The 144,179-nt window shown below is 35.2% G+C and overlaps 2 protein-coding genes across 6 annotated transcripts; one reads left to right on the forward strand and one right to left on the reverse strand.

Annotated features, from left to right (window-relative positions):
- Positions 1–4,754: 4,754 nt before the first annotated feature.
- On the reverse strand, positions 4,755–32,504 carry LOC145296715 (uncharacterized). Of its 3 annotated transcripts, none has more exons than XM_080142702.1 (5): positions 31,860–32,504; positions 19,123–19,203; positions 15,982–16,062; positions 9,135–9,291; positions 4,755–4,964 (listed from the first exon to the last, which is right to left on the reverse strand). In XM_080142702.1, the coding sequence occupies exons 2-5, from the start codon at positions 19,157–19,159 to the stop codon at positions 4,838–4,840; spliced, it is 402 nt and encodes a 133-aa protein (XP_079998828.1). In that variant the 5' UTR covers positions 19,160–19,203; positions 31,860–32,504; the 3' UTR covers positions 4,755–4,837. The 3 variants fall into 3 exon arrangements, with proteins under 3 accessions (XP_079998828.1, XP_079998826.1, XP_079998827.1); XM_080142700.1 differs by lacking the exon at positions 31,860–32,504 and adding an exon at positions 31,246–31,387; XM_080142701.1 differs by lacking the exon at positions 31,860–32,504 and adding an exon at positions 31,246–31,385 and having other exon boundaries at positions 9,173–9,291.
- LOC145296714 (ADP-ribosylation factor-related protein 1-like) lies at positions 15,698–116,641 on the forward strand. Of its 3 annotated transcripts, none has more exons than XM_080142699.1 (8): positions 15,698–15,822; positions 64,165–64,257; positions 78,547–78,634; positions 82,994–83,076; positions 90,796–90,877; positions 96,091–96,161; positions 99,844–99,944; positions 108,163–116,641. In XM_080142699.1, the coding sequence occupies exons 2-8, from the start codon at positions 64,165–64,167 to the stop codon at positions 108,251–108,253; spliced, it is 609 nt and encodes a 202-aa protein (XP_079998825.1). In that variant the 5' UTR covers positions 15,698–15,822; the 3' UTR covers positions 108,254–116,641. The 3 variants fall into 3 exon arrangements, with proteins under 3 accessions (XP_079998825.1, XP_079998823.1, XP_079998824.1); XM_080142697.1 differs by lacking the exon at positions 15,698–15,822 and adding an exon at positions 31,417–31,506; XM_080142698.1 differs by lacking the exon at positions 15,698–15,822 and adding an exon at positions 56,466–56,625.
- The last annotated feature ends 27,538 nt before the right edge of the window (positions 116,642–144,179 follow it).

Below are 144,179 nucleotides of genomic sequence, written 5' to 3' on the forward strand. Positions count from 1 at the left end.
TAGAGAGAGAGATGCTTAGAAGGAGTCTTATTACAGTGAGGGATGTTGAAAGACTCAGAGAGAGAGATTTTGTAAGAGACTAGATAGATATTGTTCATGTTAGAAGAGATTCTTATATATTAAAAGTTCATTCCTTAATTGTGTTGAATGGAAGAATAAGAAAGGCCTTGGAGTGAAGGGATAGTGTTCAGACAGTTCGGACATGATGATGTTGAGACGTGTATGTAAAGACATATAACACAAATATATAATACAATTCCACTTTACCTTTTTGTAAGAATCATAAGACACAAGACGAGCTTTACAAAAAACACTTGATGGTTTATTTCGTCACACGGCCGTGATTCCATCATCAAGAATTCAAAGTTTCACATTTTTTCTTGAAGTGACGTCTCGCTCCTAGACGACTGAATCTCTCTGAGTTTTCTCACTGACTGACTAACTCTAAAGTTTTTCTCTATTCCTAGAACTTTCTATTTTCCGTGACGTCATAAACATGTTAAAACATGTGCCTTCTTTCACGTTTTCTGGACATACGTGTCCAAAACTTTTCCTATTTCTACAAAAGGAATTTTAACCTATATTCAATATGTTAAAAACATTATCTTATAAGCTGCATTCTTTCAATTTAAAATTTCATAACAAACTTGAGAGTTCACATTCTTTCCTTGAAATATTTATCTATATTCTAAACAAATGTTTGTTTTACATTTTTAAATTCTCACACGTAATCTATTTCTAAACTAAATTACGAGGTTCGAATTTGTCTATTGCTATTTCATTTTCATTTTAAACTAAATTCTCCATTTTTATACTTAAATGAAAAGGGGACAGCCCTTATCATGTAACAGTAGGAGGAGTAGGAACGGGAGGAGGAGGCGGAGGAGGATTCTTGCTGTTATTGATATTATTATTATTGTTATTATTGTTGTTACTATTGTTATTATTATTGTTTTATTTATTTATTTAGTTGTTGTTGTTGTTGTTGTTGTTGTTGAGGAGGAGGAGGAGGAGGAGGAGGAGGAGGAGGAGGAGATCATGGCAATAGCTTAGAGCTGGGTATCTGGCTAAGAGTACTGAAGCTTTTGTTTGTGCAGCACAAGAGCAGGCATTAGGAACACGATTGTTCAAAAAAAAAGTGGTTCTAGGAGAGGAAGTTGCTGCAGAATGCCGGATTTGTGGTAAGACCTCAGAGTCAATTGCGCACCTTGCAGCAAGGTGTAGTGGACTGGCCCAGAAAGAGTACCGCAAAAGACACGATTACATGGGATATATTAGGAGGTGTGTAAGAGGGTTAGGGTGAACTGTGCTGGAAAATGGTTTGAGGGGGTGCCTGATGAAGTGAAAACAAGTGAGGATGGCAAGGTAGAGGTATAGTGGGACAAGTGTCATAACGACCAAACAATTGGAACATAATCATCCGGATTTAGTCGTCATTGAGAAGGTCTCAAAAACTGGCAGATTGTAGACTTTTCAGTACCCTGGGACAGGAATGTGAAAGAGAAGAAGAATGAGAAGTGGAGCAATTATGCTCCATTGGCCTTGAGGATAAGGCGTATACATGGGGTTAAAACACAAATAATCCCGGTCGTAGTTGGTACACTAGGAGTAGTATCAAGTCGTTTGGAAGGACAATTGAAAAAAACTACAAATCCCCGATGTTTTAGGCGTCCTTCAAACCTCTGCAATTATAGGTACCACCAACATCCATAGGAAAACCTTTGATCTTTGAAGCTCCTGGTTTGAAGCCAGGATTAAGGGAAATCCTCTGGAAATGAAACCCATCCCTTTCCAGAGAGACGTTCATAAACGAAATCAGAATTATTATTATTATCTATATATTAATATGCTTGTCCGTACGGTGTCACGTCATCATCATCGCAAACATTAATTAACGTGAATTATCTCCCTTTATTGTTTAATCTTTATTAGTTAAAAATCATTAAACCCTTTTATTTCCTAAAACTTCCTGAACAACAAAAAAGAAACAAAAAAATATATATATGAACTGTCTATTTATGGTTTCGGATTATTTTAAAGACAATTATGCATAGAAGGTATCGTTCCAAAGTTTAAATAGTATAGTATTTTACTTACATTTTTAACGATGTCTTCTGTAGTACGGAACACTTATTCTATTTTATTCAGTAATAAATATATTTTTTACATTTAACGCTACGAGTTCGTTGTTTTTTTTTTTTTTTTACTGTGCCACTTTATCTTTTTATTTATTTTTTTTATTCACTTTTGAGTGAGCCTTACATAACAAAAAATATGTTTAGAAATAAATGTTACAAAAGTCAAGAATGACTTTATTAAATAAATCACCAAAGTCACCATTCGCAAATACACTGAGTAACACTGAGTAACACAGAGTCAAAACATATTTTACGTCTTGTTCTGTTTTGTTTTGTTTTACGGCATATCAATACTTTTTCGTGTTATTTAATGCCGAATCGAGTAATTTTGTAACATTTATACATCTTCACCTTGTTTACATAGTTATTATGTTTTGTTCGTTTTATTTTGCTTCTTTTACAGGCATTCATCATCTTCTAATGCCTACCGATAGGGCATGCATATTTAAATACTATAAAAAATGGACACAACATTTTTTTTTTAATATGAAATAAAACACTTTGTTTCATTACTTACGATTTAATTTATTTAAAGAAATATTTATTTCCTATTTAAAGATTTTCAGTATATTTTATTTAACTAAAGAATTTTTCCATTATTTTTTTACATTGTTAGGTGAAGTTTCAGAATAGTTAAACATATTAAGAATGGCTTTCAGCATGATTCTTACAATAGCGGTATCAAAGATTTTTTTTTTCCTTTTTTTAAAACAAATTATTAAAAAAAGATACAAGACCATTAAATTTTTTCATTAAATCGCTATTTAGGTGAAGGTTCAAAATAGTTAACCCTTCTCCCCATAACCGTTTTTTTTTTATGCAGTAAAATACTTTGTTTCAATAATTATGGTTTAAATAAATATTTATTCCTTATTAAAAGATTTACAGTATATTTCATTTAACTGAAGAAATATTTATTGTTCATACATATATTTTCCCTTATTTTTTTACATTGTTAAGTGTAGTTTCAGAATAGTTAACCCCCCATATTAAGAATGGCTTTCAGCATGATTCTTACAATAGTGCTATCAAAGTTTATTGATTTTTCTTATTTAACAAAAATTATAAAACAGATACAAGAACATTTTAAACCTTTTTTTCATTAAATCGTTATTTAGGTGAAGGTTCAAAATAGTTAACCCTTCTCCCCATAACCGTTTTTTTTTTTTATGCAGTAAAATACTTTGTTTCAATAATTATGGTTTAAATAAATATTTATTCCTTATTAAAAGATTTACAGTATATTTTATTTAATTGAAATCTATATCAATAATTCGACTTAAAAATATTTGTGAATTTCCAAATCTTCATTGAATAAAATTCAAAATAAATAGAAAAGTCTATTGTATATGTAAAAATTGACGGTTGCTTATTTAACTTCATTAAAAGCTATCAAAGTCAACCAAGAGCTGCTCAATATTCTGGCTTACTGGATCATTTAGCAAGGAATGAAGATGGTTATTCTGGTGTACCAGTTATTCTACCATCTACATTTACAGGAAGTCCTAGGAATCTACAACAGCTTTATCAAGATGCAATGGCAGTTTTCTGTGACCTATTCATTACTCACACGTGTAATCCAAAATGTCCTGAAATATTAAACAACTTGGGGTCATCAGAACTTTCACAAAATCGATGTCAACAATGTCACACAGTTTTTTTTTTAATTCACAGTCTGACTCCCAAGAATCTGCTGACTGACAACTATTCTCACTCCAAGCAGCTGATCGACGTCCCTGTCCCCGCCTCAATCATCACCAGCACTTCCTGACAATATCAACAGCATCAGTTACGATCGCATTGACCTTCAATAAAAGTTTAAACTAAAGTTCTTTGTTCTACTTGCTTCCATACTTTCATTTTTGTAACATATCAATAAGGAATTTCTTACTGATGTGTTTTAAAAGATTTTAACTACCGGGGAATTTCCACAGGTCCTGCTAGTTATTATTATTATTGTTGTTGTTTTATTTATTACTATTATTATTGTTGTTGTTTTTGTTGTTGTTATTGTTATTATTATTGTTTTATTTATCATTATTATTATTGTTGTTGTTATTATTATTGTTATTATTATTATTATTATTATTATTATTATTATTATTATTATTATTTTGGTCTTTGTTTTACTTTTACTATTGTTTTATTCATTTTATTAATGTTGTTATTATTATTTCTGTTAATACTTCTATTATTACATTTGTTGTTGTTGACGAATTAATATTATCATCATTATTTTTATCATCATCATCATCATCATCATCATCATCATCATTAACATTATTTACTAGTTTTCACACAGGCCATCATCAAAGATCTATTTTTGAGAATAACTTGTAGTATTCCCTGGAGCCTGAGTGACAAAAAATCTCCACAGATTTTCCTCCTCCTCCTCCTCCTCCTCCTTATCATCATCATCATCATCATTATTATTTTATTTTTATTCACTAGTTTTCAGACAGGCCATCATCAAAGATTTCTCTTGTGGGGTTACCTGGAGTCTGAGTGACAACAAGCCTCTCGAGATTTCCATAATGATGATGATGATGATGATGATGATGATGATGATGATGATGATGATGGATGTAAAGTGTGCATAAAAAATCAACGCTAATATATAAAAGTCCCACATGTATTTTAATAGTTTCTAATGTATTAATGTGATTGCTATTTCCGCAGTTTGGAAGTTGCCGGTAACTTCACACTTGTACGTGTCTCTGATGGAGGGTGTTCCAGAATACTTGGGAGAACAATAAACATCTTAGGACCTTTCCGGTCTCGCGGAAACATCGACACGTAACAGATACCATCGGTAAAATTATGTCTCTGAAAAATACAACAATTTCTCTGCTTAGTTTCAGAATCACACGAGAATATATATATATATATATATATATATATATATATATATATATATATATATATATATATATAACTACTTTATTTACTCACATAAATTAATATACAAAAGTATAAATTTATGCGTAAACTTTAAGTATTTACTTCAACAGTGCTCAATACGTAGGTAGAGCTAGTTAGTAAGTTATAAAATACATATGGCGATTAAGCTACACTGAATATTCCGCGTTTCATCCATTCTAGGATTCAGTAGACAGGCCATACAAAATTTTTTGCATGTCCTGTCTACTGAAATCGGTTTTAATTTTGATTTATTAACAATTTGAAGTTATTTTGGAGTGGAATTTGAAGCCCATGTTCTATAATTATAAAAAATATAAAATATATAAAATATATCAATTTATATGCTTATTAATAAACAGATCCACTGGACCTATATATATAAAAAAAAAAAATACCGGACCCATTATATAAAAAAAGAAAATTGCTCCAGGAAAATGCCTACTTCGGACATTGCGATGTGGATTACTCAAAATACAGTTTGGATCATTTTACCACACTGCTATCAAAGACATTCACTTCGGATTTTACCATGCAATTTGGATGTGAATTTTTATATCCTTTTCATTAACTTCCCTTACTCTATGACATTTAAATACTTAAACAACTTTTAATTGTGTTTTTCCATGTCTCACTGACTTTAACAAATAAGGTTTAAACCATTATAATTATTTGCTAATATTTTCTCCTATGAAGAGATGGTAGACATCAAATTCCTATAGGATAAGGAGTTATAATATTTCAAATGTATTCTTTGTCTTACATAGAACAATAAAAATCTTTTGATTTGAAATTCAAACATTTCACGTCATAAATTTTTTAAATTCATTAAATTACTAACATTTTATATATATATATATATATATATATATATATATATATATATATATATATATATATATATATATATATATATATATATATATGGTGATTTAAAAGTTATAGAGTTTTTTTTAAGCATGAAAACGATGTTACTTTTTGTATTTAATATTTTATTTTTTTCATATTTCAAGTCGGCCTCCGCTCTTGGTCACAAAAGTATCGATACATTTTTGTGAAATATAAAAAAATATATATATATTAAATACAAAAAATATCATCATTTTCATGCTTTAAAAAACCTCCATAACCTTTAAATCACTATTCTAGAAGCAGACGTGAACTTCTATCCCAGCTGTGCTATTAAAAAAAGTGCTCAGCCGATGTAGCTCCAGTTCTCTCCAACAGCTGCATCCAATGATGTTGACTTGCTCTTCTTTTTTGTTCAATGTGGCAGTTGTTCAGAGAGTGGGATTTTCTCGGTACAAAGTCTTTCCTTACTATAAAAATCTTCAAATACATATAATATATATTTCTTAAAGATATGGAAAAATTAAACGATTGTAAACATTTAATTATTGATCTTTTTTTGCTGGTAAGAAATATGATATATAACTACTTATTACAAGATTGTTTTACGATAGTTTACGCTGACGGGCCCAATCGATCACCTGTGTCGAAGTTACTTTAATCAGTAACAGGTGCAGCAATCAGTCGTACATTGCTAGTACATAATTTTCAGTCGGACATTTTTAGTAAAATCGTTCTATTAGCCCATCTGAACTAATGTTTGAAGAAAAGTCGAACACATCTGACGAAAGAATATTCTCCCGAAATATTATACAATACAGAACATATATATTCAATAAAAGTGAATAGTTTATTCCACTGTTGTATGTCTTAATTTGCTTCAGCTTGTGCTTATCTGTTACATCTTAGTATTATATGGATAAATGCCAAATATACCCACTAGAAAATCCTTCAAGCAAACTACATTAACGTTAAATAAAGCATTTAAATCATTTAATCGACAAGTGATATATAACAATTGAATATTACTTTCAAATTTCTATTAAAAAATATTTTGGTTGAATATATATATACAGAATATAAACGTAAAAATATACTCACACTTCGAATGGCGATAAATTTATAAACATAGAATGAAATAGAATAGCTTCGAATACAGAAGACAAATATAGTTGAAAGAATCATGTTTGCAACTGTCCAGATTGATGACATTATTTTACCGACAATGCTGATAACAATTAAAGTGTGAATACATTTTGAGATACCGTGTATATATATATATATATATATATATATATATATATATATATATATAGATACCGTATATATATATATATATATATATATATATATGTATATATATATATATATATATATATATATATATATATATATATATATATATATATATATATATACCAGTTGTTTCTATTCGGTTCCTAGATGGAAATCCAATGAAACTCGCGTGATTATTAAAGAGTGCTCAATGCAGGATAGAGCTGGTATAGTCTGTTTAAATAAACAGAATATACACACACACATATATATATATTGAAGCACGTCTAATTTAACACGACAGAGTTATTCTTTTTTCTGACATTTTTTTGGGGGGATATCTTTTTCATTCGCCAAGCGGTCTTTTTTATTTCAGCTGGAGTTTGTATAGAATGGCTCCCAAAAAATTGTTGTTCAGACATATTCTTCTCAAGCGCTTTCTATCGACGCGTCCGATTGTTATCAGGAGCGATTGTTGTTGTTGTTATCGCACCAATAGAAAGCGCTAGAGAAGAATATGGCCGATCAACAACGTTTGGCCGTGTTACGTTGTGTGTGCATATGAATATGTTCCATAATGACGTACATGTTGAATGGTTGGGTTTTATATTTTATCTGTATATTCATGTACGTATAAATGCCTGTATGTATATACGTCGTATCATTTAGTTGATCGTCTAGTGTGTATATTTTATCATTTATTCAACAGTTCTAACGAGAAACGATTGACGTGGACGCATCTAAAGAGTTGTGAACAACAGTTCTTTTAAAAGGTGTAAATAAACACCACACATACCTGGAAATATACGAACATTTATTTTCAACATTCAGGCCGGCATCTTTAGTGATTACAACATCTTCACATCTTGACTGCCTGAGAAAAAGCCGTTCCTTGCGTCATGGAAAGACCAACCTTCCTTTGAGTCGTTTGTTCTTTCTGATGCCCAGCTAACGACGGACTAGAATCTCCTTAAATTTACATCTCATCACGTGTTTAAGACCCCAACCGCTGACGTAACATAAATCTGATTATTTATTTATCCTAACCAAAAATTATGTCTGTGTGTGTGTATGTGTGTATGTGTCTGGTCACGAATAGGCTCCTTTATGGTGTACTATTTTAAAAAACTGATTACATATAATGATAGATGTATCGAGACACAGGAATAGGTATGTTTGATTTGACAGAACGGTGGTTCATTAACATTGTGAGGTCTGCGTTCGCGCCTGGTCCACAAAGTATGGAAATAAAAAATTTAAAAATTAAAAAACAAAAACATTTACAAGTGTTTTGATATAGATGTACATAAGAATACTTTGATAAGTATGTTTCAACTTAAATAGGGATGGTATAATAAAATTGTGGGGTCTGCGTTCGCGCCTGGCCTCCATAGAATGGAAATAGGCACAAACTTTAACAAAGACTTTTCATATCTATCTGCGTAAGTATACTTTGATAATTATGTTTCAGTTTGAAGAAATATGGTATAATAAAATTATGGGGTGTTCGTTCGCACCTGACCTCTATAAAATGGAAATATGTCACAAAGTTTAACAAGGTTTTTTAATATAGATCCACAGAATATTATTATAAGTGTTTCAGTGTGAACAGGTATGGTATAATAAATTATGGGGTTTATCTATTTTCTTTTTACTTTCATCATATTTTGGTTTAGTTTTGATACTCCCAAATTCGAAGCTATCTCTTTACAACCCTTCCTTTTCATAACCTATCATACTTTCATAAATCAGAGTCCATTTTCTGTAGGCTGTTTTTGAACCCAGTCAACGACCGGTACTTTTGATAGTATATATATATATATATATATATATATATATATATATATATATATATATATATATATATATATATATGTGTGTGTGTGTGTGTGTGTGTGTGTGTGTGTGTGTGTGTGTGTGTGTTAAAAATATAACGTAGTTTCGAATACTAACACACGAACACAGAAAGTCCATAATGATAAGATCCTTACGCTCGCCAAACGCCTGGTTCGATCTTCCAGAGTGTAAAAACTCATATATGGTGCCTGGGCATTCGAGACTTTCTCTTTGAATTCTTTGGCTGAACGTTTTAATTCTTCTATTTCTTCTTCTGAAAAACAATCAAACAAAAGAAAACAATACCATCTGTTATATAAACAGCAGTTGTCTGTGTGTTTGGATATTAGGGTGTTTGGTGTGCAGCAAAAAAGTCCAAACCTACAAAAAAAAAAAAAAACACCCACAAAGTTGGTATATTCTTGATTGGCCCTGTACTGGATAAATAATCTTTGAAATTTCGATAAAAAAAATTATTAATTATTTGGGGATCAACTGGACCAGGTTTCATCAGGATTTCTTTTTTTCTTCTTTTTTTCTTTTTTTTTTTCGCCTGTATTTTACTTTTATCTTTTATATAAAGATGAATAACTTGCATCATTATTATTTTCAATATATTGAAAAAGAAAGAGAAATAGGACGAAGCTAAGTGACGGAGATGGATGTGAAAAACGAGAGAGGGAGAAGAGAAAAAGAGATTAATTGAGATAGGTATAAAGATAGGAATTTTAATACAAAGATGTTAGACACTTTTTAACTGTTTTTATTTTGTTTTGTTTTGTTTGTTTTTTTATTTTTCGAAAAATCTTTGTAATTGGTTTTTAGACAGAAATTTGGCTGTTAAAGGGTTAAAGTTCAACGATTTGACCTTTGGGAACTCTACCAACCTACTCCACCAATTTTGGGTCCAAACACTTGAAATTTTAGGTATAGGTTCCTTGGGCATGGATCTAACTTAATAACATTAGTTGATCCCAAAACAATGAATCTTAAGGGGTCATAATAGGGATCAAAGTTAAAAGAAATTTACCGAGTTTTTTTGGGTTTTTTTTTTTTTTTTTTTTGCTCAACATACACCTCCAAACATCCGGGCAACGCCAGGCTAAAATGCTAATATATATATATATATATATATATATATATATATATATATATATATATATATATATATATATATATATATATTTCAAACGAGAATTAAAAATAAAAGAATAAAAATGTCGATTATAAGCTTTTTTCTGGTAGTTACTATAGTATTCAAACAGAGCTCTTTTTTCTATTTTTACTGGTGATGTATTGCTTATCGGGCGGGTGCTTCGCGAGGTGAGGAGTGGGGAGGTGGACAGTCTACCTCCGAGTTCAACCAAACTCCAAATTGAACTCAAAACTGATTTTCCTTGCTCTGCCTGTCTTATCTATAAAGGAGTGGGTACGTCGGGACAGACATAGGTTTTCCATCTAACCAATCATCGTCTGATCCGTTACACATTGGTTCCTCCTGATTGGATAATCAGGAACCTCTCCCATACGCCCAAATCAGGTAACTTTCCACAGAACAAATGTGCTCATTGACAATTTTCTCATGCACCGGGGGACTTCAGTCCTTGATCCCCGGATCAAATTTTTAGTTCAAATAGTGGTCTACAAATAATAACTTTTACAGCAATATTGTTTTATATCTTCAACTTTGTTTTTTCGGTTACATCTCTCTTTCTAGCTGGTAGGGTTATCTGCTGTCATCCGGGACCTACCATTTAAAAAAAAGGTTCTAATTCATCTTCCGATGGCCCCCATTTTGAGCAATTTTCAACCATAGCTCTAATTCAGCTCTCCTTTACCCCTCCTCTGGAGTAATTTCTTACCATCGTGGCTGGTTGGGTCACACTAGTATATATATATATATATATATATATATACATATATATATATATATATATATATATATATACATATAAGGAAATCCCCACTTATCAAGGCCCAGAGGCCACTCGAGGATAAGGGTTAAAGAGTGTACAATGATCAAAAGGACAATATCATAGTAATCGTTAGAATTGTAAATTTCGTAAAATTAGATTACTTAAGAGGAACGGCTCATCAAGAACTTGTTCACATTGGACTTGAAGACGGCCATGTTGTACTAAGCTGGAAAGCAGGTAAACGGAAGAGAGTTCCACAGGTGTGCAGTTTTAAGAAAGAAGCTTTGTTTATCGAATCTAGGTTTAGGTTTAGGCACATAAAGAGTGGAGGAAATTATTATAGTGTTTTCAGATAGACGAGTGTTTCTCGTGAATGTTTGGAGAGGGGGGAACCATAGATTGGCGCTCAGACGAGCGCTTGCCATGCTACCCAATTTCCATCATCACCGATCATCACAGTGTTGTCTCACTCACTAACCCTTAGTTTTGTGTGGTATCCGCGCCTTGCTAAGTGATGGCTATAGCATTATATATATATATATATATATATATATATATATATATATATATATATATATATATATATATATTATTATTATTATTATTATTATGCATAGATCATCGTATAACGATTAGATCACTGTCTGACTGACGTAAAGAACATTTAAAATTATAATGTTTAAATTCAACGTTATTTCACGCGGTTAATGGTTGCCGAATCGATACGTTCTTTGCTAATAGAGCCAGAGATGTCTCGTGTTGCCGAGTTCGAATCGTTCGACTGGTATTAATCGTGACACTTTGCATTGAAGATTCTCGAAAGAATGAAACACTAGTGTCTGTAGGTATTTAATTATTATAGTAAAAAAATAATTATATATATATATATATATATATTGTGTATTTAGGCAGCATGTTTTCATTCAGACAAATATTATTAAATAGCACGGATTGTTCTTGTTTAATAAGCTTTCTTTGAAGTTGTTCAATTTTTCTAGTCGTCTTTCTTGTTTCTCGGTTGAATCTGTGTAAGAAAGTTCCATAGTTGTCTTGGTTCATTTTTTTTTTTTTTTTTGCTAGTACTTTCGACTGAGTTTTCAACAGTCGTCTTCAGGCAGTTTTGATTATTGTTCGTTTAAAATCCGGATGCGTTTATATGCTACAGTTTAAACTTATATTTAAATTTCTTGAACTAGTGAAACGTAGCTATATATTAATTCAAGTAATTTAAATATAAGTTTAACTGAAGCATATAAAAGCATCCAGGTTTTAAACGAACAATAATCAAAACTGCCCGAAGACGACTGTTGAAACTCAGTCGAAAGTACTTGCAAAAAAAAAATGGACCAAGACGACTATGAACTGTCTTACACAGATTCAACCGAGAAACAACACAATTAGAAAATTTGAAAAACTACAAAGAAAGATTATTAAGCAAGAAAACTGTGTGATTTAACAATATCAAGTGAATATATTATAAGAATTAAATTTACAATATTTTATCAAAACAAGGAATACGAAATAAAGGTGAAAGGTTCCTTATTCCATGGAGTTTCAAAAATCCTTGCGAATCTCTTTTTAAATTTTTCCGGGTTAGAAAAGAGAATGAATAAAAAAAAATGTCCGTGTAGAAAAATCCTATATAATTATTTTTTTGCTATAACAATTAAATACCTACAGACACTAGTGTTTCATCCTTTCGGGATTCTTCAGTGCAGGGTGTCAGGATTAACACCAGCCGAACGATTCGAACCCAGCAACACGAGACATCTCTGGCTCGATTAGCGGAGACCGTATCCATTCGGCTTCCATTAACCGCGTGAAATAGCGTTGAATTTAAACATTCTAATTTTAAATGTTCTTTACGTCAGTCAGAAAGTGATCTAATCGTTATACGATGATCTATGCATAAGAGTTAAATTGACCGACTTTAATTCAACTGAAAGTGCTCAACGATAAGAAATTAATTTCTTAAAGGGGCTGTCATATATATATATATATATATATATATATATATATATGTGTGTGTGTGTGTGTGTGTGTGTGTGTGTGTGTGTGTGTGTGTGTGTGTGTGTGTGTGTGTGTGTGTGTTATTATTATTATTATCATTATTATATATCATCTCTTAACTTTGATATTGCATCGTGTATAAAGTAACAGAACTCTACAGTTACGGCTGCTGCTGCTTTGAAACAAACACGTCCACATTTTTTTTTTTTTTTTTTTTTTTGCAGCCATTATTTATACTTTTCTATGTCACACCGTTTTCAGTAACACTCCCAGACGCATAACGTACATTTGTGTGAAACCTCATAAAAATCGGCCCAGCCGTTTTGGATTCCATGGGAAACGTACTCACGCGCACACAAAAACCCACATACACACATACGCACAAAGCTGTCTTTTATATATAAGTAGAGATAGCGATTAACACAGCATAACAGTGGACGATCTATGTTATATTCGCATATCCCTCTATATTTACATGATAAACCAGAAAAGCAGCAGCAGCTGCGACAGTCAATAATGGCGACGCTATGACAAAGATGTTCGTCGAGTTAATACAAATGAACTCAATAAATACACACATCAATTTCAAAGTCCATTTTCTCACATAGACACATCAATAGAATAGCTCGCACATCACTTCAACCAAGAAAACCGCCAGATAATGCTGCAGTGCTGCACAACAAAAGAGAAAACCCAAATGTAAAACACAAGCATCGTAGTAAACGCAACTTAGACAGCATATTAATGCAAATAAGTATTCCACAAAACATTGCAACAATTCAACACCAACTAGGTTACATTCACAACTTTTTCAGCTTTAAATTGATATAACACATGCATATATACACCAAACAGACGATTCCCTACAACGCATTAAGACACAATAAACAAACACAATTAAAATAGCAAAATATAAGCTAATTATCAATTTTCCCTTTGTCTTCAACGACGTCCGCCACACCACTATAAAAACAGTAGCCGTCGCGACAAAAAGTTAATCGCACAAAGTCACAGCAAATGTGCAGCATGGGATAATCATCGGCTTCGTCGGATTCCTTCCCGACGTTAATCCACTCTCGCGCACATCATCCTTACGAACTTTGAACACTTTCTTTATTTTCAATTTCTCATTAAGTTTAATTTTTATAAATAAACAATTGAGAAATCAATCATTTAAAATTTAAATACATATTGTTTGTCTGGTTCCTTCTCGCCACCATACGCTTTATTCATAGTATAACATCTAGAATACATAGAAACATGTATACGATGCTTTGAAGCACTTGCCATAGTAAAGAAACAAAAAAGATAAACGAAGCGAAGGGAAGCATTGCTGACATGTTCCTCGCAACGGCTAAGTGTGAAGTAATTTAGAAACTTTCAACGGTGGCATGCCCCAGAAATTTATAAAAATCTGACCAATATAGAACTCGGTCTCGACAGAAAATAAATGTGTTAGCATTTAAAGGGTCGATGACGTCACACATAAAGTACAGTTGATATTTGCATAATGTGTTAGAGGCTGTGATTTTATTCTTGTTGTTGTTGTTTTGACTTTTCTATTTCTATTTGTGAGCAAATTCTGCAAGCAACAAAACTAAGATTTTGTCTTTTCGCTCGAACGTAGTTGTAAGCACCCCACGTGACACAAGCTCTGACTTTTCGTCCATTCGTTGTTCGAAAATTTTGAAAATATTTTTTTTTTTGTTTTTTTTTTTTTACGGTCTTCAGGTGCCGGCTGAGATTTTTAAAATCTCATCAGGCGCCAAAAAGAGTCAGTCGAGCCCAGCCAGCATGCTGTAAACAACAACGCCGATTCCGTCCACAGGACATTAAACGCGTGCGCACCCGATATTTAATTCTCCACGTGGAAATGGACTTTTTACCCTGTTCCTTATTCTTTGCTGAAGTAAGCAATTGACTTTTATGCTGTTTAATTATTTCTCAAAAGTTCTAGTTATTTTTAACCTAGAACTTTGACTTTTTCTGCTTCATTTCATAAAAAAAAACATTTTATTACCTCAGTCGCAGGAAGAGACTCTCAATTAAAAAGAAACTTTCTGGTCTTCTCTTTCCACTTATTTACGATTTTGAGAAAATAAATTTTATACAAAATTTATTGTCCGCCTCGGTCATCTTTGTTTTGATTGTTCAACTCCATTTTACATTTTTTTTTTTTTTATTATTATTTTTTTTTTTTTTTTTTAGTTTGCGGGACTAACATCGATACCCACAGTCCCGCAACAATGGCACTTACTTTACGATATAAAATATGTAAGGATGTTTTCGTAGTCAAACTATTAGCTTCGCCCCCCCCCCATCTCTCTCTCTCTCTCTCTCTCTCTCTCTCTCTCTCTCTCTCTCTCTCTCTCTCTCTTGTTCGCTTTCTTCCTAAGATTGGCTAGCTGGTAGTCAGTAAAAGAAAAGTCTTCCGACTAAAAGAATATAAACACAATTTTCCAACATAACGTCGGGTCATCGTTGTTATATTTTCTCTTTTTGCGGTTATCATTGTTGTTGCCTTAACAAAAATTTTAAAAAAATGGCCTTTTAATAACTTTATTTTACTCTAAAACAACCTAACGCGAATACTTTTCTTTACTGACTACCAGCTAGCAAGTGTTACAAAGAGGGACAGGGAGAAAGCGATAGAGAGAAAGGGAGAGAGACAAGCAATGCTTATGCAAAACAAGTAGTTTTCGTTTGAACATGAAAATATTTTCATACGTCAAGTATTTGAATATGAAAACATCTTTACGTATTTTTACATCATAAAGTAGATCCCATATTTGGATTTTTGTGGCTGTTACAGAGAGAATCGTTGACATTGGGTACCGCTGCAATTACGAGACTTGATATGCGATTAACTTGGCACAAAAGTAAGTTAAAATTATGCCGGCCGATAAATTATAAACCTTTCTATTCTTTGGTAACAGTTATTTGTTGCATATTGATTTCTCGACTTTTTTTTTCCCAGTTGTTAACTATGTTACACTTTTGCACTATAAAAAAAAAACTAATAACGCAAAGATACTTGCCAGTCAGGAAATCTGTGATTTTCGGCATTTCTTTCATATTGCTCTTTTCGGTGTCCAGGAGAGAGGGTTTTTGATGTTGGCCTTAGAGAAACATAAAAACATATAGAATTATAAAAATAAAAACAAATCTTTATGGTGTACGTACTTGTCATGTAACAAAAATTTCATATTCCAAAATTCACGTAAAAGTTTGTTTGTTTTTTTTTAATTTATAAAAATTATATAATTTATAAAATTGAATTATATTAGGAACCTCTGAGTTATTGAAACTATTAAGGAGTCACTGAAGGGGTCCCTTGTGATTGGATAAAAACCATCACAGGCTTCCTTTTTAGATTCTTACGAACACCACGAGAACGATTTTTACAAATTACTTTCCTCTTTTGTTTGTTGGGCGCTAAAAGACAACACGTTCCTGTCAGCTCTTTCCGTCTTTTAAAACCAGACACGTGTGGGGATTTCGAGATCAACTGCAGCACAGAACAACTAAACCCAAACAAAACAACACAAGGAGCATGCACCATTAACAGGACGAATCTTACAGATAAATTCCGCAAAACACGGCTGTTTTTGCAAGGAAACATTCTTCCTTCTCTTTTCTACAAGAACAAATTTTTATAACATTTTAAATCTGCGTTTGTGTTCCTTTCTTCTTGACGACGTCACAATATTTTGTTACCATATATAGTCGGGACATTCTCAACAGAGGAGGGCTGGAGCAACCATATTGTTTTAAATTTTACAAAAACTCAAGGACTACAATTCAATTCGACTACAGTGATTGTGTTTGTATTTTCAATAAATAAAACTATTTAATCCCTAAAACTCGTGAAATTCGATTTTCTTAAAAAAAAAAACAGTATTATACAATATGTAATCCTACAACATTTCGGTATTTCATTTTATATATATATATATATATATATATATATATATATATATATATATATATATATATATATATATATATATATATACACTAAAGTTTTAAAAAGGATAAGTGGAGTTATTATTAAAATTTTGAGGAAGATCGAAAAAACATTTACGGAGCACATCCGTGCGCTCGCCTATCTATGAGTCATCAATTGGTGCGCACTTGTATGACAATAAAGCATGTGGTGAAGCGTATTCGGATGACTGTTTTCGCATTGTACACAAGGCCCGTTCTAAACAGCATTTCAATATTTTGGAGGCCGTAACTGTACTAATGCGCAAACCATCGCTCTGTAGGCAAAAGGAGCTGTCGCATAAATTAGACCTGTTTAAAGAACTCTGATTTACCAGAAAAAAAAATGCCTACGTTACGTCATTGTTTCTTGTTTCTGTACTTACTTGCAGGCAAGTAATTTTTTTATTTTGTAATTCACTCTGTGTAGTTTTATAATGTTTTCTTTTTGGTTTCACCCCTCCCTTCGCCTCCATTTTCAATTATGTGTAAATTGTTTTATTTTAATCGCTGCCGACGTAATCTCTTGACAAGTGTCGGGCGAAAGGCACCTCGAGGTTTTTTTATTAATATTATTTTAGTCGTAGTCTTTTGACTATTTTTCAGGTCTATTCCCCTCCCCCGTCGAGCTTCCTCAAAATTCTAATAATGACTCCACTTATCCTTTTTTAAAACTTTAATAAAATTTTGTATCACTAAAAACCTTTGTATATATATATATATATATATATATATATATATATATATATATATATATATATATATATATATATATATATATATATATATAATTTGAGATTGCTATTTTTCAAAAGTAGGGTAACCAGTGAAATATAACGAGGTTAATACAATAGTGCTCAATACGGAAGTAGAGCAAGTTACATTTTCACTTTGTCTTTACATAAGCAGTAATTTGTTGCTACACAGTCATGAGCATGCTTCGGTCTTCTAGTATTTAGTAAGTAGAGACCTCGAGAAGTAGAAGAATTCCGCTTTCGAAAATAAGCGTTGTTGCCTGAAGAGGTCTTTAGTTACTAAATACTAGAAGACCGAAGCAAGCTCATGACTGTGTAGCAACAAATTACTGCTTATGTAAAGACAAATTGAATGCATATATATATATATATATATATATATATATATATATATATATGTGTGTGTGTGTGTGTGTGTGTGTGTGTGTGTGTGTGTGTGTGGCAATTAAGCTACACTGAATATTCCGCGTTTCATCCACTCTAGGGCTCTTCAGGCTAATGTGCGAACTCTGTGGTTGTTTAATATATATATATATATATATATATATATATATATATATATATATATATATATATATATATATATATATATATATATAAACAATAAACAACCACAGAATTCGCACATAAGCCTGAAGGGTCCTAGAGTGGATGAAACGCGGAATATTCAGTATAGCTTAATCGCCATATATATTTTATAAATTACTAACTAGTTCTACCTACGTATTGAGCACTTTTGAAGTAAATACTTAGTTTACGCATAAATCTATACTTTCGTATTTTTATTTTATGTGAGTAAATTAAGTAGTTATATATATATATATATATATATATATATATATATATATATATATATATATATAATTTAATATGTATGTGTGTGTGCATGTGTGACATATTACGCTTTAGTTCACTTACATAATTGACAAGCAAAAAGCTGTCCGACATCTGGCACCTATTTATCTTGCTCTAGCTGTATTTTTTAACTGTATTACTTATATTACCTTTCTTTTAAAGCTGATAGTTTTCAAGTATATCCACGAGATTTGTTTGTTCTCTGTGACGATAGAATCTTATATTTTCCATCGTTTCGAAGCATTTATTTGTTGTATATTTGTTTATTGGCCCATTTGTCGTTCCCCCCCCCCTTCCTTTTTAAACCTAAAACGCCAAATTGTACTTTCAAGTCACCTTTCCAAAAAATAAAACAGTATTTCTTACTCTTATGGATTGTCAGTCCAACTGGTCTTCAAAGTGCAAGGCTATGCATGGTTCAACAAGTGAATGATGGGTTTGTTTATGTTCGTGCGTCAGTTGCATTCTAGCTACCGTCACGTGTGGGTTTCATGATTCAAAAAATGATTTATTGCATAAAAATAATCTTGCGATAAAAACGGTTAATTCTAATTTTACGAATATAATGAATTAAAGAATACTTGCCAGTGTGCAAATCTGTGATTTTCAGCATTTCTTTCATCTCACTCTTTTTGGTGCTGGGAAAAGAGGGTTTTCGGACATATCCTTAAAGAAACATAAAAATGTATAGAATTGTTGAAATTGTCATTTTTTTATCGACTTATTCTTTGCCAATGTTCTTAACTAACCCAAGTGGAAAATATCAGAACGGATGACAACGTCGATCAGTACAAAAATCAGCTAAATTTTATTAACGACAAACAACGTATTGATAAATAGCCGAATATTCGAGGATCATTCCAAATGTAAAGCCTCCTATTTTTTACTAAAAAAATTGAAGCGCTACGAAGACAGGAGTGGTACCATTAAAATGGGCACCTTTTGTGCTTATTATTTTATTCTTAGTGCAATTTTTCCAGGAATTCAATGACCCATCTCTGCTTCTGACGTACGTCCATGGCAGGCGGTGCTGTCTTAGTCTCACGCCGTCAATATCTGCAACAGAGAGATGAGACTTCCAGGTCATGAATTTCGGTTATTATTACAATGCAATTTGCAATGACCTCTGACTCAATTCGAATGGATTAAAACAATATGAGTCATTACTTTTAGAACGCTTCTTGTACAATTGTGGCACTATTTCTTTGTGACACTGTTTCTAACACACTCTGCAGCATGGACGAGTAGTAATTTGGCCATGAGCGTAGAGATACAAAGAAATCCCTTCCCATAATTCCTTTGCTATCTTTCTGTCTCTTTCCTGCACGACCACCATGATGTGAGGACGCATATTCTGTCTCTCCGTAAATGAGGGGGTCAACCCCCTCCCTCAACACTAGTTAGGGTAGTTAGCTTTGAAAAGCCTATTGTCCAGTTTTAATTGTAAAAATTAATTGTAATATGTATTGTTATATATATTTTGTAAAATAAAATAGTTAGTTATACCTTATGTATATTACAATTGTGTCGCGTGTCGTCTTCCTTGTGTCTGCCATGAACGCCTTCATAAATGTCTTAAGTCGAAAGGCGGCCCTGAGGACAAAGAGATGAAGATTCCCACCAGAATGCCACCAGGATGAAGAGATCATCTTGAGAAAAGAAAGGAGCCACACCCAGATCCAACATCTCAGGTATGATTTTCTTCTTGCTACACAGACCCTAATGACTGGCCCATCTTCATATCTTCCCGAGACCGCTTTAAGACATTTACTATAACACGTCTGTCGGTCACACCTCAGTGACCGGCTGATAGTGGTATACAATCATTGGTGTGAAAAAGTCACAAGCTGACCCTAAAAAGAAGAAGCGTCTTTGTATAAGGAGAGACACATTAAGCATGGAGCGAAATTAGCAGTAACCGATCGCCGTGATTGTACAGAATATTTATTTATGGCTCATTATTTCCAGATAGGCCAGATAGCACATCGACCCAAAATCTCGTAAATATATGTGACCTCGTCTTTGACCTCATGAGATCATCCGGTCTGAGAGTTAGACTATCCCGAGTTGATCATTTAAATATGTAATATCTTTCTTGTCGTTTCTTGGTTTTACTGAATTTTAGGACGAGAATTCATCTAATCTGGTGGAGTATCTAGCTTCGTGCTGTTTCTTGAGTTAACATAACTTAGAGAAAGTACACCATTCCTCGTAAAAGCCATGTTGGTGAGTCCTACTGAGATCTTATTTGAGCCGCGATTTTTAATATTTGGTCAGGGTCAGGGTTAGGGTTAGGGTCAGGGTTAGGGGCAGGGGCAGTGTTAGGGTTTACTTGTAGAAAAAAGTATCCTCATTTCGGGTTGTTCTGACAAACCCCTGTACAGAGAGACCTTAGATCCTCGTGTAAAGTGTCTACTAGGCGTTCAAGTTCCTTCCAGTCGGCATTCAAGTCCCTTTCAGTAAGCATACTTGTGGTCTAAAATGTAAAGGTGAATAAATGGCGTAATAGAAGAAACTACATACAAGCGATAGCGCGTCTGTTTCGACTGTCACGTGACGAAATCAAGATAGGAAAAAGAAAAGAAAAGTCTTAGTTTGGAGATACATTCTTTATATACATTAAATTACATATTGTTACATACTACTTAGTATGTATATTATGCGCACCATAGTATTGTATATACAATGGTGTGTACATATAGACACCAATGCGTGTATTTAAATGTATGTATAAAATCAGGCAATGTTATCATTTTTCATATCGTTATGCACTATATGTCAATACGTGTGTGCAGGTAAGTACGTAGATAGTTAACACATCCATAAACTATTCAATAACAGGACAACAACATATGGGCGTAGGCAGTTCTTTCAAACGGACTGCTAACTTCAATTTACAAATCGTATGTATAATTAAATTTGATAAAAAAAAAAAAAAGTTCATCCGTAAATAGTCAGAGTATAGTTTTTGTCAACAAATAACGCATATATTTTTATGTTTCAAATGTCTTTGTTTTCTTGGACGCATGTCGCTCGGAGTCGCACTTCTCAGTTGATTTCTCGAATAACACGATCTATCTATACACTGGCAGTAATTACATTACTAGATCGACGATCTAGTAGATCGTCGACCTGTTTCCGCATCCTAGGACGTAAGTGACGATCTATTGCCAAGCGAATCTCTCAGTAACTAAAAATCAACTTCCCTCTTCAATCCGGTCGTTAACCTAATATAATCAAAATATTTCTTTGTTTTAATATGTGATTCCGTCATCATTCTGCGCCGGCATACAAGACTGTCTCTTGTTATTGTTCTAACCTATTTTTGTTATCGTAAAGTTTTAATTCAGATCGATTGCCATTTGTTTACGATTCTATTCTTGCCTCTTTTGTTTTGTTTTGTTTTGTTTTGTTTATTTGTTTATTGTTATTTTTATTTGCTCCAAATATTTACCTCGTCTTTATTAAATATTTTATTATTTATTTCAAATATTTGATATTTTCCATTTTGGTTTTGCTATTCAAACTGCAAAGCTAAACTAGCTAACGTACTCAATAATTAATCGTAGGGCTCCAATTTGTTGCAATATACTAGGCACCGCCAAAAATGGCCGCAAAATCAAGTTGTTGTTGTTTTTTAAAACGAAATTACATTTATTAAAATCCATTATTTCTGAGTAACTTTTTCCCCCCAGAAAGATAAAACCCTGAATTTTATCATATACAAAACAGAATAATGTAAAACTTTTTCTACTATTTTTAATTAAATTTTAAATGTTAAATTTTCCCAAAAAGTTAACGATTGACATTTTTTGTCTTGCACAAAAAACGTACATAAATATTTAAAAAAAGGTTTTTGAAATAATTAATTTATTTATTTATTGTCTAACTAAGATTTAGGATGATTTTCTAAGAGAACATGCAAAAATATTATAATATAAGTACCTGGATTTCAAATAATTCCACTTATTCATATAGGTAACCAGTGATTTCGCGTCGATCTAGAGTCTAGATCGACACTGTTTACGTTTGCGTTTGATAAGAAGCAAACTATGGAAGACCAAACAGGCCAAAAAAACTTATTTTTCAGTGACGAAAATTTCAATGTATTATTAAGCTGAGGCTGGCCAGTACCAGATGGGTGACCATTTGTATGAGTTTGGTTTTTAATGTGTATGTGTGTGAGGGCCAGGCTCCCCAAAATGGGGGGGGGGCAATTTAAAGCAGAATAAAAAAAAATTATTTCAGCGTGTTTGGTCCACCGTAGTCGAAAGGCGGCAAACGTTTTCAAACGGGATCGAAAAAAATGATGCTATTTTTAACACAAAGGGCACAATATTTATCGATTTGGGGGGGGGGGGTATCGATTCTTCAAAGCATGCCCTGTTTAATAATGGTCATGCATTATTCGGCTCGCTAAAAAAAATTGTTAATTTATTTATCAAAGATTTTAAAATGGCTTTTTTCGTATAAAAATTGAAAAAAATTTTTTTTTTTTTTGCTAAACTTAAATTAATTGTTTTACTTAACATATTCATCGAATTTCACACTTCAAAACTCAAAAGCGGGATAATTAAACACAATCGAAGTTCTGATATTCAGACGTCAAAATAAGGTATGCAAACAATTTTTTTTTTTAAATCTATAATTCTGTCCCTTACAACAACACAATATGTTGTGTTCCGTTTCAGATGATTATTTTAAGCATATTTGTTCCCACTTCAAAACAAGGGGGGGTGTACGCAAATATATATATATATATATATATATATCGTTTATGAAAAATAAGTACACCGTTATAAAGTTCATTCTTCTCTTAATAATCGCTGAAAATTTCGTATTGATCGGATAATTACCTGATTTTTGGTAGATTTTTAAAAAGACGGTCCGTCAAAAAGTACTGACCTGCCCCCCCCCCCCAGTTTTGGCGGTGCCTACAATATACAGAAGGAATAGCGGCTGTTGGAAGAACGAATTAGAGAGGACAGTGAGTCGAGTTTTTGGAACTGAGAAAGAACAGGGACGTCGAATGTCGGTGTTGTGAATTGAGTTAACAGGACTTGGTACAAATTGTGGATTTGGTGAGATAGAACTCTGACATATTTTTTGCGTAACATTACTGTTGCGTTATAGCTTGTGAAGAGAAACTAAACAAAGCGTCAACCGTTTGTTTTGTTGTTTTTTTGTTTTTGTTTTACACGGCACTAGGCAACTATTGAAATGTTCATTCCCTGTTGGCTGCATATTGTGCTATTCTTGTGCAGTTCTAGTAGGTCCACTCTTTTTCTAACCCGCTCACCGACCATTAACCTACACCAGACAATATCATCCCTAAATATGGATACACCATTTAAGTAGAGAATCATACAAAATCCGTTATCAACAAATTACTCTAAATAATACTCCGTTACGATTAAGACCCATATAAACATATAGTCCGCCCCTGTTGACTCGGTACTTTCTCTAAAAGGGGTGCTTGAGCGAATTCACCTAACTGAAGGCACAACAACGATGTTAAGATAGGATTCCTGTCACCTCTGTGCAGATTTGTAGCTGTGTACCTCCAACTGGTCAAGTCTGTACACGTTCCCACTCCTCCATCGCCATAGGACTTGCAATAGAAATAAACGACAGATAAAGATTAGATAGAAAAAGATAAAAGATAGATCTCAACTAACATCTGTACATCGTTGTATTAAAGTGACAAGTGCTTGTACGACAGGAATGCCATTTTCTAAACCTCAGCAACAATAACCCAGTGACAAACCATTGCAAGATGACTGGTAATTGCTTTGACCGCAGATTTCTCGTAAGAGTTGTCCTCTCCTAGAAGGATTGTCTCCACCATGGCTTACAGGAGCTCCTTCTATCCTGCTAATGTCATTTAGCCATGACTGGGACTTAGGTAGCTGAGCACCAGAGTATGGTCCACATGCCGGTGGGTCATGAATACCGCAGTCAACAGGGCCTAATCTCCTCTGGAGATTTCTGACAGGGTTACCTCACCCTTAAACTTTGGTTCAAAAACCTTATTCCACAAGGCAGTGGGGATTCAGTTTTTTTGGCACTGAACACTCGCTATTCAACAGAGCCCCGTTAGCGTGGCAGAGCTCACGACGTGCACGTGGGGATGATTAGATTGGGAGAAGCTATGTATGACGCTAGAGCATTTGTGTGCTTTTAACACACGTCCACACCAATCCTTGAGCGCTTACATACATACATACATACATACATACATACAGACATAGATACATATATACATACATACATACATACAGACATAGATACATACATACATACATACATACATACATACATACATACATACATGCATGCATTTAAACAGACAGGTGAGGTTTATATTATAGAAGGCCGGGTCACGGTGTCCAAAATAAATGAATGTAACGTTGCCGAGACAGAAATAAATAAAAATCGGAGTCAGCATTTTTTACCGTTACTTTTCCGTCTCGACACCACTTAAAATTATTTACATTTGTTGTAATAAGACGAGTTTTGTTGTGAATGGTGGCCCATAGATTGGAGTTCATTCGAGCACCTAGCATGAAAATAGCAATAGAGTAGAGAGAGATTAGCAATCCCTTTTTGGGAAGAAAAGAGAAGGAACCATTTACCATCCAATTGACATGTTTTATTATAACCGCAGTTGAATTACGAAGAAAATAATACGGTATATACGCACTATGAGTGAGATCGGAGATCAGGATCATTGCCAGCACCCTCTAAATACAAATCCAGATGGTTCGGCCACAGTTATAGTCTTTGGTGTGGTATCAAGTGAGGGCCACATCATGCTATCTCACATCTTCGAAGTCGGCTTGAAAGTCAACACCAAAGTGTACTTGGATGTGCTGAAGGGTGTGGTGATTCCCTCATGCAATCAGGTGGCCGCTGGAAAACTTTGGGTGTGGTAGCAGGACTCGGCGCCGGCTCACAAGTCCAAAAAGACCCAGGCTTGGCTTTGTACCCTTCTCTCACTCGCCCTCCTCCTCCCCCGATCTGAACTACTTCGTTTGGTCATATGTCGAGAACTTCCCCAAAATGACCTTCCACAACACCTCAACTAGTCTGATCGCCACCATCCATCGAGTATTCAAGTTCCCGCCGAAGCTTGTGGAAACGGCATGCTACCAGTTCCGGTCCCATGTCGAGGCGGTGATTGGGGCTGAAAGCAGCTACATAATTGAAATGTAGTAAGTCTTCTGGCGTACCTCTCCATCGTACAGTACATCGATACTCTATAGCTGGCTGGGATAGCTTCTGTTCGTTTATAGTTGATCTACTTTTGCATTCAATGTGTCAAAAGGATTTGTCCTCTATAGTGACAGACCTGACGGAATGGTTAATTGTAGGTATAGACCGCTTTATACCCTCGAAAAAATTGCAGCAAAAACCTAACAGTCAGCCGTGGTTCTCTCCGGGATGTGCTGCTGCTATTGCGCACAGAAATCATTTTTTCCATTGCTTCCAATGTAACAGATGTACTGAGACTAAACCCGCTTTCAGGACTGCCAGTAACCACTGTAAAACAGTAATCAAGAAATTGAAAGAATTGTATGCTCAGTCCGTCAAATCCAAAGTAGCTGAGCAGTGGCTTGGTTCCCACCAGTTTTGGCAAATAGCAAAACAGAAGCATGTGCTCTATCCCAACTATCATCACTGAACCTGAGGTAATCTCGTCAGCATCAAACAAAGCCTAACTCTTTGCCAAGAACTTTGCAGCTAATATCACTCGACCATGGCCGCCCCCCCTCGTATTTCTTCCTGTATCAGAAAACACGCTATGCGACATACAAATATCTGAGCGTGATGTTGCCAAGCTAATCAAAAATCTTGATTCCAGTAAAGCAACTGGCCCTGACGGTATTCCAATTATAGTGCTCAAAAACTTCAACCAGAACTAGCTCCCATATTTACAAAGCTGTTTAAGCGTTGTCTTAAGGAGAATTGCTTCCATACCACCCTGGAAAATCTCATTAGTATGCCCTGTATTTAAGAATTCAGGTTACTGGTCATCTCCCTTTTAGTACAGACCTATAAGTCTCCTGTGCGTCATGAGTAAGTTACTTGAATCTGTGTTAAATAGAGAAGTAGTCAACCACCTCTTCTTAGTGACATGCAATATGGTTTCCGTTCTGCTAAATCTACAGTGGACGTGCTTACGGTTATTTCTCATAGCATTAGTGAAACTCTCAATGGAGACTTCCTTTCTAGGGCAATTGCTCTTGATATATCAAAGGCCTTTGATAGGGTATGGCATAAAGGTCTACTTCACAAGATCTCTAGCTATGGTATATCTGGAAATGTCTTTTCAATTATTAAATCATTTCTCTCTGATAGGCTCATAAGAGTAATAGTTGATGGGCAAAAATCAGAAGCTCACAGTATAAATGCTGGAGTCCCTCAGGGGTCCATCCTGGGCCCAACTCTTTTCTTGATCTACATTAATGATCTTCCAAATCACATCCTTACATCATTCATCGACATTTATGCTGATGACTCTACAATCTATGGTAGCATATCAAAGACTATAAATAACCAAGTTCTCTCCGATTTTCTCTCTTCTGATCTTGAGCACGTGGTACAATGGGGAAAGGAGTGGCTGGTTACTTTTAATGCATCTAAAACCAAGCTTATATCTTTGCATCATGAACGTTCTACTCCCCATATGGCATCAATTGAAATGAATGGCTCTCGTCTTGGGGAAGCTCCCTGTTTTGACAAACTTCTGGGCTTGACCTTTACTCCTGATCTGAAATGGAATATGTACATCAAATCCGTTGACAAGGTGACTGGAAAAATGATAGGATCCTTCTATCGATCCAGTAGATATCTACCTGCTGATGCAATTCTCTACCTATATAAGAGCCAAGTACGTCCAAGGATGGAGTATTGCTGACACATCTGGGCAGGAGCTACTATGAAGAACTTATCCTGCCTTGACAGAGTTCAGAATAGACTTTGTAGCCTAGAGGGGGGTGCCCTTTTCACTTCCCTGCAACCTCTTTCTCACAGAAAAGATGTTGCGAGCCTGTCTCTGTTATATCGTTATTTTCATGGCAAGTGCTCGTCTGAACTCCAATCTCTGATCCCCCTCGCTAAACATTCACGAAAATCACTTGTTTGGCAGTAAACACTATCAATAATTTCCCCCACTCTTTATCTGTGCCTAAACCTAAACCTAGATTCCATGAAAAAGCTTCTTTCTTAGACCTGCACACTTTTGGAACTCTCTTCCGTTTGCCTGCTTTCCAGCTGACTACAATATGGCCGTTTTCAAGTCTAATGTAAACAAGTTCTTGGTGAGCCGTTCCCCTTAAGTAATCCAATTTACCAAATTTACACTTCTAATGATTACTTTGATATTGTCCTTTTGACCAATGTACACTCTTTAACCCTTATCCTCGAGTGGCACCTAGGCCTTGATAAGTGATGATTCCTTTGTAAAAAAAATCAAGTTACCTGAATTAGTTTTTTTTTTAATAAAAGTTTTAAAATAAAGCTATAGCGTTGTTTTCTTTAGGGCGACAATTTTATCGTTCCACCCTGTAGCAACACAGAAATTAGTTCAGATCGGAATCCAAATTGAACTAATTCTGAATATGCTTTAAAATTATGAACAGATATTAATTAATCGTTGATAAATTTAACGTTTCACAAAAGTATGTTTTAAATACTGAATTGTATTAAAAAATAATTGACACTTCTGCATTTCAGGGTTTCACAATAACTTTTTTGTTTTTTTTAATTTTTGAAACGTTATTGTGCAACCAAACAACTTAATTAGGGTTTCTCCTCAGAAGAAACAGATTTCAGGTACTTCTGGTGCATTGCAAATGCAAAAAAAAAAAAAAAATGAACCATGGAATCGTAAGTTAGTCTAGAACCAGGAGTATAGGTCTCGACTTGAGGTAAACACAGTTTTCCGTCTTGCAGTCATTGAAGGCCAATATCTATAAAAATTATTTCAAACAAACAAGAACATATATCAAAACATTAAAATTATCTTATCCCTCTTACATCTGGAGTTGGTGTGGTCTTACAAGCCGGGGATACGTGATCGATAATCAGTCCAACAGTTCAGTTTCATCAAGGCTACCTTCTCAGGTTTTACCTTCTCTTTAAAAAGGGGTCACTTTATTGCTAATCGTTTGAGGCGCCCTACCGGAAAATGTGTAAGCATTTTTTTTTTTTTTTTTTTTTTTTTTTTTTTGCTACGCGAACTGACCTTGTGTTGTGAGGAAGTAAATAAAAATACTTGAATAAACTTCAAATTTTCACGCACACGAGCGCGCGCGCACACACACACACACACACACACACACACACACACACACACACACACATATATATATATATATATATATATATATATATATATATATATATATATATATATATAATACTTTACATTTGACCAGACTATCCATTCACGTGAAATAACCCTTTTCTTCACTTTTTGATATCAAGTAAAATCTTTGACTTACTTGCAGTTTCATCAAATACTTTTGCAAGCAAAATCCGATTCTGCATTTTGCTAAATCCTACTCTCTGATAAGAAGGAAAGTATCCACTTATTTAGCGTTTTCTTTTCAAATTAAATATGTTTTTAACTCTTTTTCAAAGTGTTTTTTAACATGTTTTATTAACTATTTGCTCTTATATATATATATATATATATATGCATATATATATATATGCATATATATATGTATATATGCATATATATATATGTATATATGCATATATATATGTATATATGCATATATATGTGTATATATGCATATATATATGTATATATATGCATATATATATGCATATATATATATGTATATATATGCATATATATATGTATATATGCATATATATATGTATATATATGCATATATATATGTATATATATGCATATATATGTGTGTATATATATGTATATATGTATATATACATATATATATGTATATATATATATATATATATAACGAATAACATTTATCAAACGCATTAAAATTTAATTTTATACCGACCTGTTTATCTTTAACGTTCTGAAACTGTTTTCGGTTTTTTATTTCTATAATGACTATGTGATACCCACACCTGTTATCAATATTCAAAAGGGATAATGTCGAAAGGTCGCGATCAGAGAAGAATGCAATAAAAATTCAGTTGCAAAATGAATGACCGATCCCCAAAATATATAAACATTTTAGCCTCTCTCTTCACTTAAAGATCCACCAAAATTCAGGAAATCAACAAAGTTTATTGACGTTTCATTATTTATTAATTAACGATCTCAGGAATTACAAGAAACATCTCCGAACACCGATATCCATGACTAATAACTCTCTACCTGGGAATTATCCCTTCAAGCTTCTCAGCTGAACATTCCCAAGAAATATGAACTAAAACAAATACATTGATGACATTGTGAAACAAGGAAGGTGGGCTCCCTTCATAGTGCTAGAAAACTACTCACACCTGAGAGTACTCTGTACCCCCACAAAGCCACCATTCATCTATGCATGGAGTATTGTTGCCATATCTGGGCTGATGCCTCTACCACTAGTCTCTCTCTCTCTGGGATAGGGCCCAAAAAGGGTCTAATCTAATATAATAGATCCCACTTTGTCAACTAGACTCCAACGCCTGTCTCATCGCCGCAATGTTGCACCCCTGTACCTGCTTTACAAATATTTTAATGGAATGTACTCTGATGAATTCATTACATTTGTGCCCCCTCGACGTACATATCCCTGAAAAACCAGCTTAGCAGCAAAATCACGCACTTTCACTATTGAGGTCCCTAAAGGCCAGAAAGCTTTCTACTCTAATAGCTTCTTCTCTAGAACAGCAAGACTTTGGAATTCTCTCCCTGCTACCTCCTTCCCTAACTGTACTGATATGCAGAAGTTCAAGTGTAACGTAAACCTACATCTTAATCTTTCTTAAGCATGGTCCCAATTAGTAGCCATTTACATCCTAGTTGCCATATGTCTTATTTGGGACGAAGGTGAGTAAAAAAAGAAAAATATTGATAAACAAACGTCATCAATAATTTTAGTGTACTACAGAATAAAACTTATACAAAATAAAATATTAATTTTTTATTACTACAAAATTAAATTAAATTAAACGAAATTATTATAATTCGCGTGATCCTTACTTTTGTGAAAATCAGCGGCCATTTTGATTGCGAACATTTTTTTGTTTGTTTGTTGTTTTTGTTTTTTGTTTGTTTGTTTTTTCACAAACCCGCTATTTTGTATCATTATGCATTTTATTTTTATTTTATTTTTTTTTTTTTTCATTAAAAAGTATTACATTTTTTAATTCGGTATCGTAAAATTTTAGTTTGCTAATTATCGTTTAAATAATCTCAGAAAACTGCTAATTAATTTTTCAGATTTTTTAAAGTTAATTTAGCATGACATGAAATTCGAATGAATTTTTGTTTTCAAGATTTATCATTGTAATATTGTAATGCGTTTTATTTTTACATTTGTTTTATTTTCCTTTTGGACATTAACTTTGGTCTTTTATCTTTCAAACAATCAAAATTTAAACGTAAACTAAAAACATATTTAGGAGAAAGTCCAGACTTCCAGACAGATGATGATTATAGCAATTGTTTCAACGGAGAATTATTATTTCCAACTTTAAAAGAAGAAAAAAATATATATATATATATACCTGCTTTCTCCATGACTTCAATTCTAAATAAAAACGAAAAAGTCACCTTTCCTATTTCAAAATAGCTTTCATTTTTTTTTTAAGAAAAATATGCCTTACAAATTATGACGTCATCAAAGACGTGTCGTAAGCGAACATTATTTATCTTTTTTATTATTGATTCGTAAAAGGAATTCAAATAAGTAATATTAAACACGAATACTATTCTGGCTCTCAGGGCAGGATTAAATTATGGGTGCTGTGCTAGTTAACGGTGTTCAGGTCATTACCCTTTCCTTTCGGATTAAGAAAGGACAGTACAGTATGAATGTTTGCTCAGCTACTCCTGATTGAATCAGTAGAAGTGCACCATTTTTTAAACACTGTTTCATTATAGTAGTTTTCTTACAGCAAAAAGTTCACTTCAACATTGGGCAATGAAAAGGAAAAAAACATTTTATCTTTGACAAGGAAAATTTTAATTTTCGAAACCTCAGATTAAAGTAGATGTTATTTATTTTAATAAGCATGTTGTTAAAGTTTAATATAAAAATTACCCTTACAAAACAATGATTTTAATAGTGTCTACACTTTCATAGATTACTTTTTTAGTTAAAGCATTCTTTTATACTTACACGGGCAACACCAGGACACGGGTGCTGCTTGTTTTCAGAAATTGGTTTTGTTTTCCTTTCGTGCGACGACCGTTTTAGTTGTTAGAAATAATATTATAGAAGTTAGGCTCAACTGTCTATGTTATGATTAGCTCTTGTATAGTAAAAAAAATAAAAAATAAAAAATGTATTGTTTCATTATATCTTAACGATCGTGAAGATTTCGTTTCGATCTGAGAATTCCTCAAAATTAAGATTGCATCTCTTGTGGATCCTACAAAAGACACCTTGGAATTGCATCTCTATCATCATGTGTTAATGTCATGAAATGATAGTTTCGGGTCATTTCCTCGCTATGTTTTTAACTTGCTCGGCTGAGGCATGCTCATTTGGTTTAAATTGGATTTTTTTTTTTTGTTTTGTTTTGTATTCCTTGAGAAGTGTAGATTTTGGTGAAAGAATAGACCAAAGTTTTTAGGTTAGTAGATGTAAAAAAGTTGGGTCAGTAAGGTCAGATCACATTGGAAAACTAAGGAAAACAGGAAGAGGTGATAAAAACAGAACTGAGGAAAAGATAAATAAATAAAGACCTGGCCAGAGATAGGTTACATTGAAAATCAATTCCTTAAAAATGCCTATGCGTGCCAGCATGTAAAACGGACGTTAAATCGGTGATGATCATAATCAGAATGACAACAGCGATTACTACTACTACTACTACTACTACTACTACTATTGTGTACGTTATTTTCTTTACCTTAAAAAACGTAACGAGAAAGATATTTTATTTCTGTACCTTTCGATGAATCATAAACACAGATGTAGCGCTTTTCATATATAAGTAGATATCAAGCCCCTTTAAAGATGGGCACTGTATGCGGAATTATAACCAGCGTTTATGCAATGTTCACGACTTCCGCTCGTACGAACACTCTAGATTGTGAAATGTATTCCCTCAGATCTGACCTTTAATAGTTCTTAATTCCCTCCATTCCTGTGACAATTGTTTGGTGGCCCTGGGGTAGAGTCTTGGCAAATGGAGCAAAAGGTGGCTTCGAGTCTGAGTTCGAATCTCATGACTGATGATTGCGTAAGCAATGAGACACTAATGCTTGTAGGTATAAAGAATAATTATTATTTAATTATAAGTAGAGATATAGAAATACTGAAAAATTAGGGCTGCAACATAAATAGTAATTAAATTAAAAATAAAATTATGAATCGTAAACCACAAATGATGGCAAAGTGTTAAGTATCCTATATTTGTAACACCTTCTTTTAGTCGGGTGAATGCTTTAATCTTTAAGTTATCCCAGACAGAAATTATCACTAAAGCCTACATATTTCGGATGGGGTTAGGGTTAGGGTTAGGACGAAAAAAAAACTATAATGCAAAAGGGTGTAACTCTTTACTTCTTGCCCCCCCCCCCTTGTCTGTAATTCTAGATTTTAAATTCTCACGATTTCTCGCGAGATCAACGACCAGAAGTAGAGATATTGGAGGGAAAATAGAGTGACTTTAAAAATGGTGAAATGAACATCGTTCCCGTTTCGTTGCTTTTATCATACTTGAATTTCTAATCTTTCATGTATTATGTTTGAATTGTCGATACGTGTGTGTGTGTGTGTGTGTGTGTGTGTGTGTGTGTGTGTGTGTGTGTGTGTGTGTGTCCATAATAAACGTATATCGTCATGTAACAGCGAGTGATTATCTTATTTGTTCATAATTATTCCATTCTTTCATCGTGTGCTGCAAACATACCAACGAGAAGGCTGGACGCCCTGCGGTAAGATATTTTATGTAGCACCCCACTATATAACAACTGGCGACGAGGATGAGATTTGGAAATAAAATAAACAAAAACACTTAAAAAAAAAATGTCTATCTTCGCAGAAGTTCTCAAACAAATTTTTGCTCAGCAACAGGAACAATTCGAGAAGGCACAACTGAATCTAATAACGACATTAACCCAAAAATTTCAGTTGCAAGACATCGGGAATTCATCTGGTATCGAGCTTTCCAACATTATTACAGAATTTTCCTATGACGCCAACAACGGCTGCACGTTCAGCTCATAGTTTTCATGATGGAAGGATACATTTTACCATGAATTTCCTAGCAAGGACGACAACTGGAAAAAAAACGCCTGCTTATACGAAAGTTGGATACAAAGGGAAACGAAATGGTTTGTAAATTTTATTTTACCCAAACAACCTTCTGACTTGACATTTACTGAGACTATCAGTATCTTGACGGACATTTTTTGGGAACATCAGTTCAGTCCCTATTCAATATTCGATATAACTGTTTCAAACTTGCAAAAAAAAACAGTCAGACGATTTTGTCACTTATGCCGGACGTGTGAATCACGAGTCCGACAGATTTCACTTCCAGACACTGACTGAGGACCAATTTAAATGCCTTATTTTTATAGCAGGTCTACAGTCACCAAACGATTCAGAAAAACGTCCCCGACTGCTGGTAAAGCTCAAAACAGATAAAAATGTAACCAGGATCTGACAACTGAGTGTAACACATTGTTAAACTTAAAGGACACAATCTTAGTCCAGCAGCAACTCACACTATCTTCACAAACGTCACACATCAGCTCAAATTATAGACCCAAAGTTTCGAATAAAAAAAAAACACCGTCTGCATGCTGGTCTTGCGGTGAATGGCACTGTGCTCGTTTTTGTTCCCTCCAGAAAAAAAAGTGGCAAGTGTGTCATAAACGTGGCCACAACGAAATTTTTTGTCATCCCCCTAAGACCAAATCCCCTACTCAGCAAAATTACAAAAACATTACCAGCAGAGGAAATCAAATGCAGTGTCTGCCTCATTTAAGATCAATTACAAATCTTGCAGAAAATACATAAGTGTCAGATTAAATAAGTGTCCACTTCGTTTCCAATTTGACACAGCCTCAGAGATTACTCTTATCTCGCGCAAAACATGGACGAAAATCGAAAAACCGGACTTATTAAAAATCAACCACGTTGCCAAGAGTGCATCTGGAAATGATATCCAACTTACTGGGGAACTAAATAGCTCTGTTTCTTTCTAAGACAGAGTATTCACTGGAACTTGTAACAGACGCTGATTTAAACCTAATTGGTTTGGACTGGATCGGAGAACTCAATCTCTTCACAGTCCCATTGGAATCTGTCTTCAACACATTTTCTCTTAAGTCAACTCAGCACACTGAAAAGCATTTTAATCAGGCGCTTAAGTCTAACTTCAGTGATGTTTTGGGGGAGGATTTGGGATGTTGCACAAAAATGAAAGCCATTCTAAAGTTGAAAGCAGATATTTAGACCCAAACGCCCTGTCTCTTATGCAGCTCTCAACACAGTTGAAAAGGAACTGGATTGACTCAGAGAAACTGGAGTAATAGAACCAACAAACTACTCCAGGTGGGCAGCCCCTATTGCTGTGGTCTGAAAAGCAAACGGCAAAGTTCACATCTGTGCTGATTATTCAACGGGACTAAATAATGTGCTAGATACACACAAATATTCCCTGCCAATACCTGAACACCTCTTTTACCAAGTTAAACGGTGGTACCTGTTTTGCAAAAAAAAACTGATCTTTCTGGCGCATTCCTGCAAATCGAAGTTGATGAGGACTCCAAGAAGTTCCTTACAATCAGCACTCACAAGGGATTATTCCGATACAACCGCCTTCCTTTTAGGGTTAAAACTGTCCCATCTATATTCAGCAGACCATGAATGCGATGCTGGCAGGCATAACGGGAGTCACAGTATTTATAGATGACATCATCATCTCCGGCACATCTCAGGATGAACTCCTACAATGTCTGACCGCTGTACTTGATAGGATCCAACAGTATGGTTTCCATGTACGAGGTGAAAAATGTCAATTCTACCGAACGTCAATAAAACATCTGTGTTTCATCTTTGACAAAACAGGTCGACGACCCGGCCCAGAGAACATATCAGTCATCAAAAACATGCCAGCTCCAATAGATGTCAAAACGCTACGTTCTTTCCTTGGGTTGGTAAGCCATTACAGCTTATTTTTACCAGACTTACACCGCATCCGAACTCTTCTCAATAACCTCTTAAAAAAAGGGATTGCATGGAACTGGTCACTATAGAATGCAAAGCTGCTTTTGCCAAAATCAAAGTTTTACTCTCTTTAGATCTTCTCCTGACCCATTTTAATCCATCTTTGGACATTATCGTGGTTTCCGACGCTTCTGACTATGGTGTTGGAGCCGTAATCTCTCACATCTTTCCTGGTGGCAATCAGAAAGCTATAGTTAATGCATCTAGGTCATTGACACCTGCAGAAAGGAATTATGATTAAATCAAGGAAGAAGCTTTGGCGATAATATATGCTGTAAAGAAGTTCCATAAAATGATCTACGGACATCATTTTACTTTGGTTACAGACCATAAACCTTTGGTGAGCATTTTTAAATCCAAGAAGGGTATACCAGTGTATACCAATCGACTACAACGATTGGTTACCGTATTATTGGACTACAATTTCTCAATAAAGTACCTTTCAACTAATTCGATTGGACATGCAGATGCCTTATGAAGACTTATTAGTACACACCAGTAATATCCCCGGAGCCAGAAATCTCTTCAATGCTCACAGCTACGATAAGGGAATGAAGTGAATAGTATCAGTAAGTAAAGAATTGCCTTTTAGAAAGGTTTTATTAACTGTAAAATACACGTACGCTCTTGAAAGGATCGAGCGGGAAAATGAAACAGAGGGCGCTTTTATTATGAATGTCAATCCCAAGGGGGATAACTCTTAACAACAAATTAAATCATAACATTTTCCCCGTCCTAAAGTATTCAAGTAAGGGGTAATTAATTATAGACAAATTTTTTTTTTTTTTTTTTTTTATTTACAATCACATAAGAATCATTTTATTTACAAATAACATATGAACCCAAACTGCATTTTTTTCAGTATTTAGTCACAAAATCCTTATATTTACTAGGGAATTGTCGAACTCGGGACGACCTCCGCACAGATTGGCAGGAATGCTGATTTTCAGTATTATTTTTTAGTGAAATCTGATTTTCTTCAAGATCAGACAATTGATTTTTGTCTTCCTCATGACCAATGTTTTCATTAGTAGAAGGTTCAAATAAAGTCTCTGAAGTAGTAGGATTATTATTAGAGTTTTCTTCATTTGATGAGTTTGGAGCTAAGTCTCGAACGTTGACAGTGGTTTCAGTACCAGAAGGTAGTTGAACATAAGCGTAGTGGGGGTTGACATCTATTAGGGTGGCAGGCGTTACAGGAGGGTCATGTTTACTTGTTTTAGTGTGGTTTCTAATATATATTGGGCCTGGTTTAACCCAAGAAGGAATTGAAATTCCGGAAGCAGATTTACGACTATATTTAAATAGTCTATCATGGGGAGTCATATTAGTGGCAGTACAAAGTAATGATCTAATTGAATGAAGTGCGTCCGGTAGTATGTCTTCCCAATAAGGTAGTTTCATTTGATTAGAATGTAATGTTGTTTGAATGGCCTTCCATAAGGTACCGTTGAGTTTTTCAATCTGTCCATTACCTTCAGGATGATACCTACTTGTTTTAGAAGTAGCAATTCCTTTTTTGTGTAAAAAATCCTTTATTTCTCTTGCTAAGAAATCAGAAGCACGGTCAGTATGTATCATGTCAGGCAAACCAAAAATTGAAAAAAGTTTGTTTAGACAGTGGATAATGGTTTTGCTTGTCATATCTCTGCAAGGAAAAGCGAAAGGAAAACGGGAATACTCATCAATTAGAGTAAGTAGATATTTGTTGCCATGTATAGAAGTAGGTAGAGGGCCTTTAAAATCAAGATTTAATCGTTGAAAAGGTAATATGGCTTGAATGAGAGTCCCTCCATTGGTATTGGCGAATTTGGGTTTCAGTAATTGACAGGATGAGCAAGAGTCAGTAATATTCTTAATTTGATCCAAAGTAAAAGGGAGGTTCCTCGTTCTTATAAAATGGCTTAGTCTTGAAACACCAGGATGACATAATTGTTTATGTAAATCACGAAGATCTTGTAGATTGTAAGTAAGAGCAGAGATGCGAGAGAATGTGTCAGCAGCAATATTTTCAGGTCCAGGTCGATAAACTATAGTGAAATTGTATTGGGATAATTCTATACGCCAACGACATATTTTGTCATTCTTAATTTTTGATTTTCTTTTATTGTCGAATATGAAGCTGATGCTCTTCTGATCTGTGATGACTTTAAAGTGCCTGCCGAGTAGAAAATGTCGCCACTTACGGAGAGCTTCTACAATAGCGGCTGCCTCTTTTTCTACTGCATGGTGCTTAATTTCGTTAGTATTGAGAGTTCTTGAAAAAAATGCAATAGGACGACCTTCTTGATTTAGTGTTGCAGCAATGCAATAGTTACTAGCGTCCGTTTCTACTTCAAATTCTTTATTTGGATCTACCGTTATTAAAGTGGCGTCTTTTAGATCATTTTTCAATGTTTGAAAAGATTTTAATACAGATGGAGGTAGTGGAAATTCTTTTTTTTGATTTAGTAATAAAATTTTATCAGAAAATTTTTTAATGAATTTGCAGTAATAGGAAAACATTCCAACTATTCTTTTTTGAGATTTAAGATTCAGCGGAGGTGGCATTTCGAGTAATGGTTTTAGTCTTTGATAATCGGGAGCTATTTGATTATTTTCTATGGTGTAGCCGAGTAGAGTAATAGAACTAGAAGAAATTATGCTTTTATTTTCATTTAAAGTGATGTTATATTGTTTAGCAATTTTGTAGAATTTTTGAAGATTGTAATCGTGTTCTTCTTGATTTTTTCCGCATATAGTTACGTTATCAACATACACAAAGGTATCGGTTAGATTTTCTTTTTCTATAATATAGTCTATGCTCCTCTGGAAAGCACTTACTCCATTGGTGACGCCAAAAGGAAGACGAGTAAATTGAAAAAGTTTGCCACTTACTTCAAACGCAGTGAATTTACGATCAGCATGATTTATAGGTATTTGGTGATAAGCAGATTTTAGGTCGAGAGTAGAGAAGATGTTATATTGAGCGATGTCGTCTACCATCTTATTGATATTAGGCATTGAGTAAGCGTCTAGTTCCGTGAATCTATTAATGGTATCGCTGTAGTCGACTACCATTCTTTTCTTATGATTCTCATTCGAAGTTACAAGAACTTGCGCTCGCCACGGAGATATCGAAGGTTCAATTATGCCTTCTTTCAACATTCTAGCAGTCTCTTCTTTTATGAATTTGTTGGCGGCAAAAGTGTAACGTCGGGATTTTGTCGCAATAGGAGTAGTATGAGGAGAAAGATTAGAAAAGAGAGGAGGGGGTGGAACGTTTATGGTAGGAAAAAAATTATTCGTGTTTATAGCTCCAATTATAAGTTTGTCTCTAGGACCGTCGAATTTAAGTGTTACTTTTTTATATTTTTTTAAAATATCTTTTCCGATTATTAAATCAATGAAAAGGTTTTCAATGATTTCAATTGTTATTCCAGAATGGGTTTTATCTTTCAGTATTAAATCCACGACAGCTTCGCCAGTTATTTTAGCATGTTGATCGGAAGCAGCCAGAGCTATAGTTTTGTTTTTAGGTATTGTGAAGAGTTTAAGTTTTTTAGCAGTATTTTCATTAATGAATGTTTTTACACTGCCGGAGTCCACCATAGCGTTCACGAAGTGCCCGTTAATTTGGCATTGAGTGAATGTGACATCTTTGGAGTTAGTTCCTAGTCAGGATAGAGAAGGTGAGGGGTAGTCAGAGTCGTCATAAAGAACAGCAGTATGAGTGTTAGAAATAGAAGATTTACACACTTTAGCCCAATGACCATTTTTTTTGCATTTTTTACATTCGGCGTTTCGTGCAGGACATAAATATCGAGGATGACGTGATTTTCCACAGAAAAAACAAACCCCTTTTGGATGCATATTTTCTTTAGTCACAGCTATACGATTGTAGCCCGAAGGATTATTTGTAGCTGCTACAGTAAAGTTATTTGCGTAGCTTATCGAATGCTTTTCTGCTTGTTCAAGAGATCTGGCCGTGGCATATGTGTCTTGTAAAGTCAGGATGGGTTTTTCTAACAGTCGTTGTCGGATGGACGAAGAAGAAATTCCACCGATGAAAGCTTCCCGAATGTATTGATTTTTGTTTTCTTCAGCAGAAACCGCTTCGAAGTTACATGTTTTGGCAAGCATTTCCAATTGTAGTATGAAGGCATCTATATTTTGTGTTGTTTGTTGCTTCGTCGTCATCAATCGATATCTATTATAAACAATATTTTCAGGTTTTAAATAAGCGGCGTCCAATGTTCTTAATGCACTATTGTAGTCGGTTTTATCGCTTATTAAATCGAAAACAGAGGCTGAAATACAATTGATCAAGGCAAAGAAATTATCTGAAGTGTTTTCGATTAATCCGTTATTATGTGAGCGGATATAATTCTGGAGGGTTAATTTCCAATGCCTATAGGATTTTTCGGAATTAGGGCATGTAGGTTCCACCTCGAATCTGTCGGGATGTAAGATTCGATCCATTATTTTTTTTTATTTTTTTATTTTATTTTTTTTTTACAGTTAATAAAATTGAAGTGAATAGTATCAGTAAGTAAAGAATTGCCTTTTAGAAAGGTTTTATTAACTGTAAAATACACGTACGCTCTTGAAAGGATCGGGCGGGAAAATGAAACAGAGGGCGCTTTTATTATGAATGTCAATCCCAAGGGGGATAACTCTTAACAACAAATTAAATCATAACAGGGAACTACCAGTTACTTCTGACATGATTAATGAAGCTACAATAAGTCATCCACTACCACCGTACTAAGTGGCGAGCAGTATCCCCAAACAAACAGTTACTAACATTCTTTCAATGGAAATCTTCCTAGTCAGAGGTTGATGGTATGCTTCTCCTTGCCGAACGGGTCATCATTCCCTCATCATTGCAAAGCAGAATCCTAAAATAATTCCATTTCGGACACCAAGGCATCAGTCGCATGAAGGCGTTAGCACGTGGATACGTTTATTGGCCAAAAATGGATAAGCAGCTGCAAGATCTTGCACGCACTTGCACTAAATGTCAGCTTGCAGCTAAATCCCCTCGAAAATCTACACTTTCTTCATGGCCTATTCCAGATCCCCCCCTGGTCACACCTCCACATAGATTTTGTGGACAATCCTTTCTCGTTGTTGTAGATGCCTACAGCAAATGGCCTGAGATATTCCAAATGAACCACATTATTTCTGAGGAAACATTTCCAAACTTCAGAAGATTTTCAGCAGATTTGGCATTCCTGAGACTTTGGTCTCTGATAATGGCACTGCTTTTAGCTCAGTGAAATTTTCTGCTTTCTGCCAATAAAATGGTATCAACCACATTCGCACACCACCAATTCATCCACCGTCGAACGGCCAAATTGAACGTCTTGTGGACACCTTTAAAAGAAAACTTTTAAAACTCAGAGGAGAAGGGACAACATCAGAGATACTTGAAACTTTCTTGACAAGCTATAGGGCAACACCAAACCCTAACACCAAACGGTAGCTCACCAGCCGAATGCTTGATGAATCTGAAAATTTGCTTGCATATCAATGGCCTACGTCCAAAACCACATCATTTCATCAAGAGGAACACAAAAATGGAATGGCAGTACAACTGCCACCATGGTTCAGTTCAAAGAACATTCTTACCAGGTCAACAAGTCCTAACAAAAGACTACCGGAACAACAAAGAGTCATGAGCCCAAGGCTACATTGTACAACAAACTGGAAATGTAACATATGAGGTAAATGTCCAAAATTCAATTTGGGTTCGACACTCCAACCAACTGCGACCATCACATCTCCCAGACAGAATACCAAATCACTTTATTCCATTAAATATCTTGTTGGACACCTTCAACTTGCCACAACAAACACCAGAAGCTTCTCGGAACACTGAAGCTGGAGTGCAAGAACCTAACATCCGCACCCATTGTCCAACACAACATTTGCAGGTGGATCCCCAACTGAAGTCGTACCAGCAACAAAATTTAAAGGGGAGATTTTAGGACGAAACAAAAGTATAATGCAAAGGGGAGTAACTCTTTATTTCTTTGGGCAAAGTTGCTCCCCCCTTGTCCGTAACCCTAGACTTGAAATTCTCGCGATTTCTTGCGAGATCAAAGACCAGAAGTAAAGACAATGGAGGAAAAACAGAGTGACTTTCAAAATGGCGAACATCATTCTCGTTTCGTTACTGTTATCATACTCGGACTTTAACCTTTCGTGTACTATGTTTGAATTGTCGTTACATGTGTGTGTCTCCATAATAAATGTATATCGTTATGTAACAGCGAGTAATTCTTTCCTCATGTGCTGCAAACATACCCACAAGAAAGCTGGACGCCCTGCAATAAGATATTTTATGTTATATTGATCCTCATCCATCCCCAATATATAACAGGGTACATGGGGCATAGAATGGCCTCATTATCCGTATTTCATGTTCCATTTCATGTATATGGTGAACACGTCGGTACATTCCTGATGAAATACAGAGATGTTACGACCATTACCTGCGACAGGTATCTGGAAGTTTGAACTTTCTCCTAAATAATATTACTTGTAAGTTGAAGAAGAGAAACTCCCAGTGATTGTCGCAGGTAGGAGGCCTTCTTGTTGAGCTTGCGATCTTGTGCAACACTTAATCTGATACTCCTGTAAAACTGTAGCAGTCGCTGTTTACACATTGACGTATAAAATCAAAATGCGTAAAGCGTTGTGCGCATGTTGTTTGCGCATACATTATCCTGAATAAAAACAAATAATTATATTTTGAATCAATCAAAAAACTTTCTGAATTTATTTGAACCATCTAAATCCTTTAAAAATCAGATTTTTCTTCAATAAACCAGTGGAACCCAGTTAATCCGAGTCTACAAAGCAGTGTCGCTGAGCGTCCGTCTGTGGGTGCTTCCCTCTGCAACATCTCTTCCCTCACACACAAACAAACATGAACGAACACACAACTCATCAACTCATAATCGTCTGTCAATGTGTATAAACTTTATTCACAGAAATATTTCCAATCTTTCCCCCATGACTATTTTACTAATATGAAATTAAATGAATATGAGTTAAATAAACAACCTTCAATGAATTATGTTGGAGACGTCCCTCTATGGAATTAATTTCAGGTGAAAGAATGTTTTTCAAAAGTTATAAAAACAACACATCAGTTGAAACCATCGACAGTCCACCATTGGAAGATGAGCCGATAGACACTGTCTTCGAAACTTTTGATCTTGAACCGCCTCAATCAACGCCTGAACTAAGGTGGTCGTTCCGTTAGAGAAATTTTACCAATCCATTGATGGTAAACTCTAAAAGGAAGAGGTACTGACAGCTTTTACGAATAAAAGGTTTGGGAGAGGGTGTTGGGATTAATGGACTATCTCATGACATCACTTCCTCTGGTGACATCACTTCTGGTAACGAGTACCAGTGCCCGGCAGTCAGAGTTTGGTACGTGGCTAAGCAGGTCGTGTCCTAACGCCCAACAGTTGAGGAATGGTATTGCTAAACCCGCTTTGCCTGTAATATATGTGAATGTTTGTTTCTAAAAGTCCTGTGTTCCTTTCGTTTTTATTACCATTTAACACCATAACAATAAATGAGCAGAGAAGTTTTGAATACGATTTTCCGCACCATGTAACTCACAGCTCTTAATTAATCTATTCAGACTTTTTCAATGTCTCAGTTAATGAATTTCCTTTGTTTATACAAAAACTCTAAAAAATAGTCATGAACATTCTATGTTTTTCCTATTGCTATAAACTTTTATTTTAAACGTATATAAAATATTTCTTTTTTGGAATATGGCTACTGAACTCATTATTTTGTTTTGTTTATTGTATAAGATGCTTCTTGGGGTTTTTTTTACATTTGATTATAAAACTTGCAAAACTTTTTCACTGAAAATAGTTTCTGAATCCGGCCCATCCTAAAAATAATGTTCCCATAACAAAACACCTTAAAGTAAAACCTCAAAACTGATGTGAAACACCGTTCCTAAAAACTGGTTATATGTGCCATGGTTTTCTTATTTATCTTCCGTTTTTGCCGCCTTGTCTTGCCGAAGATGCAAGCAGTATTTTACGAATATAAAAAAATATAAAACAATACAAAAACTCACAAAAGAAAACATAACTCCAATACATCGTGTATACATCTGAGTATGTGTGATACCACAGTTGTAAAAACGGACCCCCCCCCCAAACGTTGTATGTCGATATCTGTCTGTCGAAGCATTTTTATCAGTCGGTTGATCAGTTCATTTCTTTATCAGTTAAAGCTTGGCCTGATCTGCTCTGGGCTGAAAACTGTCATCCATTGTTGCAAACTGAAAAACTGTTGTAAACCAACTCCAAGCTTTTAAATATATTGACATTAGGATCGGAAATCCAATGTCCGGTCTTTTGTCTTAATGTATGTGAAAAATGGCTCGTCCTCTCGGCCACCTCTAGCTGATTACCCCGTTCTACTTCCGATCTTCATCATACTGTACCTTATGCACTCTAGTGAATCATCTCTAACCATTGTCCTAAGTCATTTATTTTCAATAACTTTTCTTCTATTTTTATGTATAAATTCCTAACACTCCCCAGGACATTATCACTGATGGAGTAGGAGGGACATCCATAATTTTACCTAAGAAAATCAACATAGGTACAAGTGTAAACCAAATAAAAAGGATGGACGATCACCTAACTCTCATTTGCCTGCATGTGGTGTAACTTCACGCAACTTTGTTATAAAAATTATGGGCACCATCTTTGATTCTTTCCCTTTCTCAGCCCAAACTCACACGACGCACACAAATGGGGACACTTAAGCAGTAAGCCTTCTCTGTTTTTTCCACAGACCCCTGATCTCTAGATCACATTGCGTACTCCCTACTCGGTCTCTGAGGTGTCTTGCCATCATCCTACTGCACATCACTTGCAACTGGACAGATGTTGAAAATATGTCTCAGTACCCCATCCACCATGATGTTGTCACTCGTATTACTTCTGGTCACGCATCCTCTGCTCCACTGTATGGTACATTGTGCACCTGGGGGCTTCACCCATACATCATCCCCAAGTAGTCCCTATTGTCTCTATCTCCCTGTTTGCTGGCTCAACTTCCAGGAGTATGTGAATATCGACATATGTGGAACTGTTTCTGGCACGTCCAAATCTAGGCGACATATTGTACCAGTAGACAGCTTGCTCTGGTGAGGTGCCCCCTCTCTCCCCTACTGCCTTTATTGTGCAGTGGTTTCTTTTTACAACCCCATTATCACAGGGCATATAACCAACCCTGAAGAATTGACGGAAACTATTTCACTACTCATTCCACCACGCAGCCTTCTCCACTTCTTTCAGAACCCATTCAATTAAGGCGGCCATTTCTCCTCCCACTTTATCATCCCATCTACTTCCTTTGGTATGCTTGTTGAACCCTTCCTTCATTTGCAGAACCTTGTTTCTTCTTTGAAAATCCAAGTCACTCAAAGCATTTTGTTTCAGCTTTAGCTTCAAGGCTGCTCCCCCGTCTAAATTTTATGGAGCCTTGGCGACCAAGCTGAACTCCTTCAAGTGAGCTACCACCTCCTTTGCAGTCACCAGAGTTTCATTTACGAGGATGTCATCAATGTATGAGCTTACAGTGCCATCTCCTTTCCCCATTCTTTCCAGAATCTTCCTCAAAATGGTCCCCATGATCTTGAGTGCTGAGTTCAGTCCGAACTCCACCCTCGTAAGGCAGTGGGTTTTGCCCTTATATCTAACCAACTGATACTTCCAGAGTTTCTTGGTGACGCTGAGTTGCAAATAGGCAAATAAAATAAAAATAAATAAATAAAAAGGATGGACGATCACCTAACTCTCATTTGCCTGCATGTGGTGTAACAATTAATGTAGACACACCGTTTATTTGTCTCCATTCTCTAATAGTTTCACTACATACAGCTACAGCTATAGCATCATACCCAGTATAACACTCAATATGTTGATTCAACTCTTAGATATTGCAGAACTGGTCTGACCTTTAGTCAGTTGCAAAGTGGTCATCAACTGCAAGATGCTTGATTCAACATCATCTGTTCACAGCAACAGTATACTCTCCTCAATCCACCTGTCTGCTTCTTGTTCAAAACCCTTTCTTGCTCCATCTTTCAGTGAATTCTCATAGCATGCCACCCTGTTTATTAGCATCGGCAGTTTATTCTTCCATGCCCATTCCACTGTCCACTCTTTTCCGTTGAATTCCACTTGAAAATCTGGATCATTGATCGATATCCTTCTCTTGTCTCCGGCCTCATTGCTCCTTTCATGACCCACTCTGTCATTGCACACACAGCCAGTCCAAACCTCATACCATCGCCACTGACTGTAATGCCATCAAGTCGGCATATTATATCCGTTCTGACAATCGCTTGATGCCAGGCACCAGATGGTCAGTGATAACCACATGGACCCTCATTCGGTGTTCCTCAATTTCCAGCATAACGGTCCTCCTCCCCCGACATTTGACTCATGACTCATCAAATGCCAGTAATTCGCCCTTCCCTTGTCATCCTCCGACTAAGCTCGTGTGTATCATAATAGTGGTACAGCCACTGCCGATTAGGGCCATGAGTTCTCACCCTTTCACCACGAATCCTGCTTGGGCATCTGTTGCGAGTGTGCCATCATTCCTGAGTCGGGGCAGCCACTGGCACTTCGGCTCCCCCTTGCTAGTTTCCCAGGCTAATGCAGTTCTGGCTACACCTGTAGCACACCGTCCTTTCCAAGAACTTCCTACCGTCTCTCTGCAGGTGTGAGCCCCACATTCAAAACATGTAACTCACAGTCTCATCCGGCTTCTACTCGCATCTTTCCGAGCCATTGCTGCTGTTCCTAAGGACCCAGAGGGTTGGGTGCTCATTAATACTTTTGTGGTTGGAAGCAGCTTGCTCACCTCTATGGTCTCGACACCCAGGACCTGCTGCAGCTTCTTAGAAATCTTCTCCGGGAACCTGGTGACAAACACCATCTTATCCACGTGACCTACTGTGTGCCTTTAAATTCCTGCCAATCCCATCAATCTTTAGATTTCGTTGGCGTATACATCGAAGTACAATGGTATCACCATGGCAACGTCATCTACTTCTTGAAGTTTTGCCACCAGGTCTATTTTCTTTAGTCAAGCCACCATGTCGCCTTCACCACAAAACAGTTTTATCATGCTGTTCAGGCCGGTGACTATAGCTGAGGTAGCTTGTTTCGGTTAGAAAAGTTCAACAAAGAATCGTAGCAGCAGGTGTCAAAATCCAACGCAAACTAACAAAGTGATGAGCTACAATAATCGTTATGGATTCTCATACTGCTTTTTTCCCACCTCATCTCAATGCAAGCTGCTCTTATACAGCCTACCTATCCCTCATTTGCATACGTGTGGTGTAACTTCACGTGACTTTGTGAGACCACATGTTATAAAAACTACGGGCACCATCTTTGATTCTTTTCCTTTCTCCCCTCCCCCGACTCCACACAATACACAATGCACACACGTGGAAACACTTAAGCGGTAAGCCTTCTCTGTTTTCCCCACAGCCCCCTCTCTCTTACTTTAGGCAACAATATGCATGAAGATCAAAGGAAAAGAAGAAGAAAAAGAAAAAGACGTGTGGCAATTGTGAAGTTAGGATTGACAAGCATGCGAGTCCCCTCCTTCCACCACTTTGAAAGCAAGCCGACCTGTGAGTTCTAGAGAGAACTACCGCAACACAACAGCTGATTGTAGCTAAAAACAAAGGACAGCTATCTCTAACAGAAAAGACAAAGAAAGAGAGAATGTACTGTGTCGGTTGTAAATATATCTCGTCTTGCATGTGAAACTGAATTAAATTAATGTTTTTTTCTTTCCTCTAAAAAAAGTTTATGTTGAAGTTTTATTTTCTTTGTGAGTTTCTAAACACAACGTTTGGTTCATTTTAAAAGTGATAATAACGTTACATATGTGTAACCTTTTGAAATGAAGATAATATCGCCCTATACTATCCAAAGGTTTTTTTTTTGTTTTTGTTTTTTTTACATGGAGTTCACCACTTATCAAGGCTCAATAGCCACTCGGGGATAAGGGTTATTGTGTGTAATCAATGGGATAGTGTAGCAATAGTATTGGAGAATTGATAAGGTGTCATTACTTAGGGGGGGGGCGGTTCATCAGAAATGTGTTTGTGTTGGACTTGAAGACATCCAGGTTGAAGTCGGGAGGGAAACAGGCAAGCGGAACAGAGTTCCACAGGCGTGCAGTTCTAAGAAAGAAGCTTTGTTCATGGAATCTACGTTTTGATTTAGGCACAGATAAAGAGTGGGGAAAATTATTGACGGTGGATTCAACTAGTCGTTACATATTCACTGTGGCTGGTTGTTCAAAATGCATTTGTTCAATCTATATCTATATATCTATATATCTATACATCTATATATCTATATATCTATATAAAGATCTACTTTTGTTGCTGGTACAATACATACACACTGACAGCAAAGTAAAACTCAAAATACAGTTGATCTACAAAAAAATATATTGCTTTTATTTCACACCGGTAAATTAGCCTTTGATTATTGTTTTGATGTTTCTGAAAGATGCGTGGGGTGGTGCGGGGATAGGCAGTTGTTGGGTGGTGAAGAAATGGTCACACAGCCTGGCTCTCTCTGACCAACTGACTGATTTTCTCCTTATGATGACAACTTTATTTATAAAAACATTCTTTATAATATTGGAATGTTTACTATTTCCTTTGTCTATTGTTTCAACCTTTGACCTACATCGTCCACATATTTCTGAGCCAAAGTATGCATTCCATTAGACAATGGTGGAAAGTCCCACATTCTTCAAATTGAATCCATAGATTGTAGAGGGAAAAGCAATATCATAAAGAATGATAAATTTTTATAAAAAAAAAACAATGAAAAATAAAAAATTTGTGAAGAATGAGAGTTCAAGCTGACAAAGTATCGATTTCTAGAGGAGAGTTATTTAGCATGCAAGAAGAAATTGTATACACGTGTTCATTTCGGCTGGCAACGTGTGTTTACGTGCATGTAAATGATATAAATAATAATATGGCATAATCACGTTGACACACCAGTTCTCACCAGATCACCAATGTTAAGCAATGATGAGCCTGGCCAGTACCACATGGGTGACCATTTGTGAATGCTAGGTTCTGTATGTATCATGCTAGGATGTGGAAATTTCCAGGTTAGTATTTGAAGGTGTATTTAATTTACTGGGAGAAATCCATCGTTAGTCTTCATTAGGACATGCATCTAGGAGAAGGAACACTCTGATATAAAAACCTAAAGTCTACTGCTGCTGTTTTGTGGCAGCCATTGTACTGCCTGAGATTAGTAGTTGTATCAAAAAGTGTTGTTGGTTCTGCACAAAGCCTTCACCACTATAAACAAATCATTTGTGTGGATTTCTGAACAACTTAGTTGTTGTGGTGGACCTCATTCATCAAAATCAATGGGAGTATCATCAAATGAAATAAGTATGTAGATGTGCACATGTATTAAAATGTCACTTTGTTAATGGGAGAATCTATGTACTTAATTGTGGGTGAAAGTGTTCAATTGTCAGTGTGTATATGCTGATGCTGTGTTTAGTAGTCTTGCTGCGTCTGTCGAAACTCTATGCCACAAAGTGATATGAGCAGGTATGTGTCATACGCATATGTGTTATCTGTTCAGGAAAAATATCAGAAGAGGAAGAAAGCTCTGTGCTTGGGTTTTTATAGTATGTTTAGATTTTTGGAATTGAATATTTGTCACATTTTGATTGATTGAAAAGAGACTATTGATTTAAGTTTTTGCCCAATAGGGAGTTAATAGCAACATTTGCTATCACTGCTGCTTCTGATCCTACCACTGACACCGATGCCTAACTGAGCAACATATTAAATGCTGGTGGTAGTTATGAATTTGCTATCACTATTTGCAGTTATGTTGCTTGTAGAAAGTCCAGGAAGCTGCTGTCAATCTTTACATCTAGACATATTTCCAACTTGAGGCAAAGGCTTTTTGGCCTATGTTCGCTCTGCCATCTTGCATGGCAGTGGGACATGGGCCTCAAATGTTTCTGACTTACGTCATCTGCTTGGCATCCGCCTCCAGGTCACTTCTCCAGGTGCTCTTTGGTCGGCCTGTTTTTGGGCATTGAAGCATCTTTTCAGCTTTGACCCCAGCACGGCATACTTTCTGCAAGTGCAGGACCTTCCTCTCCAGAACCGCAGCTTCTCAGATTTTTGTAGATTCTTTTGTAGCAAGGAGTCTTCTTTTTTCAGGGTGAAGGTGCTGGCCACTGTAGAGGCCAGAAAAGAGTTATCTCCCTTTCGCTCGGACTTTGCATAAGTGGAGTTATCCCCCTTATAAAAGGACAGGCGAATCGCCATTATTTGTTTACACTCATTCACAACGACACGCTGTCGGATTGGAAAACCAGCTTGCTTAAAACGCAAACCTTACATGGTGCTACGAACATATTGTCACTTTAAAACATGAAATACTTATATCGCAGCATTGAACTAAAGAAATCGTTACACTATGGAACAAGAAAACGTTCTCTTATTACGTCAGCTAGTCGAGTTACAAAAAGAAAACATTGAATTACGGAAGGACATCTTACACGGACGAGCAAACATGTCGCAAACAAAAAGAATGCAGCGACCTTCTATAGGTCTGGACTCAACAGGTAGCGAATGGGCACTCTTTTTAGACACCTGGTCACGGTGCAAGGAGATGTGCAGACTCTAAAATCCAGCTGTAATTCGAAACGAACTGCGAGAAGCATGCACACCAGAAACGAACAGGTTACTGTTTGAGCTCATTGGACCAGAACGACTCAACAATGCGGCAGAGGAGTACCTTCTTCATCAAATACGATTGGTGGCCGTTCAAGGCTTACACAAGGAAGTCAACCGACAAACGTTTCACTCCATGAAGCAAAATGAGGGTGAGTCAGTGACCCATTTTTTATCGAGGTTACGTGGCCAGGCGAAATTTTGTGAATTTCGTATTCAGTGTCCGAACGAACCCACTTGCCGGCAGCAGGTTAATTACTCAGACAATATGGTTGCCGGGCAAATGATGGCAGGGTTAAGAAATATCGAACACCAGAGAAGGGTACTGGCAGAGGCAGCTACACTTCCTACCTTGGATCTAAAGTTTTCACGGTTGGTTTGCCTGGAGGCAACAGATGAGGCAACTCCACACTTTTCCGATACCACACAACCTCTTGCGATGTCTGGGGTACAAAGGTCAAATCAAGTACAACAAATGCATGAGGCAAAGGCCCTGTCGACCCCACGGGACACCAAACCTGCAACGGTTGCGGAAAAACATCACACCGAGGTGGATCGATGAACCGGAAAGATTGTCCAGCAGTGGGACTCAAGTGCCACTTTTGTGGAATAGTAGGGCACATTAAAAAGGTGTGCCGGAAAATTAATAGATCCAAAACGGAGGCTATAAAAAGCGGGGAGTCGTTCATGTTTTGCACCATGGATAAAGCCCCTACTCACAGACACAATGAGAGACAACCGGCAAACATTCTTCACCTTGAGTGGAATGGGAAACAGTTCCAGGTGGGCGCCCCAGAGCCGCCCCCCTCAGTTATAGCAGAGGTAACTGTAATGAACAAGTGCCATGCGACCTTTGGAAGGGTGCCAAAGAAGCCGATGAAAGTGAGCACCCACGCCATCCAAGCCTTCGCAGACACAGAAGCCCAAACTTGCTCTGTTGGCCCCAAGATTCAAGGACTCCTCGGGTACCCAAATGGGTACTTCGTTCCAACTACCCATCGGATAAGGGGTATAACAAATAGCCAGTTACACATCAAGGTGGGATCAAGAGAAACACGACAGGCAGTGTATGTGTCTGACAACACATCCGGGCTCTACTTATCACAAACGGCACTTAAGGAGCTGAAATTATTGCCATCCAATTTTCCTACATCATTATCGCAAAGCAGCTCAGCGGAAACAGAAGAGACGGCCCCTTGCGGGTGCCCGCGCAGAGCACCGGCTCCGAAGTAACCAGCAGCAATCCCATTGGAGCCAACCGACATTAACAGAGAAAAATTGGAGCAATGGCTAAAGGAACATTTCAAGGCCAGCGCATTCAATACCTGTCCACACCAACCACTCCAAGTAATGAAGGGTAAACCCTTAGAAATAAAATTCCTCCCAGATGCGACACCGACGGCAATCCACACACCAATACCTGTCCCCCATCATTGGAAGGAAAAGGTGAAACAAGATATAGACCGTGACGTGGCACTGGGGATAAACGAACCCGTACCGGTAGGCACACCAACTACTTGGTGCTCGAGAATGATGGTCACACCAAAAAAGGATGGGTCCCCAAGGCAGACGGTGGACTTACAAAAGTTGAACGAGGCGACCATGAGGGAGACGCACCACACTTCGTCCCCATTCAATCAGGTCTCGGTAATACCTGCACATACCAGGAAGACTGTACTCGATGCGTGGAACGGTTACCACAGTTTACCGCTGTCTCCAGCTGCACGAAACGCCACCACGTTCATCACTGAATGGGGTCGATACAGGTACTGTCGAGCCCCTCAAGGATTCCATGGATCAGGAGATGGCTACACCCGTCGATTTGATGATATCACCATGGACATGGCTCGAAAAACTCGGTGTATAGATGACAGTCTCCTGTGGGACAACTCAATGGAATCCTCATTCTGGCACACAATTGAATATATAAACCACTGCGCCGATAGAGGGATTGTGTTTAACCCAGACAAGTTCACTTTGCTGACATGAAAGTGGAGTTCGCAGGGTTTCCAGTAACAGCGAACGGGGTCAAACCCACAAGAAGAATGACTGAAGCCATCCTGAGCTTCCCCACCCCGACAAATATTACTGAGGTTAGGTCCTGGTTCGGACTCGTAAACCAAGTCTCCTATGCATTCTCACAAGCGGAAATTATGGCCCCATTCCGAGAGTTGCTGAAAACAAAGGACAGGAAATTTTATTGGGATGAGACATTGGAACAGATATTCCAAGAATCGAAAAAAATAATAGTGAAAAGAATTGAAAAAGGCATCCAAACGTTCGAAATGAACAGAGCAACAGGACTCGCGACAGACTACAGCAAAACAGGGATATCGTATTTTCTGTTTCAAAAGCACTGTAGATGTGAGGGGGAATTAAACATGAGTTGTGGGGATGGCCATTGGAAACTCATCCTGGCGGGATCCCATTTTACCAACGACGCGGAATCACGATATGCACCAGTGGAAGGTGAAGCCTTGGCTCTGATCTATGGGTTGGAATCATGCCGCATGTTCATACTCGGATGCCCAGACTTGGTGATTACAGTGGATCACTTACCGCTCATAAAGATATTTTCAGACCGAGCCCTGGAGAATATAAAAAACCCACGCCTGTTAAACTTCAAGGAAAAGTCACTCATGTATAAGTTCCAGATGAAGCATTGACCGGGAAGGCTCAACTTGGCCCCTGACTGTGCATCTCGGTACCCAGTGGGCACCCCACCAAGAGACCAGGACCAATCCATTGACACCGCAGTCAAAGCCGCCTTCACATCGATATACAAGAGTGATACTACATTAAGAGCCATCATATGGGGAAGGATTGTGGCTGCGGCAGCCACAGACGAAGAATGCAGGACTTTGAAAGAACTGATTCAAAATGGCTTCCCCCAGTCACGTAACAATATCCCAACCGTAGTTCGAGTCTTCTGGCCTATGCGTGAGGAGTTATATTGCCTGGAAGGAGTGATCATCAAGGGGAACAAAATCCTAATACCTCGACAACTCCGCGCAGAGGTATTGGAATCTCTTCATTCCGCTCATCAGGGTGTGAACGGAATGCTGGCGAATGCGAGACAGCGAGTGTTCTGGCCGGGGTTGGATGCTAACATCAGGCAAACAAGGGCTCAGTGCCGCACGTGCAATGAAATCGCACCATCTCAGCCCAGGGAACCCTTGATGTCCCCAGCAGACCCGGAATTTCCATTCCAACAAGTGGTGGTTGACTTCGTCCAGATGCAGGGTAAACACTTTATGGTATACACAAACAGGTATACGGGATGGGTTGAAGTGGCCCTAATGACGTCGGGAAGAGCCAAGACGGTGTGCGATACCTTGAGGACTTGGTTCTATACCTACGGCGTACCGGAAGAAACTTCGTCAGATGGTGGACCACCATTTGAATCCCAGGAATACAACTCCTTTTTGAGGAATTGGGGCATACGAAAACATACCTCATCAGCGCATTATGCCCAAGGCAACGGCCGTGCAGAGTTAGCCGTCAAAACCGCGAGACATATACTGGCAGACAATACGGACAGTTATGGACGCCTGTGCCATGATCGGGCGGCCCGAGCACTACTGACCCATAGGAACACGCCTGTCCAAGATTTGGACATGTCCCCAGCCATGATGCTGTATGGTCGGGTCATTAAAGACCACCTTCCTGTCCTGCGGGACAAATACCAGGTTTGAAAACAGTGGACAGAAATAGGCAAACTAAGGGAAGTGCAATGGCCAAAAGACACATGAGGAACGAGCAGTATTACAACCAACATTGTCACCCACTCCGGGAACTCCAGGTAGGAGATTACGTCCAGATCCAGAACGAGGACGGGAACCACCCACGTCGATGGACAAAGACGGGGAGAATCGTGGAGACCCAGGGGTACTGACAGTACCAAGTCCGGGTCGATGGAAGCAATCGAGTGACATTGCGCAACCGTCGGTTTCTCCGCAGAATACACCCGGTAGTGGATGGCCCTCGTAACATCAGACAAGAAATCCCGAACCCACCTATAAATGTGGAGACCCCACAGGCACAACCTCCAGAGGAGGCAATGGAGGTGGAACAACACGCCGACACGGAATCCCCAAGCGAGCATGAGGAAGAAATGGAAGTGGAAGATACCACGGGAGGAGATACCCAAAAATACAGTCCTCCTCTGGGAACCGTCAAGTCGGAGGACGAGAGCCCCAAGGGGTTTGTCGCCGCAAATGCGGGGGAAATCGCACGAGTATTTCTCCACATAAAAGATGACCACAACAACTTGCTTTTGTGGTCACGAGGGGGAGGGGCATGTAGAGGCCAGAAAGGAGTTATCTCCCTTTCGCTCGGACTTTGCACAAGTGGAGTTATCCCCCTTATAAAAGGATAGGCGAATCGCCATTATTTGTTTACACTCGTTCACAGCGACACGCTGTCGGATTGGAAAACCAGCTTGCTTAAAACGCAAGCCTTACAGCCACATACCCAACCTTCCCAGAAGGTAGGTGGAGTGCTCTTAGTTTGGCCTCTACCCGTCGACCCGTTCGGCATGGGTGGCTCTACCAGGAGATGAATCTCCTGCTGGTTTAGCTGTTGGGGGTCACAGAGACACGAAAGCTTCTCAATCAACACCAAGGTTGCACTTCCTTTGAAAAGGACTTAGAACAGCTTAAGCATAATAACTATGCGGCAGCAAACTAGGGAAGAGAATCCTTCAGCCACACCCTATCAGAACCTTGTTATTGATAGGATTTGGGGTGCCTTACATATTCAAAAGGGTGCGTTACATATTCAAAAGGGTGCGTAGAAGACCAAGGAAAACTTGGTTTGAGTGAATAGTATTAACTTTATTTGTAAATCAGACTGCATGGAAAGAAGGCATGAGATACTGCCTGGTGTTGCCCACTCCAGAGTCCGGAACACTTGAACCACCTTTAATCGAAACAGATGATGATGTTGATGATAACGATGATGATGATGACTTTATTTTTTCTATGCTGTTTACTTTTTATCAAATAAGAATAATTTTTTTTTCTAATAGAAATTAGAAAATCAAATTTAAATATTAATTGAAATGAATAAATTAAATGAATGGGTCTAAGAAGTCGGAGTATACTTTCAAAAGCTTTATGCTATTATAAGATTTACATAGAGATTAAGTTTGTATGTGAACAAATGGCTGTCTGAGAGAAAAATGATCAAAGGGAAGTAATTCATTTCCAAAAAAAACATAAAAGGAGATTGAAGAGTTCTTTTCTTTTTCATCACATTCTCTGCCACCCAAGAAATACAAAGGCTCGCTCATTTGTCTTTAGTTTTAAAATCTACAAAACAACACGATTTTATTTTATTTTAACGCAGAAACAGCACATAATTTTTTCTTAATTAATTCTTATTTTTTCTTTTTTAATTAATATTGAATAAAGTTCAGTTTCAGTATAGACATGGTCCTTATTTTTCTCTTTTTTAATACATTTTTAAAAGTTTTCTAATGTTCATCCGTTATTGATAGCCTGTGCGGCATGATCTCACTACAGCTGTTTAATAGATCTTGCTTGCGTGTACTACGTGCATGACGTCAGTTTTCAGGGACCAGGCCTTAACGATAGTCATGCCTTTTGTTTACTTTTACCATAGTGGGGTGTGGTGGGGGCCAAGAAAATGGAGAGTGAGGGAAAAAAATTAGTAACACCGTCAAGGGAAGTAACTGCAGAAATGCCCGTTCGCTTTTCGAAGTTATCTGCCCTTTGTTTGCATACAGGGAAGTATTAACAAAATGGACGCCACGACGACGATCACTTGGAACTCTCTTATGTCTCTCTTGTAGCAATAATAATAACAATAGGCACTGACTCCCCTTTTTTTTGTCCTGGAGGCTGGCCAGTTAATAACCCGCATCTTTAGTCGACGGTAAGTAAGTTGGATAATAAATAAAACGGCCTTTTCTTAGATAAGTTTTCAGGAAATTTGTCTTCTTTTTTATCGTTACGACATGGAAGTCAATTTTATTTTCAACATTATTTGAAAATCCACCATCTGCTCTCTTTGTTTTGATTTTTTTCCTGATTAAGTGAAATGGTGGAAAATACTAAAAACGAAATGACGCTTGTATAAGTCAGTCCCCATGGCTGGCGATATTGGCTCGAAAAAAAAAAAATCCAGTATCGAGTTACAACGACTAAAAGACGACTATACAAAATTAAACTCGGGTTCCTGAAACGTAAAATGAAGAAACATTTTGGTACTAGTTTCATTTATTGATCCGTGCCGAAATAATAACGTTATTATTTAGAAAGCCATTCTTAACATGGGGAGAGGAGGGTGTTTTGTACCTATTCTGTACTTTTAACCTTACAATTTAATAAAAACATACCATAAAACTTTAATTAAACTTGAAAATATTATCTAAAAAATAGTGCGAGTGCGCTAGCAATCCACATTTTTTTACTGATATATTAACGTCGTATTATTATTGTAAATTGTGGTGCTTATGCACTTATGTTACCGTGCTTTTTTTTGGTATTATTATACAAACACCGTGACAGCGAATTAGTAAAATCTTTTACGTAGTATTCTGGGTATACCGTATTCTGTTACGTTTCGGTGTGCTGAACACGAATCTGAAAACTGGGTTAGGGTTAGGGTACATTTTTTTCTACTAATTCGCTGTCACGGTATTTGTATAAATTTACCTTTTTTTTTTAAATAGTATATTCAAGTTTCACAATATCTTTTTTTATATTAAATTCTTAGGTGAAAGGGTGCTAGAGTACACAGATCAAGTTTTTAAATGCGGTTTTAGGTTCAAACAAGACTACTTATTTAATTGTCATGTCGAAAAAATTAATATATCCAAAAATTACGATAATTCATCGAGTAAAACAAATGCTATTATATCTAAAACGCTATCGGCTAAAATAAAACGTCAGCCATTTAAAGTGTCGAAAAGGGAGAGGTGCTTTATTAAGGTACAGTCGACAGATCGATTTTTTTAAATTTTTTGTTTTAAATGTACTTAATTATGCTGAAAATAGTAATATATCCAAAAATTATTAAACATCAGTGAGTAGAAATGTATTTCTAGTTAAAAGTATTTTTTACGGAAAATTATGTATTTTCTTAGACGTTATAAAGTAGGCAATAGGAGGCTTTACACGGGGGACATAACCCCGAAATAAATATTTTAGACTAGCAGTTCAGCCTGGTTTTGCTCGGGCCCTATGTACTGTTCATAACTTCATGTGCATATATATATATATATATATATATATATATATATATATATATATATATATATAGTTTGACTCATGTCTAGGTAACCTACATCTAAAATTTCAAATGTTTCGACCCAAAATTGACAGAGGAGTTTGGTAGAGTCTGCAAAGGTCAACTCTTTCAACTTTTACCTCTTGACAGCCAAATTCTCGACCAAAAACTGATTAAAGAGCTTGCTGCATGTCTTTATGTAAAATTTCAAAGGTAGACCCAAAATTGGCTGAATAGTTTGCTAGAGACCGCGAAGGTCAAATCGTTTGAACTTTGACCCCTTGACAGCCAAATGTTCTTCCAAAAACCGATTAAAAAGCTTGCCCTATGTCTAAATACACATTATGTAAAATTTCAAATGTTTAGACCAAAAATTGGCTGAGTAATTTGATAGAGACCGCAGAGGTCAAATTTTTTTAAACTTTGACCTCTTATTGTTTTGAGTTCAAATCAAATTAAAAAGTTTGATCCATGTCCAAGTAACCTGCATCTAAAATTTCAAGTGTTTAGACCCAAAATTTGTGGAGGAGTTTGATAGAGTTTTCAAGGATCAAATCATTGAACTTTGACTCCGTGACAGCCAAATTTCTGACCGAAAACTAATTAAAAAGACTTTCAAATCTCAATACCCCTTATGTCAAATCTCGAGTCCGTAGACTGAAAATTGACAGAGTAGTTTGGTAGGGAAATGTACACACAGACAATTTCACTTTTATAGATATTACTTGTGTCATGGCGGCAATACTTATTGTCTACAGCAATAGACTTTTTTTTTTTTTACTAAAATCATAATAGCAGTTGTTCTACTTGATGAATTTTCGTAATTTTGTGATATGTTACTATTTTCGACATGACAAGTATGTAAATATTGTTTTTGCTTAAAACGATATATTTAAAATATCGATTTGCCGACTATAGCTTAACAAAAACAAGGGAGATAAGTATGTTCCCTGTATTTGCAATCTTCAAGGTGTCCACATCTAGGGAAAATGCAGTTTCCCCCAATTTTCCGTAAAAACTGCTTGTAATATGTTTCTACTTGATGAATTTTCGTAATTTTTTAATATATTACTATTTTCGACATGACAAGTAAGTACTTTTGTTTTGTTAAGCAAAAACAACATTATTTAAAGAACCGATCTGTCGACTCTCTTAACAAGCACCGGTGAAAGTACAGAATAGTTACTAAACACCCTCCCTTCTCCATGTTAAGAATTGTTTTCAAAATGATAGTGTTATTATTTCAGGACTGTAACATAAGTGCATAAGTACCTAAATTTAAAAAATTAAAAAAAAAAAAATGCACATATTTGCACATACAAAAATGGCCACCACTTATAACAATGAATTACATTGCTTAATATCTGTAAAACTACTTGTTTACAGAAAATTTAAATATGATGTCCATTTTCAGCACACCCAAAAAAAACTACTTCCATGTTTACAAAATAGGAAAAGAAAGGAGAGAAAAAAAAACAGTACTTACGCATTATTTTTTAATAGTTTTTTTTTTTATTAAATTCAAGTTTCACAATATTTTTTTTATTAAATTGTTAGGTGGAAGCACAGAATAGTTACAAAACACCCTCCCCTTCCCATGTTAAGAATGGCTTTTGAAATAATGTTATTTCAGGGCGATAGCAAAAGTGCACAAGTACCAGAAAAAACAAAGGGCAATAATTCCTTTCTGTGTTTACAAAATGAGTGATCTATTTATTATAACATTATAACTAAAATGTGAGCACCCCTTACAAATGTCAAAATAATGGCTTTTTTTAAGATAATCTGGTTTAAAAAGTCTTTTGAAGGCTAATCGTGTTGTCTTGGCCACCGTTACGATGTAATCTAAAACATGCTTTCTGAGTTATGCCCCCTGTTTCTGCAATCTTCACGGTTTACTGTAAGACATCTACAAAAAATGCAATTTTCCCTCAAAATTACTTTTAATTATAAATAACTTTCTACTCGAATTTTTGGATATATTACTATTTTCGATATGACAATTTAGTAAATAATATTGTTTTTGCTTTTTTTGTATGAGTACCGAATTTTGTAATCGATCCCGGTACTTACAGGGAATGAGTGCCCTGGGGATTTCAGTTCTTATGGAGTCAGATTCAATTATAAACGAACAATTCCTACTCAGTCCTGGAAATGGTTGAAGCAGTTTATGATTTGAAAGCTACAATAAAATTGTAAATGTCAGATGAAACAAAGATCCGAAGAGTTATGTTTTTGTTTTTTTTAAAAAATGGCTTTTCAATGGGTGGCTTTTCAAATCGTAAACATTTCCGAAGCTGTCTCTCTGTTAATACTCGAAACCGACTCCATCATAATTGAAATACCCTGAGTGCATATTCTTTAGAAAGCACCCTGAACTTCTCACTTTCATGCTACCTTAGGTTTCACCAAAAGTCGGTTGAGTTCACTTAAAATACTGTAGAAGCACCAAATGGCAAAATCAAGTTCCTGAACAGAGACGTGTCTTCTATCCCAACCATCATCAACGAACTTGAGGTAATTTCATCAGCATCTGAAATACCAAAACTCTTTGCCAAGAACTTTTCACCAAATTCGACTTTTTGCAACCATGTCTGCCTACCCCTCTCCCCATATTTCCTTCTGTAATATACAAATATCTATGCATAATGTTGCCAGGCTTATCAAAGACCTTGATTCCAGTAAAGCAACCAGCCTTAATAGCGTTCCAATCATAGTGCTCAAAAAGCTTCAGTCAAAACTAGCTCCCATACTTACAAAGCTGTTTAAAGTTGCTCCCATACTTACAAAGCTGTTTAAAGTTGCTCCCGTACTTACAAAGCTGTTTAAAGTTGCTTCCCACCACCCTGGAAAACTTCATCAGTCTGCCCTATATTTAAAAATTCCTGAGGTCGGCTATCTGTCTCTCAGTACAGATCAGTCTCCTTTGTGTCATGAGTAAGTTGCTGGAATCTGTGATGAATAGAGAAGTGGTCAACCACCTCAGCAAAAATACCTTACTCAGTGACATGCAATATGGTTTCTGTTCTGCTAGAAACAGCTGGTGTGTTATCTGTAATATCGATGGGGTTTCATTTCTGACGCAATAGCCCTTGGCATATCCAAGACTTTTGATAGGGTATGGCATAAAGGTCTTCTTCACAAGATTACCAGCTATGGAATAACTGGAAATGTCTTCTCAATTATTGTGTGCAGCCTCCCCCCCCCCAAAAAAAAAAGTATGTGCGAGAGGGGGGGTATCATTCTCTGTCTATCCTACTCTTAAAAAGATAGATTAGAATTTCTCAAAATACCACATTTACCCTATCAACACTACTTAAAATTTCACTAATCATTTAATGTTGTTATATGCACACACACACACACACACACACACACACACACACACACACACACACAATTTCATTAGATTAAGATGGGAAGTGGGATGATAAAAAGCAGGTTAGTAAGACCCTCCCAACCCTTTCCTCCACTGTTTTTAAGTTTGTTTAGAAATGAAAACAAGTCAATCTCTGAATGGGAGTGGGAGGAAATGAAATAGAAGTGGAGTAGTTGATATTTTTCCAAGATAAACAATTAAGGCCAAGTTCAAAATAGAAGTGACACTTTGATCATAGCTGGATGATCTGATGAATTGCAATTATGCCCCCCCACACACACACACATACAAGAACTAGATGTGATACAAGGTGGGTTTTTAATATTGGATAAATAAATCGAACTCTAATAAAAAGGAATACTTTGAATTTGAACAGATAATTAAAAAAAATTACTTCTATACTAAAGATAGAACAGATACTACACTTTGATCAGGAGGTCAAAAACATGGTTTCTTTTTAGTTAATGAGTCATTATTAGTGATTACTCACTGGGAATAACATTTGGCATTTTCTAGAGTTTGAGTAACAACAAGTCTCCTCAGATTTCTTGTACTTTTTGGTAACCATTGCATATCATTTTGCATTATTGCAACAGCAATTTATGATTGATTTCTTTCTGATAACTACTATTGATTTGCTCTGGAATTTAGAAGCATTAAGGATGTGAAGTTATTACTGCTCACAGGTCCACTGTGACCCAGAATGGTAATGCATTTATGAATGTGCATCTCTGTACCTTTGCTGTAGAGGCTGTGAGTGTCTATTTGTCCTCATCTAACTGGCTATTATTTTTGAAAAAACCTAAGTGGGTCATAACCACAGCAAGGAAATTTCATATTTGCAAAACCAGACTGCCTAACAATCATTAATTAACCTATATTCTCAAGTGGCCTCTGGGCCTTGATAAGTGGTGACTCCTTAGTAAAAAAAAAAAAAAAAAGAAAAAGATCAATATAATAATAATAGGTATCACAAACCTGCCTAGAGTTCAGTGTGTAAAAATGGGTAAATATGATGAATCACTTTTAATTTAAACTTGTAATAACTCAGTTTTTTCCGTCGTCTTTATGAGATAAAAGGCAATTATAAACAAATTGAATGTACAATTTTTTTCTTTTGTGTTATTAATAGTTTTGTTTTTGTCCTTTTGTTTTTTGCCAGGTTACTAGGTTCGGCGACAGGTGATCATTTTTTTTTATGTTGCCGTTTTTCAAATCTGGTGTGCACAATATTATGTTTGTTATTATACAGCATTCGACCTAGACCGGTTGAACCAGTTTCCTCTAAAGGAGGAAGTATCAAGGAAATTTTAAATTCACAGGCAGTCCTCAGCCGCCTGTATATGATACTAGCAGGCCGCCCGGCATTGCCCGGTTGTTCAGTACACATAAATATTATATTTAAATGAATGCAGAATTCTTATTTATTATCAACAGAAATAGCATAGGTATTAAACATAACGCAAAATTCCTTTTAAAAAATGAAGTAAAAAAAAAAATAGAAAGAAACTGAGACACGTGCATGCGAGTATTATGTTTTTTTTTTCTAAACAGTTCACTTCTTGTAAGTAAAAAAAAAAATATTCAAGCTAAGTTTGAAACCAAAACCTAAAGACAGCGAGTCAAGTACAATAACCATTAGGCCAGCTTGACATGATCTTTTAAAAAGTGTTTTCAAACCTACTTATTCTTAGCCATAAGTAACCTGACAGATAAAAATCCGATGACGCCCCCCCCCCTCCACATATCAATTTTGATCCCTTAGCAGCCGTTTTTTCCGGACGAAAACTGATTAAAAAGTTTTCCACATGTTTGAATACCCCATATACCAAGTTTCAAGTCTGTAGATAAAAAATTTGTTGAGTGTATAGGTTGAGAAGTGTCCACGCACACGTACACATTCTCAATACTTCTAAAGAAGTCTCATCTTTAGGAAGGGTCACTTATCAATATGAGTTACTTGATATAAACTTTTACAAGTGTTGTTTCTCACAAAAATAAATCCAAGTTGAAAACTTCAGTGAATGAAATATTTGCCCTATTATCAATTTTTTTGTTTTGTTTTTGTTTTTTATAGCTATTTAAAAAATATATTAGCTTGATATCTATGGTGCTATGAATTATATTAAGAAGATTCAGTGTGTTAGATGTTGAAATAAATCTTATATGAACAAAAAGTTGTACTTTCAAGTCATTTTGCACTTTTCTTTCAATAAATGTAAAGAGATTTTATTCAATATTTAGATTGGTTCGATGTAAATCCTGTTTTTTTTTTCTTCCCCATAGCCATATCAATGAATAAAAATAATACTTCTATTTGGTTTAAACAAATAATATTGAATTTAGAAAAATATATTCAAGCTCTATTGAGAGAGAAGTCTGGGAGGTATAGTGAGCAGAAAAAGGCTGATTTTGAATTTTGTCTTTTATTTAACTTGCTATGCAAACTTCTCTCTGATTCAAACATCTAATCTAAGCCAAATGGCTAACCCAACAGATCAAATTTTTTCTCGTAAAATGGACCTTGGATTTATTTTCAGCAACTTCGTAACTTTTGCTCACTTTATTTTTTGTCCTTTAGTATTCATATTCCCTGACCGATGTTTCTGACAAAGGGGGAAGAATTGCCGTTTTCTAGGTTGGAATCTGTATATAGATGTATGACATTTATTATTGGCTAACTTTTGACCTTGAAATGGTATTTTTTTTTTTTTTTAGCTCCTTATATCAAGTTGCTTCATGCCTTGTCTGGAGCAATATGCACATATACATATATATTTTTTTATTTTCTCTTCTCTTTTCAGATGTACACACTGCTGTCTGGATTTTGGAAGTACTTATTTCAGAAGGAGGAATATTTTGTCCTGATCTTAGGCCTGGACAATGCAGGGAAAACAGTAAGTATGAAGAATTTAATAGACGTAAGGAATAAAGTGATACAATTTCAGTAATACTCTCTCTCTCTCTCTCTCTCTCTCTCTCTCTCTGTGGATGGAAACATTTGATGCATATAACTTTTACCATCGGTTAGGTGTAATAGGAGGAGAAAATAAAACTTCAACTCAAATATCTGTATTATAATAATAATAAGAAGAAGAAGCAGCAGCAGCTAAGGCAAGTTCATGTTCATACATGTTACCACCACCTTTTTTTGAAAGATGGTATCACCTGATTGGCGAATATGCAATTAAACAAGAAAGTAAATTTGAAAAACTTGTATCAAATGTATGAAACTCTAATAAAATTTCTTGGCCTTTGATTTAGGATCAAAGTGTCATAATGAAGTTAGGTACTAGGGTAGTCATTTTTATTATTTATTTTTTTATTTATTTTTTTTTTTTACAAAAGAGTCACCATTTATCCAGGCCCTGTGGCCACTCGAGGATTAGGGTCAATGGGACAATATCGTAGTTATCGTTAGTAGTGGAAATTTGGTAACTTGGATTACTTAAGGGGACGGCTCATCAAGAACTTGTTCACGTTGGACTTGAAAACGACCATATCGTAGTCAGCTGGAAAGCAGGAAAACGAAACAGAGTTCCACAGGTGTGTAGTTCTAAGAAAGAAGCTTTGTTCATTGCACAGATAAAGAGCGGGGCAAATTATTGACAGTGGTTTCAGCTAGACAAATGTTTCTTATGAAAGTTTGGTAAAGGGGGGACCATAGATTGAAGCAGACGAGTACTTGCCATGAAAATAACAGTAAAGCAGAGACAAGCTCACAATGTCACTTCTGTGGGAAAGGGGTTGCAGGGAAGAGAAAAAGGCATCAGCTACTAGGCTACAAAGTCTATTTGGAATTCTTTCAAGGCAGGATAAGGTGCTTCTAGCAGCTCCTACCCAGTTGTGGCAACAGTACTCTTCTTGGACATACTTGGCTCTTATTGAGATAGAGAATTGCATCAGCAGTGAGATATTTACTGGAGTGGTAGAATGATCCAACCATTTTTCCAGCAACTTTGGCAACAGATTTGATGTACGTGTTCCATTTCTGATCAGGAGTGAAGGTCAAATCAAGAAGCTTGTCAAAACATGAAGCTTCCTCAAGATGAGAGCCATTCATTTCAATTGATGTCAGACGAGGGTCAGAGCATTGATGATGTAAAGATTGAAGCTTACTTTCAAATGCATTAAAATGAATCAGCCACCCCTTTCCCCATTGCACTAAGATCAAAGGAAAGAGAATCAGAGAGATCTTTGTCATTTACGGCCTTTGAAATGTTGCCGTAGATGGTAGTGTCATCAGCGTAAATGTCTGCGAATAATCTGAGGGTGTGATTTAGGAGATCATTGATGCAGATCAAGAAGAGACTTGGGCCAACGACTCTGAGTTTTCCTTGACCTGGGAATTGGTGTGGAATATGTTACATCTCAATGCCATACAACACAGTTCCAGAATTGTGGATTTGCCCAGGTGTCCCCATTGCAGGACTTCAGCAGAAGAAATGCCAGAACATGCTTTCTTTGAATGCAGCAAATTCCGGCGGTACTAGGGGTATGTCAATGAGGTGACAACTTATATCGATTCTGAGCATCCTTGCTTGTTGAACATATCCTATATCATCCACAGTCTGGCTGCCATGAAACACAGAAACAGATGGTGTTCCTCGTGATCCTAGCTGCAGCACAAATGGTAATGTGGACGTCGCATCTGAATGTGAACCAAAAGGTTAAATCTTTTGCTGGTCAGGATCTGATCACATTCTTCAAACACCAATTTATGGTCAAGATCAGATGTGATCAAAAAAGGTTACACGCCACAGTTTTTTGAAAGAAGATGGATAAAAGTAACGAGCTTGTGTGTACGCAAACAAGTCATGTATGAGAATGTGTTTCCTGCTTGAGCATGTTGGACTCCCCCCTTCCCCGTAAGGTAAACTTTTTTAGTTTCTAAGCTAGTCAAGTGAATGGGCTCCCCATCTCCCAAAGGAAACCGCCAAGATGCCCACTCCCCAATGTTCATTTTCTTTGCTTCTGGCCTCCCCCAAATTGCATTTATCTTGGAAATGTAACAGAGTGCATATGAGCGTTGTGGAACTGCGTGTTGGTCCGAGAGGTTTGAACTGTAAACGACACAATAAAAAAGTAACAGCCACACCACATTACAGAAAGACATTACTTACTCCCCATATATGTATAAGGGAAGTATTTTTTAAGTCTTAGATGAAAGATACAACTGTGGAATTTCCATGGGTCTCCCGTGTATATTTTGGGGCTTGTCCAGAATTCTTCTGATATTAAAAATAAAGAAAAATCTATATGATGTATGTACTTGTGATGGAAAGAAAATATCATATTCCAAACATCATATAAATTGATCAAGTAGTTTTATATTTAAATAAAAAATCAAATTTTATGGCGAACCAAGGAACAGTTGTTTTGCAATGCCATGTTTAAAAACGCTCAAGAAACAAGGGAGATAATTCAGCATAATTCAAACTTGCAAGATTTTTGTTGTAATTCCTATGAATTCCCATTAATCGCTAAAAAATTATTTTATTTATAAAAATAAATGTATGATCGATTTATGTGATTTTTGGTTTTCCAGAATCTAGAAATCTTTACATTGTAGGGGTGGAATTTTGCTGCTTGTCAGGCTAGTTAGGGATATTTACATGGAGGTATATAAGGGTTTGGAGTTCATCAGATCCCCTTCCATTAAAATACTTGTAAAATAGACACAGAGATGCAATATTTCATCGATGGGACAAAAGTTGAAGTTTGGTTGACAGTGAAGAAATTATAAGGTTGGCCACTCTTTTTGTTTTTTTAACCCTGTCTAAGAGTGAAAGACGAGTAGCAGATACACCAGTGCAAATGTGACATCAATACTTTATTCACGGGCAAATAGTGGCATTGTAGAGGTACAGTATACTCTCAGGCATAAGTAACTTCAAGCATGGCAGAAGTCTTTGCAATGCCCTCGATATATTTGTTCCAATTCATGTTCCCTGTAAACATTAAGTCAAGAAGTTTGAATGGAGAGCTCTTTCAGGAAGAGTATCATTAGTCATTAGTGGTTAAGAAGATTTCATATAATTATTAAAAGAAACAAGCTTAGTCTTAGCAGCATTGATTGTTACAATCTATTTATGTCCCCCATTCCACTGCAAACTTGATAGCTTTCTCTAAGGTTTCAGCCATTTCTTTATAGAGCATTGTATAATCAGCAAATATACCCATCTCGGACACAATATTATCACAATATTATGAGTAAGTGGAATAATAAACCTCTAAAGATTGATCCCTAAGGCACACCTAAGTTTGTCATGTTGTTTTGAAGTACGATCATCGAAGATAACCTGGATTTTTCTCTTTTTTTTTTTTTTACAAAGGCATCACCACATTATCAAGGCCCAGAGGCCACTCAAGGATAAGGGTTAAAGAGTGTACAGTAGAAATTGGTCAATATAGTAATCATTAGTAATGAAAATTTGGTAAATTTAATAACTTATATGGAACGGCTCATCAAGAACTTATTTACTTTAGACTTGAACACAACCATATTGTAGTCAGCCGGAAAGCAGGAAAACGGAAGACAATTCCACAGGCGTGCAGTTCTAAGAAAGAAGCTTTGTTCATGGAATCTACGTTTAGGTTTAGGCACAGATAAAGAGTGGGGGAAATTATTGATAGTGTTTACAGCTAGACGAGTGTTTCTTGTGAAAGTTTGGCGAGGGGGGACCAAAGATTGAAGCTCAGTTGAACACTTTCCATGAAAATAACGATACATCAGAGACAAACTCGCAACATCTCTTCTGTGAGATAGAGGTTGCAAGGAGGAGAAAAGGACATCTCCTACGAGGCTACGAAGTCTATTTTGAACTCTATCAAGGCAGGACAAGTCCTTTCTAGCAGCTCCTGCCCAGATGTGGCAACAGTATTCCATCCTTGGACGTACCTGGCTCTTATATAGGTAGAGAATAGCATCAGCAGTGAGATATCTACTGGATCGATAGAAAGATCCCACCATTTTTCCAGCGGCCTTGGCAACAGATTTGATATACGTGTTCCATTTAAGATCAGGAGTAATGGTCAAGCCCAGAAGCTTGTCAAAACTTGAGGCCTCCTGAAGACGAGAGCCATTCATTTCAATTGATGACAAATGTGGATTAGAATGTTGATGATGTAAAGAGAGAAGCTTGGTTTTAGATGCATTAAAAGTAACCAGCCACTCCTTTCCCCATTGTACTACGTGCTCAAGATCAGAGGAGAGAGAATTGGAGAGAACTTGGTCGTTTACTGTCTTAGATGTGGTACCATAAATGGTAGTGTCGTCAGCATAAATGTCTACAAATGATGTAAGGATATGATTTGGAAGATCATTAATGTAGATCAGGAAAAGAGTTGGGCCCAGGATGGATCCCTGAGGGACACCGGCATTAATACTGTGAGCTTCTGATTTTTGCCCCTCAACTACTACTCTTATGAACCTATCAGAAAGAAATGATTTAATAATTGAGAAGACTTTTCTAGCTATACCATAGCTAGCGATCTTATGAAGTAAACCTTTATGCCATACCCTATCAAAGGCTTTAGATATGTCAAGAGCAATTGCCCTAGAAAGATTGCCACCGTCGAGAGATTTGCTAATCCTATGCGATATAACTGTAAGGACATCTGCTGTAGATCTAGCAGAACGGAAACCATATTAAGTGTCACTAAGAAGGTTATTTTTGTTGAGATGTTTGATTACTTCTGTATTTAACACAGATTCTAGCAACTTACTCATGACGCACAGGAGACTTATTGGCCTGTACTGAGAGGGGGATGAGCGATCACCTGAATTCTTAAATACAGGGCATACTGATGAGATTTTCCAGGGAGATGGGAAACTATTCTCCTTAAGACAACGTTTAAACAGTTTTGTAAGTATGGGCGCTAATTCAGGTTGAAGTTTTTTGAGTACTATAATTGGAATACCATCAGGGCCAGTTACTTTACTCGAATCAAGGTTTTTGATTAGCTTCGCAACATCACGTACAGATATACGTATATCACATAGCGTGTTTTCTGATACAGGAGGAAATATTGGGGGTTGGCGGTCTTGGTCGCAAAGGGTAGAATTAGCTGCAAAGTTCTTGACAAAGAGTTTGGCTTTGTCTGATGCTGACGAGATTACCTCAGATCCATTGATAATAGTTGGGATGGAGCACACGCTTCTGTTCAGGATTCTGTTTGCTATTTGCCAAAACTGGTGGGAACCAAGCCGCTGCTCAGCTACTTTGGACTTAACAGATTGAGCATACAACACTCTTGCGTTCCTTATTACTTTCTTACAATGGTTGCTGGCAGTCCTGAAAACGGCTTTAGTTTCCATACATCTATTACGTTTGAAGCAGTGGAAAAAGTGATTTCTGTGCGCAATGGCAGCAGCACATTCTGGAGAGAACCATGGCTGGCTGTTAGGTTTTTTCTGAAACTTTTTAGAGGGTATGAAATGGTCAATACCTACAATTAACCATTCAGTTAGGTCTAATACTATAGAGGACACATCCTTTTTAAACATGGAATGCAGAGGTAGATCAGATATAAATGTACGGAAGCTATCCCAGTCAGCCTTAGTGTATCGATATACTGTACGATGAAGAGGTACGTCTGGGGACTTATTACATTTCATTTTTATCTTAATTGATACAACAGAGTGGTCGGAAGATCCAAGAGGCGACAGAACAGAAACTGAACATAGTTCAGGGCAAGTTGTGAGAAAAAGGTCTAGTAGGCTCGCATACTGGCCGTCATTATCGGGCACACGGGTAGGTTCCTGAACAATCTGAGTGAGGTCATAGGCAATGGAGAAATCATGACAGAACCTCCCCTCATCATCGGTCTTGTTTGAGTGGGTCAACCATTCGACGTTGTGAACATTGAAGTCTCCACATACGTGAATGTTAGCTGAAGGATAAGTAGAAAGGACTTGGTCAATTTTCTCAGATATGCTTTGAAAGATAGTAACTCCACTGTTGTGGGGGCGATAGAGAGTAAATATAAATGCAGTAGTGTGAGCTAAAGCAACCCGGAAGCACATATAGGGTAAGTTAGGATCTTCCCTGGAGATGTCCCTCCCACATGGAAAGCTATCTTTAATATAGGCACATATTCCATGCCCATGGCGATCTTGGGGGTCAGATTTAGAAGTTAAGTTAGAGTATCCTGAAATTGCAAACTCATCTAGGGAAATAGCCTGTCCAATGCCAGTTTCACTTAAAAATAAAAGGTCTGGTTTAGTCTCCTGTAATTGGGTTTCAACCTCTGGAAGGTTAGAACGAAGACCCCTGATGTTGGAGAAGGAGACATGGTAGTAGGGGTCTACGTTGGAAGTTGGGGAACCGGGTTTAATCGTGTATTTTTTCTTGAAACTTGTCATGATGAAATTTTAGAATTTGTGGACTAGGTCGACAGATTTACTTATTTAAGAAAAATTTAATTATGTTAAGTATTCGTCTAGTAATACCATCTGATTTAATTTTCATGAGAAGACTATCATGCCATACCCTGTCAAAAGCCTTGGATATATCTAGGGCAACTGCCCTAGCCTCCACTTTCTTATCCAATGCATAATATATGCATTCAGAGATTACAGTTAGGATATCTGCAGTAGAACAGGCTTGCCTAAATCCATCAACCAAAGCACTACAAGAATAAAATTGAAGATGGGGACAATAGTATGAATGGTACAAACTAGTGTGACCCTTAGAAATTCCACAGAATGAGAAATATATTGCATCAACAAATATGTTTTGATAAAGTTGGTATTTTTCTGGATAGTGCAAAAATTAGGTTTGGGACAGAAAAACCAATAACATGCAGCAAATATGAGTTTAACATCTCTATGAAAAAAGTGTCCATTGTATTTTAAATATAGAACTGACCCAACTGAGATAAATTAATAAGTACTATTAAATGCTCACTATGTAATATTGTGCTACATAGTTCAATACGAATAATAAGATCACATTGTAAGAGACAATCTTTAATTTACTTTTTCAGTCCAGCACCGCTTGACAAACAATATTCTTTTTTGTTTGTTTATTTTTTTTTCCCTCTGTTTCTTTCAAATGTTTCCTTTCTTATGTAATGTTTCACTGACTTCTTTCTTCGGTGAAAAACTGCGCTCCATGTCAAAATTACTACGAGTTTCTTTCCCACACCATTACAACAATGATCATCTATTATTATAATGATATTTGAAAACAAGACTACATCAAAAGGGAGATCACTCTTATATTCTTGTCCGTAGATGCCAAATTGACCTTTTTGAAACCAATTTAGTTTGGTCTTCAAAAATTGTATTTGGCCTTTTACAGAGCATAACATATGGACTAACTAAGAAAGGAACCATCAGAATACGATATAGATTGTTAAATAAATAAAATTCTGAAACATAACTAATATCTGGTACTCTTGTCCACGATCATTGACAGATTCATTGTTTTCTCAGACACCACATCGATCAATGTCTTTTCTTGTAAAAATTCAACAATCTATCCTGATTTTCCTTGCACTCTTCCAGCATTCAATCTGCACAGCTTCAAGTAATAACTTGATAGTGATCTGAGAATGTTCACATCAAACATGAGTCCTATCATATCCAACGTGCTCACTAAAATTAGTTCCAGTCTCGTTTACACAATTGTTTGAATATATATTATCTCATTTTTATAAAATTGATTGTGCATTTCTCAGTGACACATAATATCTATATTATATTCCTCTTAGTTTTTTTTCTGTCTGTTCATTCCACTTTTTCTCAGAAACTACTGAACCGATCTAGATGAAATTGTGTATGTTATGATATGGTGCAGTGAATAAAATATTATGGTATCTGTTCGATTTATAAGGATTAGTATTTAATGCAAAAATGAGCACACAAGTTTTACCATCAATTTTGCATAAAGCACTCATTCTAAGTCAATGACTATAACTTTGGAATATATATATATATATTCATTCGATGTTATGATGAAAAGTTCTTAATTTGATAAAATTATGCTCAATATTTGGAATAACGCATTATCATAGTTCATAAGATCAAAGTGAAACAAAAATGTTGCTAAATTTATTTTCATATTTTCTTTAAAATACAACAAAGCAGAAGATCAATCTGTAAATGTCCTTTCAAATCCAGATTTTTTCAACGAAAAAGATATTCTTCTCGTCAGATGGTGAAGCCAGTTTTTTAACAATTATATATTGAACGTTTGCCTTTTATCAGACTTTCGATTTCTTCTGTGGTGAATATAGTTCTGTTTAATTTTAGGAGCCCCCCACCCCACCCCCACCCACACACACGCATCAGACTTTACTTCCTTTCTCCGAAGAGGTTTATTGCTAATCACTTAAGGTGCTCCTACCGGGTAATGCCGACGGGGCTGCTCAGGCATTTTTCTAGGGTGCATTGACTTAGTGTCTAACCTCTTCTTGCAGAAGAGGTAAATATATATATACTAAAAGAATGCCATCCTAAGACGGGTAAAATTAATTTCTCACACAGAACAGTTTTACATTCCTTTTATGTCTCTTTACAAAGATCAAAATCAAGATATAATTGTACTAAACCTTATGTCTAGAATCCTTATTCTAATTTTGATCACCAATTTGAACTAGTGTTTTCCTTCCTTTGCCTCTCTCTGTGGAGATTTGTTTGTTTTGGTTAGAATACAAATGACCTCATATCCCTGCCACTCACTTCATTTCCCTCCATCATTTGCTTCTTGTCCATGATTCTCCTTTTATTAAAAAACAAAAAAAAACAAAAATTTGTACAATGTATGTGCCTGTGATGAAATGAAAATAAATTCCAAAAATTATGTAAATTGATCAAGTAGTTTTATTTTTAGCTAAGAATATTAAATTTTATGAGTAACCAAATAGCATCTGTCTTGTACGCCTGTTTGAAAACCAACTAAAAAATGCATGAAAATAACTCAACAATAATTCTAACTTGTGAGATTTATCTGGTAATGCTTACAAATTCTTGGTAATTGCTTAAAAATGATTTTCTTTATAAAAATAAAACTACTTAATCAATTTACATGATTTTTGGAATATGATATTTTCGCTTTGCCACAGATGCATACATCATACAGATTTTTCTTTATTTTTATTTTTTAATATTAGGGAAATTCTGGATAAGTCCTCATTAGTAATTTTTTAAAATTTTTAATCAAGTTTCAGTTTGTTAATATCCCCTCTTCGTTTTCTTGTTGCAATGCGCTTATGTTGTGGTCTGTATTTTACTACGATGGCCATTTTTCATTTGTAAACAATCTCATATACGCCACCTAGTGAAAAACACTGGCATTACTGCCAGGTGCTAAAAATAAAAACATCCTTTTTCTTATTTCAAACTGAAGAGAAAGAAACATCTAGGAGAGACTTTGATTCCAAGCTGAATCGAACATAAACACAATAAATTTACATCTGAAACTCTATTTATTGTGATTGGTTCAGTAGGAAATTAATTTTATTTATTTGTCTTCTTACTGCGAGCGATGCTTGTTGTAACAGTAACTGTTCATAAATACAGCGGTCGGCCTGGGGTTAATGTGGCTAGGGAGCAGGAAGCCTCCTGAATGCGATGTTGACACTCCCAGTTAAGTCGATGAGCCCAGCCAGCCGAAGGGTCTCATCAGCAGCAACAGTAGTTCAAACAGCCCTTCTCAAAACTACCTTTTTCCACATATATTATGCAAATCACAAACTACTACCATGCAACTACAACTACTGCTGCCTGAGACTACCCTTCTTCAACCAGCAGACTTAAGTTCATTCCTATGGTTTCTGGCCCCTCCTGCAGCCAGCGCCTGCCGTAGCTTCCTGCAATCTTCCAGCAGCCCTCAGCACCTCCTGCAGCCTTTCTGCAGCACTCAGCACCTCCTGCAACCATCCAGCAGTCCTCAATGCTTACTACAGCTTTTCAGCACCTGCAGCACCTTCCTGCAGCCTTCTAGCACCTACTGCAACTTTCTGCAGCCTTCCAGCATCTGCCACAGCTTCCTACAGCCTTTCAGTGCCTCAAGCACCTCCTGCAGCCATCCAGTAGCCCTCAGCGCCTCTTGCAGCCATCCAGCAGCCCTCAGCGCTTCCTATAGCCTTCCAGCGCCTGCTGCACTTTTTCTGCAACCTTCCAGCACCACTCAGTGCTGATCAACGTTAGGCTTCCTCACTCTACAGCCTGAAAACATCCGGTTACTTATACCAGAACCCACTGACATTCAACTCAGCAGTTCGCTGATGCTCCACTTCCAGAGCCCACTGATGTCCAACTCAGCAGCCCGCTGACACTTATCTTCCAGTGCTCATCAACATCAGGTTGATCCTGATTTACGTGAACTGACCACAATCTCTAGGCCTTTGCAAATTGACCATCTTCACTTATTTTTTTCTATTTTGAAAATAAAAGGCAATTTGTCGTCTTTAAACGTAATTCAGATTTTTGTCATTCTTCCTTTTGCTATTGTTGTTCCTCTCTTTTTGTCTCTGTGTTTGACATTCTTAATTGTACAGTCGATTGGTTTTATCGCCTTTCGCTTCCCTCTGCAACACTCTATTGGGTGACAAATAGCTTGATTTGCCAGAGATGCAGGTTATCTTTTGAATTTTAACCCCAAAGGAGGCAATATTTTTTATGCCTTATTAAATATTTCTATACTTTTCCTGTTTGTCTTCCTATGAAAATGAATCTTTTATTTGTTCATTCTCCATTTTACATAAGCACTTCATATTTTTTGCTGAAAGATGTAAATCTAAATTTTTGTTTACTTTTTTCTTCTTCTTCTTCCCTCTCTGCTATCTTTTTGTGAACATGTGTTTGGCCGGGAGATGTAATTAAGCTTAAATCGACTCATTCCCAGACGAAAAAGAGACAGAAAAAAAATTTAACTTATGAACAGCTGTTTACAAAAAAATGTCATCTATCTTTGTTTGCATAGCCAGAAATTTGAAATGTTGTTAATGTCCCATTTTATGGGGTAACCGCTGTTCAAAATTTAAAAAAATATGAGTTAAATTGTGAAAATCCAGATTTGAGAACTCATAAACCAAAAAATAAAAACAACAAAGACTTTGCATTCAATTAAAAAACATTCAACGAGAAGCTGAGCTTCTTTGAAAGATGGTTACTTATGCGGAGAATGACCCATTTTTCTGTGAATGTGGGCCAGCATATTCCAGCAGCTTACATAAACCACCAGAATATGCTGAGTGCTGATCAAATTTTTAAATGCTAGAAAAAAAAAGAAAATATGATGGAAAAAATTTATCGTATAGTAATTTTGATGAAGAAAAATGAAAACAATTTTTTTTAAATTCAACCTATAGTAAGTTTCATGAATAAATATTATTTTTTGTAAAATAATGTGTAGCAACAGATAAAATTTTTTCTTTTTTTTTTTATTATTAGTGTTCCTATAAAAAATTATTTTTTTATAACAATATATATATTTTTATATATATATATATATATATATATATATATATATATACGGTATTTTTTCATTCTATTAAAGTTAGGGGTTAAGCTATTGTTGTTGTTTTGTTGTTTTTTTTTTGCTGGGTATTCCCAAGAAAATACACTTTTACTTGTAGGAAATTTTTTCAATCGGTCATGGTGTGTTCCAAACCATCAACACACTCCCACTGTAAATTTTGAACAGTTGCAATGCCGTGAGACCACACGTATTTAGAATTTCCATTCTTGGCAAAATGAAAGAACTTTTTCAGGTGTAACATAATCTGCAAATCCTGTGATTCATCAAGATGACTTTACTAAAGCGATTTATTTTCATTGATTTAATTTTTGCATAATTGAAACTAATATTTTTGCATAATTAAAACTAATATTTTTGCATGATTAAAACTAATATTTTATTCCGATTTATTAACTGTCATCTGCTGCATTGACTGATTGTTTCAACATATTCCAGTGGTTTACATAAGCTGCCAGAATATGACAATGCAAGATTCATGGAAAAATGGATCTCTACATAAGAATTGAAGGATATTGCGACAAGAGCGGCATTTTCATCAAACAGCAAATTACAAATAATTTCAGTGCAGAGGCGAGTCTTGGCATTGAACTTAACTTTCATCAGAAGGTGATGTCAGTTAGTAAAAATAAAAAAATTTTGCTTCAATTATTTTGAATTTTTGAAAGAACCAAAATTCTTACTAGAAGAAAATATAACTGTAATATTGTCCTGGAACCAACACGTATGCTCGATCGCAAAGAAGACAAAAAATAGAAAAGAACTTCAACTCCCTTTTTCTTTGTAACAACAACAACATTTATTTCCTCATTTTCTCATTACCACTGGGATGTCTGCTGTGATCATCTACTCCAATGTTATCCATGCTTCTTACATGATCTCAAACGTTATCTACACCTCTAACGTGATCTCGAACGCTATCTACTGCGGTAACGTGATCTCGAACGCTATCTACTGCTGTAACGTGATCTCGAACGCTATCTACTGCTGTAACGTGATCTCGAACGCTATCTACTGCTGTAACGTGATCTCGAACGCTATCTACTGCTGTAACGTGATCTCGAACGCTATCTACTGCTGTAACGTGATCTCGAACGCTATCTACTGCTGTAACGTGATCTCGAACGCTATCTACTGCTGTAACGTGATCTCGAACGCTATCTACTGCTGTAACGTGATCTCGAACGCTATCTACTGCTGTAACGTGATCTCGAACGCTATCTACTGCTGTAACGTGATCTCGAACGCTATCTACTGCTGTAACGTGATCTCGAACGCTATCTACTGCTGTAACGTGATCTCGAACGCTATCTACTGCTGTAACGTGATCTCGAACGCTATCTAATGCTGTAACGTGATCTCGAACGCTATCTACTGCTCTAACGTGATCTCGAACGCTACCTACTGCTCTAACGTGATCTCGAACGCTATCCATGCCTCTAACGTGATCTCGAACGCTATCGAAACCTCTAACATGATCTCACACATGTTATCATCGCCTCTAATGTGATCTCGAAGGTTATCCACACCTCTAATATTATCTCAAACGTTATTCCCATCTCTAACATGATCTCCTTTTTAAGGTCTTTATTTTTCTCTAATGGTGACGTCATTTTGCATGCATTTACCTACGCTATGTATGTTGCATAACGATTATATCTAAGTCTAATAAGTTAGATTTTCGATATAATCGTTACATTTTCTTTAGAAAACTGACTTCACGTTTTGATGAGAGAAAATTTTTCTTTGAAAATTCTAAATTGAAAGGACACTTTTGGATTGATCCTCTGCTTTGTTGCATTTTAAGAAAATGTGAATAAATTTAACAATATTTTTATTTATTTTCCTTGAATGAAACATAATTTTTTGGCGACATCATCTACTGGATTCATGTTTATTATATAGTTTTGTTATACTTGGATAAATGCATATTTTATTTTCATTTACCTTTTATTTAATTTATATGTGAAAAATTCATTTTTTTTACTATTTTATTATATTCTAAAAATTCATATTTTTTTAAACTATTTTAATTTATTTATTATATGTGAAAAATTCATTTTTTTATTTTTAAGTATTTTAAGTAAATATTATCTTTTAAGCTTAAAATTAGCAACCATATCCAAATAAACTCAACTGCCATCTCTGTGTGTTTTATTTATTTATTTTTTACATTTTATCTACGCTAACAAGAACGAAAGATGATTATTGCAAAGAAAGTAGTTGTTTATCCACTTTAGTCTTGAAAAGACCAACACTGCAAGTAGGAAAAAACAAGTCAACAGGAAAAGAGCTCCACAAACCTGCAGTTCTTGGTAATAAGCTAGTGGGATAGGAAGCTGTATTAAAATGAGGTACTAAAGCAGTAAATTGATGAAAACTAATAGATCAATAAGTACAATGAGCTAGAACAAAAGAAGCAGGGAATAGATCAGTCCATTCTGAAAAATCACATGCCATAATGAGTATTTACTTGTGTTTGGCCAAGTCAAAGTGACTATCGCATATTCAGATATACTAAATTTTTCTTGCATTTGGTAAAAAGTTATTTTTTGTACATTTTTTTTTTTTTGGTTTTTGATTTCTCAATCTTAAAGAATACTGCATGAATGCCTACACGTCTATGCATGCATTCAACCCACATTGTTTATGTTAATTCTGCTAATAAATTCATTTAACTTTTTTTTTTTTTTTCAGACATACTTGGAACAAACAAAAACAAAATTTAATAAAAAATACAAAGGCATGAACCAGAGCAAAATTACCACCACAGTTGGACTAAACAGTAAGTATTGCAGCAAAATTGCCTAACTTAGCACAAGGCAGCCATATAATATATGTTAGATGCATTTTAAAAGTTGGACCTGAATAACATGTAAACTGATAAATTTTAATTCTGCGTAGCCAATTTTCATTTATTATTGTTGTATCATGTTATTGGTAATTATCTAATGTACTTCGCTATTAAATATTTCCTACTCTCTGGGAAGAAAAATTACTGAATCTGGTTTGGCAGTTTGCTAATATGGAGACCTTTTTAAATAAACACTTTGGCTGAAGGGAATAGCTTTTATTATTTTATTATCTATTCTTGTTTTTTTTTTGTTTGTTTTTTTTTTTTTTTTTAGTTTAGATACTGAATCTAACAAAATGGAGTGGTTATATCATCATCATATTTGGTTTAATGTCCATTTTACGTGCTGGCATGCATTGGACGACTTTTAGAAATTGACTTCCAAAACTTTCCTATCTTTGACCAAGTTTTTATCGATTCCTTTTTTTTTCTCAAGTCTATTTTTATCACTTATGTTTTTCTTGACCTTCCCCAATGAACTCAATCTGCTACCTTAACTGGTCTACACATACTGACCCGAGAACTCTCATACATACTTTCAAGATAGCCATACCATCAGAGTCTCCTGTCCTGCACACATCTCCTTATACTGTCCAGATTTAATCTTCTTCTGAGGTCATCAGATCTAAGCCTGTTTTTAAGACTCTCAGTACATATCTGTCATATCATTTGCATATCATTTCTCTCCATGCAACGCATATCTTCAACCTTCACTGTCCAGATTTCACTCTCACACATTATAAGATACTTTTTTTTTTACAATGGAGTCACCACTTATCGAGGCCTGAAGACCACTCAAGGATAAAGGTGTATGTAAGGTGGTAGTGTAGTAATCGTTAATGGTGTAAGTTGGGTAGGATTTGATTATTTAAGGAGATAGCTCAACAAGAACTTGTTTGCATTAGACTTGAAGGCTACCATACTGTAAAACACATTTGAACGCAATAGATCCTGGACAACATCGGCTCAGTGCAACTAGTTGATAATAATGTTATTCCTACAAATGGCTCTGGGTTCAACATTGTGAAGGCTCGCCATTACTTGTTGGTAATGGCAAAGGTTTCTTGAACATCTTACACATGTGCACACATCTTCTATTCATTTAATATCACTTTTGTATTGCTCAAAGGTTAGACATTTTCTGATATTACATTAGCTCACACACCAGTTCTCATAGCTTGGCAGGTCAACTGTCTCCGGATCCAATCTTTCTTTAGGCAGCCAACCTTCTTGCAATTTAGGACATCTATGTTTCTGCAGCAGTTTATCCAGGAAGATGAACATTCTACACAAGCACACCAGCATAATCGGTTCATCTTTTGGATAATCTCCATGCTGGGTAAACGTAGTTCTTTCAACAAATTCTGTCGACAAACTCTTTAATCAGATGTGTTGGGTTTGGTCAGATTTCACAATATCAGATCCATCTGATTATGAATCTGTCATTGCATTGCAGTTGGACAAAAGAGAGCTGGGCACAGGCCCAACATTCACTGCCATATGCCCCATGATGCTCCTCATGCAGTTGCTATACAACTTATCCCGGATGTAGAGAGGGACAACATGTGATGTTATCAAGGGCAATAACTTATGAAATTTGACCCAAGCTGCCTTGACCCTTTGTGGTCATACAAAGTTCACATCCACCACCTCCACTTGGCATATCCCCTAGCAGAAAGGGTTTATACTACCTCCAGAGTATTGTCATTTAGTACTATATCTTTACATACAAGAAATAAACATATACATCAATTTATCATTTAACTAGTGGGGGTGCCCGGCGTTGCCCAGGTGTTTAAAAAAAAAAAAGTGGTAGTAGGCAGGCAGGTTGGAACCTGTACCGCAAAGGAGGAAAAGAAGGTGAAAAAGGAGTTGGTAATTAACTTTTGCCTAAGTGACGAAAGACGAAATAAAAAAAATTTTAAAAAAGGATAGAGAGAGGTGGGATCGAACTTGAAAACGTAGGGTAATTAGATTTTCTCGCTAGCAAAATCAATGAGTTGGTAATTAGGTTAAGAATTACACGCGCTGAAATGAACGTTGCTTTTTAAATTTGGCTGAAGGCCAGTTAAGCTTCTTGCTTTCTGCTGTTTTATTTGTTTCCCCACGATGTTGGGGAAAACCAGCTCCCCCTCAAAAGGGGGAACTCTGGCAGTGTCCAAATAAATAGGAATTGTCTGATATGAAGGGTTTCCCCCACATCGATCAAACCTAATTGACTTCAAAACGTCCAAGCCTGGAAGGCCAGGCGGATGCCTTTCCTTCGATTAGTTTCACTTTATTTATACAGAAAAGACAAACAAACACTCGAAACAAGGGAATTTCTGCAAACTCGATGAAAATAAAGATAGAGACAATGTCCGTTTGCAAATCTAAGGTATTAAGTGTTAGTAGGCAGGCAGGCTCGAACCCATGACGTAAAGGCGGAAAAGAAAGTTAAAGAAAATCGGGCATCTTACCGCTACGCTATAAGTGAAGTGAAAAGCATTCAAATTAAGCGATGTCAATCAAAAAGTTGTACTTGCTAAGTTAATGAGTTCACACAGGTGCAGAAATGAGCGTTGGCTGGAGGCCAGTTCAGCTTTCCACCATTTCATTTATTTGTTCGCCACGATGTTGGAGAAAACAAGCTCCCCCCAAAAAGGGGGAACTCTCAAATGAATAGCAATTGTCTGATATGAAGGGTTTTCCCCACGTTGATCAAAGCTAATTGCTTTGCTCCAATAGTTTCGCTTTATTTATACGAAAAAGACCAACAAACACGCGAAAGGACGGAATCACGTGAATTTTTTAAAAGTCGATGTAAATAAATGTAGATACGACGTCTGTTCGCAAATCGTAGATATTATGATCTAGGGAGTATATAAAAAGTTGTAAAAAAATAGTAACCCTCTCGAGAACCCCACCCCCAACCCCGAAAAAAAGCCTTTCTTCGACATACAAAAACGCGCGCGGCTGTTTTGTTTTTTATATATATAGATATCATACACGGTTGCTGCTGCTACCTTAACATCAGTGCTGCTGCTGCTAATTCCTTCTACATGCAGAACATCAATACAGATACATTGGCTGTATATTTTAGAACTCAAAACCTTTCTTATTAGATTTTGAACGGGAATTCTATTCTTCAAATCGATAACATAGGCTATACTCTCACTTTCAACAAAGAAAGTCTTTTGCAGTGTTTGCCTTGAATTGTTATGCTCGTGTTTGTCCAGAAATGCCCCCCCCCCACTATAAAAAACAAAAATAATGAAACATCTGCACGATGTACATACTCATGGATTTATTTTCATAAATAATTTGTTTGTTTATTCATTTGTTTATTTATTTGTTTGTTTGTTTATTCGTTTGTTTATTCGTTTGTTTATTTGTTTGTTTATTTGTTTATTTATTTTCTTTATTTATTTGTTTATTTATTTTGTTTATTTATTTTGTTTATTTATTTTGTTTATTTATTTTGTTTATTTATTTTGTTTATTTATTTGTTTATTTATTTTGTTTATTTATTTGTTTATTTATTTTGTTTATTTATTTGTTTATTTATTTTGTTTTTTTTATTTTGTTTATTTATTTGTTTATTTATTTTGTTTTTTATTTGTTTATTTATTTGTTTATTTATTTGTTTGTTTATTTGTTTGTTTATTTGTTTGTTTATTTGTTTGTTTATTTGTTTGTTTATTTGTTTGTTTATTCGTTTGTTTATTTGTTTGTTTATTTGTTTGTTTATTTGTTTGTTTATTTGTTTGTTTATTTGTTTGTTTATTTGTTTGTTTATTTGTTTGTTTATTCGTTTGTTTATTCGTTTGTTTATTTATTTGCGGACTGTTATCCTCATCTTCATAGTTGTTGTTTCACAATGTTTCGGACAACTATTCCTCTGGTCTTCATCAGGTGGCCTTTGTTGCGGTGAACTATCCCAATTATATTCTTAACATTGCTTTTACTGAGGATTGAACTTTCAGAAGAGTCTCACCTAAACCTGAATTTTATTTAATATGTTATCCGTTACACCATATTAAATAAATAATCCTTGTGGATAAATGATTCTGTTTGAAGTTCCATAGAGATTCTTGAGTTCAACAGAAAGATTCCCAAGTTCAACAATATACACTTGAAGAAGGTTGGAAGTTAGATCAGTCTAACCGTGAGAATAACACTAAAAATGAGAACAGTAGTTCAAACAGAAGACTTTGTTGGTTTGGTCACATTGAAAGAATAGAATTGAATTATTTGTTTTTATACATCTTATTTTGTTTTTATTTTTACTTTGTATTTTTCACACTTTAGTTGGCAAAATCGATATCAGCAGTGTTCGTTTAAATTTCTGGGATCTTGGTGGTCAAGAAGAACTTCAGTCTCTCTGGGATAAGGTAAGTAGAAACTTTAGGTTAATTTTCTTTTTCACACTTTTATATTGACAAGAAAACCAGAAAAATGTTGCTGCAGATTGAATCGGCTTCTTCCCTAGTCTACACCATATCCAAAACCGTAGCAGTCCAGAGCAAGAGTGCATGAGATGGTTAACTCAATTCAACTGTAGAAGGCTGACCAATCTATGAAACTTTTTTTTTTTTTTAATTTTTTTATTACATTTTCACCCCAAACAAAGCAAATTGCCACTTTGGTGTAGGGGGCTACCATCAGGGGCAACAACTACTGGGGTACTATGTAGGGATTTGGGCAGCAAGATGTCGGTTCACGTTACACTTGAACTTCTGCACGTCAGTACTGTTGGGGAAGCAGGGACCTGGAATGGAATTCCAGAGTCTAGCGGTTCTGGGGAAGAAACTATTGGAGTAAAAAGATCTTTTACATCTAGGGATCTCTACAGTGTAGGGGTGGGATTTAGCAGCCTGTCGGGTTTGTCGAGGGTGCTCACGTCGTGGGGGTACAAGTGATTGCAGTTGGTCGGAGCATTCACCACTAAAATACTTGTAGAAAAGGCAGAGGGATGCAACATTTCGTCGATGGGACAGAGGCTGAAGCTTAGATGCCAGTTCAGGGCCTATCAGGTTTGCGACTCTCTTTTATCTAAGTTTTCCTTGACATTGTCGCCCATATTCTCAGCTGCCCACTGATATGTTTGAGCCACCCACATAGAGAAGATTACATCAGGAATTATTTCCTTCTCCATATGACAAGCTGCAGCATGCCCAAAACCATTGCAGACCTTGCTACAAGATTGGTGGCAGGGACTTCTGTTCGGGATGTTGGCAGTGAACAGAGAAAAATGATACAATGTAGATAAGTTATTGATATACTTTTAAAATAAATTGATATACTTTTAAAACAAATTGCAAAGCATAATCAGATTGTTTAACAGTTAAATTATCTCAAAGCTTTGGATTTTTTATTTTGATTTATTTATTTATTTATTTTTTTAGGAATAAAGCTCATTAGCAACTCTTACAAAACCTCTTTCTTATTTGAGATTTGTGCAGGTATTGGGAAGGGTGCATTGTCTAAGAAAGATTCCCAATATGGTAATCTCATTCCACACAGATATGGAAACAATCCTTTATAATAGGACTAGCAGGGAAACCTGACGTTGCTCAGGATTGTATGATGATCAACAAATGTTTTACGCTCTCATATTTTTATTGTCATTGAAATTGGTGAAATTGCTCATTTTTCAATCATATCGAATGATTGCCTGCTCTAGTTGGGGACCCATCGTGTTGCATTAGGAGGAAGCTTCACATGCTTCCCCACCGTGACTTAGTCCACAATACATTGTAATCTACACTGCACTGTAGAGAACCTACTGGTGATTTTATAAAATTTTTTATATATAATGGCTTGAATTAAAGTTTAAAATTCAAAAGTCAAGTATCATAGTTCAGTTGTGCTCTAAACAGAAACATTGATTTCAAATGCACCTTTCTCTTATCAATGAACCTACTGTTGATTTTATATGCCAGACCTTTCTGCTTGTGTGGTAAAACTTCTCAAATACACTTGTGATGTTAGGCTGTATAAGCTGTTAACTTTGATCAAAACCGCCTGTTCATTCTATCGGATTTTATCAATCATCAATACTTATCAAAGACATTCTGATACAAAACCTATCTAAGAACACTGTCAGATACATAAAGTATGTTTGTATAAAATTTCATAAAAATCGGACCAACTGTTTTGGAGTTCATAGAAAACAATTTTTGATGTACAAATTTGAAACTTGATATATAAGGAATTTGGACATGTGCAAATGGCTGGTAAAATAGCTGATAAGTGAAAAAAATTTAAGAAATGTGAACTTGACGGGTGTAAGTTGACTACACTGCGTATCAAATTATTAACAAGTTTATATTTTTCTTAATATTTAAGGAACGAGTGAATAAAATCCATGAAACTTTGAGAAAATGCTTACAATACTATTCAGCTACTTCAGTCAAAAAATAAAAGTATTTAAAGGAGTATTAGTGAAACTATGACAGAAGATAAGAATATCTGTTGCTTTCAGTGTGTCAAGTTATTAACGAGGTTAAGAAAAAAAACACAATATACCCATAACTTGTTTATTGAAATAATTTTCAAACATTAAATGAACTAGGTAAAATGCTTAGAACACAATAACTGCATAGCAATTTCTACGTTGATATAATAAGTAGGGGATATGCGATCTTTTTTATGAATGACTTGTAAAAGACGTTGGTCCACAGAATTAGTCAAATTTGTCATTTCGTCAACAGTTATTCCTCGCAATACCTCTTGGAGAGCATCCCACAACTCATCTTTGCTCTTAAATTGGCATCCACTTGCAAAGAGGCGTCGCTTCATGATACTCCAAAGGTTCTCGGGTTCAAATCTGGCGAATTCGCAGGCCACTCCATCTTTCGTAGGCCAGAGAACCCCAGTTGTTGCAAATACATTTTGCTTTTGTTTGCTGCATGTAAAAGAAGCATTATTCTGCATAAAAATAATAGTTCTTCTGAACGTCAACTTTTGCTTCTTCAGCCATGGTTCAAAGTGCTCCTTCAGAAAAACTATGTAAGCATTTGACATCATTTTTATGCCTTCTGGGACTTTCCATGTGCCAATTAAAGTACCTCCAATAATCCCAGCCCAAATCATTATCCCACCACCACCTTGTTGGCACCTCAAACACTGATGAAGATGTTGTCCATCTAGGGCCCATCCCTTGCTCCAGCCATCTGGGTCATCCAGAGTGACACGCACTTCATCCGTAAACAAAACTTTGGAAAAATCCGTTTTCATGTTGTCCTCTGCCCATTTCAATCGGTTTTGTATGTGATGTCGCTTTAATGGAGGCTTTGTCACAGGCTTAATAGACTTTGCCACATCTTTCAGAAGGCGACATCGAGTACCTTTTGGGACATTCTTCAATCCAGCTTGATCAAAGACTTCTCGACTTGTCTGCCCAGGTTTCTTAACAACTTAACGTTTAATTAGGAGTAGAGAACGGCGTGAAACAACTCTAGATTTACCTTTATCAGCTCTCTTACGTACCTTTGTAGGGTCCTTGACAAAGTTCTTCACAGTTTGATGGTACCTTCTTATCATTTTCGATATTTCGAGGGTAGTTTTATTTTTTGCTAGCTCTTCTGTAATAGTACTCTTTTCAGAACTACTTAAAGCACTTTACGACCCATTTTATTGACGAAACAAACAGCCTTGTTAATAATTTGACACACGTCAAATACCGCGAATTCAGTAATTGCGATGGTAAATTGTTTACATTGCACAGAACAGTACGAAAATTTCACAGTACAGGCAGCTCATCATTGCCAACGTTTCCGAAGCTTTTGATACAAAACAATCGGTAAGTTTCTGAAACTGGTAGAAAAATGTTATCTTGTTAATAATTTGACACGCAGTGTAAATATGTTTCTTTTACACATGCACAAATATACATTTGTATCTTTAACAGTGTTATTCTTTAAAGTTTTAATATGCATATTGATTCGGATCAGATGGTAACAAATAATGCTGTAGTGTTTTCTTCTTTTTTTTTTTTTTTTAACTTTTAAACTATACATTAGGGTACACTATAATAACACTGGTCAACAAAAATTGGTTGTCTGTTTTTTATTTCAGCTGATTTAGGACGAATCTGATGCGCTGAATCCAAAAATCACATTGATTTTGCTTTTGATTTTGAGCTATCACCACATGTATTTACATTTTTGTTTACATGTATGCATGTGTGGAGCATTTTAGAAGTTGGTGAGAGTAAAATACCATGTTTTGATTGGAAATGATTATTTTAATGACAAGAAGTATTCAAGTCCGATAGTTCGGCCGATTATGTCAAAAAGGGATCAGTTTGAATTCATAAAATCTCAAAATCTTCCAAAAATTGGTGCAGCACCATGCTCAGCAAAGGACTGGCTATGCGGGAGGAATTGGTACCTTGCAAAGAAAGGAACATCAACTACCCTCTGGTGAACAGAGACAGAATATTCTTCCCACCATTGCACGTCAAGCTCAGCTTAATTAAGCAGTTCATCAAGGCTCTAGACAAGGATGGTGACTACTTCACTTACTTGTGCCAGGTTTTTCCAGAATTGACCAAATAGAAGTTGAAAGATAGCATCTTTGATGGTCTTCAGATCTGGCAGCTTATCAGAGATCCAAAGTTCGAAAACTCCATGAATGAAGTGGAACTGGAAGTGCGGAAGGGATTTGTTCTGGTAGTGAAGAATTTTCTTGGCAATAATAAGGTGAGAAATTACGCAGAACTTGTCAACAACATCAGCTGACTGTTTTCATAAACCTGAGCTGCAACGTGAGCGTCAAGATGCACAACCTTTTTCTGCACATGAACCAGTTTCCTGAGCACCTGGGTTCAATGAATGATAAGCAGGGGAGAGATTCCATCAGATAAAGGTGATGAAGACTAAGTATCAGGGTCACTGGGGTGCAGTCATGATGGCTGACTACTGTTGGAATCTGAAAAGAGAACTCTCTACCACTGAGCATTCCAAGAGTTTGAAGAAACAGAAGTTCAAACTCTGAAATTTGAACAATGGTGAAGCAACATGCAATTTACATGTACTTACCTTCATCAATGCCATTCAGTTTACAGTAATCGATGTTTCTATCAGGTAATCCATATATGTTGTTGACAAAACATATTTTTCTTTAAAAAAACATATTTAGGATGACGTGTTGAACAAAATAAACTGATAATGCCACAAAAATGTCATTGATTTTGTCACAAGAGGTCTTCTTTTTTTTTTTTCAAATCAACTTAGCACAAAAACCTGACCTGATGGAGAGAAACAGATGCCATTTTCTGACCCAACAGTGCAAAACTATTCTACATCAGTTTTTAGAACTCTAGACAACATTCAAAAAGTAAAAAAAATTGTTGCCCTTTGAATCAATAGAGAATTGTGTCTACGAATATGAAATCGAGAGCTGCATAAATTGAAATATCATATTTAAATGTATTTTATGACCAGACAATGCTGGGTTAGTATGTGTGTATATATATATATATATATATATATATATATATATATATATATAAACAACATTGATGATTCATTTCGGACCTTATGGAGTACAATTTCATTAAATTTATTGACTTTTGGTATTTTTCGATAATCTGCTTGCATCTAAGATCGAATTTTCTTCATTGTAGATCTTACAGAGTACAACTCCATTAATTTGATTTTTAAAATTTTAACCAATTTTTTTGCACTATACTATAATATATCTAGATTCTTCCTTTGGCTTCACATATTATTTCATTAATTAATTGATTGATTTTTTTCTTTTTTATCGATAATGCCTTTTTGTTTCACAAAACAAAGTATGCATAAGATTTATTATTAGCCATACACTTTCACTTATTGCTGAATTGAACCAACAACCCAGAAAGGCTAATGTTATCCTGGATAGATTGAAAAATAGGGTTAGAGATTTTAAAAAATCTGACAGAACTCACCAAAGGTTATGAGATATATATATATATATATATATATATATATATATATATATATATATATATATATATATATATATGATTTGTGACCTATCATGGGATGATACATTTTCCTCTTACGATATGAAGAAATGATTTATTACATAAAAGATAATATTAATTATCCAAATAATAACATATAATAAAAATAAAATATAATAAAAATAATTATTAATATTATTATTGATTATAAAAAAATAAAAATACTTAATAATAATAAAAATAAAAAATTAATTATATGGAAATAACAATAAAAGATTCTATAAAATAATATAAAAAGTATTAAGAATTTGAATGTAAAACGTTTTCTTTTAGCATCTCTGGAGATTTTCAAAACATGGAACAAAAACATTCTAAATGGTTTGTTCCTGAACCTTCTCTAGCGATAGCTATAAAAAGCAAACGATCGCTATTTATAACTCAGGGAAATAACTATTATTTCCCTTACACTATCGATTATAAACAGCTTATTAGACGTTTCGTTTTCTTTACTATTTTTGATTTTGTTTTTCTTTTTATTCATTAATAAAAATTTGTTTGCCTTTTCAAATTATCTTTTTTTTACTCTTTTATTTTTGATTGATATGTTTGCGGTATTCCGATATCCCTAGACTCTGTAACAGACCTCAGCACTTTTTGAAACAAATCCTAATCCACGTGTGCAAGGCTAGAACATCAACACAATTTATGTAAACGACATTATTATAATCTAATGAGGGGATTGTATTAACTATCAAATTGTGTTGGGGCTTGCTAGGAGTGGCACCGTTCACTCATTTCCTGCTGAGCCAACATTCAAAGGTTTTTGCAGGAGGAACCTGAGGATCTGAAACCTCTCCGTAAACAACTGAGAGACTTAAGTTGCTGATTGCACTACCTGATGTCCTGCTGTTCATGAGCGCATGGAAGAGGAAAGGAGTGATCAGTTTGTTGCATTGATGAAAGATTGGAGACTACATGTTACAGTAGAACTTACAACCTAACAACTGATACCAGTGGCCATTGTAACTTTCACCGATGCGCTCCTGTTACGATTCATACAAGCATGCATGTCATCCATAATCTCACAATTACACTATCTGATATCATGTTGTTCATGAGCACATTACAGAGGCAAATGGGAAGAGTTGTTTGGTTTGTGGCATAGATGAAAGATTGAAGACGGCATGTAACAGTTGCATTCACAATGCAACAATTGTTTTAGTTGCACTACAGACTACATCATGCTGCATCGTCACGGTAGACTTGAAAGTGCATCCATCATGATCTCTCAAGATGAGGGTGCCATAAATAAAAACATGATGTACCCAGTTCCATATTTACTTTAGTGCTTTTTTACAGGGTGGGGCAGAGCAACTTGCTTATTTGCGTATCAATTAAAACCAAAAAAATGCTAGTTGCTCTGCCCCACCATCTATATAAATTGCCAAAAATTCACAATATTAATTTATTATATAGAGGGAAGTTGTGTGTGTGTGTGTGTGTGCGCGTATGTCTAGCTAAAATTGAAAAACTACAAAACAAACACCTATAAAATTGGTATATTCTTTATCAACATTGTCCCGAATGAATGTATTGGAGTTTATTAAGATTGTCACCATGTATGTATTCCCTACTGATATGACATTCAAAGGCAAAAATGTTTTTTTTATTATTCATACTTTGGAGGTCAACTGGGTCAGGTTTCATTGGAAGGGAGGGGGCTATATATGTAATAATTTACTTTTTAATTTTATAGAAAATGCAGAAAATTCTCTGAGGAATCCATATGACAGAGATTTGTATGATCATGTGTCCGACATCAGGAATGGGCTGTGTGAAGAAAGAAGAGGTTGAGGAGAGGGAAGGGGAAAGAGAAAGATAGAGAGGTGGAAATAGAAGTTTTAATAGCAATATGTTAGAGTTTTATCCTTGGCAATGCCAGGTACCTCTGCTAGTTTTTAAATGTTTTACTGTTGTATGTAGATGAAACATTAAAAGTTTAAATTTAAGTAATTTCAAGTATTATTTGCTAAATATTTCAGAATATGAAATTGTTTTCCAAAATTAAATCTGATTTTTCTCATCCTTTTTTTTCAGTATTATGCTGAATCTCATGCTATCATCTACATTGATTTTTCTCATCCTTTTTTTTCAGTATTATGCTGAATCTCATGCTATCATCTACATTGTGGATTCCTCTGATCGAGAACGACTTGAAGAATCCAAAGAAGCTTTTGGTGTGTAAATTATTTCTGTTTCTTTTTTTAATCTCAGTCATTCTTATTTTATTCATGTAATTTATTAACCAAATGATGCCGTTAATAACACAGAACTGATTATTACTTAGCACTTTTATCCATTGCATGATAAATTTTAAATGACAATCTTCTGGAAATTAACCTTTTATGACCTGGTTGAACTAATTTGTTCAGTCATAAATAAATGAATATAACGGCATAAATAAAACGGGAATTGATTCAAACACGCATTGTACGTATTAGTTTAGTATCTGTGTAGATGCCAGATACCTCCAGATTACAGATAGATGGTAACAATCTTAATAAACTCCAATACATTCATTCGGGGCAAAGCCAAGTACGTTCAAGGATGGAATACTGCTGCCATATCTGGGCAGGAGCTGCTAAAAATAGCCTATCCTGCCTTGACAGAGTACAAAATAAACTTAATAGCTTAGTGGGGGATCCCTTTTCTCTACCCTGCAACCTCTCTCCCACAGAAGAGACGTTGCGAGCCTATCCTTGTTTTATCGTTATTTCCATGGCAGGTGCTCATCTGAACTCTAATCTCTGGTCCCCCCTCTCGCCAATCTTTCACGAAAAACACCCGTCTAGCCGAATCCACTGTGAAAAATTTCCCCCACTCTTTATCTGTACCTAAATCAAAACGTGGATTCCATGAACAAAGCTTCTTTCTTAGAACTGCATGCCTGTGGAACTCTGTTCCGTCTGCCTGCTTCCCACCTGACTACAACTTGGATGTGTTCAAGTCCAACGTTAACAAATTCCTAATGAACCGTCCCCTTAAGTAAACACTTCATCAAATCTCCACACTAACGTAATGTACTTGCAATAACCCTTATCCCTGAGTGGCTTCCAGGCCTTGATAAGTGGTGACCACTGTGTAAAAAAAAAACAAAAAAAACTATTCATTGCTTACATTCAGTATGCCGCCAGCTTTCTCAGAAAGTGGAGGATTTCGTTTGTTGTCATGAACTCACTTTTTTTTCAAGCATTATGGATAATAATCAAGGTAAGTTTATGAAATGCAAAAATTCTCAGTGGTAGTTTAACTATTAAACTTCATAATTTTTCCAGTTTAAAGACGATCATAGTATCATTACCCTTTAAACAAACTAAAATTAACAAATATTTTTTTAATCATCTACATCATAATTCAGGTCATAAAGGGTTAAAGGTTAAATCCTTAGTAAAGGTACAACGAACAATGTGATTAAGAATTATTTAAGACGTCTACCCGGTCATGGCTGACGGAATGAAAACAACATTACCCCATGTATTAAATAAAGGCAAATTTTCAAGATTGATAGAAAGATTCCCAGGTTCGGCAAGATGAAACTGAAGAAATTTGGTGGTTACATCATGAGAAATTTATGAGAATAACATCCAAGATGAGAACGATAGTACAAATGATCCAAATAATACAAATTATCGATCTTCATCTAAAAAAATTCCAAGAGATATTCTCTACTCACTAAGAGATTAAGAACATAAGAGTCTAAAAAAGATTTTCTTTATTTTCATCACATGCTCTGTATCAATGACACAGATTCTAAACGACAGTATTCTTGAGGTTGAAGGTTTAATCCTCAGTATAGGCAGTACAAAGAATATAATTAAAAATTACCTAAAATTTTTATCAGGTCATGACTGACAGAATGTGAGCAAGCTACTAACGTGAAATAAATAAAAGTTTCTGTCCAAAATTCCATAAAAATTGCTGTTTTCAACATAACGGTTCCAGAGTTCGGCATAACAGTTCCAGGGTTCGGCATAACAGTTCCAGGGTTCGACATAATGGTTCCAAGGTTCCACATAAAGATTCTAGAGTTCGATAAAGTTACATCACTTGAAATATTTTGAGAGTACCGTCCAAATAATTCATTAACCAAATGCTAATGATAGTAACTTAGAATTGATCAGTAATCAGCACTTTATCCGTTGTGTCATGGGTTCTAAGTGAGTGTTCTAAAGATTAAAGGTTTAACCTCAGTATAGACAGTACTAGTAATATAATCAAGAATTGCTTAAGACTTGTACCAGCTCAGGCTGACAGAAGGAGAACAATCTACCGTCGTAGAATAGATAAAGGATTTTTTCTGAAATTTCATATTTATTCCCAAGTTTGACTAGATGCAACTAAAGAAAGTCGTAAGTTGTGAAAATAACATCCAAAATGGGAACAGTAGTCCAAATAATCCAAATTTTTAATTCCCATCAAAAAAAAATTTAGAAAAAATAAATAAAATAAAATAAGTGTGTTACGAAGTGGCATTGAATAAAGATTATTTATTCCATATCTAGTTGGAAGTGCTATTTCTGATATTTTCATTCTCCTAGATTAGTTGCTCTGCCTAGGCTTGACAGTCTAGTCTACCCTGCTACGTGTTGCATAATAAAATAATCTCTTAGTGATAGCGTCACAAATAAAATTCATCTTTTAATGATGTATCAACGTTGGGACAACATATATATCATGGTGTTGAAATTTTTATGTAACTATGAAGGTCTGTGTAACTTTAGTAATGTCTATGCAACGTTATAGCAAGGTATGTGTACCTATGAAGGAACAAATATGTAACCTTGTAACAAGGACTTTGTAACTATATAGCAAGGTGTGTGTAACTTTGTAACAACGAATATGTAACCTTATATCCAGATCTGCGTAATTTTATCGTAAGACATAAAACATTTCAGCAGTATTTATGTAATGTTGTAGAAACGCCTATATAATTCTGTAACATACTAATGTAATGTAATCACACCTATATAATTCTGTAGCATACTAATGTAACGTAATCACACCTATATAATTCTGTAACATACTAATGTAACGTAATCACGCCTATATAATTCTGTAGCATACTAATGTAACGTAATCACACCTATATAATTCTGTAACATACTAATGTAACGTAATCACACCTATATAATTCTGTAGCATACTAATGTAATGTAATCACACCTATATAATTCTGTAGCATACTAATGTAACGTAATCACACCTATATAATTCTGTAGCATACTAATGTAACGTAATCACACCTATATAATTCTGTAACATACTAATGTAATGTAATCACACCTATATAATTCTGTAGCATACTAATGTAACGTAATCACACCTATATAATTCTGTAACATACTAATGTAACGTAATCACACCTATATAATTCTGTAGCATACTAATATAACGTAATCACACCTATATAATTCTGTAACATACTAATGTAACGTAATCACACCTATATAATTCTGTAGCATACTAATGTAATGTAATCACACCTATATAATTCTGTAGCATACTAATGTAATGTAATCACACCTATATAATTCTGTAGCATACTAATGTAACGTAATCACACCTATATAATTCTGTAACATACTAATGTAACGTAATCACACCTATATAATTCTGTAGCATACTAATGTAACGTAATCACACCTATATAATTCTGTAGCATACTAATGTAACGTAATCACACCTATATAATTCTGTAGCATACTAATGTAACGTAATCACACCTATATAATTCTGTAACATACTAATGTAACGTAATCACACCTATATAATTCTGTAGCATACTAATGTAACGTAATCACACCTATATAAGTCTGTAGCATACTAATGTAACGTAATCACACCTATATAATTCTGTAGCATACTAATGTAACGTAATCACACCTATATAATTCTGTAACATACTAATGTAACGTAATCACACCTATATAATTCTGTAGCATACTAATGTAACGTAATCACACCTATATAATTCTGTAGCATACTAATGTAACGTAATCACACCTATATAATTCTGTAACATACTAATGTAACGTAATCACACCTATATAATTCTGTAGCATACTAATGTAACGTAATCACACCTATATAATTCTGTAACATACTAATGTAACGTAATCACACCTATATAATTCTGTAGCATACTAATTTAATGTAATCACACCTATATAATTCTGTAGCATACTAATGTAACGTAATCACACCTATATAATTCTGTAGCATACTAATGTAACGTAATCACACCTATATAATTCCGTAGCATACTAATGTAACGTAATCACACCTTTATAATTCTGTAATATACTAATGTAACGTAATCACACCTATATAATTCTGTAACATACTAATGTAACGTAATCACACTAATATTATGTAGAAATATGACTTTTTTAACTGTTGTGGCCCTGCAAGAAACCCTAACTCTTTGGTAGCGCTTAGAGCGGCTGCTCCATCAAGAGTTGAATAATATCGGGATGTTTGTAGTGCCATGTCGCACATGGATAGGAACCCTGCACTCATTCCCGGTGGGCTTTTCTGAGGCTACAGTCCTAGTAGATGGAAGTTGCAAGCCTATTTTTGTTTTATCGTTATTTCCATGGCAGGTGTTCGTCTGAACTCCAATCTCTGGTCCCCCCTCGCCAATCTTTTACAAAAAACACCCATCTAGCTGAATCCACTGTCAAAAACTTTCCTCACTCTTTATCTATGCCTAAATCAAAACGTAGATTCCATGAACAAAGCTTCTTTCTTAGAACTGCACGCCTGTGGAACTCTGTTCCATCTGCCTGCTTCCCTGTTGACTACGACTTGGATGTCTTCAAGTCCAATGTAAACAAATTCCTGATGAACTGCCCCCTTAAGTAGACACTTTAAATATCCACACTAACGTACTGTACTTACAATAACCCTTATCCCTGAGTGGCTTCCAGGCTTTGATAAGTAGTGACCACTTGTAAAAAAAAAAAAAAAAAGGTCAGCTGATGGTCTACTTGTGTTGCATGCCTGGTGTTCTGCATAACCACTTGTTCAGCACCCTTTACCTACATCTTGCTGCCCAACTCCCCACCTAGTACTCCTGTAGCCTGTGTCCCTAATAGTAGCCCCCTACATCAAAGTAGCAATGTGCCTTGTTAGGGATGAAAATGTAATAAGACAGTTGTATAAACAAAAAGTGTATTAACAAAAGTATATTATTAAAGTACACATCATGATTCTGGGGCCATAACTGCCATGAATTGCTCCCAGGATGTTTACTATATCTATTGTCTCTATTTTACTTGACATAGGTATATCAGCTTATCCTATAGCATTAATTTGTTTACATTAAACTTTAATTTGTAAACGATGATTAAATTATTTATTCATTTTCATGTTTTTATCTGCTTTCCAGACCGGATGATCTCAAATGAAGCCCTCTTAACTGTCCCTCTTCTCCTCTTGGCAAACAAACAAGATTTACAAGTGAGTACCCTCGTTTTTCCCTTCTGTAATGCATCAAACCAATCATGGAATAAACGACATAGAATCATTAACAGTGTACATAAAAGCTTTGAACAGCAAGTTGTTATATACTGTAGTTTTAAATATTGGAATTTATTCTTCGTCAGTATTGCCCAGAATGAATAATATCTAAAATGAAAAAAAAATAATTATTCATTCTTGTTTTTGGGCTCAACTGGGTCAGGTTTCGCCAGGGATGGGAGATGGATTGGTCAGTCATTTTTTGTACTAACTTTGAGCGAAGGAAAAAAGGGGATGACCAGAGGGATGTCGAAAAACAGGAAAGGAGGATAAGAAAGACAGATTTGAATTAGGTCGAGAGATAAGAGTTTTAATATAAAAAAATATTATGCCTACTTTTTTATCTCTTCTGTTTTGTTTTATTCTGTTTTATTTTTATTTTTTTATGGCCCAGGGCAACACCAGATAGCCTTGCTAGTTTAAAATGCATCTAAATAAGGCAGATTGCCACTGAGGTGTGAAGGGCTACTGTGAATTATGAGCCAGATTTATAGAGGCATTCTAAGTGGAGAGTTGTGCAGCTAGATGTTTGCTCACATTATATTTTAAATTTCTGTATTTTGGTCCAGTCGGAGGGGGCAGGAAGAAAATTCCAGAGGTAAGCAGTTTAAGGAAAGAAGTTATTAAAGTAGAAATTTTCCTGGTATCTGGAAACTTCTACAGTGCTGATTGATGTGTTGGTCAGGGGTATTTACATTGAAGGAGCACAAGTGCAGCAGGTTTGTCGGAGCTTCATTTTTAGAGCAATAGCTCTTGACATATCAAAGGCTTTTGATAAGATATGACATGAAGGTCTACTTCACAAGATCACCAGCTATGGAATAGCTGGAAATTTCCTCAATTATTAAATCCTTTCTCTCTGATAAGCTTATAAGAGTAGTCGTTAATGGGCATCTGGGCCCAACTCTCTTCCTGATCTTCATCAATGATCTCCCAAAATCACATTCTTAGATCATTTGCAGACATTTATGCAGACGACACCACAATCTATGGCAACACTTCAAAAGCCTGCAATGACGAAGAGCTTTCTGATTCTCTCTCTTCTGAACTTGAGAATGTGGTGCAATGGAGAAAAGAGTGGCTGGTTAATTTTAATGCATCGAAAACCAAGCTTCTCTCCTTTAAACATAATCACTCTGACCTCCATCACGCACTAATTGGAATGAATGGCTCTCAGGGAAACTCCATGTCTTTACAAGCTTCTGAAACTGACCTTCACTCCTGATCTGAAATGGAACACATGCATCAAATCTGTTGCCAAGATTGCTGGAAAAATGGTTGGATTATTCTACCGCTCCAAAAGGTCATCTCACTACCGATGCAATCCCTTATCTGTGTAAGAGCTAAGCATGCTCTAAAATTGAGTACTGTTACGACATCTGGGCAGAAGCACCAGTATTGATAGAGTTCAAAACCGTATTCGAAACTTAGTTGGTGATGCCCTTTTTTCTTCCCTGCAACCTCTTTCCCACAGAAGAGATGTTGCAAGCCTCGCTCTGCTCTATCATTATTTTCATAGCAAGTGCTTGACTGAGTTCCAATCTATGGTTCCTCCTTGCCAAACTTTCATAAAACATTCGACTAGCTACAACCACTATTTACGATTTCCTCCACTTTCTCTCTGTGCCTAAATCTAAACACAGATTCCATGAACAAAGCTTCTTTCCCAGAACTGCCTACCTGTCTAACACTGTTCGGCTGGCCTGCTTCCCGGTTGAATACAATATGGTAGCCTTCAAATCCTATGTAAACAAGTTCTTGTTGAGTCATCCACATAAATAATGAAATTCTACCCAATTTGCATCATTAACGATTACTACATTACCACCTTACATTCATTAACCCTTATCCTTGAATGGCCTTCAGGTCTTGATAAGTTGTGACTCCCAAGGAAAAAAAAAAAAATTATTAATAATAAATTTAATAATAAATTGTAAAATAAGCACATGGATAGAGTATTGTGGTGATGGGACAGGGATTGGAGTTGTGCAGTGAGATGTTTGTTCATATTCTATTTAACTTTCTGCATATAAACCCAATTGAGCAGCTCTGGTCAATAATAAAGATGAGCGTTTATGAAGTAGGTGTTCAATTTTCGTCGAAGGATGAACTTTGGAGGAAGATTTTGGAAGTTTCCTATAGCATTACATCATCTCAAATTCGCCGATTGACATCATCAATTGACAAGAGGCTATTCAAAGTGATTTTAAAGCATGGAAGTTATGTTGATAAATAAATATTTCTTTAAACAATAATTAAAATAATGTGACACTCGTTCTTGTTTTTGGTTAATATTGTTATTGGATATGATCTTTATTTGATATAAATAGAAATATAAAGTTAGAATATTGTTTCATTACCGAAAATATACATTTTTACACACTTGCAATAAAGTGATACACACTTAAAATTACCAGAAGAAAGAAAAATTAGCATAACTTTCAAAATATTTGTTCAAATTCCACAAAAATCAGGGACATAATGCACCTTGTTATGCTCTTCCAATGTACCAAATTTCACTTCTTTGTTGGCCCTGTCGGTGGGGCATTAGAATACACCAACTGCCCCCCTGCAGAGGGTAAAAGTCCCTCAATGGGGGTCCTGGATATGACCTTAAACTATATCCAGTGGTGAGGCCCCAGCTTGTGAGCTTTGGGGAGTGTGGAGCCACCCTTTAATTACCATTGCTCCCAGGTCCACTCTGACCCAGAGTGGTAGTACCTGTTAGGATTCCAACTATGGGTTAAATAGAAACCAATTTGAAAACAACAAATATATTCTATTAAAAATTTTTTCTTCAAAATCTTTGGATTCGGCATTAAATAACCCGAAAAGGGTTGATATGCCGTAAAACAAAAACAACAAAAAAAAGATTCACTTCTTTGCATTTCATAGCAATTTCAAAATTACAAAAATATTGACCTGAAATTAAGCGATATACAGGGTTTATAATGTTGTTGTTTTGTTATTGTATATTTTCAATAATGCCCCCTTTTCTTATATTTTATTTCAATAAATCGGTTCACAATAGAAATATTGAAGAACAATAAAAGTGAAGGAACTGATTTGCCTTAACGGACACAGCAGAAGTTAGGAATTACATTAACTGACTACAACCTTGTGGTCTAATGAGAACCGGTATGTCAAAGTAATTATGTGGTAGAGTACTCATTAGGCATGTCAAGGGAGTTTGAAATGATTTGGAATTGTGTTTCAAAATACAATCTAACTTCTGTTTAGTAATAATGGCAAAAGTTTCTTGAACTTTCTCCATCCATTCCTAACTCTTGTAATCACACTATCATCTGCTTCACGCTGTGCTCCAGTTGTATGACAAAGATAACAAAACATCTGAATAACCTCAATAGCTTCACCATCCAAATATACTTTTTCCACATCTGAGGTCTCATCCTTCTCCATTACTTCACACCTCTTGTACACAAACTGGTTATCATCTCTCGGCCACTGCACTCTCTAGTCTATCAAGGTTTACAAGAGCCACAAAAAAATTAAGTTGCACCTGTCTCCGGTTTCACAAACTCAGCATTTGTTACATATACATATTGCGCATCCAAGTTTGTTTGTTTTTTTTAATTTTCTAACATGTTAACTTATTTTCCAGGGATGTCTTCCACTTGAAGAGGTGAAAAAAATTTTCAGTACAAATCTTGCACTGATTGGCCAACGAGATTGCAAAGCTGATGCTGTGTCTGCTCTGAAAGGGTAAGTTCAGTTCCTATCGTTTTGTGCATGATTGTCTGTTTTTTTTTTTATTATTAATATGGCCATTTGGTTGAGGAAAAAGTTTGTTTAAATGATGATTTATTATACAAGAATTCATAAAAAAAAAAATGATAAATATTCTTTGCAATAAAACCCTTCATTGTTCACAACGTTCCGTCAAGGGCCTGCAAATTATTGGATTTGGTCAAAGAAACAGTCGTTCATTTGTGAATCCAAAAGTTTTGCAATTGTGCAATATAGCTAACAAGGCGTGAACAAAAACAACAAATTATCATAACTTTTATCAAACATGATAAAATTTAATCTAACAATCTGTACAACTTTTCAGTTTTCAAACTTTTTAAAAGTGTTTGTTTTTCCAGATTTTGTACCTGGTGCTATGAAATCAGGCTGTCTGAAGGTATAGGTTTCATGACTTAAATGCACCAAAGATTGATGCTATTGTTTTTTTTCCTTTCCTTTTGCAAAACTCAATCATGTTCTGCAAAGCCAAAAACAAAACAAACAAAACAAGTAAATAAAACATCATGAATAAATATTAGCATTAAATAACTCAAAAAGAGTTTATATGCCATAAAATAAAACAACCCAACCAGATTTTATAATGCAGGCTCAAAAGCTTGTGAAAATAGCGGTTCAAGATGGCGTCCTTTTTTTTTACTTGATGTGAAGATTTGATTTCTTGTGATTAACTAGTGAAAAATAGAAAAATTAACAAAAATACAACTAATTTTAGATATTTGCATGCAACCCTGGGAAGAAAAAACATTTGATGAGTTGCATCCATGCAAAATAATTCAATGTGAAAAATGCAGGACTTTCCACCATTGTTTAATGGAATGCATAATTTGACCCAAAAATATTGTGAGAGGATATGGGTCAAAACAATAGACAAAAAAAAATATTAAACATTCCAATCGAAAAATGTTTTTATAAATAAAATTGTCACAAAGAGAAAGTCAGTCAGGTGATGGAACAATTCCAATATTTTTCCTGATTCTGAAATTTTTTTCTAATTTCACGATTCCAATTCTTTTAAAACCTCTACGTATTTAGTTATAGATTTTTTTTTTTTCTGATTACTGTAAAAAAACATGTAATATGCACACATATTTTTGCAAACATACACTTGTATTATTTGGATTTATCAAACTACTGTTCTCATCTTACATCTGATTTTCACAACATTTCAGTTGATGTAACCTTCGACCTTCTTCAGGTGTGTCTTGTCAAACTCGAGAATGTTTCTGTCATACTCGGAAATTTGGACAAAATTTGGAGCAGAACCCTTTATTTACTTCGCAGGGGTAGCATGCGCTTGTGCTATCTCTTGATAGCACAAGCGCATGCCGTACCGCAGTGGTTATAGTACTTGGAAAAATCAATTGTAAAAAGTGATATTCTTTCTGAAGGTTGAAGATTCAATCGTCAGTGTGGACGACCGAAAAATACAATTGCAAATTACTTAGGACTTCTATCCAGTCATGGCTGATGGAACAAGAGCATGCTACGCCCATGAAGTAAATAAAGGGTTTCCGCTCGAAATTCCAAGTTTAACAAGATACACCTGAAGAAGGTTGGAGGTTATATCGACCAAAACATTATGAAAATGACACTCAAGGATAAGAACAGTTGTCCGATGAATCCAAATAATACGAATAACCAAACCTCATCTCAAAACTTCAGAAACGTCATAAAATACTCTTGATCTATCAATTTTAGTTTTACTAATAGTTTAAATGTAGAACATGTACAAGGGAAGAATGGATGTACATAAATCTAAGACAATGGCAGAATCGTTAGAAAATGACTTCCAGACCATCGTGGAATGGGGCCCGCAAATGGATGGTAGCATTTATTGCTAGTAAGACGAAGCTGATCTCCTTTAACAATTACAAGAAGCCTCCTCAAACACTAATATCTATGACAAATAACACCCTAACTGAAAATTCTTCCTTCAAACTCCTCAGCCTAAGATTCATGGGCAATATGGACTGGAACAAATATGTTGAGGACATTGCAAAGGTGAGTTCCTTCTATCGAGCTAAACGACTACTCACACTTGAGAGTACCTAGTACCTCTACAAGGCCACCATTCGCCCATGCATGGAGTACTGTTGCCGCATCTGGCCTGGTGTATCTACTACTAGTCTCTCCCTCATAGATAGGGTCCAAAAAATAGTTTTCAATCTAATATATCCCACTTTGTCAACTAAGCTCCAGCCCTTGTCTCATCGCTGCAATGTTGCATCTCTGTGTCTGTTTTACAAATATTTTCATAGAATGTCTCTGATGAACTCATTGCACTTGTGCCCCCTCAATGTATATATCCCTGACAAACCCTCTTAGTGACAAAATATCACCCTTTCACTGTTGAAGCCCCTAAATGCCAGAAAGCTTTTTAATCTAATAGTTTCTTCTCTCGAACAGCTAGACTTTGGAATTCCCTTCCTACTACCTGCTTCCTTAACTATACGGATATGCAGAAGTTTAAATGTAATGTAAACTAATATCTTGTTAATCTTTCCTAGGCATAGTCCCAAATAGTAATCCCTTATCTCCAAGTGGCAATATGCCTTGTTAGGGGTGAACGTGAGCAAAAAAATAAAGTAAAATAAAATCAATAAATATTTATCATTTTGTCATTAGTACCAGAAATGGAAAATTAAGTTTTAAGCAAAACAATTAAAAGAATCGTTGTTGGCATCAGAAAATAAGCACCAATTTTTCTGATTGCAGTTTCTTTCTTCATTTCAAGTCAACGGTTGATTGAAAAATTAAATCGTCAAACCAAAGGATGAAAGGTTTTTCCAAAATATATAGAGATCAGAATTTTTTTTGCTGGCATATGCTATCTTTAGTTTGTAAGTCAACAACTCCCTGGCCGCGTTTTCTAATGAAGTCACTGCCACCTTTCATCGTTCAGTACTTCATCTCTTGCTTTTCCTGTTCATTTCTATTGATATGTATACAGTGCTAAAAAGTTAAATTGACAATCTATAATATAAATCTCACCTGTCTGTTTAAATGTATGTATGTTTGTATGTCTGCCTAAAACTTTTGACAGAGGCAACGGATTTTCACGGGATCAGAATCATTTTAGAGCTCGACCCTTCGGACGACAAATATCGAAAAATTGGCTAAAAACATTAATTCCTTCACTCTCAACTGAGCATTTTTCTACAGGCAGGGGTTGCTTTTTTCGCTGATATTTTTTAAAGTCATCCCCCTTTTTCGATTGACTAGCCTTAATTTAAACCTACGTCACTTCCAGTTTGGCGATGGCCGCAACAGCAGAGACGTCATTTTTTTTTTTTTTTTGGCTTTCTTTCCATCCTTCACGGTACGGGTTCAAGCCTGCCTGCCTACTATGACTTTTTTTTTTTTGCTCGACACACACCTCCAAACGCCAGGCACCCAGGTTATATACGAAGAAAGACCAATTTATCTCAGGGACAATTAATTTTACATTCGAGTAAATGTAAGAAAAAATGTAAAAGAAAAAAAATTATCTGTTTGAAATAAAAAAAATTATTTTTTCAACTTTATTTAATGTAACAAAAATTAAAAGAAAAAGAAATTTAATAAATAATTTTATTGTTTTATTTTTTTACATTTTTTTTTTTTTTTTACATTTCCTCAAATGTTTTTATAAATGTAAAGTTACGTCCTTTAGATCGACAGGTTTTTTGGGGGGTTTTTTTCTTCATGATTGCCGATGAATTCATATTGGCAGTTTGAACAGTTACAAACACACAAGAGAGAGAACATTAAATAATTTGGCACTTCTACAGAATTGGGACAAGATTTTCAGAAATCGTAAAACTGAATTTCACATGAAAACAATAATATCTACGTATTCCTCATATTTTTAAGATGATTATATCCAAAAATTACGAAAATCGATAAGTTAGAAAAATTTTTTATTAAAGAAAATAAAAGAGATAGAATTTGATGAAAATGATCATAAGACACAGGAGAGCTCAACAGGGAGGTAATTTTCTGTTTGAATTAAACAAAGATGGCGGCAATTTTTCACCTGCTAACACGATTAAAGTAGTTTTTTTTATAATTCAATAATATTCAGGTAATTTCGACTACATAATTTGGAAGCTACCATTGTAACTTATTAGAATTGACAAAAAAATCGATTAAAACCATAGTTTTTTATCTGAAAACTCCATTTATCGACTACAAAATCTCGTCCCAATAATGTAGAAGCACCAAAAATTTTAAATAACAATAATTGTTTCTACGACAATTTATATTCCTGAATTCAAGTTACTTCTTTAGGATTGTATGTCAACAAACATTTATTTTATTAAATGTTTTCTCTGCTTGTTGCAGAATATTCACTAACATGGTTTAGTGTCATCCAAACCTTACGATCTTTGGTCAAGCTGTTGATTTGTTTTAGGTTCCTCCATTCATCTACGTCTATCCATAATTTCTTTTGTCTACTTTTCAACTGGCTTCCTTGTATTACGTCTTCAACACGTATTTTACATAACCACACACTTCATCATTCCAGTAATTATAGGAGCAATTGGACTCATAAAAAAGAACTTCAAAAACTAACTGGCAAATATACCCATTGAACCAAGTGCAAGAGAGATTCAAACAATTGCACTTAACATTTTACATTTGATGAGAAAGAATATCAATGAGATGCCAGTGAGTTTTTGCAACTCTACAATACTGATGTGATCATATTGTTTATGATTGGTAATGTGATCATATATTTGACAGTCATATATTTTGGTAATGTGATCATACATATGATGTGATCATATTGTTTATGATTGGTAATGAAGCACATAATGTAACTTAGGAAAGTCAAAAGTCAGTTTTGGAGATGCACACGCACACATTTTTTTGTTTTTGTATCTTTTTGATCTTGGATTTTACTCTTCCAACATTTTGGTCGATGCAGCTTTTGGAATCTGAGAACCTGTACAAAATTTCAAATGGTATTATTGTTTAATCCCAGAGAGCAGATTGTTCTTGTTCCATCAGTCATGACCAGGTAGAAAATTGGTGCAGCTACATTATAATAATGAAATTCCGAAAACGAAAAAAAAATCTACTTTAAAAAAAATCAATTCACCTCCTCCCTTGAGGTTTGCATTTACAATATCCATGAACTAACTTAGATAATGTACAATCATTTCTCCTAGCAAACTCCCTGGACATCTTAGCACTAAGTGAAACTAATTTACACTCCTCCATCCTCTTGAACATCTTTAACATGTCTGGTTTCTTCTACTTTGTTGTAAGGACTCTGACAGACACATGCACCGACTTGGAATTTATATTCGCAACACCCTCCCTATGACTAGAGAATCTAAACTAGAATCAGATGGCCAGGCCTTCGTGTGCTTTTACAACATAGCGTTAGCTACCTGTATTTTCTTTATCGCTTTCTATCAACCCAGGACTGTACTATAATCAATCATGCCTCTGACAGCATAGATATAGCACTCTCCCTTGACACTAGCACCCAAATTCATGTATTTGGTGACTTTAACACCCACCACAATAATTGGTTTGGCTTCTCTAACTACACAGACGCAGCTGGTACCATCATCCATAACCTTTCTATATCCCATTCCTTGACACAGACAGTAACATTCCTAACCAGACTCCCAAATTGTCAGGACCAGCAAGCCTCATGTCTGGATCTATTTCTGACAACAGTTTCTGAGGATTGTGTAACAAATGCCCTTTACCCACTCGGGAATGCTGATCATGTGGTGATGATGGTAGACATCACTCTAAACTCTTGAACCCAAGTTGAAGAGCCATTGCTCAAAACGACACTACTACAATAGGTACTACAATAAGGCTGACTGGGATGCCATAAGAGATCACATCAAAGATGCCCTATTAGGAAATATCTTTTCTCTTTCTGTGGAACAGTGTGCAAATGAGATCACTGAATGGTTCAAAGCAGCAATTGAAGCACATGTTCCTACAAGAAGTTTTATAGCAAACTCCACTCTCCCCAATGGTTTACTTCTACTTGCGCAGCTGAAAGGCAGCATGTATACTGCAGATTTATCAGGCATAAGTTCAGTACAAACAGACAAAAGTTTATAGAAGTTAAAGTAATTGCAAGAAAGAAGTAGCAACAGCTAAGAGAGAATATACCGAAACCACCAGAAAATGCATTGAAGCATATCCAAGGCAATGATGAAAATCCCTTTTTTTTTTCTTTTTTTTTTATTACATTTTCACCCCAAACAAGGCGCATTGCCACTTTGGTGTAGGGGGCTACTATCAGGGGCAGCAACTACTGGGGCACTATGTTGGGATTTGAGCAGCAAGATGTCGGTTCACGTTGCACTTAAACTTCTGCATGTCAGTACAGTTAGGGAAGCAGGAACTTGGAATGGAATTCCAGAGTCTAGCGGTTCTGGGGAAGAAACTACTAGAGTAGAAAGATCTTTTACATCTAGGGATCTCTACTGTGTGGGGGTGGGATTTAGCTGCCTGTCGGGTTTGTCAAGGGTGTCTACGTCGTGGGGGCACAAGTGTCTGCAGTTCGTCGGAGCATTCACCATTAAAATACTTGTAGAACAGGCAGAGGGATGCGACGTTTCGTCGATGGGACAGAGGCTGAAGCTTAGATGCCAGTTCAGACCCTAGAGGAAGACTTCCAGTATGTAGTGGAATGGGTTCAAAAATGGATGGTCACATTCAAAGCTGTCAAGACTAAGCTTGTTTCCTTCAATAATTACAAGAAACTTTCTCAACCACTAATAGCTATGACTAAAGATACATTACCTGAAAGTATTTTGTTCAAACTTCTCAGTTTAAGTTCACAGGGAACAGGAGTTGGAATAGATACATCCTTGAGCATTGCCAAGGCTGCTGCAAAGAAGGTGGGTTCTGTCTACCGTGCTAAAAAGTTACTTACGCCTGAAAGCATTCTGAACCTCTACAAGCCACCATTCACCTATGTATGGAGTATTGTTGTCATATTTGAGTTGGTGCACCTGCTACTAGTCTCTCGCTCCTGGACAGGGTTCAAAAGAGAGTTGCCAACCTGATAGGTCCTGAACTGTCATCTAAGCTTCAACTTCTGTCCCTTCAATGAAATGTTGCATTCCTCTGCCTGTTTTACAAGTATTTTAATGGTGGTTGCTCTGACGAACTACAAATCCTTGTACCCCCTCGACATAAATACCCCCGGCAAAATCGACAAGCAGCAAAATCCCACCCCTACACAGTAGAGATCCGTAGATGTAATAAAGTCTTCTACTCCAGTAGTTTCTTCCCCGGAACTGTTGGACTTTTGAATTCCCTTCTGGGTTCCTGCTTCCCCAACGGTACGGACATGCAAAAGTTCAAGTGTAATGTAAACAGACATCTTGCTGCTCAACTCCCTATATAGTATCCCTTCAACTTATGTTCCTGATAGTAGCCCCTACAATTAAAAAAATAAAAAATAAAAGTATACTGTGTTAATTTTAACTAAAAGCAATGGCATCTACTTAATTGGCATGTCAGAAGTACTTTAATATTACTGAACTATTTACAGAAAAACTCGAGTTTTCAATCTTTATCATAAAAAAAAACCATCACCATATTTATTTAAAAATTGGCAACAGTTACGTTATTTACCTTCTTTTTGGAACTCTCCAGTGATTTTTAGCAAAAGATTTATTTTTGTTAATTTTCATCAAAAAATGTTTGTTACTATTACTTTTTTTTTACCTTATCGTTTTTCATAATTTTTTAATATATTCATTACCATAGCATGACAATTTTGTAGAGACCACTGGTTTGCCTTGAAATTGAATATTTAAAATTTCGAATTTTGCTATTATAATATAGTTGCACCAGAAAATTTTGAACAAAACTATTACTTAATGAGGGGTGACTACTCCTGTTTTGTTATCCATGATTGGATATAAGTTTCAAGTAATTCTTAATTATATTTTTAGTATCACTAAATATTATATTTTCAACCCTCATAAGACTGTCACTTCAAACTGACTATTACTTAGCACTTTATCTGTTGCACCACAGATCCGTGTAGACAATTTTAGCAAACTTTAAGAGCCCCAAACCTATTCCTGCCTTAAATGTTTTTTTAAATTTTTTTTATTATTTATCATAAAAGATTGTTTTATTTCTTAGCTTTGTAAGGGGAGGTCACTCTGTTATATTTAAGTTTTAATTTCTCTTGCAGAGATGGTGTTCATGAAGGAATCGATTGGTTAGTGCAGGCCGTACAACGCAACAACATGCATCGACCCCCGACGCAGAAAGATATAACCTAAAATGAACGATACGTCTCTACACATCACGGACCTTATTCTTTTTTTCCATGACAGGATTTTTCGGGGGGGGGGCAAGGGGAGAGAACTCCTGATTACCTTTATCATTACAAAGCCAAATTCCTCCTCCTACATGTTAAAAATGTTGTTTTTTTTATTGTTTTTTTGTATCTTCTTTCTGCCTTGCATCCTAAATGATTCCTTCCTTTTCTTTTTTCCTTCCTTTTCTTTTTTCCTTCCATTTAATTTTTTTAAATCACATTTCCATGGCAACATTTATTTTATCTTGGGGTTCCATTTTTTTTTTTTTGGTGGTGGGGGGGGGTCATAAAAATAGGTTTTAAAAAAAAAATGAGTTGGGTTTTGCATTATTTGGATTCTTTGGACTATTGTCCTCATCATGAGTTTTGTTCTCACACGATTGTCGCCGATGTAACCTTTCATCTTCTTCTGGTGTATCTTGTTGAACTTGGAATCTGCACGAATTTTCAAACGGAACGCTTTATTTAATCCATGGGGGTAGCATGCTCTCGTGTCTTCAGCCACAATCAGGTAGAAGTCTTAAGTAATCCACAGTTGATTTCTTAGTACTGCCCACATTAAGGATTGAATCTTCAACCTCCAGAAGAGTGTCAACTAAAACTGAGTTTTACTTAGTAGTTTGTTTGTTTGTTTGTTATCCCATGGGTTCTCAGATGAGAACATTAATCCAAATAATAGAAACTATTGATCCTCATCTCAAAAGTTCATGCTTACGTTTTGGCTTGTCATTTTTTTTTTTTTTTTTTTTTTGAAACTGACACATACATTATGATCGGAATTTGAAAGATTAGTAATAGAAATTACAGTCTCGTAAATTGCCTTTTTGTTTTAAACACGGATATGAAAATCATTAAAACAATCATCTTGGAAATCCAGTTTCCATCCAAGTAGGCGATATAACTTTTGCGTTGATTCTGCTGCAAACCAGCTTTGCATTGGAGTTTTTGTTTTCATCCAGATGCATTGTACGACAACAGTTAGATTCTGACCAATGAGTCGCACCATCTATTGCAACGGATCCAAAGAAATTTAATATGCAATAACTGATAAAATCAAAGATTAGTATCTGGAAGAGCGGATAATCATTATTACAGTCTATTAAAAATAAGGACACAACCACAAAGCCGAACCAAGATATTTCAATTGATTGTGATAAAAAAAAAAATCAAATGAATATAGTAAGATGAATCAACTGAATTATCTTGGTTCAGCTTTGTGTTTGTGTCCTTATTTTTACTAGGCTGTTATCACGCTTATCTACTATTCCATAAACTTATATATGAATATATATTCTAGAAGTATTCATCCAGTGTTGCTCGCATGGAGTTGTATTGCTGGTGGGAATGTTTTTAGGAAAAAATAATTTAAAATATAATTAAGTTAAAAATAACATTTGTAATATGAGATCAAGTAATAAAAAAAAAACAGCTCGAAAGTTTTACTAAGAATTAAAACTGTGAAATGGCAATTGGATTTAATAAATCAAACATAATTTAAAAAAAAAAAAAGAGAAACAAATTATTTTAAATTTTAAAAATAAAAATAATTATTTAAATATGTAAAGCTTTTTTGAATACATTCTTTACTGAGATATTGTTTGTGTGATTTTTTTTTTTTTTTTGTTGCATGAAACAAAGAAAATCTATTTTTATAAAATTAGTTTAATTTCTTTATGTTCTAATAGATTGCAGTTATTTTATGGACCTAACCGGTAATTGCCCTTGGTGGCTCTAGATGGAATCTAAGGAAAATTTCAATAGTGTCTGCTGTAAAAAGTTAAATCGTTACTGGAACCTATCTGAATTTTCTGTTAACATATCATCATCCATAGCACAAAAGAATGCCTTTAAAACTTCAAATATGTATATCCAAGTTTAATGACATTTAAACTATTAAGAGTTTTCCAATATTTCATTTTTCTTGTTTTTTTTTTGTTTTTTTTTAGACTATATTAGGAAGTGAAACGGGAAGAGGGTGGCAGTAAAAACAAAGAAAGTTCTATGATGTTATGAATCTAATAAATAAGTACCTAGGAGTGATTCTCATTCAGTCTTAGGCAACATCAGGTCTCCAACTCTACTAGTACATATATATATATTTGAAAATTCTGTTTGGGGTACAAAATTTAATTATGTTTAAATATAGACCAATTAACATAATGATTTTAAAAAATAAAAAATAAAAATAAAGGTTAGCTAACCAGGTTTCGTTCCTCGCTCAACAGAACTAAATCAAGGAAAATTGCAATAAAAAAACAAAACAAAAAAAAACAATTGTCATGAATATGGCAGGGGAGAGAAAAAAAATTCATTCATAGCATTTTTTTTTTTTTTTTTAAATCGCAATTTTCCTCAATTTAGTTCTGTTGACGAGGAACAAATCCGGGATTAACTCGCCTTTATTTTCGTTTTTTTTTTTTTTAATCATGTTAATTGGTCTATATTTAGCCATCATATATATATAAGAATATTAGTTAAAACACTGTAAATTAAATTTATTATTCAACAAAGAAGACAGTATACATTTAGAAAATTCCTTATTCTACGAAGTTTCAAAGAATGCTATCTTCTCTTCAGAGGAGAGATATTAGCAAAATGTTATTTATATTTAAACTATGATTTTGCTGTTTAGTGCATAAATTGAAACTGCAAAACATGAAGCAATATATATTAGATGATATTATCTTGCTACAATCAGTGCTCATCTATATCAAATATCCTGTAATTAAACCAAAGGAGCTAAGGGTTTTTAATTTCTTGGAAAAATTCAAAAACATCTTGAAAGTAAAGATTCTGTAGGTTTTTATTATTAAATTAATAATAATGATTAATAAATAGTTTTCAATATCCACATATACATATGTTTCATTGTAATCTAGAATCATCAGTGTGGCTAGGTATGACTATACATGTCGTAGGATTTGAACCCCAAACTGAAGTCACTTTTGACTTCTTTCTGACAGCTTTGCCATAGTGGCCCTATGTTATTGTGTAGCTTATTTGCCATAAACATATTTTAATACTATTATTATTATTAAGCTCTATTCCTGTATTAAGCATGGTTGAAATAAAAACTCATATAAAATATATAGGCACAATATATTACATTATGGTATCGTATGTTTATATATTTGAAATAGTTATGTGAAGCTGTTTGTAAATAAACAAGCACCGGGCACCGATCTCAACAGCCGGAGGTTAGAATTGTCGACTATCAACTAGATGGTTGTAAGTTCAATCCCTGGCTAGAGATGGGTGCAGGTCTAGCCGCACTGATGAGCTGTGATACAGCGAAACAGTACCGTATTTGGCGGACTTGTATGTGAAGTATATTCCTTATGTGAATTATTTTTTTCTTTCAAAGGATTATAAGTTTCTTTACATGTTTGTCGTCAACAACCAAATCCCGTGAACTTATTTTGTAAGACATATCTGCAATATAATACCAAATAAGGAAAAATAAACATTCTGGCAAAAAAAAAAAAAAAAAAAAAAAAAAAAAAAAATATAATTTCCATTTGAAGGTTCATCATCATCATCATTATCGGTCAATCAATTTTTGGGGATAAAAACTTTTCTTATTTGATTAAGTCTTTATTTGAATGTTATCATCTTGCAGTCCTCCTCCCCTTCTCTATCAAACGTGTTCTTGAACAGGCAAATTAAAGACTTCTCAGACTAATGAATTGCCTATGCTGATTCCAACAAATCTTTTTGGATCTATTTTATTCTGTTATGCACTAATGCAGATTAGAAAGGTATGAACCCATGATTCCCTTTCTTCTTCTGTAAAAATGATTGTCATCATCAGTTAAATATTCTTTAAATAAATAAAACAATTTTTTTTTTTTATTTATGTGAAATTATAGCAATTTAATTTAAAAAAAAAAACATTTTGTCTTCTTACCATAAAAAAATACTGGTAAATTAAAGATTCTTCCTGGTGCTACCAGGTTAGGCTGTCTGAAGATATTGGCTTCCTGATCTAAAATGTACCAAACATTGATGTTATTGTTTTTTTTGTTTTTTTTATTTCCTTTGCAAGACTCAATCATGTTCTGTAAAAATAAAAATAAAAACAATATTTTTTTTACTACAAAACAACCAAACTAAACATACATGAATAAATATTTCAAGATATAAAACAATTTGAACAAAGAAAACAAAACTTTTTTCCAAAATGACTGGATTCCATATTAAATAACTTGAAAAGGGTTGATATGCCGTAAAACAAAACCACCAAACGAAACGTTCTTCAAATCAGTAAAGTGATTGTCACTTTTTGAATTGTTGTTTTTACTAATATATCATAACTTATCAAGGCCTTAAGGCTACTCAAGGATAAATATGAAAGAAATTGGCAGTTGGACCAAAAATAATGAATGAAAGATGGAGATTAAGAGGAATTGGTTTTCCAAGAAGACGATTCAACCAATGTTGGTTTGCTTTAGTCTCAGAGCTTTGCGTTGCGAGTGAAGCGGTCACATTTGCAAGTGATTTTTTTCAAGTACCGACTAGAAATAATAACACGCTTATGTTTGAACAATTTTTTTTTTTTTGTTACAACCACAATCTTCCAAAGCTGAGCGAAAAATGTATTTTTAACCTTTATTTGTTTTTAGTAAAACGATCAAATTCAAATTATTAAAACAATAAAAGGTTTAATAGAACAACATAATCTTTGAGTGTTTAACAAAAACATCTGAAAAAATTTGAATGTTTATAATTTCAAATCTTAACATAAAATTCTCTGCATGTTTAGAAATTGCCCTTATGTAAGAAAAATATAAAAAATATCTTTATGATGTATGAGTATGTACTCGTCACGGAACGAAGATGTCATATTCCAAAAATCACATGGGTTTGGCTAGTAAGTTTTCTATTTGGAAACAAAACAAAAATACTTAGTTGTCAAAAGTCAACTACAGATAAATTTGCCTGTAGAGCCTTCAGACTTGAAGACGACCATGCTGTAGTCAGTTGGGAAGCAGATTCGTGATATCTTGTTATACCAATGAAATGTTCTAGGAAAAAAAACTTTCTTTATGAAAATTCCACTTGACCCATGGTAAAGAGAGAGAAAAAGGAAAGATCTTTGCTACGGTTGTAGACAGATGAGTTTTTGGATTTATTTGAAATTGTCTTGTTTCAGTCAATGAGGTATTCAACCACAAGCCAGATTGTTTGAATTGCACCCGGTGACTTGAGGAAGCACAAAAACAACTAACTGAAGACTTGGATTCGAACAGGGTAGATAAATATAGAGATAGTGGCTGGTCCTCTACGTTTTTTATGTTTGTCATTCGAACCGAGAATGGCTCTCGGTTGCTGATCAACGTGACTAGACAGCTTGGTATTGGATGCAATGAACTCATTTTAATCGAGCTCAACTCGGCCCAGATGACTGCTGTTATAGTTGCAGTAATGGTTCAGTGTACGCAGATAACACAACAACAGCAATCTAGGGCAGCATTTCAAAAGCTAGCAATGACAAAGATCTTTCAGATTCCCTCACTTCTGATCTTGAGAATATGGTGCAATGGGGGAAAAAGGTGGCTGGTTAATTTTAATGCATCAAAAACCAAACTTCTCTCTTTTCATCATAATCGCTCTGATCCCCCATCACGTCCCAGTTTGAAAGAATGGCTCTTGTCTTGGGGAAGCACCATATCCTGACAAGCTTCTGAGACTGACCTTCACTCCTGATCTGAAATGGAACACATACATCAAATCTGTTGCAAAGATCGCTGGAAAAATGATTGGATCACTATACCGCTCCTGTAAGTATCTCACTGCTGATGCAATCCGCTATCTGTATAAGAGTCAGGTATGCCCTAAAATGGAGTACTGTTGTGATATCTGGGCGGAGGCTGCTCGGATCATCCTAGTCTACCTCAATAGAGTTCAAAACTGGCTTCGAAACCTAGTAAGTGATGCCCTTTTCTCTTCTCTGCAACCTTTTTTCCACAGAAGAGATGTTGCGAGCCACTCTCTGCTCTGTCGCTATTTTCATGGCAAGTGCACGACTGAACTCCAATCTATGGTTCCCCCACCCCCTTGCCAAATTTGCACAAAAAACACTTGACTAGCTACAACCACTCTATGTGACTTTCCCCACTCTCTATCTGTGCCTAAATCTAGACGCAAATTTCATGAACAAAGCTTCTTTCCCAGAACTGCTCGCCTTTGGAACACTTTTTCGCTGGCCTGCTTCTCAGTTGAATACAACATGGTAGCCTTCAAATCTAATGTAAACAAATTCCTGTTAAGCCGTTTCCATAAATAATCAAATTCTACTTAATTTACACCATTAGCGATCACTACACTACCATCTTACATTCATTAATCCTTATCCTCAAGTGGCCTTCGGGCCTTGATAAATGATGACTCCCAAGTAAAAAACTAAATTTGATTTAGGAACAATTCATTTTTAAATTTCAGAATTTTTTACCTTAGCGACATCAGATTAAAATTTCAAAAACGATGAACACAAAGATGGTTGATCAAAATCAGTGAATCAAGTCCATAGTTCAACCGAAGTTATTTGTTCATTAAGACATGTGAAAGGCATGAACTTCTTCATCCCTGTGCGGCTCTTTTCCATTTTGTCTGCTCTTTTGATGTATCTTATTACTAACTTTTGAGGGTCATCAGCAGAGAAGAAAATGAACATTGTTTAAAACCACTCCCCCATGACACTCACAGGTAGTAGCAATATGTAACAAAGATTTTCTTATTTATTTGTCTTGCCATAAGAGCAAAGCTGAGCACAGGGTCAGTTTTAATGTGAGGGAATTCAGTTCTCCAACAAAGGAGCAATATGGATCAAGACGAAAAGTCAAAATTGCTTTAGTCTGGAAGGACCGAGAACAGAATAGATAAAATGTAGCACTTGAACAGATACAACACCTTGCTAAAAGCTCAGGAAGCAATTGCTACTTTACAATTGGCCTTGACAATAACTGATGAAAAAAAGAAAATCTAAAAATAGTTCTGTAAAAAAAACATTTAATTTAACAAAGTGGTTACTCGTTCTGTCCTACAATATGTTGTCAAGAACTAAGTGATCATTTAACACTAAATTTATATATAGTAAAGTAACTCGTCCTCCACCCTCTTTTTTTTTTTTTCAACGTTTTCCTGTCTGTTGCTGCCAGATTAGGCTGTCTGAAGATACGGGCTCCCTGATCTAGAATGCATTAAACATTTATGCTATTGTTTTTTCTTCTCTTTTCAAAACTCATGTTCTGCAAAAACAAAAACAATTTTCCATTACAAAACAACCAAACCAAACTCTGTGAATAAATATTTGAAGATATAAAGAACTTGAAGTATAAAAACTTTTTTCAAAGTTATTAGATTCGGCTTTAAATAACCGAAAAAGGGTTGATATGCCATAAAACAATCGAATAAAAAAATTCATAACTCATCCTTAGCACATTGCTTAGCACGCTAAGTTCGTAAGCAAAATCACAAGTAAATTCGTCTTCCATTGAGCATCCATTATCAAAGTTGTGCAATTGATGAAATGATTGCTGTTGCAATAATCAGTAGCAAGAGTTCAAATCCCGTCGGAACTACTACACTCGGTTATGCATTAATATTGTGAAAAACTAAAAATTTACTCACAATAAATTCTTTACATTATTGTCTTGCAGCATTAAATGATCCACGACTCTCGATTTATGTGTCCTTTTGCCAGACTTAGCTTTGAACCAAATTTGCAATGTGGTAACATTCAATTATCGAACAATTTTTTGATTTCATTTGCTGGGTTTTTTCTTATCCAATTTTCTAGTTATAATGCAGTGGTTTGCTCCCAAAATGGTTGCCAAATTTTACTGTCTATTTTTTTTTTTTTTCTGTTTTTCCAAGCGGTGGCAGGGTAAATTAATCCACTGTATTAATTTGTCTGAATTCGAAGATTTCTGCATTAGCAAATAATAAAATCAAATAATATTTATTAAAGTTTTTTTTTTTTTTTTTTAATTATTATTATTATTATTATTATCATCATCATCATCATCAGTAGTAGTTAAACTTAGGATTAGTTGTAGGGTTAAAGAGAAGGTACTCTATTTTTTTCTTTTTTTTTTTTTTTAATAAACTAGCAATAAGAAAGTTTATTAAAAGAAATTTACAAAGCTAGACAACTAAATATGGTGGATTAATTTGTTTTGTCATCATTAGGAAAATTAGACTAAACTAAAATTTGGGAGCTAATTGCTTCAATATGACCAATTTTTGTTTTCAATTTTAATATTCATTTTTTGTTGGGTTTTTTTATGTCAAATATTATTGGAAAATTTTTTGTTGACTGTAAATAAAATTTTTCCGGCCGACATTACCACCCGCGTCTTTTGTGTCAGTTGATAAGACTTTATTTTATGAATTTTGATTATTCGGACTTCTGTTCTCATTTTAGATGGTATTCTCATTATGTTTTTGGTCGATGTACTCTCCAACCTTCTTCAGGTGCATCTTGTTGAACTCATGGAATCCATACAGAATTTCAAACAAAACCTTTCAATTAATCTACAAGGAGTAACTTGCTCTTATTCTATTAGCAATAGATCCGTGACCCAGCGGATAAAAGTACGAAGTAATAATCAGTTCCAAGTGACAGTTTTCTGGAGGTTAAAAGTTCACTTCATTATTGGTAATATTAAGAAAATAATTACAAATAACTTTCACCCAGTCATGGTTGGCAGAATGAAAGCAAGTTACCTCTGTGGATTAAAAAAGGGTTCCATTCAAAATTCTGGACAGATTTCTGAGTTTGACCAAAAGATTTTTAAGTTCAAGAAGATCAAAAGTTACATCGATGAAAATGTTAAAATGACACCCAAGATGAGAACAGTAGTTTAAGTAATGCAAATTATCAATCCTTATCTCAAAAATTCCAAAACATAATTTCAGGAAATCGGATTTTATTCTTTGAACATGTATGAGTTGAAAGATTTTGACAAGTTTCCTTGTGGAGTTTCTGGTGTTGGCAGCAACTTTCTATTTTACAGACGTTGTTATAAATCTCACCTGTCTGTTTAAATGTATGTTTGTATGTCTCACAAAAACCGACAGATCCTGACAAGATTGGTATCATTTTGAAGCTCGACGTCTCGGACGACAAATATCGAAAAATTGGCTAAAAAAATTAATTCCTTTACCCTAAACTCGGCCGTTTTGTACAAGGAGGGGTCGTTTTTTTTTCACCGACATTTTAGCAAGTCATTGTCACCGTTGGATCGACTTTGGTTAATTTCAACGTTTTTGATTTCCGGTCGTGTTATGGAGACATCGGCTAAGACGTTGGATTTTCTTTCACTTTCTTTTCCGCCTTCGCGTCATGGGTTCGAGCCTGCCTGCCTGCTACTACTTTTTTTAAATTTTTTTTGCTCAACACACACTTCCAAATACCCGGGCAACGCTGGGCACCCAGGCTAGTTATCTCTATATAAATAAAATGAACTCATTTTTTCCCGTCGGATTTTGACCTTAATAGGATTAAAAATCAAGATATTTCATGCAAATATAATATGCACAAACGGCAGAACAATATCTGAGGTGTGTTATAGGCTTATTATTTCTCAAATTCCTCGATAATCTTAGATTTCTATACTTTTTCTGCTGAGAAGTCACGGCCAAAATCGGTTAAGATCAATGGAAGTGGTAAAATATTTTCTCTCTAATAAATTACTCCTCCCCCTGCCACCACTTAACACCGTTTGGGGATCGTTCACAAGGAACAGTTGAGAAGAGAACACCGGTTTGGCTTCGTAGTTCTTTCATGTGAAGTTATTTAAAATCACTAAACTAAGCTGCAGTGCTCTGTGGCGTAGTGGTTAGCGTGCTGGACAATTCACATTATATTTTCACGTTCGCGCCGACCTACCATAGTCGTTTTTTTTTGTTTTGTTTTTTTCCTAAACAACTGGAATGGACTTTTCTTGGTGACCGAACTGTTAACGTTGCAGATGTTTTTTTTTTTTGTTTTTTTTTCACACTTTATTTTCCTACTTTTACTCATGACTCCGGGTTTGATCCTTCCTACTTACCTACCATAACATTTTTTAAAACTCCCCCCCCCCGTCCCGGAAACAAACACTCGGGCAACGCCGGGTACCCCCTTAGTGATTTATAAGATATAAAGCAAAATTGTGGTAGAAACCCACCCAATAAATGTTATATGACATTTATGTGTTGGGTTTCTACCACCAATTTATTTTATTTCTTACTTTGAAGTGATTATTGAGTCTTCAAAGACATCGCGGACATCTTTTCTTGTTCTCTGGTAGTGTTCAACTTTACTCGTTTTTTTCAAACCGAATAAACATTTTACATTAAATAAAAACACTAAAAACTTATCCAATTAGGTAGAAAAGTAACTTTTCTTGCCTTTGATATTATTTATTTATTTGTTATATATTTGGGGGTTTTTTTGACAACATTTTCTAATCTATGTGTATAGTAAAACAAACCCCACCTGTCTTTATACTGTTCATCCAATTAATGACAGAAACAATACTGAGTTTTGTGTAGGTGGTTTGCAGAAATTGAAAGTTGTCGACTCCTTTTGCTATCTTTGTGATTATGATCTGTGCTGATGGGAATGTGAATTAGGTTTGAAGTTGCACATACAGATTGCTTATGGCAAGTTTTTTTCCCATGTAGCCATTCACTCTCGTTTGTTACTCGAGGTTGCGTTTACAACAGCTACGTCCATAGTACCATGCTACGTATGAATGTTGGGTTTGCACTAATTCGGTCTTCTGATATTTATCTTCTTCTCGTGGCGGTAAGATGTGACACAAGGTCGAGAAAGTGAGATTTGAAAAGTCAACACCCCAGAGGAAGAGCACTCTGGTCTGCGAAATATTCAAAGAGAATGTTTTAATAAAAAGGAATGTAATTGAAACAGAGTATGTATTTTAGAATAGTAAAACATGTTAAATATTTATATGATAACTTTGGAAGTTTAGAAACATAAACAAATAGAATTTAGTTATAAAAACAATGACTGATCTCGTTATGTGACTTCAAAGATTTAACTAACAAAGAGAGCAATTTTTTAGAGTTTTAGTCTGAGAGTCAGAGTTTTCAGTCGTGGAAGCATTTGTCTGAGAAGTTAGAGAGATGTAATCAAAAAAGAGAAATGATGTGCACTCCGAGAGCAAAATAAGTCGCAACCATTTAAATAAATGTTGTGTGTGAAATATAATTTGGTTTTCATGAGGATTTGGGAGAGAAATAGTTTGCATTTTCAGGAGCACATTAAAGAATGATATGTCAAAGAGTTGCGAATCAGAAGAAGGTATGTTTCGCCTTTGATGACAAGTAGACAAAAATGTTTATTTGTTCCATTAAAGAACTGTCCCATATTAAATGAACTGTATTTTATGTGTAAATACCGGCACCCACGCATTATGCAAATACGAGTTCACACTAAATTGGAAAAATTGTCGGATCCTTCTATTGATCCAGTAGATATCTCACTGCTGATGCAATCTCTATCTATATAAGAGCCAGATACGTCCAAGGATGGAATACTGTTGCCACATATGGGCAGGAGCTGCTAGAAAAGACTTGTCCTGCCTTGATAGGGTTCAAAATAGACTTCGTGGCCTGGTGGGATATGTCCTTTTCTCTTCACTGCAACCTCTATCTCACAGAAGAGATGTTGCGAGTTTGTCTCTGCTTTATCGTTATTTTCATGGAAAGTGTTCGACTGAGCTTCAATCTATGGTCCCCCCTCGCCAAACTTTCACAAGAAACACTAGACTAGCTGAAAACATTATCAATAATTTTCCCCACTCTTTATCTGTGCCTAAACCTAAACATAGATTCCATGATCAAAGCTTCTTTCTTAGAACTGCGCGCCTGTGGAATTGTCTTCCGTTTTCCTGCTTTCCAGCTGTCTATTATATGGTTGTCTTCAAGTCCAACGTGAACAAGTTTCTGATGAGCCGTTCCACTTAAATTAACAAATTTACCGAACTTCCATTACTATCGATTACTATATTGTCCTTTTGACTACTCTACACTCTTTAACCCTTATCCTTGAGTGGCCTATCGGCCTTGATAAGTGGTGACGCCTATGTAAAAAAAAAAACACTAGATGATCACAAATATACTGTTATTTATTTTTATTTATTTATTTACATATAAACTCATTGTATAGACAATACACATGATTACGTGAACATGTGATGAATTAGTCCGTTTTTGGTCTTCATTATGTATGCACACAGGTATGTAATGCAAGTAGGACCTACGTGACTGTCAAAGTCGTCTCTCCGCTGGGTTTTCGGCTTTCCTCTGGCTATGTTTCATTGCCTCAGGGTCAATTATGTCAAACTGCTGTCTGCATACCTCGAAAGATGGCCTGCTCATCTATGTTTTGCTGTTTGTATGATGGTAATGATGTTGTTTACTTCAGTTTGCTGTCTGATCCAGGTGTTTCTTTTTCTTTCACATAAACTGATGCCGAGCACAATGTGTTCGATTTTATGTTGTTTTATTCTTATCTTTTCTATTGCTGAATTATTTAAGTGGCCATGTTTTACTACCATGCGCCATAACGCATCACAGATGATGTATCCATTGAATATTTTCTGCTTATTGTCCATATTGCATCTTCTACTCTTCATGATGCTCTCTACTTTGGAAAAGTCTGCCCATCCAAGAGCAAATTCAACAATTGATTTCAGACGTTATAGCAGTATCACTTCATGCTGATGTAGTTGTCAAATTCTTCAACATTTTCACCTTTGACCGTGACTGGGTTTTTTGTGGCATATTTAATGAACATGACCTTTTTTCCAGTGTACATTTTAAATATATATATATATATATATATATATATATATATATATATATATTATATATATATATATATATATTATATAATGGGTCTATAGATTAGTTTCCTAGAGAGGTAAATCCAATGAAACACATGTGATTATTAAAGAGTGCTCACTGGAGGACAGAGCTGGTATATAGTCTGTTTATTATACAAACATTATTGGTTACATATGTGCATACATGTTTCAGTGGAATCCCAATTCCAAGAGACCACCTCATCAGACAAAAAAAAAGGAGCGATATTGAAAAGTGAGTCAAGATTACATTCGTTTTTTTATAAGATATTTGGGTGTGGGTTCCGCTTTGAAAGAAAGTGGGTGTATACTTTGTGAATGTGAGCAATAGGAGTTTTTGAGGGAACTGTGGTAAAGGAAGGGAGTAGGAGAGGTTAAGGGAAGAGAGGGAATACGACCTCATATGGTTAAGCTGTAGCAACAGAGTGCATTGGTATTTCTTTTAACTTGGCAGTTATTTATTGGCCAAAGTTTTCACTTTGATCTGAAGTAATATTATGCCCTCATCGCTACTAACTTCCCTATCTTTGGTTTTTATGGTTTTTTTTCTTTTTCTGGTGGCGACTACATTATCCATCTATTTTAATTGTTAAGTTTCTATATATTTATTTATTTTACACTTCACTTTTTATCTATTCATTTGCTTCTTGTTTTAAAATTATTTATTTATTTGTTAATTTTTTAGGTATATGCCCATATGGTTTAATTAACAGCCAGTGAATAGATATACAAGGCTATTTATATGATTTAAATAAAGGTGGTATACTGGGAGTTGTATTTTCCACTTTACTGTGGTGTCTGAAATAATTACAGCAGCAAAGTTTTTCATATTTATATATAAACTTAATTTCGATGGTTGTTATTCTTTCATTTGGATGTTTATCTTTTCCTTAATACTAGAGTATCAATATATTTTGTAGGTTTATATGTTTCGTTATAGAGATAGGTTTTCCAGGCCATATACATGCAAACGGGTACATAACAGCATATATTTGTCTATACTGGTAGAGTATTCCATTCCCAAAGCCGTCTGTTGATATATACCTATGAGAAGTATTATCGTAAACAACACTACATAAGGAAACCAACCACATAATTGATCCCAACCGATAACTAAAGACTCTTACTGGAGGGCTTTGTAACAAAAAGACCCCATCAACAAATATTGTTGACACAGCGTTATTGCAAACTGGCATGTCAACATATATTGTTGACATGCCAGTCAACGTGTTAAGAGCATATATAGGCTAACATCATACAAACTACAAGGGTAAGAAAATGTATTTGACTGAAGTTGGCTGTTGCTGTTGTTTGTGAGGAGCGAATCAGCCTTCCACACAGAGCCCACGTAATTCATTCTTTAGGATATTTCGTCTGCACAAAGCCCTCATTGATCTTAACTATTCATGAGATCTGCAAGATTGTATGTCCACCTACACCCAACATCAAGAACAATGAATTAAAACAGAGTTTATCATTTAGAGTTTATCATTTAGAGTTTATCTTTTAGAGTTTATCTTTTAGAGTTTATCATTTAGAGTTTATCTTTTAGCGTTTATCTTTTAGAGTTTATCTTTTAGAGTTTATCATTTAGAGTTTATCTTTTAGAGTTTATCATTTAGAGTTTATCTTTTAGAGTTTATCATTTAGAGTTTATGTGGAGGTAAAAATTTGGTAGCGATCCGTTTGTCTACATATTAACTCACATCGCCGAAAGCTACCCGGTTTGTGAAGCGCTTCCTTATATATCTGCTACCTCTTCTCTGTCCACTTTGCTATCAAAAAATCTGAAGAAAAATATCTTCCCAAGGAAATTTTCCTGGCATTGGAAAAAAAGATTCCAACTATCCCAATCGAATCGGCATAAAAAAAAAGAATGAAAACACCCAGTTTCCTTATTATTTATTGGACAAAAAAATTTTATTTCTTCTTAAAAATTATTTATTTGACAAAAACTTTTCTTCACACAGTTTATAAAAATTAGAAAATTACGGTAGGTTTTGTTTTGTTTTTGTTTTTTTTCTATTGATGTTTCTACATTTAAAATAGCGTTGTTATGATTACATCGGTGACGCTCTGCATAATCCGGCTGTTAACGTCATGCTCCAGGGAAAACCGCGTGAACGCTGAATCACGTCCGATTCAAAGGATGCACAAGTACCAAGAAAAGAATTGGTTAAGGAAACGTTATCCAAGAGCAATAACTCTTCAAGATATAAATAGAGTTATTTCCCTTTGTTCTTTGTATGATAGTATAATTAACAAATTGAGAAATCGTAAAGGAAAAATATAGACAATAAAATAGCATACGAAGTAGAAATATATTCTTTATCGACCAGTATATTTTTAACGCTCAAAATCGCTAGAGAAAAAAAAAAAGCGAAAATAAATAAAATTACTAATAAAAATCCATCCAATAAATGTCACGGGTGGATTTCTTTCAGTTTTATTTTCGAGTTTTTGAGCGATTCTTGGTACGCCAAAGGCAATAACATCTTGGCGCCATCTTTGATTTCGTTTTAACTGAAGTGTTCAGCAGTTTCACACTTAAAACTTTAAAATAAGTTAAAACATGGGATTTCTATAGTTTATTTCCGAAAATGGAGACGCCATTTTTCTGGCGTTAAAATCCGAGGGAGAAATTAGTATTTTAAAGTATGACCGAAGCAAAGCATTCTGGTAATCTCCAAAAATACCGTTAGGGCTTACAACATGGCCGCCAGAAGAGTCACGTGATCCGGTTGATCCAAAATATGTATCGTGCAAATAGAAAACGCGGCCTTGAAGGCAAACTTTGACAAACAATCACAATTTGTTTGTATTTAATTTTTTGTTGATATAATGTTGTTATAAAAATAGGCAAACTTTGAGAAACAATCTTAGGTTGTTTTTAGTTAAAACAGTGTTTATAAAAAGTATTTTATTCAGAACAAACAAGTGGTCGACTAGGTGTATCAGAATTTTAGGCGGAATTTTTGACACCCCCAACAAAAAACTGCGAATAAAATATATAAAACTCGTAATTTCTGTTTTTAAAGTGGGTTGTCAATTTTCTTTATGAAATATACTTCCAAAATAAACTATTACAGTCGTTTAAAACATAATAGAAGTATTATTTTTTATTTTTAAAAATACCATTTTTATGAAAAACTCTGAATAAAATATTTTTTATAAACACTGTTTTAAAAAACAAACAAACTGTGATTGTTTCTCAACAAAAAATTAAATGACCGTTCTAAATAAATTATTTATTATTATTATATTGAAAAACTGTTTTTGTACTTAATTATTATGCTTGTTTGTCAAAGTTTGCTTTAAATTTGCGTTTTCCGGTTTCGTAATACGGCGATTCATGTTTTGGATCAACCGGATCACGTGACTCTTCTGGCGGCCATGTTGTAAGCCCTAACGGTATTTTTGGAGATTGCCAGCATTCTGTTGCCAAGGCCGCTGGAAAAATGGTGGGATTTTTCTATCGATCCAATAGATATCTCACTACTGATGCAATCTCTATCTATATAACAGCCAGGTACGTCCCAGGATGGAATACTGTTGCCACATTTGGACAGGAGCTGCTAAAAAGGACTTGTCCTGCCTTGATAGAGTTCAAAATAGACTTCGTAGCCTCGTAGGAGATGTCTTTTTCTCTTCTCTGCAACCTCTATCTCACAGAAGAGATGTTGCGAGTTTGTCTCTGCTGTATCGTGGAAAGTGTTCGCCAAACTTTCACAAGAAACACTCGTCTAGCTGAAAACACTATCAATAATTCCCCCACTCTTTATCTGTGCCTAAACCTAAATGTAGATTCCATGAACAAAGCTTCTTTCTTAGAACTGCACGGCACGCCTGTGGAATTGTCTTCCGTTTTCCTGCTTTCCAGCTGACTACAATTGTCTTCAAGTCTAACATAAGCAAGTTCTTGATGAGCCGTTCCATATAAGTTCACAAATTTACCGAATTTATTACTATATTGTCCGATTTCTACTGTACACTCTTTAAACCTTATCCTCGAGTGGCCTTTTGGTCTTGATAATGTGGTGATGCCTGTGTAAATAAATAAATAAATAAATAACAAAAAATTAAACTAGATAATGCTTTTTCGGTTTCATTTAAATTAATTTTTTGTTGATCCTTTAAAGTTGCTTTAATTCAAAAAAATGTTTCATTAAAATTATTTATTTGTTCAAAAAAATTTAAAAAAAAAAAAAAAAAGCAACAACAACAAAAATTATTTTATAAAAATCCATTGCAAAATTGTTTTATTGAAATTATATTTTCTTATGCAAACTTTTCAATAAATGTTTTTACAATTATATTTTGATAAATTTTTATGTAATAAATGTTTTGGTTTTCAAATGGCGCTCGCCGCTCGCCCAGTTTAGACAATTATGAATATGTCATTTTCATTTTCTGTTTTTAATAATGTTTTTTTTTTTTTCATTTCTGTTTTTAACTATATATATATATATATATATATATATATATATATATATATATATATATATATATATATATATAATAATAATTTATAAAATATATATTGCGATTAAGATACACTGAATATTCGGCGTTTCATCTACTCTAGGATTCCTCAGGCTTATGCGCTTTTTTAACAGATAACATGAACCGCCGGGATATGCCGAAACACTGAAGAATCCTAGAGTGGATGAAACGCCGAATATTCAGTGTAGCTTAATCGCAATATATATTTTATAAATTACTAACTAGCTCTACCTACGTATTGAGCACTTTTGAAATAAATACTTAAAGTTTACTCATAAATCTATACTTTCGTATATTAATTTTATGTGAGTAAATGAAGTAGTTATATATATATATATATATATATATATATATATATATATATATATATATATATATATATATATATATATATATATATATGTTTCATGAAAAACTTTCCCGTTTTCATTAATTAAATCGAAACATTTCCAATTAAACAATTACGGATATTTGTTCTCTTTCGCTTTCTTTATTTACTTTTTTTTCATAATTCTTTTCGGAAGTAATTAATACCTAGTTTAATTTTTTTTGTTGCTATTTATTTCTAACTTCGGACACAGTTTAAAATACTGATTTCTCCCTCGGATATTTATTTGTTATTTATTTCTTGGCGATCTTTTTTTTTTTTTTTTTTTCTTTTTTTCATAATGTTATTTCTATATTGAACACATCCGGCGTTTTTGCACAACTCGTTATAAATCAAAGGGGGATAACTCTTATTAAGAGTTTCGTTCATTTTATTTTATTTTTATTTATTTATTTATTTTTATTTTATTTTATTTATTTATTTATTTATTTCATACGAAAACTAAGGGTACTTGTGAAGAGAAGTAACTGTCTGAATCCAAAGTTTCACGGGCGTTTTTTAATAGATAACATGAACCGCCGGGATATGCCGATGTGAAATTTCTAGTAAGCAGACGATAAAATTCAATCAATTTGATAACTTTGTGAAAACTAACATAAATTTATTGCAGCTAGGAGAAAATCTACCATTGCTGGAAAAGGTAATAGAATTTTGCCGGGAAGAAAAACTAATTGGCACAAGTAAAAGTTGTCAGACCTGCGAGCATTCCTGCACTTTCAAAAAAAAAAAAAAAAAAATGAGGAATATGCATTGAGGTGTCAAAACTCCAAATGCAGAATATGGACTGTGTTATGCGAAGGGAAGTTTTTCTCCCAGTTCAAACTGGAAATTTTTCAGATAATAAAATTTATATATCTGTGGTCGCACAAGATCGTGACTGTAAGAAATGTACAATGCGAATGTGTCATTATCGTAACACATACTATTACAGATTTGTGCGAAATATATGCAGAGAGTACATTCTGAGGAATTCTCAGCAGATTGGAGGCCCAGAGCATACAGTGGAGGTGTACGAATCCCTCTTCAACAGAAGAACACATATTGTTGGGAGAGTACTCCAACCATTTTGGCTCTTCAGCGGATATGACTCCGCAGAGAAGGAGGTTGGTTACCATACCGAACAGAAATGCTGAAACCCTCCTTCCAATAATTAAAAAATATATCTTGCCAGGGAGAACTATTGTATCCAACTGCTGGAAGGCGAACAGTGAAGTTGGAAGAGAAGGCTATGAACACCAACAGTGAACTACACACTACAATTTGTTGAGCTGACAATGAATCATGTAAAGAGAATATGGAAGGAAGTCAAGCAAAGAAACAAGAATGGTTCATTTTAATGCATCTAAAACCAAGCTTCAATATTTACATCATCAATGCTCTGATTCCCGTCTGGTATCAATTGAAATAACCCTTATCCCTGAGTGGCTTCCGGGCCTTAATAAGTGGTGACCACCGTGTAAAAAAAAAAAAAAGAAAAAGAAATGAAGGGCTCTCGTCTTGGGGAGACTCCATGTTTTGACAAGCTTCTGGGTGTGACCTTTACTCCTGATCTGAAATGGAACACGTACATCAAATCCATTGCCACGATCATGGGAAAAATGGTGGGATCCTTCTACCACTTCAGTAGATATCTCACTGCTGATGCAATTCTATCTATATAAGAGCCAGATACGTCCAAGGACGGAGTACTGTTGTCACATCTGGGCAGGAGCTGCTAGAAGCACCTTATCCTGCCTTAGGTGGAGGATGTCTTCTTCTCTTTCCTGCAACCTCTTTCCCACAGAAGAGACGTTGCAAGCCTCTGTTTTATCAATATTTTCACGGCAAGTGCTCGTCTGAGTTCCAATCTATGGTCCCCCCTCACCAAACTTTCACAAAAAACGCGTCTATCTGAAACCAGTGTCAATAATTTTTCCCACTCTTTATCTTCTGTGCCTAAACCTAAACGTAAATTCCATGAACAAAGTTTCTTTCTTAGAACTGCACGCCTGTAGAACTCTCTTCCGTTTGCCTGCTTTCCAGCTGACTACAATATGGTCGTCTTCAAGTCCAATGTAAACAAGTTTTTGATGAGCTGTTCCCCTTAAGTAATCAAATTTTCTAAATTTCCACTACTAATGATTACTATGATATCGCCCCATTGACTACTGTATTCTCATTAACTCTTATCCTCGAGTGGTCTCCAAGCCTTGATAAGTAGTGACTCCTATGTAAAAAAGAAAGTATGGAACAAACAGAAACTTCGTAGACAGCTATTTCACAGAGTTCATTGTTGCATGAGAAACTAACCAGGGTTTTCGCCGTTTGGAGTTAAGCCCCTTGGGACGACTTATGCTTACAGTGGAGAATAAAGATGCCTGTGGAAACATATCAGTCGTTGTGTTGTGTTTAATCTGTGGACATCCTAAGAAATGACACATTCATGTGGATACAGAAGTTCACACACGATCCCTTTATCTCCATGTTGAAACAGATAGCTGATTACTTCCCTACTGAGAAGCAACTTCCTTCCACTTTCTCTCCCTTTTCTCTTTCTCCTTTGTTGTTGTCTTCCCTAAAGAAAAATTTACGTGATGTCATCCGCTACTCTCTTAAACATTAAAGAAATGCAGCAAACACTCTTTGAGCTACCTTTTGTTTATTAACTTGTTAGGTGAAAGTACAGAAGAGTTACAAAACACATTAATCCTCCCTATGCTATAAATAGGTTGTCTAATTAATTATTACCATCGTATTTAATGAAGGTCACTTTGACGTATAAAAACGTTAACAATACAAAGACAAAGAAAAGCAACAACAACAAAAAAATGAGAAGAGAAAAGATTTGTTGGATAGAAACAAACAAACAATTTTATTAAGAAAAGAAAAAACTTAAAAAATATTCACGAGCTGTCTGTTGCTAAGATTTTACTCTCACTACAAAGAAAGTCCTTCGCGTGGTAACAATTATGAAAGATAGAAAGAAAGACAGGTTGAGAAGGCTTTCTTTTACTTACTGCTGTGATATGAGATTTCAACCAACGTAGGGTTCTTTTTTTTTTACGTCCAAGGATGGAATACTGTTGCCACATCTGGGCAGGAGCTGCTAGAAAGGACTTGTCAAAATAGACTTCGTAGCCTCGTAGATGTCCTTTTCTCTTCCCTGCAACCTCTATCTTACAGAAGAGATGTTGCGAGTTTGTCTCTGATGTATCGTTATTTTCATGGAAAGTGTTCGACTGAGCTTCAGTCTATGGTCCCACCTCGCCAAACTTTCACAAGAAACACTCGTCTAGCTGAAAACACTATCAATAATTCCCCCCCACTCTTTATCTGTGCCTAAACCTAAACGTAGATTCTATGAACAAAGCTTCTTTCTTAGAACCGCACGTTTGTGGAATTGTCTTCCATTTTCCTGCTTTTCGGCTGACTACAATATGGTTGTCTTCAAGTCTAACGTAAACAAGTTCTTGATGAGCCGTTCCATATAAGTTAACAAATTTACCGAATTGATTACTATATTGTCCAATTTCTACTGTACACTCTTTAACCCTGATCCTCGAGTAGCCTCTTGACCTTGATAATGTGGTGATGCCTGTGTAAAAAAAAAAGTCGAAATACGTCAGCAAAGTCAACAAGAGTTCACTCCCTTTGTTTTCAATTTAAGCTTACATTTTGTAATGTCATCTATTTTAAAAATAAAAGTCCTCTCGAGTAGATTAGTTGAAATATCTACAGACAAAGATAACTGAAATAATGTTCCAGAAGAGTTTTCTTTCATAACGAGGAATTCATTTCCTGATTATCCTGAAGGAATAACCTGAAAAAAATACACATAGTTTTTCGTAAAATAATGTTCTCTGAGGAAGCAAAAAGTTTGGTAAAAAAACTTTCTAGTGCCTTCTTTTCTTTTGACTTAGAAAAAACTGCATCTTGAGACGTATCCATTTTTTGTTCAGGCCTTAGAAGAAAATATCTAGTTATAATGATAGACATTTCCAATTCAATCTTTCCTAGTGAGAATATTTCCCACATGTATCCTGCAAGCTGGTATTTTTCCAACATATTTAACACCAAGTTCTCGACAGATTTCTTAGATTTACTTGTAGTAGATTTCTTTCAGCAAGATACAAATTCGTCAGGAAACTCAGACGAATTCACTTAAACATTTTAACGTTCTGTTTAAATGGAGAGAAGATAGCACTAGAAATGTTTTGACGTACTAAGTCCAAACTGACAACTTCAGCTTGAATTTTATGATAAAACGCGGGAATGCACGGTTCAATCAACAGGAAGAAATTAGTCACATGACCAACAACATAATCAGCAGTAAAGCAAATTCAAGAGAAAGGAAGAAGAAGGAAAAAAGAGAAGAAGAAGAAGAAGAAATATACCCCCCCCCCAAAAAAAAAAAATTTCTACACTCTCCCAACAAAAAAAAAAAAAGAAAAAAACAAGAGAAAAAAGAAATCCTTCAACAACCAACTTAGTACCAAAGAAAATCAGGATCTCTTTCGCGTAAAGATATACCAGATCTTACAGGCCTGGATGTGACATCGTCGACATCTATAGTAATTCTCTTTTTTTAGAGAATCACTAATTTCTTTATCAGAAGAAGGGACCTGATAAGAATGGAAAGTTCTAAAGGATGCAGATGTCTCACAGAATGCTCCTGAGAAACACCATCACTTTCTTGATCATAGCAGATTTAATTAAATTATCAGTACCGGTAGTGAGATTAATCACTCTTCCTAGAATAAGGCCGTGGCTTTACCGGATTTTTTTATTAAAACCACATCACCGATTTTGATTCTATTATCAAATTCGGCCTGATACAAATCATATGACAATTCTCTTAATCCCAAGAGATAACTCTCATACTACATCTGCTTAAACTGAAGCAAAAATTCATCCCAACATTGCAAACTTCTCATGAGTTCCAGAAGGATAACTCATAAAAACATCATCTTCTAAATTGAAAAATACAGAATTTTTGTAAAAAGGATGGACAAATGCGTTTGGAGGAATTAAATCGTCAGAACAAAGATAAGTTAATGGAATGTCATTAATATAGCCTTGCATGTCAGACAAGACCGTTAGGAGTTGGAAATAATCCAACTTCCTTCGTCCAACTACCTTAAAAAGACAGTTCAAAGCCACCTTAATTAATCGTTGCCACACCGCCCCATACCAAGCCGAATACACAGGTATGGTCTGATGTTTGATGTGGAAAGTGTCATAATTTTCTTAAACTCATCCGATAAATAAACTTGCTCTATCAAGCCACAACCAGCTACAAAAGAACAAACATTGTCAGAATAAATGTGCAAAGGAATTCCAAACATATTAAAGAATCTTGAAAAGGCCAATACCACACAAAGTAAACAGACATGTTAGGCACAAGTTCCAGATGAATGGTTCTGACATTAAAACAGGTGAATACCAATACATTTTCTTAGTTTTGTCACCTTCCTGAACCCACAAGTGATCTGTAAAGTCAATACCAGTATACAAGGAAGACCTAACCAAGTTAACCCGATGCTTGGGCAAATTAGTAATCTTAGGGTACTTAAAGGACAGAGAGTTGTTCCTTTTACAAACAGTACAACCAGAGATTATCGTTTTGATGGCCTGTCTGGCCCTGGATAACCAAAATCCTGAGAGGCACAGCTTAAAAAGAGTTGCAGCTATTCCCAAATGTTTGCACCTAACATGGCAATCCATGACAATCAAACGAGTCACATGACATGACCTAGGCAACAAAATAGGATACATAATATCTTTGGAAAAATAGGTAGAGTCGTGTCAATTCGTCCATGAGAACGTATAAAACCTTCTTCATCCAGATAAAGATTGAATTTAGATACCAATAAAGATATCTCATAACAGAAGGATTTATCCAAATAATTCTTTCCCTAACCAGAAATTGACTTTGAGTCAACTAATTAACTAATTAATTAACTAAGTTCTGACCTTAAGACTAAAATCACAATCGACACTTTTTTTATTTTAAATATAAATTTAAAAACTAAAGTCAATATTCTTATCAACTTATTCAAGTGGAAAAATCTTTCTACATTAATTATAGAAAGATCATTTGACTCATCCTCACACCTAATGTATGCATCAGTGAATATTTCATTGGTCGAGCTAAAGCACTCCAAGCCAAAGGTAGACCAGTCCAAGTTATCTCCCTTCAACCAGACGGACCTCTCAACCAAAATTCCTTCTCTCTTCTAAATTTATTTAGAGAGATATCTTGTGTAATGAAGTCTGCAAGATTATCTCCTGTGTTGATATATTTGAACTTAACGTTATATGCCCTGTTACCTAAATCAACAATTATTGTTTTCATCTTCTTTAAACGATTTCTGGTAAATTGACACTTGAGTTAATAGTATCGGACAAAAGCCAGGACAACACGACTTGAGCATCAACGGCTGTAACATTTTGGAAGAGAACATATTAATCAGAACAAAAACGTGTTTGACACACATATAAACAGCTAATAATTCTAATGTGGGTCAGGTCCTCTTAACAGAAGGAGCTACCATTGCCTTGGCAAGAATTAAATTAGCTTCACCATGCTGATATAAATATTCAGTAATACCATAAACCTGATTTGAAGCGTCACAAAATGCTATCAAAACCACAACAAAATCTGTATCAACAGAGTATATGTTGAACTCAAGATTTCCAATACCAATTGGCTCTTTTTTTTTTTAAACATAGGTATCACCACTTATCAAGGCCCAGAGGCCACTCGAGGATAAGGCTTAAAGGGTGTACATTAGTCAATTGGACAATATAGTAATTGTTAGTAATGGAAATTCGGTAAATTTGTTAACTTAAGTGGAACGGCTCATCAAGAACTTGTTTTCATTGGACTTGAAGGTAATCAAATTGTAGTCAGCTGGAAAGCAGGCAATCGGAAGAGAGTTCCACAGGCGTGCAATTCTAAGAAAGAAGCTTTGTTCATGGAATCTACATTTAGGTTTAGGCACAAATAAAGAGTGGAGGGAATTATAGATAGTGTTTTCAGCTAGACAAGTGTTTCTTGTGAAAGTTTGGTGAGGGGGACCATAGATTGAAGCTCAGTCAAGCACTTGCCATAAAAATAACGATAAAGCAAAGACTCGCAACATCTCTTCTGTAAGAAAGAGGTAGCAGAGAAGAGAAAAAGACATCTCCTATGAGACTACGAAGTCTATTTTGAACTCTATCAAGGCAGGATAAGTCCTTTCTAGCAACTTCTTCCCAGATGTGGCAACGGTACTCCATCCTTGGACGTAGCTGAGTCTTATATAGATGGAAAATTGCGTCAGCAGTGAGATATCTACTGGATTGATAGAAGTATCCCACCATTTTTCCAGCGGCCTTTGATGCATGTGTTCTATTTTAGATCAGGAGAAAAGGTCAAGTCCAGATGCTTGTCAAAACATGGAGTCTCGCCAAGAAGAGAGCCATTCATTTCAATTGATGCTAGATGAGGGGCAGCGCGTTGATGATGTAAAGATAAAAGTTTGGGTTTTGATGCATTAAAAGTAACAAGCGACCTCTTTCCCCATTGTACCATGTGCTCAAGATCAGAGGAGAGAGAATCAGAGAGTACTTGGACATTTATGGTCTTAGATGTGCTACCATAGATAGTAGTGTCATCAGCATAAATGTCTACAAATGATGTAAGGATGTGATTTGGAAGATCATTAATGTAGATCGAGAAGCTCTTGATGCAATCTCTTCCAAGAAACCAAAATATCATGCGAAACATTCTGGTACCAGAAAATCCCCAATTTCCAGAGCTTGCTCAGAATTATCCGACCTTTAATAGGTACAGGTAATAACAATCCTACTAAGAAACTTAGTGCTAAAAAAAAGTTCATGAGCTAAGATTTTGCTCTCAGCTACAAAGAAAATCCTTTGTGTGGTAACAATTACAAAAGATAGAAGGAAAGACGAGTTGAGAAGGCCTTTCTTTTTTTTACTGCCGTGATATAAGATTTCAATCAACGTAGGGTATTTTTTTAGAAAGGTCGAAATAATTTTAGCAAAGTCAAAAAGAGTTCGCTCCCTTTGTTTGCAATTGAAGCTTACATTACAAAATGTCGTCTATTTGTAAAATAAAAATCCTTTTGAGTAGATTAGTTGACAAATATAACTTATTATCTGACATAATTTTTTTTTTTTTAATATACATTTTCACCCCGAACAAGGCACATTGCCACTTTGATGTAGGGGGCTACTATTAGGGACACAGGCTACAGGGGTACAAGGTACGGAGTTGGGCAGCAAGATGTCGGTTCACGTTACACTTGAACTTCTGCATGTCAGTACAGTCGGGGAAGCAGGAACCTGAAAGGGAATTCCAAAGTTTAGCAGTTCTGGGGAAGAAACTATTGGAGTAGGAGGCTCTCTTACATCTAGGGATCTCTACTGTGAAGGGGTGGGATTTTGCTGCTTGTCGGGGTTGTCGGGAGTATTTATGTAGAGGGAGTACAAGTGCTTGCTGTTCGTCGGAACATTCACCGTTAACGTACTTGTAGAACAGGCAGAGGGATGCTACATTTCGTCGATGGGACAGAGGTAGAAGCTTAGATGACAGTTCAGAACCTCTCAAGTTGGCGACTCTCTTTTGAACCTTGTCTAGGAGTGAGAGACTGGTAGCAGATGCACCGGCCCAAATATGACAACAATACTCCATACATGGGCGAATGGTGGCCTTATAGAGATACAGGATACTTTCCAGCGTTAGTAGCTTTCTAGCACGGTAGAGAGAACCTACCTTTTTTGCAGCAGTCCTGGCAATGTTCTCAATGTAATTGTTCTAACTCATGTTTCCTGTGAACGTTAGGCTGAGGAGTTTAAAGGAAGTACTTTCAGGTAATGTGTTCTTGGCCATTGCTATTAGTGGTAGAGAAGGTTTCTTGTAGTTATTGAAGGAAACAAGTTTAGTCTTGGCAGCATTGAACGTGACCATCCATTTTTGTCCCCATTCCACTACAGATTAGAGGTCATCCTCTAGTGTTTTTGCCATTTCTTTAGATATGTGTTCATTTGTTTTCCTGTCGTGTCTGTTATAGAGCATGGTGTCATCAGCATATATACCCATCTCACAGACAATTTTATAAGGGAGGTCATTTATGAATATTAGGAATAATAGAGGTCTGAGGATAGACCCCTGAGGCACTCCCGCATTTATATCATATGTTTAGATGTACGACCGTCGAGGACAACCTGGATTTTTCTCTTATCTAAGAAGGATTTAATTATGTTAAGTATTCTTCCAGTGATACTGCATGATCTGATTTTCCTGAGAAGACCTTCATGCCATACCCTGTCAAAAGCCTTAGATATATCTCGAGCTATCGCTCTACCCTCCCCTGCTTTGTCAAGTGAATGGTATATACGCTTGGATATTACAGTTAGAATGTCTGCTGTGGAACGGGCTTGCCTAAATCCATATTGTTGGTCTGTCAGAAGTTTGGCATCTGTAAGGTGATGGACTAGAGCTTGGTTAATTATGGACTCAAATATTTTGGCAAAAAGTGGGAGGAGGCTAATGAGTTTTACTGGGTTAGTTCTTTCGCCAGAATTTTTGAAAACTGGTACCACAGAAGCAGTTTTCCAGCAGGCAGGAAAGCAATATTCATTAAGGAATTTGTTGTAAGATTTGGAGAGGATTGGAGTTACTTCGGAGGAGCACTTTTTTAATAGCACAGCCAGGATGAGATCATGTCCACATGCTTTTGAAGTGTCAAGATTTTTTATGATATCATGCACCTGAGAAGGGGTAATTTTCAGATCGTCTAGTGTGGTGTCTGTCCGCAAAGGAACGACCGGGAAAGGGTGATTAGCAGGGTCCAGTGTGGAGTTGGAGGCAAACCAACTGGCATGCATGTTAGCCTTCTCGGTTGCTGAGCAAACAACTTCATGACTGTTGGATAGTGGGGGAATTATTTACTACACTTCTAATTTCTGTGCTTCGATGCATTTTTTGGTGGTTTCAGTAAATTCTCTCTTAGTTGTCGCTATTTCTTTCTTACAGTTACTTCTGGCTTCTATATACTTCTGTCTGTTTGAACTGGATTTATGTCGGTTAAATCTGCGGTACACATGCTGCCTTTGTGCGATGGCAGCTGCACATGTGGAAGTAAACCATTGGGGGGAGTGGGGCTTGCTATAAAATTTCCGCGTAGGAACCCATGCTTCAATTGCTGTTTTGAACCATTCAGTGGTCTCATTTGCTCACTGTTCAGCAGGAAGTGAAAAGATATTTCGCCATGGAGCGACTCTGATGAGATCCCTGATGGCTTCCCAGTCAGCCTTTTTATAATATATCGTTGTTTTGAACAATGGCACTTCCATTTTGGCTGTTTAGGGCGATTTCAACTATTATCACTACATGATCAGCATTCCCAAGTGAGCTGTGTGCGTTCATAACACAATCATTAGAAACAGATCTAGAAGTGATGTGTATGGTTCTTGCTCTAGTCAAGGGGAGGGTGTTCCGAATATAGACTCCAAGCCTGTGCATATGTCTGTCAGAGTCCTTACGGCAGAGTGAGAAATATCCGGGCATGTTAAAGTAGTTAGAGGGGATGGAGGAATCTAGATTAGTCTCACTTGGTGCTAAGATATCCAGGGTGTTTGTTAGGAGAAATGCTTCAACATCATTTAAATTAGGTCTAAGGCCACGGGTGTTCGTAAATGCAAGCCTCAAGGGAGGAGGCAATTTAATTTTATTTGAGTTTTTTCCTGGTTTAAGCGTAATTTTAGATTGTACTGTCATTTTTTTTTTAAGAGTTTCAGTTTAGGTAAGGGGTTCTGAACAAGTGGTCATGCAGAATATCTGGCATGCAACACAAGTAGACCATCATAATGTTTTGAGAGTGTTCTTTTATGTCAAGGAATTTATTTCCTCATTATCCTGAAGGAATAACCTGAAAAAAAAATACACATACTTCTTTGTAAAATAGTGTTCTCTGAGGAGACAAGATGTTCGGCAAAAAAAAAAAAACTTCCTAGTTCCTTCTTTAAGTCTGGAATGTAAGAAAATTTGAATTACCTCCCTTTGACTGTTAAACCTTCTTTTCTCTTACTGAACTCTTCTTAGAAAAAAGGCAGAAAAAGATACATGACCGAGATCCATGAGATCTATAAATTGTTATTCATTTTATATTTCTCCTTTAGTCTGTTCGTTAATTGTCCAAAATTGCAACTTTTTGCAAGCTGGCGTAGAACCACTATGTATGTTTCTATATTTTCTTCGGGTTCTTGTTTTCGAAGGTGAAATTTGTATGCTTCATGTGTTTCTCCAACAAAGAATTCATCAAATTTTTGTATTACTTTTTGAAAATTATTTTGCTCATCCTCTGATTTAAAATGCAACCCTTCAAAAATATCAAAACATTCCTCACCAATAAGAAAAAGAAAAACAGAAGTCTGATATTCCGATGCAACTTCGTTTACAATCGACTCGCCACAGAATAATTAAAAAACATTCTGCCTAAATCTCTTCCAATTTCTCGCAACATTTCCTGACAAAGCCATTTTTGCTGGGGGAGGTATATTGGCATTGAAATTTCTTTGAGCCATAGTTTGAATTTTTTTATATATATATATATATATATATATAACACACTTGCTATTTCTGTAAAGAAAATAAACTTTTTCTTTCAATTCTCGGTACTTCCAATATTGCGTGTGTGCAATCAGTAATAGCAAGATGTCCATGTTTTTTTCTTTCATATAAGTTCTTCTTTGTTCTGCATATATATTTTTTTTCTTTTTCACTTCTGACACCATGTAATGTTTTGAAGGATTTGTTATAATAAAACAGACTAAAGGGGGGAATATAAAATGAATAACAGACTGATTCAGGATTGTTTCGTAGAAATAGAATCCATCTTCGAAAAAAAAATGAGCAAATCAAGTCTCCTCAAATAGCTACACCAACAGAATTGTCTGTCTTACCAAAGACATCCGTAGACATTCCTGAGTAATAATCTTATGGAACAAACTGACCTGACAGATGTGGAGTCAACTCTACAGCAGGATATCCAACCTTTTAATTCGGAAAATCCCAAAGTAAAATATACAAAAAGTGGTAGAAAAGTTCAATCACCAAAGAAATTTTCACTATGAATTTGGGACTTGAAAGAGGGATGTAAGATAATTTGAATTACCTCCCTTTGACTGTTAAACCTTTTTTCTCTTACTGAACTCTTCTTAGAAAAAAGGCAGAAAAAGATACATGACGAAGATCCACGAGATCTGTAAGAGTCAGTCAACAAATTGTTATTCACTTTATATTTCCTCTTTAGTCTGTTTTTATTATAACAAATCCTTCAAAACATTACATGGAAAGAATAGAAATATTCTTTTCTTTTGATTTAGAAAAAAAAAAAAAAGACTGCATCTTGAGACGAATCCATTTTCTTTAGACCTTAGAAGAAAATATCTAGTTATCTTTTCACTAGATGAAGAAAAAAAAAAGAAGAAACTGAAAAATGCAAAAATAAGTGTGGGGGGGGGTCCTTATTCGCTGATGACAACACCAAGATATAAATTCCATTCGTCACAAATTTAGATTCAGCCTGAATAGATTTCTGTCACAACCAAGAACAAACAAACTCATCATTACCCATTCATATGGAAAGAAAAACGTCTGCACGGCACTTTTACTAGAACGTCACACACCACTCCTTATTGAACTGTATTATGGATTACTCTTTGTACTGCACATCAACATCGTGTATCTAATTCTTTCTTTTGTGCACTCTTTTCTGAGATTGACTGAAAATCTTTTTCTTCCTCTGCTCATTTCGATGTAATAAGCTAGATTCCCTCCCCACTTCATATCTCCTATTATTTTTGTTGTCCTGTATAACATTCCCTCCTAATCATTTGCTGTTGATAAACATCTAGATTTAAATTATGATTTTGTGCCTGTCTCTCAACATGCTTTCTCTTTCTTGAACTGAAGAATATATATATATATATATATATATATATATAACTACTTAATTTACTCACATAAAATTAATATACGAAAGTATAAATTTATGCGTAAACTTTAAGTATTTACTTCAAAAGTGCTCAATACGTAGGTAGAGCTAGTTAGTAAAATTCACGCATAAGCCTGAAGAGTCCTAGAGTGGATGAAACGCGGAATATTCAGTGTAGCTTAATTGCCATATATATTTTATAACTTACTATATATATATATATATATATATATATATATATATATATATAATATATATCTTTAGTGATAATTAGTGATGTATCGTGATAGTAAGATTGTACATCTAAGAACAAAATAGGCTTAAGGCTCCCAAAATTCATCCTAAAATTTTCCGAGTAAAATATTTGGAAAAATTCAGGTGTAAGTTACACATTTCTGTCAGTCAATCGTCAATGCGGGCAATACCCAAAATACAACTTGCAACTGACTTAGGACTTCTACCTGAGGGAGCGAGAGAATGCTACCCCTGTGGATAAAATAAAACTCTCCATTCAAAATTCTTTGTAGATTCTCAAACTCTCCATTCAAAATTCTCAAAGATATCTGTGTTCGAAAAGATACACCTGAAAAAGGTCGGAGGTCACATTGACCGAAGCATTGTGAAAAATAAAACACAAGCTGAGAACGGTGGTTTGAATAATATGAAGACATCCCTTATCACAAATAAATTTCTTATTTTTGTTTGAAACGAGAATGTTAAGCAGTGCATATCATCTTCATATGACTTGGAATAATTTGTAAATTTGAAATTCCTTGTAAACTTCCTCGTTTACAGAAAATCAACATAACTCGATCATGGTTAATAACATCCCGGTTTGATCTCGTTGTTCACGAGTAAATAAATGAATCTCTTATTAGCTTACATGATTCTGCGAGTAAGATATTAAATATCAAAATCTGGCCAATGACCCATCACGGCCTGTATTTTGTGCTCAATCCCTGGGGGTAGAATACATATTTAAACTCACACCCTGGCGTTTAAGATTAACATCTTACGATGTAATAGATATTTGTTTAAATAACAATAAATCAAATTCAATTGTTTTTTGTGTTTCCAAGTGAATGAATGTTTGAAAATGATATGTAATAAGCTGAACAAATGTCTCAATAATAATAATAATGATAATAATAATAATAATGATAATAATAATGGTAATGATGATAATGATATTTATAATAATGATGATAGCAGAACCCGTGGAAATTCCACGGTAAATTTTTACATTATAAATAAAATGAATAAAAAATAAAACAAATTTAAAACAATTTTTTAGCAAATCCTTTTTTTACTTTATAAAGTTAAAAAAAGATTTAATTGAAAAAAATCTAGATTTTTTTTCAATGAAATTTTTTTTATCATATTCAAACGTCAGTTTGTCATTAAATACTCATTCTAAGTAAATAGAATATAACTTTTGTCCGTTTTTAATGAACCAAGTCTAGTGCATAAATAAAGGCTTTTTTGGATTGCCATGATGTGTATTTCATGCTTAGCCCTGACGGGTGGAATACATATTCAAATTCATAGTCTGTTCTTTAAAGTTAATATCTTATAATCTAATAGACATTTGTTTAAATAACAATAAAATCAAATTCAGTAATTTTTTTTTGTTTTTATTTGAGTGAATGTTTTATTGATAATAAATCGAATAATAATAATAATAATAATAATAATAATAATAATAATAATAACGGTAACAATAATAATAACAATAATAACAATAATAATAACAATAATGACAACATTAATAATAATAACAATAATAACAATAATAACAACAATAATAATAATACCAATTATAATAACAATAATAATAACAATGATATTAATAACAATAACAATAATAACAACAATAATAATACCAATAATAATAACAATAATAACAATTATAATAACAATAATAACAACAATAATAATACCAATAATAATAACAATAATAACAGTTATAATAACAATAATATTAATAATAATAACAACAATAACAATAATAACAACAATAATAATACCAATAATAATAACAATAACAATTATAATAACAATAATATTAATAATAATAACAACAATAACAAAAACAACAATAATAACAACAACAATAATAATAACAACAATAATAACAATAATAACAATTATAATAACTATAATAATAATAATAATAATAATAATAATAATAACAACAATAACAACAATAATAATAATTGACAGATGATGGCTAACACATAACTGAGATTAAAATGCGAAGAAAAATCTTCCAAGGTTCATCCTTTCCCTGAACACTATACTAAGAAAATGCCAAGTTCATTAATACAGATGAAAAATTGACCACCTAATGTACATGGATGACCTGAAACTGTTTGCAAAAACAAAGACAGGACTAGAGACACTAATAAACACAACTAGAATTTTCAGCCAGGATATCCAAATGGAATTCGGTATGGACAAGTGTGCACTGCTAATCATGAGAAGAGGAAAACTGGAAGCAACAGAAGGTATGATATTACCCAATCAAACAGAGATGAGAGCATTAAGTGAACATGATAACTACAAATACTTGGGAGTTCTGGAAGCAGACATCATCAAAGCTACAGAAATGAAAGAGAAAATTGGAAAAGAATACCTCAGAAAAACGAGAAAACGCCTAGAAACTAAACTATATAGTAGAAACCTAATTAAAGGAATAAACACATGGGCAATGTCACTAGTAAGATACCCTGGACCGTTGATAAGTTGGACCAAAGAAGATCTGAGGAATCTTGACCAGAAGACCAGGAAACTAATGACAATGCACAATGCACTACATCCGAAAGATGATACTGACCGACTCTATGTGAAAAGGACAAATGGAGGAAGAGGGCTGATTTGCATAGAAGACTGTGTAAATAAAAAAAGAAAACAAAGAAAAAGGAATTAGAAAAATACATAATGCAAAACATCAAAAGAATAATTACTGCAGCAAGAGACACTGAAAAATAAACAAGAGAGAAAAAAAAAGAGATGAAGAATAAGACGAGGAAAGAAAAATGGGAAGAGAAACAGCTACACGGACGATTCATAAGGATAACAAAAGATGAGACTAATGAAAACACTTGGAAATGGCTACAAAAAGGAAACCTTAACAGAGAAACTGAATCCCTAATAACAACCGCACAAGATAAAGCGATTAAAACCAACAACATTAAAGCAAGAATTGACAAGACACAAGAAAACTGCAAACAAAGAGACGAAACAATAAACCACATAATAAGTGAATGCAGCAAACTAACCCCAAAAGAATATAAAAATAGACACAATCAAGTGGGGAAAGCAGTACACTGGCAATTATGCAGACAATTGCATTTTGAACACCCAGACAAATGGTACAAGCACAAACCAGCAGCAGTACTGGAAAATGAAAGTCAAATATTCTATGGGACATGAATATACAAACGGGTAAATCCATCCAAGCAAAAAGACCGGATGTCATAATAATTAACAAGAAGAAAAAATCCTGTCAGATTGTAGATTTTGTAGTTTCAGCAAAGGAGACTGAGAAGCAGAGTAAATACAAAGAACTGGCCAGAGAGCTCAAAGGGATCTGGAAAATAAAGAAAGTCAAGATAACACCACTAATAGTAGTAGCACTAGGAACAATACCTAAAAACTTTGAAAAAAGAATGAGAGAAATTGGAATCAGAGGGATGGCTGAAAAGATACAATTGATAACAATAATGAAAATTGCTGAAATATTAAGCAAAACCATAGAATGTGGAGACCAACACAACAAATGAACTATGATCCACTATACAGGGATCAAAAGATCCTGAAGGAGGTAAAAAGGGGAAAAAAGAACATAGCCCTGGCATGGATCGTCTATAAGAAAGCATACGACAGGATCCCTCAAGCATGGATAATGTATAAAAGCATGGATAAGTATAAAAAAAATACCAGACAACGTTACCAATTTGATTGAAAAGGCAATGAGAATATTGTAGCTAGAATTGACAGCCGATAAGCAATAAATAATTGAGGTAAAAATACACAAAATCCTGTTTGATATGGATGTACAAACAAATAAACCCATCCAAGCAAGAAGACTGAATGTCATAAGGTCAAGAAGGTAAAGTCCTGCCAGATTGTAGATTTCGCCATTCCAGCAGATCACTAGGTGTGTCAGAAATTTCGTGAAAAATAGTGAATAATTCCACCCCGTCTTTCTAAGCTTATAACTCCTTGAAAAATGTAATTCAAGCCCTAATTTATTTTTCAATTAAAGGAGCAAGGACCAAGGTTTCATTACAAAAAAACAAAAACAAACAACGTGTTTTTTTTTAAAAAAAAGGTTTTAAGCTTCGGACTTTACAGGTAAATTTCTAAAAGACACTACTTTTTTTGTTATAAATTTGAATATATTATTTATTGATCTTTTATCTTCAATTTGTGATATATAACACTTTGGTGAGTAAATTAATTATTTACTTTTTAATAGACATTTCAAAATGGGAAGCGTGAATTATTCGACCCCCTGTCTTTCCAAGCTTATAATTACTCGAAAAATATAATTCAAGCTCTAATTTTTTTTCAATTAAAGGAACAAGGACCGAGGTTTCATTAAAAAAAAAAAAAACAAAAGAAAAAATAAACAACGTGGTTTAAAAAAAAAAAAGGTTTTAAACTTCGAACTTTACAGGTAAATTTCTAAAAAACTCTACTTTTTTGTGTTTTAAATTTGAATATATTATTTATTGACCTTTTCTCTTCAATTTGTGATATATAAAACTTTGGTGAGTAGATTAATTATTTACTTTTTAATAGACACTTGAAAATGGGGGGGGGGCGTGAATTAAAAAAAAATGTTTGTCTAAAATATTATATTCGGTTTATTGGAAAGAGCATAAAATTTCACATTGACCCTGAAAATATCGTAAAAATAGAATCAATAGAAAATTTTTGATAGATTTTTAAAGTTTAAAAATTGAAAAATATTGAGTTCGTAAAATTCATTACTGTTTAAAAAAAAAAAAAAATATTTCTATTACTTTTCAAACAACTTTTTAATAGTTTATTTTGGAAGTATAATCCATAAAGAAAATAAACAACCCACTTTTAAGAGAAATTACGAGTTTTTTATATTTTATTCGC

This window comes from Euprymna scolopes, chromosome 17 (assembly GCF_053919585.1).
Source record: "Euprymna scolopes isolate OS-2025 chromosome 17, ASM5391958v1, whole genome shotgun sequence".
NCBI lineage: Eukaryota > Metazoa > Mollusca > Cephalopoda > Sepiida > Sepiolidae > Euprymna > Euprymna scolopes.

Bases quoted from the DNA above. Each gene is read 5' to 3' on its own strand.
- LOC145296714 (XM_080142697.1), top strand. From the start codon at position 31,477: ATGGGTGCTGTGCTAGTTAACGGTGTTCAG. The intron at 78,635-82,993 runs GTAAGTATTGCA...TTCACACTTTAG, and splicing joins CACCACAGTTGGACTAAACA to TTGGCAAAATCGATATCAGC. The intron at 99,945-108,162 runs GTAAGTTCAGTT...TTTCTCTTGCAG, and splicing joins GCTGTGTCTGCTCTGAAAGG to AGATGGTGTTCATGAAGGAA.
- LOC145296715 (XM_080142700.1), bottom strand. The intron at 16,063-19,122 runs GCAAGTATTCTT...TGTTTCTCTAAG, and splicing joins AATCACAGATTTGCACACTG to GCCAACATCAAAAACCCTCT. The intron at 9,292-15,981 runs GCAAGTATCTTT...ATTGTTTTTCAG, and splicing joins AATCACAGATTTCCTGACTG to AAGAAGAAATAGAAGAATTA.